Raw genomic sequence first — 141148 nt, 5'->3', positions numbered from 1 at the left:
ACACACAAACCTCAGCTGCCCAACCAAGATTCACGAGCATACATACATTCGGAAACAAACTTTTATACTAATGTAGATATGTATAAATGATCTGTATATATATACATACATGAAGCATGTTTTTGAAAAGAGAAAAGTCGGAGTCTTGAACTTGTTTGTGCTTGAGCCGTTGATGTTGTCGGGTGGGAGTCGTTGTCGTGTGTCGGGTCTGAAAAGAATCGAGGGAGGTGGCGGCGACTCCGCTGCTGCCAGGGGAGGAGACGGCGCAGGGGGGCGTCTGTGTGTGAGCGTGCTCTGTTCTGAGAGAGGAGAGAGTCAATCAGGGAAGGCTGAGCCTAGGGCTCCGGCGGGCGGCCCTGTTGCTGTCAGTCGGAGCGAGGGACTAGGGTGTTCAGGCGGTCGTTCTTTTGGCGGCTCCACCGTTAGTTGTCCGAAGCAGGGGAATGAGAGGGAGGCGACAAGGCGGGGCCTTGTCGCTGCTGTCGGCGGAGAGAGATATAGGTTAAGGGAGATGAGGCCGGAGTCGGCGGACCGGCCGAGCCTCGTCAGCGGCTGTCGCTGTTGCTCCGGCAAGCTTCGGCGGCAGCGGAATTCCGAGGGAGAAGGGGGCGGATTTCTGGCGTGAAGAGAGAGAGAGAGAGATGGGATGGGGGCGCAGCTAGGGATGAAGAAAGGAGGGGTAGGGTTAAAGTTGCTGGGCTGGTATTGGGCTGGTCTGTTGGGCCGGGTCTTGGGCCGATTTTTATGAGTGTTGGGCCTGTTTTTATTATTTAATTGGGCCATGTCTATTTATTTAGTTGGGCTGCTACCTAATAATTTTAAATAGGCTATTGTTATTTAATTGAGATTGGGCTTTGCTTTTAATTAACATTGTGTTTAAAAAGGATGATTTCATAATAATATCATATTATTATTATGTGCATATATGATTAAGCATGAAATGATTTGCATCAAGTATTTTTGTGAGTGAAAGCATTCATGATTTAATTGGTTTATTTATAAATCCAATTATTTAAGAAAATTGAGTAAGGATATTGTTGGTGTTCTTAACTCAAGAATTTAGTTTTCAATTATTTATTTACTAAATTTTGGAAACCCGACATGATGAATCAAGTATGTTTAGTACATCCACTAAGACATTAAAATTAGTTTCATGAGACCTATTAAGGATAGAATTTCTTGTAGGCTTTGTGGACCAAGGGGATTAGCACTGCTTTCCCAAGATGAGTTTATGTGATTATGATCTTCAGGCTTTGCCTAACCAGGTGGGCTTACTTTCCAAATGTATAAAGTATGATTGAGTTATTAAACTCTAAATGTTTCAATGAAATGCAAATTATTTATTCAATGAAATGCAAACTGTTTATCCAATAAAATGTTTATGTGCACTCTGCTCTGTTTAAGGCTCGCCACAATGAATCAATTGAGGTTCTGTTATGGCCTAACACGTTATTTGAGAATTGTGTACACTCATTAGCTGACTCGGTGGGTTGATCTCCATCGGGCACTAACTAAGAGGCGTTATAAGGGTGCTTGTTGGATGTGTTCCGAAGCATGTAATGTAAGGGCCTGCCTGGGTAGCGTACCGAGGTCAATTCAACTTGTCTGAGTTACGTCCTCAGGGCAAGTGCAATGGGAGAAATGGATCCGTCGGTGGCTAAAAGGTCTGGGATCACAGCGAGTAACAGAAAGGGAGTGTGACATGTGCGCACAAATAAAAGAAATTATTTTAACATGCTTAGAAGTTATTTCACTTTAAAACCTTCTAAGTTATGTCAAGTATGATTGGATAAACTGTCTTTACGAAAATATGAAATGTTTATGAAAATGCATGCCCACTGAGTACATTAGTACTTAGCCCAAAAATACTTTCAAATGTTTTCAGGTTGGCTGGCCGGTGCTGACGGGACTTCCATTGTAGTAATAACTCTTATACACCTTTTATTTTCTCAACTTAAGATGACTTCATGTCTAGCTTCAATTTAAAATTTCTAGTTTTATGTTAATGAACGTCGGTTGTCAGAAATATGAAACAAAACTTGTGATCCAAAGGGGCCTAGCCCGACTCGTTATCTTATTATTCGGGTTTTAACAAGATTATTCCTTGTTTATTTCTATGAATTAGAGTTGCACCTCGATTATACTTACTCGTTCAAGAATTGGGGTGTGACATGATGAGCAAATTAAAAAAAGTGATACATATTCTAAAGATAATTTTCCTAATTACTTCTCTTCAAATTTAAAGTATGACTAACATATAGTGAACTCTCTTGCTAATCATAATAACAATTAGTTTTATGATTTAGAAATATTTAATTGAATTAGTGAGGCTATATAAGATGAGAGCAAAATAGCTTTTTGCCTTGTAATTAAAAAAAATATACATAATATGTGCAATTTCTTCCTCTAATCTACAATACGATTTTGATGGTCAAAATTGTACACACATATAAGATTTTATTTTCTACTTACTTTTTTACACCTACTTGCGAACATTTATTAAAGTTAATAATCAATAATTAATAGTATTAGTAATACTTTTTATCTTTAAATATATTATGATTTTAAATAAATTATGTTAAACAAGAGATAATACGTGCAACGCACGTAAACTCTGCTAGTTACAAAAAAAGAATGGAAAAGATGGGAATAATTATCTCATTTTAGTGGTCCTATTTTTTTTTATTTTTTTTTATATCTTATTAGTAATAAGAGTGTACATTGTATGTCTAGTCAATGTTATTTTATTTTATAAAAAGCAACAAAAATATTAATCAAATTTTTTTAATTAGCAGTTTAATTTATTTAATTCTACAATTATAGTAAAATAATAATTTTTTAAGAGAAGCCCTTTATAAATATATAGGTCTCGTTAATATTATAAATTAATAATTATTAAAATATTATAATTATGAATAATATTAATTTGTTAAAATATAAACCTATTGCTGAATAATCATCGACTTGATCATCATTAGGATCTCCAACCACAATGAATCGACATGCATTCATTTAATTTAAATGTTATCTCTTATTTGTTTTTACACATTATAACATAATTTAAAATTGTATTTTTATAAAATTATTGTTTTTACATATTATAACATAGGTCTTCTCATTCTTATTTTTAGTGAACGTGAGTTGTAAGTCATTCTCATTTTTAGTGAAGTTTTTTCATAGGGCTTCTACAAGTTATACTTTATAACTTGTACAAAATTTATCTCCTTGTGTATTCTATATATTTTCCGCAGCTGTTTACTTTGTGTCTTGTGGAGAGTGTTGTTCCAACATTCTGTACAACGTCGTGTTTAAGACGAAGCAACACTTTCACGCACTATCAATATTAGTAGAAATTATTTGCAGGTTTCTAGAGAACAAGTTGTTTCTTTGGCATCTTCAAATTTGGAAGTTGGAAAACCATCTGCGTAAGGTTTTCGAAGGAAAACTTTGTAGCTTGCAAAGGGAGTTTCGTCTTTTAAAAGAAGAGCGTGTCACACCCCAATTCTTGAATGAATAAATATAATATAGGTGTGAATAATTCATAGAAATAAACAAGGAACAACCTTGTTAAAACCCGAATAAGATGACAAGTCAGGCTAGTCCCCTTTGGATCACAAGTTTTGTTTCATGCTTCTGACAACCGACATTCATTAGCATAAATCTAGGAGTTTAGAGTCTAAACTCGATCAGGGATATCATTTAATATTGAACATGAAGGTCTTAAGTTGATAAAATAAAAGACAGTTGAAAGCTAGCGTTGTAGCGGAAGTCTTAATAGAATATTGAATCCTAGCCTCAGCTCCGTCCCGTCAGCACCGGCCAGCCAACCTGAAAAACAACACACTCAAGGCTCGACTAACAGCCACATAAATCAAGTGTCACACCCCAATTTTTGAAATAATAACTATAATTGGGGTACGCCTCATCATTTAAAATGAACAAGGGAAAACCTTGTGAAATTCGAATAAAAGGGATAACAATCGGGCTTAGTCCATTTGGATGAAGAAAGACAGGTATTCAAGTGATAAGAATCCATCAACAAACATAACAACTTCAGGATCACAAGTTTAGTGTCATGCTTCAAATAACCAACTTTATAGAATGAAATACTTGCGAATTAAAAGTCTCGACTCAACAAAAGATATTGTTTAGAGTCACAATATAAAGGTCTTAAGTTAAGGAAAACAAAAGACATATACTGGCTAGTTCTACAGCGGAAGTCAAAATAAGGAGTTGAACTCTAGCCTCAGCTCGTCCCGTCAGCACCAGCCGTTAACCTGAAAAACATTTGAAGATATTTGGGCTAAGTACTAATGTACTTAGTGGGCTGCAACTTTTGAAATATTTCATAATCTGGAGAACAGTTTATCCAATCATACTTGACATGACTTAGAAGATTTTTAAAGTGAAAGAACTTCTAAGCATATTGAAACATTTCATTTTATATATATACTTAATTTGCGCGCAGTTGTCACACTCATTTCTGTTACTCGCTATGATCCCGGACCTTTTAGCCACCGACGGATCCATTTCTCCCATTTACTTGAACTGAGGGCGTAACCCAGACAAGTTTACTTTTGATCTCGGGACGCTACCCAGGCAGGCCCTTACATTACATGCTTCGGAACACATCCAACAAGCACCCTTATAACGCCTCTTAGTTAGTGCCCGATGGAGATCAACCCACCAAGTCAGCTAACGGTGTACACAATTCTCAAATAACGTGTTAGGCTATAAGAGAACCTCAATTGATTCGTTGTGGCGAGCCTTAAACATAGCAGAGTGCACAAAAAACATTTTATTGGATAAACAGTTTATATTTCACGAACATTTAAGCTCAATAGCTAAATCATACATTTGGAAAAATAAGCCCACCTTTTTAGGCAAAGCCTGTCGTTTAACTTATCTCTGAATCGGAATAGCAGTGCTAATCCTCCTGATGTTTAAGGCCTACAAGAAATATATTCTCGATAGGTCTCTTTAAATCTAAACTCAAGTCACGGTAAAGTGATTAATATTCTATGATTCACTTAGCCGGGTTTTCAAAATTTAATGAATAAAATAATTGAAAACATTTCTCTTGAGTTAAGAACACCAACAATATTCTTACTTATCTTTCTTTTGTAATTGGTATTATAAAAACCAATTAAATCATGATGCAATGCATGACTCATTTCATACTTAAAATGCACAAGTGCTCTACTCCGTTCCTCTGCTATGCGATTCTAGCTCTGCTCTGCATTCTAGCTCTGCTAGTCAGCTCTGCTCTTCAGCTCTGCTAGTCAGCTCTGCTAGTCAGCTCTGCTAGTCAGCTCTGCTCTTTAGCTCTGCTAGTCAGCTCTTCCGGTTAGCTCTGCACTTAAGCTCTGCCGGTCAGCTCTGCACTTCAGCTCTGCCGGTCAGCTCTGCACTTCAGCTCTGTCGGTCAGCTCTGCACTTCAGCTCTGCCGGTTAGCTCTGCCGATCAGCTCTGCTCTGCACCTCCAGCTCTGCTCTGCACTCATCTCCTCAGCCCCACCAGTACAGCTCACGCCGATCACCTCCTTGGCAACAATGAAGCGCCGTCACCTCCCTCTATTTCCGGCGACCGCAGCAAGCCACGACCGCTACCTTCAACTCTCATCCAAAACTCGACTGAACCACCCAAAACTTCACAAAAATTCTACCTTTCTTCATTTTTTTTAACACAGACACCCAAAGTATGCAAGCATGAAAACAAGACTCTACCTTTATCTATTCTTTCAAAAATGTGCAGCAAAAACATATATACACACAAAAACATTTGGGTTTCTAAAATCGAAAAGTGAAGTGAAGAAGTAGGGGAGTTAAAGGTGAAACCTTGGCTTGAATCTGTTGAGCTGCTGTGTGAATTGAACTATGGTTGCTGCTGTTCTTGAAGTTCTCTTCGGGTGGAAACGAGAGAGAGAGAAGTGAGTGAATGAGAGAGGAGATAGATATTTGAAGAGGGGGAAAAAATGAGGCGGTGGAGTGGAGAAAATATAAAGGATTCAAAGTGGGTTGGGCTTGATGGAAGATGATGGGTTGGGCTCTCATTCTTTTCTTGAAAGCAATTAAAAGCTTAAGGCCCAAAAAAATTAAAGCCCACTCATAAAATGCTTGAATGCTTAATTAAATAAATATGCAATGCATATAAATTTAATTAATAAATTTACAAATGCTTTTGTAAATCATTTTTTTATTGGAATTAAAATAAATTCTTTTTCCTCAATCCGGCGTGAATCATCTTAAATCTAAGTTCAAAATTATTCTAAACTTAGCTCGAGGAAACGGGGTATTACATCACTCCCCCCTTAAAGAAAATTTCGTCCCCGAAATTACATACCTTGATAATCTAGCTGGGGATACTTGACTTTCATTGAATCTTCAAGTTTCCATGTGGCCTCTTCCATCCCGTGATGGTTTCACTTCACTTTAACGAGAACAATATTCTTGTTCCGTAAAACTTGAACCTTGCGATCAAGTATCTGAACTGATTTATCTTCATAACTTAAGTCCTGGGGTAGGACCACTTCATCGTGCTTAATCACATGTTTTGGATCAAACACGTACTTTCTTAACTGCGAGACATGAAACACATTGTGCACATCTCCAATACTAGGCGGAAATGCCAACCTATAGGCTACAGTGCCTATCTTATCTAGGATCTCAAAAGGTCCTATATAACGGGGTCGCAACTTGCCCCTCTTTCCGAAACGTATAACTCCCTTTGAGGGAGAAATCTTGAGGAAAACTCGATCCCCAACATTGAATTCTAACTCTGATCGGCGTTTATCGGCGTAAGACTTTTGTCTATCTTGAGCTTCTTTGATTCTTTGCTTGATGTGGTCGACTTTCTCAACCATCTGTTGGACCAGTTCAGGACCTAACAACTTTCTTTCACCCACTTCATCCCAAAAAAGTGGTGATCGACATTTTTGGCCATACAAAGCTTCATATGGAGCCATTCCAATTGTTGCATGATAACTGTTGTTATAAGCAAATTCCACGAGAGGTAACAAATCCTCCCAACTTCCACCTTTGTCTGCGACAATCGTTCGCAACATGTCTTCTAGAATCTGAATCGTTCTTTCTGACTGCCCGTCAGTCTGAGGATGGTACGCTGTGCTGAAGTTCAGCTGAGTGCCCATTGCTTCTTGTAAACTTTTCCAGAAACGCGATGTGAATCTGGTGTCACGATCTGACGTGATAGATACAGGTACACCGTGAAGGCGTACTATCTCTTTGACATATAACTTTGCAAGTTTCTCCAATCCAAATGTCATTTGAATTAGCAGAAAATACGCTGACTTTGATAATCGGTCCACTATGACCAGATTGCAGTGTTTCCACGTGCTGACTTTGGTAGGCTCATTGCGAAGTCCATGTTGATGTGCTCCCACTTCCACTCGGGGATTGGTAGTGGTTGCAGCATTCCATACGGCCTCTGATGCACGATCTTCACTTGTTGACAAACGAGGCATCGCTCCACAAAAAAGGCTACATCTCTTTTCATTCATTTCCACCAGAAAATTTTCTTTAAATCCTGGTACATCTTTGTGCTGCCTGGATGTGCAGTGTAAGGAGTATCATGAGCTTCGCTCATAATCTCGTTCTTTAACTCTTCCTTATGTGGCACACACAATCTTTCACCAACCATAAGTGTGTTATCCTCGGCTTCAGTGTTTCATTTGTTCTTGCAGCGAGACGCATCTTCTCCAAGAACCAATCTTCTCTTTGTGTTTGCACAATTCTTTCTCTTAAATCAGGTTTAGCTGTCAGCGCAGCTACACAACCCGATACTGTGTTCGGAGGATGAACAATTTCTAAACTGAGTGAGGTAAAGTCACGGATCAGTTCCTTCTGCTGGGTAATAAAATACCTAGCTTAGCCTTCGTCTTTCGACTCAGGGCGTCAGCTACTACATTTGCTTTTCCTGGATGATAACTGATGGTGCAATCGTAATCCTTTACTAATTCTAGTCATCTTCGTTGTCTTATGTTCAAATCCTTTTGCTTGAAGAAGTACTTTAAACTCTTATGATCTGTAAAGATCTCACACTTAACTCCATAGAGGTAGTGTCTCCAAATCTTCAGCGCGTGCACGACGGCGGCTAGTTCTAAATCATGAGTCGGGTAGTTCAGCTCATGGGGCTTCAATTGACGAGACGCGTATGCTATCACTTTCTGATTTTGCATCAACACGCAACCCAATCCTAGTTTCGAGGCATCAGTGTACACCACGAATTCTTCATTCCCTTCTGGTATTGCTAACACTGGTGCAGTAGTCAGCCTTGTCTTGAGCTCCTTAAAACTTTGCTCACAAGCTTCGGACCAGACATAGTTAGTCCCTTTTCTCAAAAGCTGAGTCATTGGCCTAGCCAATTTCGAGAATCCTTCGATGAATCTTCTATAGTAACCTGCTAGACCGAGGAAACTTCTGATCTCATTGACGTTTGATGGTGCCTTCCATTCCTTGACTGCTTCGACCTTGGCGGGGTCTACGTTGATTCCTTCAGTCGACACTATGTGACCGAGAAACATCACTTCCCTCAACCAAAACTCGCACTTGCTGAATTTGGAAAACAGTCTCTCATTACGCAGGGTTTTGAGTACGATGCGCAAATGTTCCTCGTGTTGCTCTTCAGTCTTAGAGTATACGAGTATGTCGTCAATGAACACTAAGACAAAACTATCGAGGTACTGATGGAAAACTCTGTTCATCAAGTCCATGAAAACTGCTGGGGCATTCGTTAAACCAAAAGGCATCTCGGTGAACTCATAATGTCCATAACGCGTTCGAAACGCTGTCTTTGGGATGTCCTCTCTTTTCATTCTTAGCTGGTGGTAACCAGATCTTAGGTCAATCTTGAAAAACACACCGGCTCCTCTCAACTGATCGAACAGGTCGTCTATCCTCGGAAGAGGATATCTATTCTTTATCGTGAGCTTGTTCAATTCCCTATAATCGACACACATCCTTAGTGAACCATCTTTCTTCTTGACGAATAGGACTGGTGCTCCATGTTCGCTATTATTTTCACCACGCCGCAAGTATACGGTGTAGTTGCAACATAGGGAAGCAAGGTCGTATTCCACAAGGATTAGTAGTTCAAATTCTAGTGATTATCCTAATTCATTATGCTAGAGCTATTTAGACTAAACAATGGAGTGATTGGTTTGATTATCTAACTAAATACTTAACAAGTTCAAAGACAAATAAGATCAAATAAGCAACGTGGATTAACAAGTGATGAAAGTGGTTTAGGGATTAGGCATCGATGAATTAGCAATGGACTTCAATTTAGCTCAATATTAGTCTTGATATTCCTATTTATCTAGAGTGATCTCCCAACTAGTTCTAGCCCCCTCCCAGACGACTAAAATAGTAGATTACGGGTCATAGTTGCCATCCCCGGTCAACTTCTAACCTATAACTCCCAAAAGCTAACTAAGATCGATAAACTCTCACCCAACTCTCAACCCCTGGTTTATTGAGTCGATATGTTCCTAGCACCTAATCTATTGCAATTATCATCTCCCGATTCAAATTACAAATTAGAAATGCATAAAGAGTGGCCAACACTTCATACAAGGAATAAAACTAGGGCTTGAAAAGATAATAATAAGGAAATAATCAAGACATATATTAAGCTTAATAATCAATCCGTTACATAATCTACTAGCCTAACCCCCAAACCAATGGGGGATTTTAGCCTATCATGCTTACAAATAACATACCTAAAATAAAGGGAAACATAAATGAAAGAGAGAGAAAGAATGAACAAATCCTATTGAAAAGCTTGCTTCAATCTTCTATCCTCATCAATGCTTTCTTCAAATCTTGGTGGTTGAGTGAAGTTATGAAAGCTAGGGTTGGGTATGGAGGTAGGAGAGTGTATTGAATGTTGGGGAGGATGAATGATATGAGGAATGGGGGGAAAATGGGGTTTAAGGGCTCAAAATCACGACTGGGGCCCACTTGGGGGAAGCCCCGCCCTTTTCTCGCGGTCTCGGTCCGCGCCCGAGGTCTGCAAACCTGGGGGATGCTCAGGGAACCCGCGGTCCCAGCCCGCGGCCGTGGGTGGTGGCCGCGGGGGTGCGCTGGAGCTGGAGAACGATGCCCACGGTCCCTCCCGCGGCCGTGGTTGGTGACCGCGGGAAATGGTGTTCCCACGGATATATACATAGATGAATATATAAATACCTATGTATGTGTGTGTTTATTGAACTTGCAAAAATTAAAAGATACCTTGTTGGGGTGCCTCGCAACTAGCGCTTAGTTTAACGTCGTGAGCTCGGCGTCTTCATGATGGTGTCATGTCCTTGGTTTGGCGAGAATGATGACGGACACTTCTTCTCGTGGCTCGGCTCGAAAGTATGCCTTGATGCGTTGTCCATTCACCACAAAGGTGCGTCCGTCGTTGCCCTTCAATTCAATGGCTCCATTGGAGGAAACTTTGTTGATGAGGAATGGGCCCGACCATTTTGACTTGAGCTTTCCCGGAAAGAGTGAAAGGCGGGAATTGAAAAGAAGGACCTCATCCCCGGGTGCAAATTCCCGTTTGTGGATCATCTTATCATGGAACCTCTTGGTCCTCTCTTTGTAGAGGCTTGAGCTTGCAAATGCCTCACTTCGAAATTCATCCAACTCATTGAGTTGAAAGACTCTAGCTTGGCCCGCCTTCTTGAAATCAAAATTGAGCTTTCTGACCACCCAAAATGCCTTATGCTCTAACTCCACGGGGAGGTGACATGACTTCCGTATACACGTTGGTATGGTGACATGCCAAGCGGCGTCTTGTACGTCGTTCGATAAGCCCAAAGTGCGTCATCAAGCAAGAGAGACCAATCCTTCCGGCTCCCATTCACCGTCTTCTCTAGTACTTGTTTAATCTCCCGGTTTGCCAACTCGGTTTGACCATTTGCTTGGGGATGATAAGCCGTTGTCACCCTATGATTCACCCCGTACTTTTTGAGAAGGCCTTCCATCCACTTGTTGCAAAAGTGGGATCCTCTATCGCTTATCAAGGCCCTTGGAATTCCATGCCTTGTCAAGCTATTCTTTTGGAGGAACTTTATCACCACTTTGGAGTCATTGGTTTGAGTAGGAATTGCTTCCACCCATCTTGAAACATACTCCACGGCCAACAAAATGTATTGAAAGCCGAAATACATTGGGAAGGGGCCCACAAAATCTATGCCCCATACGTCGAAGAGCTCAACTTCAATCACATTGCTAAGGGGCATCTCGTGCTTCTTTGAAATTCCTCCCATTCTTTGGCATTGATCACAACTCAAAATAAATGAGTGACAATCCTTGAAGATAGTCGGCCAATAGAAGCCACTTTGAAGCACCTTAAAAGCGGTTCGGTTGGTGCCAAAGTGCCCTCCGGATGACATTCCCTCATAATAGTTCCCCATTCCTCTTCGGGTACACACCACCGGATGATGGTGTCGGCACATCTTCGATACAAGAACGGCTCATCCCATAAGAAGAACTTCACATCATGAAAGAATTTTTTCCTTTGGTAACTACTCAACTCGGGCGGTGAATGAATGCCAGATGCAAGATAGTTGACGTAATCCGCATACCATGGGATGTGGGCCTTGACTTGCAAGATTTGCTCATCGGGAAAGTTCTCATTGATGGGCACATTTGCATTTTTCCCTTCCACGGGATTCTCAAGTCTTGAAAGATGATCCGCCACAACATTTTCACATCCTCTCCTATCTCACATTTCAATATTAAACTCTTGAAGGAGGAGGATCCACCTTATCAACCTCGGCTTGGCATCTTTCTTCTCAAACAAATACCGGATGGCCGCATGGTCGGTGTGAACAATGGATTTTGTGCCAATGAAGTAGGAGCGGAATTTGTTGAAGGCATACACAACCGCCAAAAGTTCTTTTTCCGTGACGGTGTAGTTTGATTGAGCCTTATCTAAAGTCCTACTAGCGTAGTAGATGACTCTAAATAGCTTGTCTTTCTTTTGCCCCAACACGGCCCCGACGGCTATATCACTTGCGTCACACATGAGCTCAAATGGTTGTGACCAATCTGGTGTGATCAAGACGGGGGCACTCACCAAAGCCTTTTTGAGTTTCTCAAAGGCCACCAAACAATCTTTATCAAAGTTGACCTTTGCATCTTTTTCAAGAATGTGGCACAAGGGTTTGGTGATCTTTGAGAAATCTTGGATGAATCTTCTATAGAACCCGGCATGCCCAAGGAAGCTCCTCACGGCCTTCTCATTGGATGGTGGTGGAAGCTTCTCAATAGCCACTATCTTTGCTCGATCCACCTCCAATCCGGCTTTAGAGACCTTGTGTCCAAGCACAATTCCATCCCTAACCATAAAATGACATTTTTTCCCAATTCAACACAAGGTTAGTTTCCTCACACCTTTGCAACATAATAGATAGATTATGGAGACAATGATCAAAACAATTGCCAAAGATGGAAAAGTCATCCATAAAAACTTCCATTACATTTTCAATTAAATCATGGAAAATAGCCATCATGCATCGTTGAAAAGTAGTGGGGACATTGCAAAGACCAAACGGAATGCGTCTATAAGCAAAAATGCCATAAGGACAAGTGAAAGCGGTCTTTTCTTGGTCCTCCGGGGCAATCATGATTTGATTATACCCAGAGTACCCATCAAGAAAACAATAAAATTCATATCCCGTTAACCTATCAAGCATTTGGTCAATAAAAGGAAGAGGAAAGTGATCTTTTCTAGTAGTGGTGTTCAACATCCTATAGTCAATACACATCCTCCATACATTTACTAACCTAGTTACAATTAGCTCGTCATGCTCATCTTTTATGACGGTTATCCCCCCCTTTTTAGCAACAACTTGGGTGGCACTAACCCACTCACTATCCGAAATAGCAAAAATAATTCCCGCATCTAACAAATTGAGAACTTCTTTTCTTACTACATCTTGCATAATAGGGTTCAACCGTCTTTGACCTTGTCTCCTAGGTTTAAAATCATCTTCCATCAAGATCCTATGCATGCAAATGGATGGGCTAATCCCTTTTAAATCGGAAATTGACCAACCTATGGCGGACCTATACTTCCTCAAAACATTTCGCAATTGATCAAGCTCATGAGGAGAAAGGTAGGATGATACGATTACCGGATACGCCTCATCCTCACCAAGGAAGGCGTATTTCAAGTGTTCGGGAAGAGGCTTTAACTCCAAGCTAGGAGTCTTCTTCTCCACTCCTTCATCTTTTGGCTCTCCATTCCTCAAGTCCAAGAAACATGCCTCTCCTTATGAAATTTCCTGCACATAATTCATTTCATTAGCCTCAACAAACAAGTTAGAAGCATTAAACTCATTATTATCAACAAAAGAGAATAGAGGGTTTAGGAGGCAAGTGTCCATTGGATTGTTGTAGGTGTAGTACTCCTCCATGTTGATGCAAGACTCTATCACTTGCATCATCTTGCATTCATCCACCCTCCTTTCTTCTTCTTCTTCCTTGTACTTGAGAGCCTTGTGGATTGAAAAGGTGAAGCTCTCATCATTCACTCTATGGGTGAGTTCGCCCTTAGCAACATCAATGGGAGATTTTGGTGATTGTGGGCTTGATATTGATGCTATATGTTGTTTTGAGATGCGTTGTGATAATGTGATGAATTTATGTGCTTTTAGAATAAGAATTCATCCGTTTCCCGGGCTAATTTTCTTAGTTAAGTTGTTAGTTAAGTTGTTATTCTAGTATCTTGTTGTTGTCGTTGCTGTGTCGAATAAAGAATCACACTTGGTTTTGTAGGCACCATTCGCTATGGCCCCATGTGTAACCAAGGGCAAAGGAAAGGGCAGGGCCACTACCTCTCGCGTCGAAGAGGTGATTATCACTCGGCAGCATCCCCAATTCTATGGGATTGAACTTCCTACTCTAGACTCCCGCGAGCGTTGGGAGCAGCTTTGTGCCATTCCTCACCGACAATGCCAGTATATTTGCTCTGAGACTATCGAGGCCATGGGGATAGCCGGAGACATTTGGTCTTTGGCGGATAGAGGCGGTTGGCGGCGAGTAATCACCGGGGGATGGCTAGCATACCGAGGGCTCACTCTAGAGTTCCTCTCCACATTCAAGCTCATCAAGTTCAACGGAGCCCCATCAAGAATCTCTTTCCAACTCGGGAATGAGCCCAGAGAGCTAACTATAGATGAATTGGACGAGATATTGGGTTGCCCCCAAGGAGGAGCATACGGCGGTGGGATAGAGTTCAATCCCACCCATTTGTGGGAACGATGTATCTTTCGAGACGTGGAGGAGATTCGAGGCTATAACTCCACGCGGTCAAAGGCGGCGTCATTGCGCAACCCGGTTATCCACCTTACCCAATGGGTCTTCGGGTTCACCTTCCTAGGTCGGGAGAATGTGGGCTTTTGTCGGTCGAATGAGCTATTACTCATTCAGTGCGCCCTCACTAACATGTCCTTATCTATTGGGTGTCTTTTGGCTGACCAATTTGAATCCCAAGCTCACACAAGAGGGGGCAAAATATGCATTGGAGGCATGATCACTCCTATAGCGACACATCTTGGGGTGGCTATTCAAGAGGACCCCATCTCCCGTGACATCCTCCTCGACCGGCGTTGCCTAGTGCAACAACACTTTCTCGCCGTCGGGAGACGGCTTATGTGGACCCTTAAGGGCAACAACGGCAATGTGTACCTCCCATTGCCCAATCCGGCCCTTACCACCATCATGGGCCCCGGGGAGGCCACTAACTTAGGCATGCGTCAGTCCGTCCACTTTGCCGCCACCATTGCTCACCTCCAAGGCGCACATGCACAATATCACGACCACGAGGACGCTGAGGAAGAGCATGCCAATGAGCAAGGTGGCGCAATGCCACAAGGGGCACCGGAGCACCAAGCGTGGGGTGCCGGCTTTGAGGAACGGATGATGGGTTGTTTTGACACTTTCCAAACCGCCAATATGGCCCGTTTTGATGCCATCCAAGAAGAACAAAGGAGGCAATATGAAGCATTCTTGCAATATCAAGAGGAGGAGCGGCGCCGCTATGAGGAGCACATGCGCCACTTCCACACCTTCCATGGCCCCTTCCCGCCGCCGTAGCCGTGCCCGTTACCGTTGTGAGTCCGAGCCAACTTCTTCTTCTCTTCTCCTCCAACCTCATTTCCACTTTGTGTGAAATAAGTTTGGGGCGGAGGGGGAAGATGGATTAGTTGTCTCGTTTATCTATCTTTTGCTTTTGCGTGTTTTGGTTTTATTTTTATTTTTGTTGTGTTTTGAATAATTGAAAGTTTGAGACCTTTAGATGTTTTGGTTTTGGTTTGGATAATTGTAACAAATTTTGTGAGGATGACTTGTTTGTTATTGGGCTTATGATATGATTGTTGTTTTTGAAAAGAAATTGTTGTGTGTCACTTGTTGATTTTGCTTGTAGAGTTTGAACTTGTGACTATGAGCTAAATATTGTACCTCCAAGAACTTGAAAATGAAAATGAGCTTATAAGAATTGAGCCTTTGATTGTCTTACATTTACAAACTCATTTTGTTTTTGAGTGTAAATCATTTGAGCATGTGTGTTGATCTCTATAACTTGCCATGAGTCATCTCTTGAAAATAAAAGTAGATGTGTTGTTAATATTGAAGTGATTTAAGGCCTTGAAGTGAATTGAGCTATGGTTGCTGCTGTTCTTGAAGTTCTTGAAGACTTTTGAGTCTTCTCCCGATCGGACAAAAGTCTTCTCTCGATCGGACAAAAGTCTTCTCCCGATCGGGAGTTATACGTTTCGGAAAGAGGGGCAAGTTGCGACCCCGTTATATAGGACCTTTTGTTTTCAAGAGTCTTCAAGAACTTCAAGAACAACAGCAACCATAGCTCAATTCACTTCAAGGCCTTAAATCACTTCAATATTAACAACACATCTACTTTTATTTTCAAGAGATGACTCATGGCAAGTTATAGAGATCAACACACATGCTCAAATGATTTACACTCAAGAACAAAATGAGATTATAAATGTATGACAATCAAAGGCTCAATTCTTACAAGCTCATTTTCATTTTCAAGTTCTTGGAGGTACAACATTTAGCTCATAGTCACAAGTTCAAACTCTACATGCAAAATCAACAAGTGACACACAATAATTTCTTTTCAAAAACAACAATCATATCATAAGCCCAATAACAAACAAGTCATCCTCACAAAATTTGTTACAATTATCCCAACCAAAACCAAAACATATAAAAGTCTCAAACTTTCAATTATTCAAAACACAACAAAAATAAAAATAAAACCAAAACACGCAAAAGCAAAAGATAGATAAACGAGACAACTAATCCATCTTCCCCCTCCGCCCCAAACTTATTTCACACAAAGTGGAAATGAGGTTGGAGGAGAAGAGAAGAAGAAGTTGGCTCGGACTCACAACGGTAACGGGCACGGCTACGGCGGCGAGAAGGGGCCATGGAAGGTGTGGAAGTGGCGCATGTGCTCCTCATAGCAGCGCCGCTCCTCCTCTTGATATTGCAAGAATGCTTCCTATTGCCTCCTTTGTTCTTCTTGGATGGCATCAAAACGGGCCATGTTGGCGGTTTGGAAAGTGTCAAAACGACCCATCATCAATTCCTCAAAGCCGGCACCCCACGCTTGGTGCTCCGGTGCCCCTTGTGGCATCGCGCCACCTTGCTCATTGGCATGCTCTTCCTCAGCGTCCTCGTGGTCGTGATGTTGTGCATGTGCGCCTTGGAGGTGAGCAATGGTGGCGGCAAAGTGGGCGGGCTGACGCATGCCTAAGTTAGTGGCCTCCCCGGGGCCCATGATGGTGGTAAGGGCCGGATTGGGCAATGGGAGGTACACATTGCCGTTGTTGCCCTTAAGGGTCCACATAAGCCGTCTCCCGACGGCGAGAAAGTGTTGTTGCACTAGGCAACGCCGGTCGAGGAGGATGTCACGGGAGATGGGGTCCTCTTGAATAGCCACCCCAAGATGTGTCGCTATAGGGGTGATCATGCCTCCAATGCATATTTTGCCCCCTCTTGTGTGAGCTTGGGATTCAAATTGGTCAGCTAAAAGACACCCAATAGATAAGGACATGTTAGTGAGGGCGCACTGAATGAGTAAGAGCTCATTCGACCGACAAAAGCCCACATTCTCCCGACCTAGGAAGGTGAACCCGAAGACCCGTTGGGTAAGGCGGATAACCGGGTGGCGCAATGACGCCGCCTTTGACCGCTTGGAGTCATAGCCTCGAATCTCCTCCACGTCTCGAAAGATACATCGTTCCCACAAATGGGTGGGATTGAACTCTATCCCACCGGCGTATGCTCCTCCTTGGGGGCAACCCAATATCTCATCCAATTCATCTATAGTTAGCTCTCTGGGCTCATTCCCGAGTTGGAAAGAGATTCTTGATGGGGCTCCGTTGGACTTGATGAGCTTGAATGTGGAGAGGAACTCTAGAGTGAGCCCTCGGTATGCTAGCCATCCCCCGGTGATTACTCGCCGCCAACCGCCTCTATCCGCCAAAGACCAAATGTCTCTGGCTATCCCCATGGCCTCGATAGTCTCCGAGCAAATATACCGGCATTGTCGGTGAGGAATGGCACAAAGCTGCTCCCAACGCTCGCGGGAGTCTGGAGTAGGAAGTTCAATCCCATAGAATTGGGGATGGTGCCGAGTGATAATCACCTCTTCGACGCGAGAGGTAGTGGCCCTGCCCTTTCCTTTGCCCTTGGTTACACGTGGGGCCATAGCGAATGGTGCCTACAAAACCAAGTGTGATTCTTTATTCGACACAGCAACGACAACAACAAGATACTAGAATAACAACTTAACTAATGACTTAACTAAGCAAATTAGCCCGGGAAACGGGCGAATTCTTATTCTAAAAGCACATAAATTCATCACATTATCACAACGCATCTCAAAACAACACATAACATCAATATCAAGCCCACAATCACCAAAATCTCCCATTGATGTTGCTAAGGGCGAACTCAGCCTTAGAGTGAATGATGAGAGCTTCACCTTTTCAATCCACAAGGCTCTCAAGTACAAGGAAGAAGAAGAAGAAAGGAGGGTGGATGAATGCAAGATGATGCAAGTGATAGAGTCTTGCATCAACATGGAGGAGTACTACACCTATAACAATCCAATGGACACTTGCCTCCTAAACCCTCTATTCTCTTTTGTTGATAATAATGAGTTTAATGCTTCTAACTTGTTTGTTGAGGCTAATGAAATAAATTATGTGCAGGAAATTTCACAAGGAGAGGCATGTTTCTTGGACTTGAGGAATGGAGAGCCGAAAGATGAAGGAGTGGAGAAGAAGACTCCTAGCTTGGAGTTAAAGCCTCTTCCCGAACACTTGAAATACGCCTTCCTTGGTGAGGATGAGGCGTATCCGGTAATCGTATCATCCTACCTTTCTCCTCATGAGCTTGATCAATTGCGAAATATTTTGAGGAAGTATAGGTCCGCCATAGGTTGGTCAATTTCCGATTTAAAAGGGATTAGCCCATCCATTTGCATGCATAGGATCTTGATGGAAGATGATTTTAAACCTAGGAGACAAGGTCAAAGACGGTTGAACCCTATTATGCAAGAAGTAGTAAGAAAAGAAGTTCTCAATTTGTTAGATGCGGGAATTATTTTTGCTATTTCGGATAGTGAGTGGGTTAGTCCCACCCAAGTTGTTGCTAAAAAGGGGGGGATAACCGTCATAAAAGATGAGCATGACGAGCTAATTGCAACTAGGTTAGTAAATGGATGGAGGATGTGTATTGACTATAGGATGTTGAACACCGCTACTAGAAAAGATCACTTTCCTCTTCCTTTTATTGACCAAATGCTTGATAGGTTAGCGGGATATGAATTTTATTGTTTTCTTGATGGGTACTCCGGGTATAATCAAATCATGATTGCCCCGGAGGACCAAGAAAAGACCGCTTTCACTTGTCCTTATGGCATTTTTGCTTATAGACGCATTCCGTTTGGTCTTTGCAATGTCCCCGCTACTTTTCAACGATGCATGATGGCTATTTTCCATGATTTAATTGAAAATGTAATGGAAGTTTTTATGGATGACTTTTCCATCTTTGGTAATTCTTTTGATCATTGTCTCCATAATCTATCTATTGTGTTGCAAAGGTGTGAGGAAACTAACCTTGTGTTGAATTGGGAAAAATGTCATTTTATGGTTAGGGATGGAATTGTGCTTGGACACAATGTCTCTAAAGCCGGATTGGAGGTGGATCGAGCAAAGATAGTGGCTATTGAGAAGCTTCCACCACCATCCAATGAGAAGGTCGTGAGGAGCTTCCTTGGGCTTGCCGGGTTCTATAGAAGATTCATCCAAGATTTCTCAAAGATCACCAAACCCTTGTGCCACATTCTTGAAAAAGATGCAAAGTTCAACTTTGATAAAGATTGTTTGGTGGCCTTTGAGAAACTCTAAAAGGCTTTGGTGAGTGCCCCCGTCTTGATCACACCGGATTGGTCACAACCATTTGAGCTCATGTGTGACGCAAGTGATATAGCCGTCGGGGCCGTGTTGGGGCAAAAGAAAGACAAGCTATTTAGAGTCATCTACTACGCTAGTAGGACTTTAGATAAGGCTCAATCAAACTACACCGTCACGGAAAAAGAACTTTTGGCGGTTGTGTATGCCTTCAACAAATTCCACTCCTACCTCATTGGCAAAAAATCCATTGTTCACACCGACCATGCGGCCATCCGGTATTTGTTTGAGAAGAAAGATGCCAAGCCGAGGTTGATAAGGTGGATCCTCCTCCTTCAAGAGTTTAATATTGAAATCCGAGATAGGAGAGGATGTGAAAATGTTGTGGCGGATCATCTTTCAAGACTTGAGAATCCCGTGGAAGGGAAAAATGCAAATGTGCCCATCAATGAGAACTTTCCCGATGAGCAAATCTTGCAAGTCAAGGCCCACATCCCATGTGGTGAAACGAGAAACCAACACCTAAACTAAAAAGCAGTAAACGACACCGGATTTACGTGGTTCGGTCGAGAAGACCTACGTCCACGGGGGTTTTGGGGGTTTTTCACTATAATCGAGAGAGTATTACATTTTACGGGAGATGAATGAATAATGAGATGATGATCCCCTAATCTATGCCCCCAAGGCCCTATTTATAAGCATGTAAATAAGCCCTAGGGCCTCAAGCCCCTTTAATACATTGACCTTGGTCTGAATCGCCTATGCTTGCTTGACTACGCCGGAAGCTCTATTATTCATTTTATTATCCCAAATCTTCAATTAAACCTGCACTGGTTAGCTTAATAATAATAATACTAATCATAAGCATAAATAGAAATGTTCCCATTATATAGTGCACAGCGCTGGTGCATATTTCAGTCCTCATCAGCTACTCCCCCCTGGTCTGGTTGAACCGGGTATTCTTCGTGTTCAGCCAGCCAAGTATTGTTAAAGCCAGCGCTGTGCTGTTTTCCTTAATCCCTGCAAATCATGAAGACATAAGAGTTTTAATATTATAAGAAAGCAAAGATAAGCATTTTCCCCTTGACCTTGGAAGTAGTTCCAAGTTAGATTTCCTTCTTGTTTGTTGAATGTTGACAAAGATAAATAATTTCCATTTCTTTGGGCGCATAAGAAGACTAGCGCTGAGAATACCCCATATTGAATACTTTGCATGGATAAGCAATATAAATGCTTTGTGATGGATGAATCAGAAGACCGTTGCAAGAATACCCGAATAACATAGGGAGATCCATGTCGAAGTTGAGAAATATGATACTCTGATCATGTGAGAAAACCCGTCATAAATATTTATCGAGTCTGAACAATATACCCTGTTGTTGAGCGCGTGAGAAGACCAATAGATAACAGTGGCACGCCCAAGAGGCGGCTTATTCCTCACTGAGCAGCGATTAGAATAGATCAAAACAGCCCATAGAGCAGAGACGCAAAATAGTGTAGCCCGTAGAGTAGAACAGAGAAATACCCCAGCCCGATCAGAGCAGAAAAATGCCTAGCCCGGTCAGAGCAGAGAAATGCCTATCAGATCAGAGAAATTCCCATCAGAGCAGCCCGGTCAGAGCAGAGAAATACCCCAGCCCGGTCAGAGCAGAGAAGTACCCCAGCCCGGTCAGAGCAGAGAAGTACCCCAGCCCGATCAGAACAGAAAAAAGCATATCAGATCAGAGAAATTCCCGTCAGAGCAGCCCGGTCAGAGCATTGAAATCCCGGCGGCAGAGGATTGAAATCCCGGCGGGGCATTGAAATCCCGGCAGAGCATTGAAATCCCGACAGAGGATTGAAATCCCAGCATAGGATTGAAATCCCGGCAGAGCATTGAAATCCCGACAGAGGATTGAAATCCCGGCAGAGCATTGAAATCCCGGCAGGGGATTGAAATACCGGCAGAGCATTGAAATCACGGACGGTGGCAGAGCATTGGGATCACGGACGGTGGCAGAGCATTGGGATCACGGACGGTGGTAGAGCATTGGGATCACGGACGGTAGCGGAGCATTGGGATCACGGACGGTGGCAGAGCATTGGGACCACGGACGGTAGCGGAGCATTGGGATCACGGACGGTGGCAGAGCATTGGGACCACGGACGGTGGCAGGGCATTGGGATCACGGACGGTGGCAGAGCATTGGGATCACGGACGGTGGCAGAGCATTGGGACCACGGACGGTAGCGGAGCATTGGGATCACGGACGGTGGTGGAGCATTGGGCTGATTCCTCTGGCAAGGATTTCGCTGATTCCTCTGACGAGGACTTCGCTGATTCCTCTGGCGGGGTCTTCGCTGATTCCTCTGACAAGGACTTCGATGATTCCTCTGGCGGGGTCTTCGCTGATTCCTCTGACGAGGACTTCGCTGATTCCTCTGGCGAGGACTTCGCTGATTCCTCTGGCGAGGACTTCGCTGACTCCTCTGACGAGGATTTTGCTGACTCCTCTGGCGAGGATTTCGCCGATTCCTCTGGCGAGGATTTCGCTGCTGCTTCCCATCCAAGCATTCCTTCGCTGCTTCCCATCCAAGCATTCATTTGCTGCTTCCCATCCGAGCTTGAACACTCTGCGCGGAGCATGGAGGACCCGGGGGGTGCAACCAACTTTCGCGGCTTACGATTAAATAGTGACCTCTGCGCGGAGCATGGAGGACCCGGGGGGTGCAACCAACTTTCGCGGCTTACGATTGAACAGAAATAATACCCTGCACGGAGCATGGAAGACCCGGGGGGTGCAACCAACTTTCGTGGCTTACGGTTGAACAGAAATAATACCCTGCACGGAGCATGGAAGACCCGGGGGTGCAACCAACTTTCGTGGCTTACGGTTGAACAGAAATAATACCCTAAGATCATAATATTGCTTAGTGATAAAGCATAATATTCCCCCAACATGCTCACATGCTTCCACGAGATAAAGTTCAGCGAAGTACCTGAATTACCACTTACAAGTGGTTTACCGTTTTCACGTTATGGCGGTTCCCATATTTTGTTCAAAGCTTTCCCAAATTTAATTTCCCTGTGCTACAAGATCTCTTAGGCACAGATATTAGTACAAATATGAAAGCCCCTGTAAGACAGGGCTGCAAAGAGAATTGGAACCCTAGATTATATAATCCATGGCCACAACTTGATTCCCATATTCATATACCGATGAATTCATTCAAATTTTCAAATCCCATCAAAGATCATATAAATCATGATTTAATATTCAATAATAAATCAAGAATTATTGTATCCAATAATAAATCACCCCTTCCAACCATTATAAAAATGCAAGTTACTCGCCCATATCAATATTCCAATTAGCTGGGGAAAAATACTCAATAGCATAAAATTGACAACCAAGCACACACCTCAAAGTCATCAAGTTGAAGACCAAATTTAATATTCATAATAATACAATTACCCCTTTCACGTTCTGTGCCCAAAAAATTAGATTCAAAATCCAATGCCCTTTTTTTTTTCTTTTGTTTTGTCAAATATGCAATTGTCTTAGCAGATTCTCCCAATCCCTCAACTCAAAATTATGTATGATGGCAGAAGGTGGCAACTTAGCAGAGGAATCGTGGCTATTTCTTAGCCCATTGTTATGTGTGATTGCTCATCGTAGATAGATGACATCTTTCCCCTACCTCCCGCCTTTGTAGCTTACGGGGCTGGAGCGTGTTTGCGCTGAGAGAACCCCATGAACTAAGAGCAGGGCTGCCGAATGCTCCCCTGTCAACTAGAATAAATCCAGAACTGCCACATCCCCCTTTGCAGAGAGCAGAGCTGCTAGTTTTTACACTCCATCCCCGTTGCTGAGTTCTCCGACACAGAGCTGCAAATAGGAATATGTTGTGTAAATCTCCCCTTGTGTCAAGAGACCCCACCTAGAGCCGTCATTACCCAAACTTTGCTCAACATCTTGGTGTTGATATACCCTTGTACCAAAAATTAAAACGAGACCATGAGAAATTGGTAAGAAGAATAAGCGTATTAAATTAAAATAAGAGAGCAGAGATCAGAGAGCAAAGCAGCGACAAGGCGAGAGGCGGCGGCGCTAGCTGCGCTGCCGAGCAGAGCAACGACGAGGTGAGAAGCGGCGGCGCTAGCTGCGCTGCCGAGCAGAGCAGCGACGAGGCGAGAGGCGGCGGCGCTGGCTGCGCCACCGGTGAAACCCTGTCCTTCTTCGCTCCTTAATTCCCGCGAGTGCATACATGTCCTTGCATAAGAATTTAAACAAAATCATCAGCGATTGTAAGCGCAGTAAGCAAACGAAAGAGAAAAAATCAGGATCCCTAAAATATATCAGAAATTGAGAATAGGACTAAGGGTTTAGTGGATTTGGGGCGATATTTTTCGAGAACTCGGATCGGAATTTTCCCTAATCTTTTCAGCTCAGACGAGGCAGCGGTGACGGGTGTTGCCCATCGATCTGGCGAGAACAGTATGGAGAGAAAACCACCCTTTTGGAGAGAGAAAGAGCTAGAACCCGATCTGGAAATTAGAAATTGGAAGAACAACCTCTCTCCCAAAAATGAATTCAGATCGGAGGATAATCTGAGATTTTTCAGTGACTTTTCCTTTATTGGGGAAGAACCCACCGATCATCCCTGTTGATGAGCAGTAACCCCAAATTCCTAATTTCCCCAAAAAAATTTGATGAACAGTAATCCGTGATAAACAGTAACTTCCCCAATTTTTTGTAAGCTCGTCGGAACTCACGACGTAGCTCCGATCCTTTCCCACAGACGGCGCCAGTTGGTGAAACGAGAAACCAACACCTAAACTAAAAAGCAGTAAACGACACTGGATTTACGTGGTTCGGTCGAGAAGACCTACGTCCACGGGGGTTTTGGGGGTTTTTCACTATAATCGAGAGAGTATTACATTTTACGGGAGATGAATGAATAATGAGATGATGATCCCCTAATCTATGCCCCCAAGGCCCTATTTATAAGCATGTAAATAAGCCCTAGGGCCTCAAGCCCATTTACTAAGATAACTGGGCTTAAGCCCCTTTAATACATTGACCTTGGTCTGAATCGCCTATGCTTGCTTGACTACGCCGGAAGCTCTATTATTCATTTTATTATCCCAAATCTTCAATTAAACCTACACTGGTTAGCTTAATAATAATAATACTAATCATAAGCATAAATAGAAATGTTCCCATTATATAGTGCACAGCGCTGGTGCATATTTCAGTCCTCATCACCATGGTATGCGGATTATGTCAACTATCTTGCATCCGGCATTCATCCACCGCCCGAGTTGAGTAGTTACCAAAGGAAAAAATTCTTTCATGATGCGAAGTTATTCTTATGGGATGAGCCGTTCTTGTATCGAAGATGTGCCGACACCATCTTCCGGTGGTGTGTACCTGTCACAGCCTGACCTAAGCTAGTGTATAGTTAAGCCGGGGAAATGTGTGACCGGGAAACAGAGAAAGAAAATGGAAAATAAAAGGTTTCAATAAAAATAATTATCCTGCTTAAGCAATACTTTACCATAATGTCTGGTAATCATATACAATCACTTTTAAAATTCACGAGTAGACAACTTACAATAACACAACGACAAGTTGTCTAAGTGATATAATTCTCGAAGCTATTGGTTTAAAATCTCTACAACACATCAATAAAGTAAAGTACATTAAGTGCTTCAGCGGAAACAACTCAAGTGGATTACATGTATGAGGACATGAAATCCTGAGCCTAATTTAATACATTAACAACATGACTTTGCTCTGCTCGCTTCCATCCGCATCACAGCTTAACCTGCATATTTAGAAACATACGCAGGGCTGAGTACCAAAAAGCACTCAGTGGTCATGCCGAAATAACTTTAAAGCTTGCTCTTAGAGCTATATATTGAACTTGCCATCTCAAACATCACACAGGAGTTTTATTTAAATAACCTGTGTATGCAAAACTATAAAACTTCTCTATAATCATCATAACATCATATACGTCTGCAGACAATTAACATGTATGTACCATATCTACGCATCATATAACTCTGAGTGTTGAGAAGTAGGCCTCCTTCTCAAACACGATGACAAGCTAACACAAAGGTCAACTGTGTGTACACAAATCCTGACTCGCTCAGGACCCGAATTCGTTCTTCTATGTAGATGGTATCATACAAATCTCAAATATTGGCAAGTCAATAATTGGAAAATAAATGCATACACTCAAACTTTATATAATAAAGAATGCATCTTTACTTCTTGAGTTAGTAAGCCCACCTGATATGCTTAATGAAATAGAAGTCTTTGCTTGTTCATTCTACACTGCCACTCGAACCTTCACTATAATGAGGTTCCCACGTAAGATTGGATAATAAGTAAGTAAATAGAAAGTAAATCTTGAATGAAACTTCTATCACTTGAAAGTTACATCCTCTAATTTGAGTATTCTACTTATATGGACTTAGCTAAAAGCAAATGGTAACATCACATCTCTTGGGATATCTCAAATTGAGAAAAGCTTAAGAGTAAACTAATCCATTCTATATAGATTAGCTTACAATTAATAACTAAACATCAATCACTTAGCATAGTTCTACTAATAACTTGCTCAAGTAAGAAATCTCAAATATGTAATCATATATGAATCTCAACTTTGAAATATCATATAAAATCATCCTCTTTAAAGAAAAATACAAACTTTACATTTTTAGAAATCACTCAAAGTCTATTTTTATTGGAAAGTTACAAAAATACAATACATCAAGTGTATGCGAAGTTATATCACAGAAGGCAGAATCTGCCACTGAACTTCACTGCTTCGCGCAGTACATTTCAGAAAATAATTTAGCATATCTAATGGTCTCGGATTTAGCTGAAATTTTGCAGAGAACGACTACACATGATGAAGTTATTACGGTAAAAATTTCAAGTTATTTGGACTACGAAAACATCATCAAAAGTACCCCGAAACATACTGTTCTGTCCAACCCGAAAACTGACAGCAATGCTCATTGACATATCATTCATATTTTCCTCAAATAACAGCTATAGGAACTCAAATACATCATCTTCATACACATTAGCATGCTTTAGCTTAACTTAATTCATGTTCAACACATCAACATATAGTAGCATGCTTAATATCCTCCAATTATTATCATATAATCTCATTTTACAACTCAAAGAGTACAATTATACAAGCTTCAAACATGTAGCTATCTTACATCAAGAATTCCCAAATCCACTTAAACTAACAAAGTCAATCTCACAAACTATGTGGTGTAGACTCATAATTTATTCATATATGACATAATTCCAGCTCAAAAACACATATATGAACTCAATTATTCAAGAACACAATCATAACTCTCAAACTCTAACCTAGGGTTCAAACTAACTTGAGCAAAATTAAAATCAAGTAAGAATTAACACAATTAGCCACCATAACCATGCTTAGGATCATCAAAAACTTAATATATCTCAATATTAAGATCATACTTCAACTCTAGCATAAAACTCCCAAATTTTCGAAAACCCTAGAATTAAAAGAATAAATTTTCTTCAAGCTAAAATCGCAGAGATAACAGAGGATCAAAGAAATTCACCTTTATTATCAAAGTATTGCAGCTACTATATGAAATTTCTCTCCGAATTGAACTTGAAGGAAGAAAATGGTGATTCTGCTTTTGGGGAAAAAACTCGACAGTTAATGGAAGAAGAAGGAAATGAGTTTCCTTTAAATGTAAAGAATATATATATAGCCTCTTACTTGGGAGTTGCAATTAACAATTTAAAACTCATTTGTTGAGATGAGAATTTAACTTGAAACCAATTTTGGTTCCCTCATTGATCGGCCCATTTGGGGCTTGTAGGAGAAATAAAGAATAAGAGGAAAACTTGGCCTTTCCTATAAGCCTTATTTTATGGCCCCTAAAATTAGATCAAATAAAAATAAAAAGCAATTCTCTACACTAACATGACTCACGAAACTTGTGCTCCAAGCTCAAGTAGTATTTGATAGCTATCTAAATTAATAAATTATTATACACTCCATAAAATATAATACAATTCTTAATATATATACTAAATTTACTCAGACTAGTAAGAATTTAAATTCAAATCTCAAATTCATTGTTTAGTAATAAATCATCACTATTAAAATAAGAAAGTTCATAGATAAATAATTAAATAAAATCTGTCACTTCAATTAGTCGAGCAACAAGTCGACTAATAATATTTCTTATTTCTCACCATTCTCATCTATGAAAATAATAGAATAATCCCTTTAACTAGGAATTATAAAGTTGCTTCAAAGAATAAAATTAACAAAGGATGCAAATTAAAAGCTCAGGATATTATAATAATATCTCATCTCATCTCTGTGATTCTACTTCTCTTTCTTCTTTTAGATAATAGAAAATAGAAAATAATATTAATAATATATACTGTAATGAAAATGCTGGGTGTTACAGTACCCGAAGAGGAATGGGGAGCTATTATGAGGGAATGTCATTCTTCTCCAAGTGGAGGGCACTTTGGCACCAACCGAACCGCTTTTAAGGTGCTTCAAAGTGGCTTCTATTGGCCGACTATCTTCAAGGATTGTCACTCATTTATTTTGAGTTGTGATCAATGCCAAAGAATGGGAGGAATTTCAAAGAAGCACGAGATGCCCCTTAGCAATGTGATTGAAGTTGAGCTCTTTGACGTATGGGGCATAGATTTTGTGGGCCCCTTCCCAATGTCTTTCGGCTTTCAATACATTTTATTGGCCGTGGAGTATGTTTCAAGATGGGTGGAAGCAATTCCTACTCAAACCAATGACTCCAAAGTGGTGATAAAGTTCCTCCAAAAGAATATCTTGACAAGGCATGGAATTCCAAGGGCCTTGATAAGCGATAGAGGATCCCACTTTTGCAACAAGTGGATGGAAGGCCTTCTAAAAAAGTACGGGGTGAAGCATAGGGTGACAACGGCTTATCATCCCCAAGCAAATGGTCAAACCGAGTTGGCAAACTGGGAGATTAAACAAGTACTAGAGAAGACGGTGAATGGGAGCCGGAAGGATTGGTCTCTCTTGCTTGATGACGCACTTTGGGCTTATCGAACGGCGTACAAGACGCTGCTTGGCATGTCACCATACCAACTTGTATACGAAAGTCATGTCACCTCCCCGTGGAGTTAGAGCATAAGGCATTTTGGGCGGTCACAAAGCTCAATTTTGATTTCAAGAAGGCGGGCCAAGCTAGAGTCTTTCAACTCAATGAGTTGGATGAATTTCGAAGTGAGGCATTTGCAAGCTCAAGCCTCTACAAAGAAAGGACCAAGAGGTTCCATGATAAGATGATCCACAAACGGGAATTTGCACCCGGGGATGAGGTCCTTCTTTTCAATTCCCGCCTTTCACTCTTTCCGGGAAAGCTCAAGTCAAAATGGTCGGGCCCATTCCTCATCAACAAAGTCTCCTCCAATTGAGCCATTGAATTGAAGGGCAACGACGGACGCACCTTTGTGGTGAATGGACAACGCATCAAGGCATACTTTCGAGCCGAGCCACGAGAAGAAGTGTCCGTCATCATTCTCGCCAAACCAAGGACATGACACCATCATAAAGACGTCGAGCTCACGACGTTAAACTAAGCGCTAGATGGGAGGCACCCCAACAAGGTATCTTTTAATTTTTGCAAGTTCAATAAACACGCACATACATAGGTATTTATATATTCATCTATGTATATATTTATATATGTGTGTGGGTTTCTTTTGATTTGTGTTTTTAATTCCCTTTATTTAAAAAAAAAAGAAGAAGAAGAGCAAAAAAAACGCTTAAAATTCGGATTTTCGGACAAGGGGCACGCCCAGGGCACCCGCGGTCATCAACCGCGGCCGCGGGGTGGGACCGCGGGCGTTGTTCACGAGTCCAGGGAACCCCCGCGGTCATCACCCGCGGCCGTGGGCGGGACCACGGGCCTCCTGGCCCGGGTTTGACCATGTTTGACTCTTCTTTTTAACCTCTTTTACCCCTTTCTTCTCATTTTTCACTCTCTACTCACACACCCACGAAAATTACTCCATTCTCCCTTCAATTTGCATCTTCAATCCGACTTTAAGGTATGATTCTCTTTTACTAGCCTAACCCTCAAACCAATGGGGGATTTTAGCCTATCATGCTTACAAATAACATACCTAAAATAAAGGGAAACATAAATGAAAGAGAGAGAAAGAATGAACAAATCCTATCGAAAAGCTTGCTTCAATCTTCTCTCCTCTTCAATGCTTTCTTCAAATCTTGGTGGTTGAGTGAAGTTATGGAAGCTAGGGTTGGGTATGGAGGTAGGAGAGTGTATTGAATGTTGGGGAGGATGAATGATATGAGGAATGGGGGGAAAATGGGGTTTAAGGGCTCAAAATCATGACTGGGGCCCACTTGGGGGAAGCCCCGCCCTTTTCCCGCGGTCTCGGTCCGCGCCCGCGGTCTGCAAACGTGGGGGGATGCTCAGGGAACCCGCGGTCCCAGCCCGTGGCCGCGGGGGTGCGCGGGAGCTGGAGGACGATGCCTGCGGTCCCTCCCGCGGCCGTGGTTGGTGACCGCGGGAAATGGTGTTCCCACGGACGCTCGCCCGCGCGCGGCCGCGACCTCCTATGCCCGGCTGACTTTGTCAGCTCTGTTCTCCCTCGTCCGAGCTCTGATTTGGGCGCCGTTCACGCTCATGGATTCTTCTCGAGACGTACTTCGATTCTATGTCCTCACAATTCTCCAATTAACTCTTGATTTTTCCTGAAAATACTCAAAAACTATACCAAGCAATCAAAACTTCATAAAACTCAAAATTGGGATACAAACACATATTAGCAATCAATTTATGGGGGAAAATGACAACAATTCATGCGATATTGAGGTATGAAATCCATGTTTGTCACACCCCACGGTGATACGCTAGGTCGTATGAAACCTAGGTCCAACAATCCTTGTAGTTGCACTTTCAATTCTTGTAACTCCAGCGGAGCCATTCTGTAAGGTGCCTTGGATACTGGCGCTGCTCCAGGTTCTAGATCTACCGTGAATTCTAGTTGTCGGTCTGGTGGCAAACCGGGTAATTCTTCGGGAAAAATATCTTTGAAGTCTCGTACCACTGGAACCTCTTCGATTATTTTCTCTGCTTCACGTTCTCCTGTCAAACTGACTAGGAAAGCCTGACATTCTCCCTTCCTTATCATCTTTGTGGCCTTCATTGCTGAAATCACACAGTATCGTGGCACCGACTTGAGTAAGCCAGTCCATCCCTAGGATCATGTCAAAATCTATTATAGCGATGACATACAATTCTGCCTTAAACGTTTCAGCACCTATGTTCAGCTCTAAGTTCGAAATAACGTCCTTAACAGCCAATCTTCCACCACCAGGGGTGCTAACCTCTAAAGTTGTCTCAGCTAATTGTGGAGTTAGTGCTAATCTCTTACAAGCAACATGTGAAATGAAAGAGTGGGACGCTCCAGTATCAAACAAAGCTATTATCGGCACGTCAAAGACATTAATCATACCTGCCAAGTTTCCTTGGTTTCCCGCTGCTTGGTTTTGGTTAAGGGCATATCATGTGCCCTAGCATTTTGGGGCGGCCCCCGATGTCCTCCACATCCCTGGTTCTGTGGCTGTTGCGGTGCTCTTCCTCTCTTCCTTGGACATACCGGAGCATAGTGCCCAGTTTCTCCGCAGGCAAAGCAGACGTTCACTCATCTCAGGCATTCTCCCAGATGGAGTTTCTGACACATCGGGCAAGGTGTTTTAATAATAGCCTGATGCTGTTGGTTCTGAGGCTGATTCTGATTTTAGTTTACAGCCCACGGTTTCTTCCCATATCCATTTCCATTTCCATTTCCAAGGTTTCCACCCGTTCTCTCATTCCATTTCCTTTTTCCTTTACCACCATCTTGAGGTGGTACAAATCCAGACTGTCCAGGAGCCTTTCCCTTCTCCCTTGGTAGCAATGACTCAATGGTAAGAGCCCTGCTCAGAGTTTGTGCATAAGTGAGACCTCCCTGACTTGCTAGGGAGATCGAGATCTCGTGGCGAAGTCCATTCCTGAATTTCTCTGCGCGCTTCTCATCAGTATCCACTAACATTGGTGCATATCGTGACAGCTGTTTGAAAGCCCTGTCATACTCAGTCACTGTCCCAGCCCTCTGCTTCAAATTCCAAAACTCGTTCTGTTTCTTCTATCTATAGCATCCCAGTATGTACTTCTCATACAACTCATTCTTAAAATCTTCCCAAGTGAAATTTTCCCACTGTTCCTTAGTCATTGTGCGCCTCACCGACTCCCACCAGAAGTCGGCTTCGTCCACCAGTTGGTAGGCTCAAGTTACTTTATCCTCATCTTCGCAACGGATGTAGCTGAAGATTCGCTCCACTGCTCTGACCCATTTCTCGGCGTCTGTGGGATCACCCAGACCATCAAACGTTGGCTGTTTTTCCTTACGAAACTTTTCCTCACCAGTACGCTCTGGTGCTACTTGAGGGATAGGCTGTTCAGGGACGAATTCCCTGCCGCGTCCGCGACCACGTCCTCGTCCCCTACCGCGTCCTCTCGGAGCGCCTTCCATTCTGATTTACGGACGATATCAACACAAAAGTGAGAATCATTCCGCATGCATGCATACAAGTATACATACATAGATATACACAAGGTATATCGCTTCTATAGTGTAACCCTGTGAAAGGCTAACTTTATGTGGAAACTGATCTATCTTGGTGGAATACTCAAGTGAATCCTTAATCTCATCTCATTGCTTCTACGTTATAACATATCTATGTTAAACGTCTCTATCTTACCAATCCTTACTTAAATCGATCAAGCGGAGCTATCACGACTAACATTCCCAAGGAATTCTTGGGTGGCACTCAAACAGTATGTAAGAGTTCCCATCATTCTGATCGTATAGGCAGTGAACCTAAAACGATAACATAAACTTTCTCATTCGTTCATTCATTTGTTTGCTTCTTTTGAAACCTTTAAACACGTGGACAATAAATGTCCCATTCCTTAAAAACTTTGCTTTTGCCGGAAAGATTCAAGGAATCTAACTCGACCGTTTATCATTAGTTTGTTAAGGGCTCGGTAGTCCCAAACACGAAATAACATTCATTGAGTCGTTATGGATTCGGGTAGTCCCAAACATGACACTATCGTTAAGGGTTCGGGTAGTCCCTAACACGATATTAACTTGGTTATATGAGTCGAAGACTCAAAATAACAATATGAAAGCGATTAGCAATTCATAACTTATATCATACGGAAAGCGGTAAGCATTAATTCACATAGCATCATTCATTGAAAGCGCGCACTTCTTGAAAACTTTCAAAATATATAATAACTTTGAAACTTTTAAATCATACCTTTTCTTGCGGCAGTGTGACGGCGAGATGAGGTTCAACAACTTTCTTAGGAGTCTAGAAGCACTAATCTAGACTCAACATTAGAAGCTTTTGGTTATCAAAGACATGAAAGAAAACTTATGCTCTGATACCACTCTGTCACACCCCAATTCTTGAAATAATAACTATAACTGGGGTATGACTCATCATTTAAAATGAACAAGGGAAAAACCTTGTGAAATGATACGAATCCATCAACAAACATAACAACTTCAGGATCACAAGTTTAGTGTCATGCTTCAGATAACCAACTTTATAGAATGAAATACTGGCGAATTAAAAGTTTCGACTCAACAAAAGATATTGTTTAAAGTCACAATATAAAGGTCTTAAGTTAAGGAAAACAAAAGACATATACTGGCTAGTTCTACAGCGGAAGTCAAAATAAGGAGTTGAACTCTAGCCTCAGCTCGCCCCGTCAGCACCAGCCGTTAACCTGAAAAATATTTGAAGATATTTGGGCTAAGTACTAATGTACTTAGTGGGCTGCAACTTTTGAAACATTTCATAATCTGAAGAACAGTTTATCCAATCATACTTGACATGACTTAGAAGGTTTTTAAAGTGAAAGAACTTCTAAGCATGTTGAAACATTTCATTTTATATATATACTTAATTTGCGCGCAGTTGTCACACTCATTTCTGTTACTTGCTATGATCCCAGACCTTTTAGCCACCGACGGATACATTTCTCCCATTTACTTGAATTGAGGGCGTAACCCAGACAAGTTTACTTTTGATCTCGGGATGCTACCCAGACAGACCCTTACATTACATGCTTCGGAACACATCCAGTAAGTACCCTTATAACGCCTCTTAGTTAGTGCCCGATGGAGATAAACCTACCAAGTCAGCTAACGGTGTATACAATTCTCAAATAACGTGTTAGGCTATAAGAGAACCTCAATTGATACGTTGTGGCGAGCCTTAAACAGAGCAAAGTGCTCAAAAAACATTTTATTGGATAAATAGTTTATATTTCACGAACATTTAAGCTCAATAGCTAAATCATACATTTGGAAAAATAAGCCCACCTTTTTAGGCAAAGCCTGTCGTTTAACTTATCTCTGAATCGGAATACCAGTGCTAATCCTCCTGATGTTCAAGGCCTACAAGAAATCTATTCTCAATAGGTCTCTTTAAATCTGAACACAAGTCACGGTAAAGTGCTTAACATTCTATGATTCACTTAGCCGGGTTTTCAAAATTTAATGAATAAAATAATTGAAAACATTTCTCTTGAGTTAAGAACACCAACAATATTCTTACTCATCTTTCTTTTGTAATTGGAATTATAAAAACCAATTAAATCATGATGCAATGCATGAATCATTTCATACTTAAAATACACAAGTGCTCTACTCCGTTCCTCTGCTCTGCGATTTTAGCTCTCCTAGATAGCTCTGCTAGTCAGCTCTGCTAGTCAACTCTGCTCTTTTAGCTCTGCTAGTCATCTCTGCTAGTCAGCTCTGCTCTTTAGCTGCTCTTTTAGCTTTGCTAGTCAGCTCTGCTGGTCAGCTCTGCTAGTCAGCTCTGCTCTTTAGCTCTGTTAGTCAGCTCTGCACTTCAGCTCTGCCGGTTAGCTCTGCACTTCAGCTCTGCCGGTCAGCTCTGCACTTCAGCTCTGCACTTCAGCTCTGCCGGTTAGCTCTGCACATCAGCTCTGCCGGTCAGCTCTGCACTTCAGCTCTACTGGTCAGCTCTGCACTTCAGCTCTGCCGGTTAGCTCTGCACTTCAGCTCTGCTCTGCACCTCCAGCTCTGCTCTGCACTTATCTCCCTGCACTGCTGTCATCTTCCTGCACCTCACGACTCTCTCTTCCTCAGCCCACCAGTACAGCTCACGCCGATCACCTCCTTGGCAACGGCGAAGTGCCGTCACCTCCTTCTGTTTCCGGCGACCGCAGCAAGCCACGGCCGCTACCTTCAACTCTCATCCAAAACTTGACTGAACCACCCAAAATTTCACAAAAATTCTACCTTTCTTTCTTTTTTTTAACACAGACACCCAAAGTATGCAAGCATGAAAATAAGACTCTACCTTTATCTATTTTTTCAAAAATGTGCAGCAAAAACATATATACACACAAAAACATGAACATTAATTTGGGTTTTTAAAATCGATAAGTGAAGTGAAGAAACAGGGGAGTTAAAGGTGAAACCTTGGCTTGAATCTGCTGAGCTGCTGTGTGAATCGAGCTATGGTTGCTGCTATTCTTGAAGTTCTCTTCGGGTGGAAACGAGAGAGAGAGAAGTGAGTGAATGAGAGAGGAGATAGATATTTGAAGAGGGAGAAAAAATGAGGCGGTGGAGTGGAGAAAATATCAAGGATTCAAAGTGGGTTGGGCTTGATGGAAGATGATAGGTTGGGCTCTCATTCTTTTCTTGAAAGAAATTAAAAGCTTAAGGCCCAAAAAAATTAAAGTCCACTCATAAAATGTTTGAATGCTTAATTAAACAAATATGCAATGCATATAAATTTAATTACTAAATTTACAAATGCTTTTGTAAATCATTTTTTTGTTGGAATTAAAATAAATTCTTTTTCCTCAATCCGGCGTGAATCATCTTAAATCTAAGTTCAAAATTATTCTAAACTTAGCTCGAGGAAACGGGGTATTACATCAAGACCCTACCTTTCTTTTCTTTTAACAGTTATGCAACAAAAATATATAAACACACAAAAACATGAACATGAATTTGGGTTTAAAGATCGAAAAGTGAAGTGAAGAAGCAGGGGAGTTAAAGGTGAAACCTTTAGAGTTTGATCAAATTTCGATGGTCAGCTGCTTGAAATCGATGGGCTGCTGTTGTTGAAGCTCGGCATTTGAAGCTCAGTCCGGGAGAAAACGAGATAGAGAAGTGAGTGATTTGAGAGAGAAGGATTTGGTGCAGCAGCGGAGGAGATGTATATTTGAAGAGGGAGAAATAGTGAGGCGGTTGTGGTGGAAAAATAACTTGGTGAAGATGGGTTGGGCTTTCATTTTTATTACTCAATGTAATTAAAACATAAGGCCCAAATTGAGAAATTAAATCTCAACACACATAAATGCTTGAATGCTTAATTAAATAAATATGCAATGCATATAAATTTAATTACTAAATTTACAAATGCTTTTGTAAATCATTTTTGTTGGAATTAAAATAAATTCTTTTTTTTCTCTATCCGGCGTGAATCATCTTAATTCTAAGTTCAAAATTATTCTAAACTTAGCTCGAGGAAAACGGGGTATTACATCCCTCTCTCCTTATAAAAATTCCGTCATCGGAATTACATATCTGGTATTCTAGCTTGTGATACTAGTCGTTCGTTTCATTCAACTCTTTTGTGGCCTTTTCCATCCTGTGATAGTTTCATTTCTTGACGAGAACAATATTATTGTCTCGTAAAACTTGAACCTTGCGATCAAGTATCTAGACTGATTTTTCTTCATAACTTAGGTCCTGGCTAGGACTACTTTATCTTGCTTAATCACATGTTTTCTTAATTGCGAGATGCAATACGTATTGTATACGTCCACAATACTTGGTGGCAGAGCCAACTTATAGTCTTCAATTGACGAGATGCGTATGCTATCACTTTCTGATTTTGCATCAACACGCAACCCAATCCTAATTTCGAGGCATTAGTGTACACCACGAATTCTTCATTCTTTTCTGGTATTGCTAACACTGGTGCAGTAGTCAGCCTAGTCTTGAGTTCCTTAAAACTTGGTTTACAAGCTTCGGACCAAACATGCTTAGTCCCTTTTCTCAAAAGCTGAGTCATTGGCCTAGCCAATTTCAAGAATTCTTCGATGAAACTTCTGTAATAACCTGCTAGACTGAGAAAACTTCTGATCTCATTGTCGTTTGATGGTGCCTTCCATTCCTTGACTGCTTCGACCTTGGCGGGGTCTACTTTGATTCCTTCAGTCAACACTATGTGACCGAGAAACATAACTTCCTTTAACCCAAATTCACGCTTGTTGAATTTGGTAAACCATCTCTCATTGGGCAGGGTTTTAGGTATGATGCGTAAGTGCTCTTCATGTTGTTCTCCGGTCTTAGAGTATATGAGGATGTCGTCAATAAACACTAAGACAAAACTATCAAGATACTAGTGGAATACTCTGTTCATTAGGTCCATGAAAACGGCTGGGGCATTCGTTAATCCAAAAGGCATCACGGCGAACTCGTAATATCCGTAACGCGTTCGAAACGCTGTCTTTGGGATGTCTTCTCTTTTCATCCTGAGTTGGTGGTAACCAAATCTTAGGTCAATCCTGGAAAACATACCGGCTCCTCTCAACTGATCAAACAGGTCGTCTATCCTCGGAAGAGAATATCTATTCTTATGAGCTTGCTTCAACTTCTTATAATCAATACACATCCTTAGTGTATCATCTTTTCTTTTGACATCTTGAATTAGTGCTCCCCATAGTGACATACTATGTTGCATGAAACTAGGTCTGGTGAAAATTTGGTAATTCATTGGGAAAAATATCTTTGTACTCTCAAATCAGTTGAACTTCCTTAATTGTTTCCTTCGTCCTAAGTCTCCTTCTTAGATTGACTAAGGAATTCTAACATCAAACTTTTCTCATCATCTTGGTAACTTTCACTTCAAAGCTTAATGGCACTCCTTCTGCCATGTAAACTCATTTTCTCATTATTGTCCACAATGTGGACCACATATTGACAGCTGGTTGAAAACTTCATCATACTTACTATCTGCTCCAGTTCTTCGCTTGGGATTCCAAAAATCGCTTTGATTACCAAAACTATTGTGAGAACTATATAGTGCGAGTCTATATATTGGGATGATGCTCTTCCTTGAGATAAAAAATCTTAATTGACAATCACCGAGATCTTAGTCATGTGGGCTGGCCAAACCCAACAAAACGAATCACTCAGTCAAATGGGATCTTCGCCCCCAATCATGTCAACTTCTTATTCATGTAAGGCTCTTTTCAAACTTCTAACTTAACATACTTACTAATAAGCACTTCATCATAAGTCACTGATACCATGAAAGTCCATTCTATGCCATTCTAGCAAAGCTATCACGACTAACATCATAATCATAAGCAACATAAGTTCTTATGTGAAAATCTTAATCTCACCGCTATTGAAATAGCTCAAGTGAATCCTTAGTCTTAAGGCATTGCCTCTATGTTGTAACATATCTATGTTAAACATTTCTATTTTACCAATCCTTACTTAAATCGATCAAGCGGTGCTATCACGACTAACATTCTCAAGGCATTCTTTGGTGGTACTCAAACGGTTTATAAGAGGACACATCCTTCTAATCGTATAGGCAGCTAGCCTAAAACGACAACATAAAGCTTTCTCATTCATTCATTCATACATACATACTTACATACATACATATATACATACATACTTCTGTTTCTTTTGCAACCTTAACATATATGGACATTTAAAGTCCCTTTCATGAAAACTTTGCTTGTGCCGGAAAGATTCAAGGAATCTAACTCGACCATACATTCATTGATTCGTTAAGGGCTCGGGTTGTCCCAAATACGAAACTATCGTTAAGGGTTCAGGTAGTCCCTAACACGATACTTGCTTATCTTATCGTTAAGGGCTCGGGTTGTCCCAAACATGATACTTAGCTGGTTATATGGGTCGGAGACCCAAAATAACAATATGAACGCGATTAGCAATTCATAACTTATAGCATATGGAAAGCGGTAAGCAATTCACATAGCATCATAAACATAAGGCGCACATTTTCTTGAAAACTTTCGTAACATCTGAAATACATATGTATATATTTTTTGAAACTATTGTCGTACCTTGGTTGCGGCAGTGTGACGGCGAGCTGAGGGCTACTGACATTATTAGAAGTCTAGAGATACTATTCTAGACTCGACATCAAAAAGCTTTATGGTTATCAGAGACATGAAAGAAAACTTATGCTCTGATACCACTCTGTCACACCCCAATTCGTGAATGAATAAATATAATCGAGGTGTGAATAATTCATAGAAATAAACAAGAAACAACCTTGTTAAAACCCGAATAAGATGACAAGTCGGGCTAGTCCCCTTTGGATCACAAGTTTTGTTTCATGCTTCTGACAACCGACATTCATTAGCATAAATCTAGGAGTTTAGAGTCTAAACTCGATCAGGGATATCATTTAATATTGAACATGAAGGTCTTAAGTTGATAAAACAAAAGACAGTTGAAAGCTAGCGTTGCAGCGGAAGTCTTAATAGAATATTGAATCCTAGCCTCCGCTCCGTCCCGTCAGCACCGGCCAGCCAACCTGAAAAACAACACACTCAAGGCTCGACTAGTAGCTTAAATCAAGACTCTACCTTTATTTTCTTTTAACAGTTATGCAACAAAAATATATAAACACACAAAAACATGAACATGAATTTGGGTTTAAAGATCGAAAAGTGAAGTGAAGAAGCAGGGGAGTTAAAGGTGAAACCTTTAGAGTTTGATCAAATTTCGATGGTCAGCTGCTTGAAATCGCTGGGCTGCTGTTGTTGAAGCTCGGCGTTTGAAGCTCAGTCCGGAAGAAAACGAGAGAGAGAAATGAGTGATTTGAGAGAGAATGATTTGGTGCAGCAGCGGAGGAGATGTATATTTGAAGAGGGAGAAATAGTGAGGCGGTTGTGGTGGAAAAATATCTTGGTGAAGATGGGTTGGGCTTGATGTGAAGATGGGTTGGGCTTTCATTTTTATTACTCAATGTAATTAAAACATAAGGCCCAAATTGAGAAATTAAATCTCAACACACATAAATGCTTGAATGCTTAATTAAATAAATATGCAATGCATATAAATTTAACTACTAAATTTACAAATGCTTTTGTAAATTCTTTTTTTTTTTTCTCGATCCGGCGTGAATCATCTTAATTCTAAGTTCAAAATTATTCTAAACTTAGCTCGAGGAAAACGGGGTATTACAGAGCGTGATGCAGCGTTCCATAGAATTTCCAATTCATCTCAAAATTTTATACAAATTTGTGGCGAAAAGGACATAATTATAAAGGAGCTTAACACTGAAATAAGGAGGGGAAAAAAAAAACCCGAAGAAGACATCAAACAATTAATTTAAAGTTTGTTAGAAAATGGAGGTGATTATATGGTGGTTGGAGTGTGGTGAGTGATTTAGAGAAGTGGTGAAGATTAATATTGTGTGTGTAGTGTGTGTAGAATATAGAAATGAATTTTAGAGAGGAGCTCTTGTCTCCAAGAAGGCTATAGAGTGTATTTAATAAGGTGTTTTTCTTATTAGCTTGTTAGCTTCTCTTGCTTGATTACAAATTGTACAAACTCCTATTTATAGGTGTGGATAGAACTCACTAGATCCTCATATGAATCTAAAATTTAATATTAATCTAGATTCTACTTAAGACTTCCTAACCTTGAATATTCTAGAATATTTCTATATTCTACATTAATTTGAAAATATATTTGTATCATTTTATTTATTTTATATTATCAAATTCAATTGAAGAACCTATTTATTTGAAAAATATCTACAAGTGTTGGTTTGCAAGTTTGCTGAAATTTAATAACAACCTTTTATGTATATAGATAATAGATTATGAATTATGAAGTTTAATATAAATTTAATGTGAAATTTAATAACCACCTTTTATCTAGATATTCTCTGGATAAGTTCAATAAAATATTAATGTAGTAACAATGATAAGATAATATATGAATGGAGATTAAACCTTTTATTTAGACTAGCAGAAAGAACGTACGTTGTACGTGTAACTATAGTTATTTTATTTGATAATCTATTATTTTAAAAAATCTATTAATTTATTACTTTTATTAGATAATTTATTGAATGGATATATTTATCTATAAGCCTTATCAATAGCTATAGATATATATCACATGATTAATGTTATTTTATTTGATAATTTATTATCTCAAAGAAATTATTAATTCATTACTTTTGTTAGATAATTTATTCGATGGATATATTTATTTATAAGCCCAATCAATAGCTATAGATATATATTACATAGATTTAGTGCAATATGTAATGAATTAATATATTTTTATAAATACATATAATATATAAAATAATTTTAAAATAAAATATGTAGTAAGGGTAAAATTGGCAATCCACAAGTTGTCCTTAGACTGCCTTAGCCTCTTTTTCTATTAGTATAGATATATCATTATCATATTAATGTGGAAATGAAGATTTATTTAAATTTATTTTACACGATCTAATTAAATTGAAGAAATACATAGATTAATATCATTTTCTTTATTTTATATGACAAAATTTAATTATATATCTTATTTATTTAAAATACATTTAATTATCATTTTATTTATTTTATATGTCCAAATTCAATTGAAGAATTAATTTATTTAAAGAACATCTATATTTTTATTTAGGTTTGCGAATATTGAAATCTAATTAATTTTTTATATTAAGAATTATGAAGTTTAATACTCCCTCCGTCCATGAAAGAACTTCCTAGGAGGGAGTGGCACAGGTTTTAAGAAAAAATATTATTGAGTGTATTGAGAGTGAATAAAAGGTAGTTGAGTGTATTGGGAGTGGTGAAAATGTGTTATAATTAATATTGAGAGTTGTGAAAAGTGAAAAGTAAGAGGATTATAAGTGGTGGGGTATAGTCCAAAAATAGGTAGGAAGTTCTTTTGTGGACGTCCCAAAAAGAAAAGATAGGAAGTTCTTTCGTGGACGGAGGGAGTTTTTTTGTAAGTAAGGGGTATTTGTAAGGATGGATGATCAGGAAAAGATGTGGGACCATATGCATGTACTAAAAAGGAAAGTGACATACTCTTTGCGGACGCCCAAAATGTCAATTGTGACATACTTTTTGCGGTAGAAGGGAATAATAAATTAGCCTACATTATTTTTGACCTATTAGGCTAATCTTCAATGATAAATGCCTCCTTACACTATCAGAAATCTCATGTACATTTTCATGAATTGTGTTATTCCTAACGTGTGCGATGCATATTCCTATAATTTGGTGGAATTATAAGGTAGCAAGGGGCTCCGAACGTAAAATATACAAAACTCCTACGTATTCATACTTAATGCATTACACATGTAATACATCTTTGAAATGAATCGCGGAAGATCTTAATTTTTCATTATTCAAAAAGAATTAAGTATGGAAGCTAAAAATAAATGGGACGCTAAAGATTTTGTCAAACTAATGAATTAATTTAGAAAATTAAAATTTTGAAAAAAATATTAATACACTTGAGACTAGACCAAAATTCATGATTACCTAAGAAATGCAAAATTTTTGCCATCCTCGATTGGGTTTTCAATATATCGTTTGAAAACATAGTTGGGTTAACGATATTTTCCCAAACCCAAGTAAAGGTTGCTGGGTTTGGGCTGCATAACAATATGGGATTAGAGTTTGGTAGAGACATATTATAAGTGCAAAAAGTAACTTTGGATGTTTGATAACAGATGCTATATTCATGAGAAAAGAACAAAAAGCCCAAAATAACCTTCTATACTACTCCATAAATCAAAAAAGAAAAAGAAAAAGGAAAAAAAAAAAGCTTGTCTCCCGTTCACCGCCTACCCACTGCCATCACTGCCCATGAATTAATTATTGGAGAGAGTGGAATTAGAAGCTTCAAAGTTCAAACTATCAGAGCCAAATTGTGTAGATTTTGTACAGCAATTACTGATTTTATACTCTCTCTTTCAACAATCGAGAACCACTCTACCAACAATCGACGAGAGCTGTTATTAGAGAGATGAAGGCAGATCTGGTGCGTGAGTGTGTCGTGTGTGTGCTGTCAGCGGCAGAGAGAGGAGTTGGGGGAAGGGAAAAGCGAGACGACAACTCTCGGCTTCAGGCGACGTCGGCGTTCTAGACGGCCGATTTCCGCCGAGCTCGAGAGAAGCAGCGCTGTGCGTGAGTGTGTGAGTGTTGTTAGCGAGACAGAGAGGGAAAGGGAGATAGAAGATGAAGGGGCACCGGGCTGAGGCAGAGCAAAGCCGGCAGCTCGCGCTGCTTCGTCGGTCTTAGGCAACGGCGGTAGAGATGAATTCGTATGTGAATATTTTCAGCATGAGTGCAGAGAAAAGAAGAAGAAAAAATGAGGTTAGAAAGAGATTAATTGAGGGCAATATTGAGAAAGAAAAATAAACTTACCACTCCAGCAACACTAACCGGGGGTCACCCCCTCACCCATTTCCAAGGTGTAACAGTGTTTTAGGCTCGGGCCCTCCCTTAAGTTCGGGCCTCCACTTTTCTGTATTTTACTTATCAAACACGAAAAAATTGCTAGTTTGCTATGCAAACTACCATTAACCATGCTTTCAAACATGCCCTAATAGTCATGCATATTTATGTTTAGTTCACCTCATTGGCATCAGAATGAGTGGAAAACATTTTGATACAACTCAGAGTTGTTTCCAATATTCAAAGAAATCTTTAAGCTAAATAAAGTTCGTGAAATTAAGCTTTACCCAAATTTAATTACTTAATTTAATAAAGCAAGACCTTAACAAAATGAAACATGTGAATTATACATATCTTGTTCATATATCATACTGGTAGTTAGTAGATTGGATGCCATGTTGTTAAACATACATTTCTGCCTCTTGGTGAGTCATAATTTGATGCTTCGTTGTGAGGATTTTGTGTGTTTGATGGTTTATTTGAGTGTACATTGTTTATTGTCGATAACTTATTACTACCTTCTTGTTTTAGCAAATTTTCAGTAATATTGAAGCTTAATTTGACAAAATGATCTAAATAGAAGTTGAAGTTCATTTTACGAGTTCGTGGGCTCAAATCGGATCTAAGACGAGAAAGAATGGGTCATAACAAAATCATTCCGCAAAGCTAAACTAAAATTCTAACAAATTCTTGTCCGAAATTCTCAGAAACCCTTCGACTGAGATTAATCGTGGCAGCCTATTAGTTTCTCTTGCGCATATCATCGATCAAATCGAGCACCACCTTTCCTCTCCAAATTCTATCGACAAACAACAAGTTCAATCTCTCACTTAAACTGTTACCTTCTTGCAGGAATTTCTTGAAGGCTATAACTCCCCTTTTAGCTACAGCAATGAACCCGATCCGTTGGAGATACATACTGCAGATGCAGCTGAAAATGTTATCGAACCACATAAACGCAAAATATAATATAACGCAAAACAGAGACAAAGTTATGCATTGCAAGTTTGTAACTACGCAATCTGCCTTATAACTAATTATACACTGTTGTGGTCTTGATGTGCTCCCACAGATTCTTAGCATCCAGCTTCTCGCATTTATGGATCCGGAGATGCTTGAGGTGCGGCATTCCACCTTCTTCTATATCGATACTACTCAAGTAAAGCATGTTTTTGAGGGAGAGGGCTTCGAGGCAGGGGAACCCATCACACAACACTTTCATGTTCCAACCCTTGTAAGCGTATTCAGATACCTTGAGAAACTGCAGCTTCGGCAGCTTACCCAATTTTGGCATCGGATCCTCAAATAGCTTTGCAATCTTCAATGTAAGGTGAGTAAGATTTGGAGGGAATTTACTCGCATCAGGACATTCGAGCATCCAGCCACCGTACAGTTTGAGTTTAGTGATGCTGCCGAGCTGGGGAATGATGTGTGTTCTGTTCACACAAGCTTGATTGAATTTTAGGTGTAGCTCCACAAGATTCGTCATCTTTTCCAACGACGCTCTCGCCATGCTCAAATCGTTGTTTTCTTCTATTTCGCTCATATATATGCTCAATTCCCGAACATGACGACTTGCCATTAATTTTGGGCTGCATTCTAGCCAATCCTTTAGCCTCATGCCTTTCACACTCTCAATATTTCTCCAATTCTCAATGCTCATTGGTTGGCCCCAGACACTGTATATGTGGAAGTGACGTAGTTTTTCCATTTGCAGTGCAACATTCGGGAACACTATGAGCTCATTCTCTAGATCAAGAACCTCGAGGTTTTTTAAGTCATTCAACCAGCTTGGGAGCTCCAGTACGCAATCCATCAAATATTGTGGTCTGTGTATTCTCAAGTACTTCAATCCAATCAATAGTCGAAAAGAGTCGGGCAATCTTTGAAACGCAAAGCCGTCAAGGTCAAGCATCTTAAGGAGTTGAAAGCGCTTCCAGTAACGAGATGGTGTAGTCAAATAAAATTTACTACTATCACCATTGACGTTAAGTAGGAAAAGAGAGCGAAGATGCTTATTCTGACCCCGCGAGAAGGCCTCGAGGTTTTTGCCATAGACAACACGATGACGAGGTTTATATGAGGATTGTGATGAAGAACCCTCCTCCCCCTTTACAATCTCCAAGCCTATTTCCTCCTTTGCTTTTCTTAAACATACCTCGCGAAGAAGATCATGGAGGCGACAAGTCCTTACCCGATTATCAATGGTTAGATTCTCAACTTGAAGCATGCTTCGATTGATCAACTCATTTAAACAACCTCTTGCTATCTCATGTGTTGTTCTGGTTCCTTCCTGTTGGATCAAGCCTTGTCCAACCCATATATTTATCAGCCTTTTTGCAGGGATGGTAGAGTCTTCCTTGAAAAAAGCTAAGCACAAGAAGCATGATTTCAGCTGCGGAGACAAATTGTGATAACTCAACTCCAAAATTGTTGGTACGCTGCTTTCAGTCCTTTCCAAATAAGAGTTTATTTGGTTAAGAACTTGTTCCCACATGCACCCACTATTGCTTTGTGTTTCCCTGAGTAGCCCTCCTACCACACTGATAGCTAATGGTAGACCATGACATTTTTCCACGATTTGTCTGCCTATGCTCTCAAACTCTTCTGGATATTTTCCATTAGTGTTTCTAATGAATGCATTCTTCAACAGCAACTCCCAGCCCTTCTCGCGATCTAGAAGCTTCATCATGTGCACATATTGATCATACTTTGTAACAATCTTGTTGCGAGTCGTAACCAATAATCTACTTGTTTTATCTGTGAAAGAAGAGGTAATTAAGTATAAGAACATGAGTTGAGAGACGAGGGATTGGAGCCCAAAGTTTTTACACCGATAATAACTTTGGTTGTTTTGCAAATGTAGGGCAAAATTTTTCGGTTTCCAATTGTAGGAAAAAATTTCAAAAATTCAGCATAAGTATGACAAATTGAGCCCGAAAAAATAATTTGTCCTGCGATTACAAGCCCTATTTTTTTTTCCTACATTTACAAAATTGTCAAAGTTATGGGCCTAAAAAAGGAAACGAGGAAAGATAATTTTTAAAAAATTTAATGTTTAAATAAATATAACTTTTACATTTTGAATCAAATATTTACATAAAATATATCAAATTAAAGCTCTTATTTGATATGCATATTAACTATTTTTTAATTAGTCGAATTTCACATTTAAAAAGAAACAAAACACAAAATAAAAACATAATAAAGGATATAAAAAGAAAAAATACTTTTAGAAATAAGGAATATATTTTAGGCCCGTAACTTTGGCCGTTTTGCAAATGTAGGATAATTTTTTAGGGCTTGCAATTGCAGGACAAATTGTTTTTTCAGGCTCAATTTATCCTACTTATGTCGAATTTTTGAAAATTTTCACTACAATTGTAAGTCCAAAAAATTTTGTCCTACATTTGCAAAACAGCCAAAGTTACTGTCTTTTCTCAGGGATTCGTTCAGTCTTACAAAGAACATGAATACTAAGTATATTTTGCATTTCAAGTTATGTATGCAACAATATTTATCATTTTCAAGTTTTTTTAATCAAGTATTGGGTCATTTAAAAAAAATTATATGATCATACACTAAAACTAAAGAACAACCAATATATTTAGGGCTAGCTAGCTCGTTTGGCTGACAATATAAATTAAGCTTGATATGTTTAATTGAGATGTCTTGATATTGTATAAGATAAAACTAAAGTATCAATGTTATGTTTGATTATATGTATTAAATTATCTGTTTTATAAATAAATTATAGTAGGAGAGTGAAATTATGGTAGTTTAATCTATTATTAATTAAATTAATAAATAATATGATTAGGTTTTATATTACATGTCGCACCTAGAAGATGGTATATTTAGAATCTCAAAAATCTATATAATACATATCAAACTCTAGCTTTATAAAGGACCTCGTGTTTTGAAGCAAACATGATACTCCCACCGTCCTTTTAAAAGTGACTAATTTCTTTTGGACGCGGAGATTAAAAAGAAGGTGTACAAATTGGATAAAAGTGACATGGTCCACACCTTTCCAAAAATCAAATGTTGTCTTTTATGAAAATTGGCCACTTTTAGCGGGACATGCCAAAATGAAAACGAGCTACTTTAGTGGAACAAAGTGAGTATTAGAACGTCATAGGTATATTATACTCCCTAATCACCCTCATCAAACAAACCCAAGTGTTATATATATATATATATATATATATATATATATATATATATATATAGGGGGGCGCTCCAATGAGACCCCCTAATTTTAGTGAGATCTATGGCACGATCTGGTGCGTTTATTTTATCAATCCTATGCCTGATATTGTATCTGGAGGGTGATTTTTTTTCGCAGGGTTCGAATCCTGGAGGGAGCATGATATTTTAAATTTTGTTATTCATCAGTATATACTGCATTGTTCATCAGTATATACGGCCATGTTCATCAGTATATATGTCTTATTCATTACGAATTTTTTAAATTTTATTTTTCATCAGTATATACATCTTGTTCATTATATATACGTTTTGTTCATTAGTATTATATGTCTTATTCATTGTCCTAGTGTTTCACGAAAAATAGGGGGTCTCACTGGAGCGCGCCCCTATATATATATATATATATATATATAGGGTGTGGTTCTAGAGAGAACTACATTATTTGTGAGAACCATCAAATCTAATGCATTCACTGTAAAAATTAATGCATTCGCTTTTAAAATTAATGCACTCAAAAAAATAAAAAAAATTGCTCACTTCAGGATTCGAACCCAGGATCTGCATTCATCCAACAAGATGATACATCCACCGTAGATCTTGATAATCGAATGGCTGGAAATGGTTCACCGTTCTTTTTTTATTTAAGGTTCTTTCTTGAACCTCTCCATACATATATATATATATATATATATATATATATATATATATATCTATATAGGGTTGAGTTCAACAGAGAATTATCTTTTTCGAGAGAACGAACAAATCTATATAATTTACGAACAGATCAACATAAGTAATGAACAGACGTATTTAATAAAAATATAGAAAAACTCGCCACCAGCAGGATTCGAACCCGGGGCAAATTGTTGTTCATGCGGTACATTGATCTGTTCATTAAAACTATAGATCTGTTCGTTTTTATTTTGCGAATTCTCTATTCTCCACAATATTTAGCTTCTCTGTTGAACCCTTCTATATATATATATATATATATATATATATATATATATATATATATATATATATATATATATATGGAAGGGCTAAAATAAGAGCATTTCTTAAGGTATAAAATAAGAATCATTTTCAGCCCTTAGATCATCAAGATCTACGGTTGATTCGTAATCCTGTTGGATGGATTTATGGTCCTGAGTTCGAATCCCAAAGGTAGCAAAAATTTATTTTTCACAATTCATACCTTTATACAACGAATTCATACGTGTTTTACATAAAATTCATACTTTAAAAATTGCTCTTATTTCTTTTATGTATATATATATATATATATATATATATATATATATATATATATATAGAGGGCGGTTATTCAATAAACCACCCTTATTTTAAGAATTACGAACCAGCAAAAATGCATGAATTTTATGTATAACACGCATGAATAAACTGTATAAATGCATGAATTGCGAAAAATAATTTTTTGCTACCTTTGGGATTCGAACTCAGGACCATAAATTTATCCAACAAGGTGATGAATCAACCGTAGATCTTGATGATCTAAGGGCTGAAAATGGTTCCTAATTTATATTTTAAGAAGCGTTCTTATTTTAGCCTTCCCCTATATATATATATAGGGGGCCGCTCCAATGAGACCCCCTAATTTTAGTGAGATCTAGGGCACGATCTGGTGCGTTTATTTTATCAATCCTATGGCTGATATTGTATCTGGAGGGTGATTTTTTTCGCAGGGTTCGAATCCTAGATGGAGCAGAATATTTTAAATTTTGTTATTCATCAGTATATACTGCATTGTTCATCAGTATTTACGGCCCTGTTCATCAGTATATATGTTTTATTCATTACGAATTTTTTAAATTTTATTTCTCATCAGTATATGTATCTTGTTCATTAGATATATGTTTTGTTCATTAGTATTATACGTCTTATTTATTGTACTCATGTTACACGAAAAATAGGGGGTCTCATTGGAGCGCGCCCATATATATATATATATATATATATATATATATATATATATATATATATATATATAGGGTAGGGTTAATATAAAAACCCCTCTTAGGATGAAAACTAGGAACCAATTTAAAGCCATTGATTTAAATAAAATAGAGGGCTGAGATTAAACTACAGATGCACAATTTCGATTGCATAGATGCACAGTTTCAATTGCATAGATGCACAATTTCGATTTGCTTGAGTATTTTGTATTGTTGGTTTCAATTGCATAAATTGCATATTTTTTAAGTGCACAGTAAAATATAATAGATGCACAGTTTCTTTTGTTGAATAAATCCTAACCATTAGATCTAATATTTAAAAGGTCAAGATTAGGTTCCTAGTTCTCATTTTAACAGAGGTTTTTATTAGAACCTCTTCCTATATATATATATATATATATATATATATATATATATATATATATAAGTAAAGAGTACTCTAGATCTGTTTTGTATTTATCATTCCAAAAAGTACAATAAATCTAAGTAAAATAGTAATTATCTTTCATATTTGGTATCTAAATGCTTTATTTAAACGAATTATTACATGTCATTGTAAAACTAGTATTAACCTCTTATAACATAAATTAGTTCAATATAATTTGGGTAATTGGTGTATAAATACATGAACTTCACTCACTTTTTGATATTTATGGTATTTAACATGAATTTTAAATCCTAGGTATAAATACATGAACTTATTCATTTTTTGGTATTTAACATGAACTTTAATCTTATTCAATTTTTGACTAGTTTTTTATCTTTCCCAAATTAAAGCTGACTTGTAATGCCTGAATCTTAACGTGGACAATTGGCATCTGGCGAGCTTGCAGAAGCACCCGATGAGGAACCCATCGATGTTGGCTGTGAAATCCTCAAACCTTAATGAACGAAATTCTGAATTTGGCTTTCTGAATGACAAAATTCGTTTTCTGAAATCCTCAAATCTTAAAGACGAAATTGGCTTTCTTAATTTGTGAAATTTGTAGACAAATTTATATCGTTTACTTTTCTATTTTAGTTTTGGGTTATTTTCCTCCGACCAAAAACAAAGTCGTCGTATTTCAGTGCCAAATTGTCCACGTCAAGATTCAAGCATTCAAAGGCAGCTTTAATTTGAAAAAAAATGAAAAACGAGTCAAAATTAAATAAGTTTAAAGTTGATGTATTTATAACTAAGTTTTAAAGTTCATGTTAACTAACAGAAAGCGAATAAGTTCATGTATTTATGGCTAGCTAGGATTTAAAGTTTAAGTTAAATACCAAAAAATGAGTAGAGTAAAAAATGAGTAAAGTTCATGTATTTATACACCAATTAACCATATATTTTTCTAAACTAATTGAATTTTTTAAGGGATAATTGCAATTTAGTATTTTAAAATAATTGATTTAAACTTATATAAACATTATAAGTTAAAGTCATAAAATTATAATTCTATTAACTTAGTGTCTCATTAAATAGAACACCAAGAAGACGAAAAATTACATGCAAACCTAAAACCTTTGTTGGTAGTCTAGCGGATTCTAATATGATTAATAATGACTATCACTCGTAATTCTAAAATCAAATTGAGAAAACAATTAATAGTAATTTAAATGGATAAAGAAATCTAATTAATGGAACATCATTGATTATATTATCTTAATTAATGAAATTAAATATAATCCTAAAATAATGTTATTTTTTTCCGAAGTATAATATTCCATCCACCCCCAAAATATTCTATAAAAACATTCATTTTTCTTTTTTGAATATTATCGCTTCACAAACCCCTTACTTTTTATTCCTATTTTCTCAACTTATTTACAATTTTACCATATCGCTTACTAGGGTTGCCACCGGTTCAGGAACCGCCGGTTCCGGGCCCGAACCGGCGGTTCAAGTTCAAAAATTTCATGAACCTGAACCGGCCCGCCTAAAATTTGAAGGGCCGGTTTTCGGACCCTGAACCGGCGGTTCCGGGCCGGGCCAAAAACCGGCGGTTCACGGGCTTTTCCTTTTTTTTTTTTTTTTAAATTGTATTCTTTTTTATGAAATTAAATGATTTGTGATGAAATTTCAAAAATTTTTACTCTACAAGTGTTGAAAATTTTTGAAATTACTCAACTTAAATAATATTTTAATTTTAATCAAATGTAACTTCTCTATTTATAGTATCGACCAAAAAAAAACTTCTCTATTTATAGTGTACTACACATTGTAGAGAATCATACATTTTTTAATGTGAGATAATTTCAAATTAATGTAGCTTCACTATTTATAGTGTACTACACATTGTAAAGAATCCTACATTTTTCAATGTGGGATAATTGCAACTTATTGTAACTTGACTAGCTTCACTATTTATAGTGTACTACACATGGTAGAGAATGTTACATTTTTCAATGTGGGATAATTTCAACTTAATGTAGTTTCACTATTTATAGTGTACTGCACATTACAAAGAATTTTATATTTTTCAATGTTGGATCACTCAACTTAAATAATATAGTAAAATATAAATATATGTTGCATTTTTCAACACTTTTAAGTTATTAAAATTTTAACACTTGTAGGTTATTATATTATTTAAGATTTTTAAGTTGAGTAATTTCAAAATTATTAAAGTTAAGTATATACATACGCAAAATTTAAAAAATACAACATATATTTATAAGTTATTATATAATTTATATATCGATAAGTTTTTTTTTTGACATTTGGGAGAGGTGGAGCAATGGGGTTTGATCCATAGACCTTATAAATTATAAGTTATATATTTATAAATTATAAGTTATAAGTTATATATTTATAAGTTATATATTACATGAATATAAGTTATATATTTATAAGTTAAGTTGAATTCCACATTGAAAAATGTAGGATATGAATTTAATTTTAAAAAAAATTAAAAATTCGGCTGGAACCGACGTTCAAGGTCGAACCGCCGGTTCAGGGTCGAAATATATGTGAACCTAAACCGGCCCTTAACGTTTGGCGGTTCGGCCCTGAACCGGCACGGTGGTCAACGGTCCGGGCCGGAACCGTTGACCACCGGACCGGTTCAGGGTCGAACCGCCGGTTCCGGTTGGCCCTTGGCACCACTATCGCTTACAACAAATTCTTTATTTTTTATCCTCACAACTTTATTTCTCCCTCCGTCCACGAATTAAAGCCCTACTTGCACTTAAATTTTTGTCCATCAATTAAAGCCCTATTGTGTTTTATGTACCTTTTTACTCTTCTTCTTTTCCTATATTTACTACCATTTGCCAGTAATGGACCCACCTTACAACAATTTTATCATTTTTATATTTTATATTTATTACACTTTATCACTAGTGGACCCACCACACAACACCTTTAACACTTTAGTCAACTACTTTATCACTTTAGTCAACTACCCTTATATTTCCTCCACAACATCTTTTTCAGTTTTCTTAGTCTTCGTGCCCACCCTCAAATGAGGCTTTAATTCGTGGACGGAGGGAGTACATGGCTCGACACAAACTCCTTATTTTTTTATTCCTTACATTACTCTTAAATTGAATAATACTCCCCCATCCACGAGAGAACTTGCTGACACGGAGTGATTTAAGAAAAAAGTTGTTGAGTGTATTGAGAGTGGAGAAAAAGTTATTGAGTGTATTGAGAATGATAAAAATGTGTTTTAATTAGTATTGTGAGCGGTAAAAATATGAAAAATTAAGGATAATGAGATATTTATAAGTGATTAAGTATAGTCCAAAAATAGATAAGAAGTTCTTTTGTGAACGTCCCAAAAAGGATAAGTAGGAAGTTCTCTCGTGGACGGCGGTAGTATAAGAGATGTATGATATAGCATAACAACAAGCACAAGCTAATAAAGGAAAAATTGAATGGTTACCTTGTTGATTTGGGAAAGCACTCATGAGAGATTCTAAATGTTCCTTCTCCCAGACATCATCCAGAACAATGAAATATGATTTGCCATCCAATTCCTTATGAAGCATTTGTTTAAGCTCCTCTTGGACAAATAGTGTATCCTTAATCGACTCCTCCAATTTCTTTATTTCGTCAAGCAGCTTCTGTTTGTCTTGATGAGACCTTTGCAGCTGGAAGATAAGCTGTTTGATCGTCTCCTGTGGTGTAAATTCACTCGACACCACAACCCAGCCACGGCTGTCAAATCGACCCAAGACGTCGCAGTGGTTGTATACTGCTCGGGCAAGTGTAGATTTGCCTATCCCACCCATACCCTCTAACACCGCAATCGAAAGCCCCATCCTCTCCTCATTAAGAATTGATTCTTCTAGCAGTTTTTTCACATCCTCTTCCACGCCCACCAGGTGTTCGTCGGTTTTCAAAGGAGACAACCGCCGCCGTGATTCAACTTGCAATCTCCACCCTGAGTCCGCCGTCGCCTCCTTGCCAAAATCTTTAATGCCATACCTCTCGCGGCTCTTGTCAATGGCGTCGATCTTAGCAAGGATTGATTCAATCTCATCCCCAATTCTGTTGAGCTCGTACATACGCCTCGCGAACCTAGTGCATCGTTTGAGAAGCCCCTTACTCTTCGAGTTCTCAACGTTGATGAGGAACATCTCGATGGTATCTTCGGCATCCTGAGCCACCTCTCTGATCTCCGATATCCAATTTTGCACATTCTTGTCTTCAAATTGCTTTTTGTTGGCGTCTTCCAGAAAGCATTGCATCCTCTTGAGCTCGGCTTTCAGCGACTCCACCTTTCCCTCGACGCCTCGTAGGAATTTCACCTTCTGGATGAGCTGATCGCCCAGCAATTCCACCAAAGATGAGATCGCCGCTTCTGCCATGTTGATGTCGATCGATCTCTTGATTTCAGAAAAATGCTCTTTTTAAGTGTTGTTCAAAGTTGGAAATGGTAAGTAAAACAAAAAAGTCACACATTAAATATATATGATAGTGCCGCTAACAGGGTATGGTTCCATGGAGAATGATATATATTGAGACAGTGAAGAAAAATGAATAAATCAATAAATTTTATGAATAAACAATATAACTGATGAACAAATAAAATGTATCTATTTAATATGGTAAAAATCTCGCAGGCATTCATCATTCTCTAAATATATAACATTTTTCATGCAATCTTTCTTGCCACTAACATAAAATATTTATGAAAATCGAAAATCGAATCAAGGCCCTCCCAAAAAAAAAAAAAAATTGGTTTGATTAACCATTAAAAAAAAATCAACGTTTCGATTTTCTGTCAATTTGATATTTCTATGTCTGAATTGAATCGAAATAACCGAATTAGCACATTTTATTTTTTAAATAATATTTCTTTCAACTAATATATAATAGACAAGTTCCTACTATTTTTTTGTATTTTGTTATTATTATTATAGATCTAGGGCTTGTTGAACATCACTTATTAGACTGGTAGGTTTTGAAAATGATTATAATTAATAATTTTTTTGCATAAAAAAATAAAGATTCGGAAAATTTAAGTAACTTATTATTGTGGTTTGGTTAACCAAAATTTCAGTTTGTTTCAATTGTTTTCTCATAATTTCGGTTATCAAGCCAACATAGAACGGGATAACCGAATACTCAATCTGAATTACCACTCAATTATTACCTAATTAATATTAGATTTTTTTTAATATTAAATTTCAAAAATGGCTTGTTTTGGTGATGGTGACGAGTCATGAGTTGATATAACATGTCGGGGATAAGGAGAGTCTCTGTGCATAGTGCGCATGATGGAGTGTGGGCCCTGCCCCTGCAAATAAAGATCACTTGGTTTCAATCATGGAATGAAAAATGGTACTCCTTCCGTCCATGAAAGAACTTCCTAGGAGGGAGTGACATGAGTTTTAAGAAAAAATATTGTTAAGTGTATTTAAAATGGATAAAAGGTAATTTAGTGTATTGAGAGTGGTGAAAAAGTGTTATACTAATTAATATTGAGAGTTGTGAAAAGTGAAAAGTAAGAGGATTATAAATGGTGGGGTATAGTCCAAACATAGGTAGGAAGTTCTTTTGTGGACGTCCCAAAAAAGAAAGATAGGAAGTTCTTTCGTGGACGGAGGGAGTATATGTTGATGTTTTATTTATTCATTAATTTCAGGACATACATATATCATGGAGACGTGAAAAGAAAATGAAAATGCATTGTCTGAAAAATGAAAATCATACAGGGTGTAAAGGAAGTAATATGCCAAAATAGTCACCATTTTTTGGAGAGGGACATGAGCTTAATTATTGAGGTCAGTGGTCGACAAAGATAAAGTAGATTCATTTTTGAAATTTCCATCTATCCATATACGAAAACACTTACATCAGATATTAGCAGTGGCTCGTTTGGTGTTTGGTGCATATGATTAAGGTGTATAATATACGTATGACATTCTAATATTTTATTTGTTAAGAAGTAATACGAAATACATGACCGTTTATAAATCAAATGTCGAAAATATTATATTGATTTGAGAGATTCTGTATATCACCTATGGAGGTGGTATACATAATACAAATAATAATTATAACTATTAACTTTATATACTATTAATACATTATACTAAATAACATATTATATTTTACAACTATTTAAATGCATTTTACCAAATATGACACATATAGTAAAAGATACCCTGATAAAACATATAACGCCTTATTTCATACCTCGTACAAAACGAGCCCTAGTAGTACGATTAGTAGTACTAGGAATTCAAAGTTTTTTTTAGGCCTTGTAACTTTGGTTATTTTGCAAATGTAGGAAAAAACATTATCAGCTTGCAATTACATGACAAATTGAGCTCAATCGCCGATTTTTTAAAAATTTGTCCTGCAATTGCAAGCCCAAAAAAAATTTGTCCTACGTTTACAAAACAACTCAATTAAAATTTAATTCATCATCTTGGTGTGTATTCATAGGATAAGCGCTTCCCTATGCAAACTAGGTATTCTTCATTGTTGGATTCAAGAAAAGACAATGCAAGAGAGCGAGGTTATATTATGTTCACGTTTTAAAGTTCTTTATCTCCCTTAAATATATTTCCTACTATTTTATATAAATATGATAAAAAAAACAATTCAAAATAATTGTCTAAAATGTAAATAAAAAAAAAGAAAAAAGAAATTATATTTTTTCATGTGATGGTAGCATCTGAAACTAGAAATTTGTCTAAAATGTACATTACTTTTATTATTAGGAGTCAATTATATGTGTGTGCAATTGCGCATAGTGCAAAATAGGGGAAGAAAAAAAGTTTCTAATATATATGGAGAGGTTATACATTCATTGAGTTGGGTTCAAATTAAAATACGTACCCAAAATCTATGCTATATTAAAAATTTAAAATTTCAATTTGCAATTAACTCTAATTGATTTAAAAATTGAGTGACAATTTTGTAGTTATAATAAAATTGAAAGTTTATGTATAAACTAGTATATTTTTTTTCTTTTAATTTATCTTTTTTTTATTTGTTTCTAAAAATTGTGTAATTCGACGTCTAATTATAAAATATTTAATATGCATATAAAATTAATGATCACAATAGGATCTTTAATTCGATATATTTTATATAAATATTAGATTTAAAATGTAAAAATTATATTTATTTAAAGATTAGGGTTGGTTTACTTTGATGGATAAATTTATCATATGAAAATAAGGAATAACAAAAATTTATGCCTTTAAATGCCTCCTTTCTCTTCTCACATTTTATATACAAAAGAAACATAGGACTACGACAACGAAGTGCAACTCAATTGGTAAGACGTTTCTCCTCCAATCATTAAGTTGCGGGTTTGTGTCATCACAGAGGGAAATGATTATCAAAATAAGTCATCCAGCAAAGTCAATTAAATTACTTTATAAAGATTCGATTATTTCTTACACAGAATAATATACTCCCCCCGTCCATAAAAAATAGTCCAATATTTTCATTTCAGGACGTCTAGAAAAATTAGTCTTTTTTCATTTTTGGAAACTTTCTATTACATGGTCAACTCTTTTCTCCACTCACAATACAAATACTCCCTCCGTCCCATTAATAAAGACATAGGTCTTTTGGGCACGGAGATTAAGGAGAGGTAGATTAGTTGTTAAAGTGTTGTGGCACCACTATTAGTGTAGGTGATTAATTTTGGAATCTTTCTATTTAATGCTTTACTTGAATTTTGAATTTAATTTCAAAATTTTTTGAAAAAATTAATTAAGTTAATTGAATTTTTTTTTTGTATCCAGAATTTTTTTTTCGTTGATTTTTTATTAAACCTGTCTTCATTTACTGCTTATCAAAACAAAATCAAATAAGTTATAGAAAAGGGGCGGCTACTCCCCTTTAAACACAAAACCAAAACTGTAAAGATGAAAAATTGGGCGCCAACTCAAATTTTTCATTCATAACTTTAATTTCCCACCAAATTTTGGGATTACAACCTTATAAAAGGTGCGGTTCTTCCAGAGCACAAATCATACACAAAAACTGTCTTAGAAGCTCCAAAAAAAAAAAAAACCACAAAATGGGTAGAAGGAAGGCTTTAACTAGTGAGGAAAGGCAAGCCATGGCCTTCTTTCTTCTTCAAAATTCAACAGATGGGAAGCTCCACCATGGGACTATCACTGCTGCCATGGCGAAGTGGGGGTGTTGTCGGAGCTCCGTCTCGCGTTTATGGCAGGCTGTAAAAAAGGAGCAAGCACAAGGTCAGTTAGTCTCTGTTCAAAGCAAAAAAATCAACAAATGTAGAAGAAAAAGAGTGCAAATAGATTTAAAACTCATATCTAGTCTAGAGTTGCACAAAAGGGGAACCATTCGAAGACTAGCAACAGGTATAAATTGCTCGAAGAGTACAGTGGGTAGATGGATCTCAAAGGGGCTAATCAGAGCTCATTCAAGTGCTATCCGACCCGATTTGACGACCCCCAACAAGTTATTGATGCTACGGTTCTCTCTTGAACAGATTGAGTATGATAGGATATGCAATGTCCTAAAGTTCAAGAATATGCACAATGTAGTGCACACAGATGAGAAGTGGTTCTACATCACCAAAGCAAACCACAAATTTTACTTAACTCCAGAGGAAACTGATCCACATCGCACATGCAAGAGTAAGAAGTTTATCAAAAAAGTTATGTTTAGTTGTGTAGTGGGCAGACCTCTATTTAATGAAGATGGGAGTGTGTTATTCGATGGCAAGATAGGGATTTTTCCTTTCACTGAGATGGTACCAACCAAGAGAACAAGCAAGAACAGGCTGTCTGGAACAATGGAGGAGAAGCCAATCCAATCCATCACCAAAGAAGTGATGAAGGCCTGCTATATCTCCAAGGTATATCCAAATGGCTAAATGTAGCGTCATACTTTAAATTCTATTTTCTTGAGCCTACAGGGATATCTAATTGAAATCATGAAAGTAAGAGGGCATAACTGTTACAAGCTTCCACACATGAAGAAAGGAATGATTTCAAGACAACGTACACTTCCAATGTCATTAGAAGTGCCCAAAGAACTTGTGGAAGAGTGCATTGGATATTTGATTGAAAAAGGAGTTGTTGAAGGCATAGACGAATTGAAGGAGCAGTTGGGATTACATGATGATGCATATGAAGCAATGGAGGCAGCCTTCAATCAATTGAGCATGATTGAGACTGGCTCCAATTAGATGGAGGCAGCAACATATGCAAGAGGAGGAGAATGCAGTTTTTTTGTAAAGATGGTAGCAGCATATAGAAGGTGGAAGAGAATGCTTATTTTCTGTAAAGATGTAGTGCAAGTACAATCAATTGTAAAGATGAATGCATAGGAATGCTTGTAAAGAAAAATGCATAGTTTTTTGTAAAGTTTAATGCATAGGAATGCTTCTAAAGATGTTTTTTTAAGTTTTTTGTAAAGATCAGTTTTTGGCAGGACAAATAAGAGGGACACAGCCCTCATACCAGCAATAACAATTAAACAAGAGGGACACAACTCTCATACCAGCAATAACACTCAAACAAGAGGGACACTGCCCTCATACCAGCAATAACACCCAAACAAGAGGGACACACCCCTCATACCAAATATAATTACGCACAAATCTTAAACCAGGGCACACAGCATATGCAACACAATTAGTCACAAGAAAGAACCAGGGAAGTAACCATCAATAAACCAAATGGGGACACAGCCCACAATCTCATCAGTTAGTGCAGTTAATCATAGATGTGTAACATTTACCACAATGTACTCAACAAGATCATCATCTCAGCAAGAGGGACACCATCTACCACAATGTACTCAACACAAACAGAGGAACAAAGAGGAGAAAACAGAGGAGGACAGAGGAACAATCTCACCCTTCTCATAATAGGGTGCATAGATGGGAAATCGGGCTCCGATTCGAGCTGCACACCGCTGCTCATCTCAGCCGAAAAACCTAGCGGCTGCGGTGGTGGGGAAGGCATCGAAGGCAGGGAGTCCATAGGTGGGAAATCAGGCTCCGATTCGAGCCGCACACCACCGCTCATCTTAGCCCAAAAACCTGGCGGCTCCGGCTGCTGGGAAGGCATCGAAGGCAGGGAGTCCATAGGTGGGAAATCGGGCTCCGATTCTTGACCAATTTCGGAGATAGAGTTAGATCTAGGGTTTCCAAAAGAGGGAAATGGGGGTATAGGGCTGAGGGCGGTGGAAAGTTCAAGATTTGGAGGAGGGCGGCGCGGCTGGAGAGGTGTAGCTAGGGTTTCGAAGGGGAGGCAAATTTTTAGGGTTTTGAAGATGGAGTTCAGACCCAGCGAGAGAGGCGAAGAAGAGAGATAGTGAAATAGGGTTGATTAGTTTTGCCTATTTATACCGTCATTAACCTAAAATTAATTAGAGCTTATTTTCCCTAATTCTTTCCCTATATGGAAGTGTGTCTTTATTATTGGGACAACCCAATAAGGAAAGTGTGTCTTCAATAATGGGAAGGAGGGAGTAATTATCATTATTAACACTATTTATTAAGTGAGCCTCTTTCTCTACTCACAATACATTAACCATTTTTATTAAAATAGACCGTCCTGTTTGAGGACTATTTTTTATGGACGGAAATATAATATGTATATATATATATATATATATATATATATATGGGAGGGCTACCGTGAGAGCACCTCTTAAAATAAGAAATAAGAATCAAGAAAAATATATGAATTTTATGTAGAACACGTATGAATTCGCTGTATAAAGGTATGAATTGCGAAAAATAAATTTTTGCAACATTTGAGATTCGAACTCAGGACCATGAATTTATCCAACAGGATGATGAATCAACCGTAGATCTCGATGATCTAAGGCCTGGAAATGATTCTTATTTTATATCTTAAGAAGTGTACTTATTTTAGCCATCCCCCTATATATATATATATATATATATATATATATAGAGAGAGAGAGAGAGAGAGAGAGAGAGAGGGAAGGACTACCGTGAAAACACTTCTTAAAATAAAAATAAAAATAAAAACATTTTTCAATGTGCGAATTTTATGTAGAACAAGTATGAATTCATCCAACAAGGTTACGAATTGTGAAAAATAAAATTTTGCTACCTTTAAGATTCGAACTCAGGATCACGAATTCATCTAACAGGGTTACCCAAGTACCAACTAAAGAGTTCTCAAACTCTGAAATTTCTTCTTCCAAAAAGACCTCCCATGTGACTCCCAAAGTAAACAAATAAATACTCCCAAAAGCTAAACCCTCAAGAAGCCCATGTAAAAGCTGTTCAACAAAATAAATAAAAAGACTTTCAACTTAAAAAATACTCACTCCGTCCACGAAATGAGTACCCATTTGGGGGTGGCAAGGGTTTTAAGAAATTGATTAAGCGTGTGTGAGTGGAATAAGAGGCCCACTTTTATTGTGAGTGAGTTGTGTGGGGTCACTACTAGAAAAACGCTCATAGATAACGGATTTTATCCGTTATCTATGAGCAAAAAAACCGTTGTGTATAGTGGTGTTATCTATTCTATATGTCATACACAACGGTTTCAAAACCGTTATGTATAGTAGCATAGATAACGGTACGATGCGTCATACATAACAGTACGCATCCGTTATCTATAAAGGTTATACATAACGGTTTTTCACCGTTATGTATTAAGATTTTTCCGTTATGTATTAATTTTTTTTTTTTTTATCATAGTTAACAGTTTTTTTGCACTTTTTATAACGGTTTTAACCGTTATCTTTGATAGAATACATAACGGTTTTTCACCGTTATGTATTAAGATTTTTCCGTTATGTTTTAATTTTTTTTTTTTTTATCATAGTTAACAGTTTTTTGCACTTTTTATAACGGTTTTAACCGTTATCTTTGATAGAATACATAACGGTTTTTTACACTTTTTATAACGATTTTTTGCACTTTTTATAACGATTTTTGCAGTTTTTATAACGATTTTAACCGTTATCTTTAATTAGAATACATAACGATTTTTTGCACCTTTTATAACAGTTTTTTGCACTTTATATAATTGTAGTATATTTTTAAATTTTGAATTTTTTATAATACGACAAAATGATAAAATCAACGATAACAATATTATATATCATCAAAAAAATTCATACATTATTATACAAATGAACCAAATATCAAGTATACATCATCATTGCATATTCCGATTCAAAATTGAAAATACCAACTACCTTATAGCTAAAACAAAAATCTATCATACTATGTATTCTAGCACTAAGTCCTCAAGAACTAGTTGCTCTTTCCTGAAATCCTTCTTCCTCATGAAAGTAATCTGCAATAGAGATTTAGTGAAAGTAATCTGCAATAGAGATTTAGTGTAAAATATTTGGGTTCACATCCTGAGACACCAAAAACAGTTTCACACTAAGCAACAATAAATCCTTTGAACAATCGAAACAGTTTCACACTAAGCAACAATAAATCCTTTGAACAATTACAAAAAGTTTTAAATGTATTTATTTGGCCTGTAGTTTCATGAAAAGCTTAAGTAAACGATTCTTTCTTAGTCACCACACTCTATATCTTGAAGATCCGTATTTTTGCTCAGAATTATTTTACATAATTGAATAAGAATAAGAGATTCAAAATATAATGTGGTATAGGCACTGAGGAAAGAGCTCGACTCGCACGAAATCATGTTAAGAAAAAAAAAACCTTGTCTCCTCAAAGAATGGATTAACAGAAATTACTCACAGTGAGCCAGTTAAAACTGCAACAATAACTGTGAAACTAATTAGTTACCCAGTGTTAACGACAACATATATAAATCAGGTTATGTGGAAACCATCGATCTCATGATAAACCAGCAGTTAAGTCATTGCAATAAAGCAATTGTATCAGAAAAAGAAATAACAGAGTATGCAATGTATCATGCCAAATAAACATTTGTGATTAACACTTCCATTAGTATTCTCGAGAAATTGGGATAGCCATCAGCCATTGGCCGTGGGTAATTCTCTAAGCTACTCTTAAATTTAAGAACAAACAGCTATTTTTCACATCAAGTTGTAGCTTATGGAACGCTAGTAGAGCAGAGATGCAAAAACATGGGCCATGTTGAATGGGATAACTAACCTGATAGATGATTTGCAGTAGATTTTCTAGAAATCCAAGCTTCTCTTCTGTGTCCTTTTTTCAGTAAATTATCCTTCTCCCCAGTCTGAATGGGTTTCCTCCTACATCCCCGAATCGAGACCACAGTAGCAATCTGCAACAGAAAAAGCTCAAACCCTACAACTCAAATTTACACTACAAATGCAATCAAAGAAGAGATGTACGAACCGCAAAGTATACTACCACCAGTGCAAACGTCCACCTGGATAACAATCATGCAATTTTGAGTTAAAATTCAAGTGTGTGTGTGTGTGAGGGAGGCAGAGAGAGAGAGGAGTTACTGACTGAGTGTAGAAAAAGAAGACGAAGAATCCGAAGGCAGCAACAGTCTCGTAGAGCAAGTAAGCCATGGCGATAAAGGCGAAGGCGCAAAGCAGTACCTGCCACTGCAGCCAGTATTCGATTCCCTCCACCGCTCCGGAATTCTCCATTTTTAAGCACCAACACTACAGCCACCTCAACCTGCAAAAGCATAAAATTGCAATAGTCAAGATCCAGAAAGGTAGATACCCTAGCCTTCTCCACACAGTCTCGTACAAAACCCAACTGCAACTTAAAGAAAAAAAAAAGTTCATGCCAATTTTAACCTGCTGGCAAAGGAGAGTCGGCAGTTGAGCTGGATATTTGCTAGTTTGACATAACTTGTAAGTGATAACCACAAAAGTAGTTTAATACATCGAAGTGGATGAGATTTGTTCACATTATTTACCATACTATCAAGTAGGATCAGTTGCCAACTACAAAATAGAATACTAAATTACTAACAGCACAGATCAAGAAAGATACTCTTCAGAACAGTATTGCCAAAATGATACCATAGATTGTCTTCTTAAATGTGTCATGATGAATAAAAATTATTACAAATACTCAAATGAAAAAATAACATTTCTAACAATGGTGAAGTGGTACCTGCATAGTTCATAGCCATAATTTCGTGGCTTGCCTCAGCATCAGAGTCGTTCTCTAACAAGTTCATGCTAAGAAGTAAATGCACGATAAGCATAACTTATATTAATTACTAAGGATTAGAGTCTTCCTAGTTCTACTCATAGATAGCCAATTACAGTAAATACATGTGTAGTTAAGATGAGTGATTAGCTTATTCTTAATTAAAAAGACATACTCAAGCCAATTCACTTGGTTGAAATGATAATAAAGAAATTCAAGACTTACAATGGAAGGCTCTTGTATCTTGCTTGCCAATAGCTGTGGAGAAACCAATCTCTCCACCAGTCCACTTGTATCTTGGGGGAACAACACTGAGCATCGCAGTTGTGTCAAGCACCTGAGCAAATGAACTCACTTGCACAGATAAACCGCAGGCAAATGATCATTAATCTGTCGCCCAAAACAAAGAAGTACATACTTAATCGTAGTATGTATATGTAGAATTCAGATTAACTTACTTGTGGTAGATAAAAATTAAGCTGCAGCAGAAAATACTTTGAACATTACATCACTCTAGTTTCACTCTCAATCTCAAATTCAGTTCAACAAAGTACCTTATCATTGAGAATGAATAATTTTGACTTACAAAGAGTAGCAAGAACGATTGGATGCAGTTTTCACTGCTATTTCCTAGAGTGCTCCCTCCAAAAGTTAGCTCCTCTGCTTTCTCAATGTCTTTTGACTGGTAAGGAGCTATACTGTGAATTGTATATTGAGGCGAACCCAATAGGTGATTCTCGATATATTCATACCTGCACGGTGAGCAAGAGTTAGCTTCTTCATTCACCCAAAGTAGTATAGATTGAAGCGGCGGATTGAAGCTAGGGCACGGAAGAGGGAGTTCAGCGGCGGATTGAAGCTAGGGCACGGCGGCGGCAAGGAGTCGCTGTTGTCGCCGGAGTATGGAGAGCAGAGGGGGCTTTGGGCTGCGCTCGGAGGCGGCGGCCTTCCCGCCGTGCGGTAGACGGGAATCGACAGGGAGGTGGCTGTAGATTATAGATCTAGGATTTCAGGCGCGGCGACAAGGGTGGGCGGCGACGGGCTGGCTCGGGGCAGCGGCGCCGGCGGCGGAGTCGAGAGGGGAGAGAGAGAGTCGAGAGAGACAGGGAGGAACAAAACTAGGGCTTCTAGTTTGGGGGGGGTTAATTTCTAAATTTCCTAAATTTTTTTCTTTTTTTCTTTTTTTCACTTTTAATATTCAATTTTTGGTATTTAGATTTCTAATTTAGATTTTTAATTTACATTTTATATAAGTGTTGATAAAATAAAAAAATGTTATGAATTTTTATTTTTCAAAGTCTATATCTAGGAATAAATTCAAATTTTAGGATAAATAATTTATTTGTTATTTTTTAATATAATATAAGAATGTAGAAAATTATTTTAAAAAAAATAATAAAAAAAATTATACATAACAGTTTTTAGAGACGCTCATACATAACGGTTCAGAAACCGTTGTAAATGACTCTTATACATAACGGTTCAAAAACCGTTGTAAATTACTGTTATAAAAGATGGTCATAGATAACGGTGGCACAACGGTTTTGTAATACCGTTATGTATGCAACTTATAGATAACGCAAAAACATAACGCATTTGTTCAAACCGTTATCTATGCATTTAGACAACAGTACATAGATAACGGATTTTTGCAAAACCGTTATCTATTCCTAAAAGTGCGCTCATACATAACGGTTTTTGAAAAAAACCGTTATCTATTCACTGTTATGTATGTAAACTTTTGTAGTAGTGGGTACACTTACCAAAAAGAAAATGGGTACTCATTTGGTGGACGGACTAAAAAGGATATATGAGTATTCATTTCGTGGACGGAGGGAGTATAAAATTGCTCCAATACAAATAAAAAGCACTAAAGTGTAGGATTGGGCTTGAAGACTCGATCATAGCTATTCAAGAAAGCTAGTGCTTCAACATCGGCATCAATAGCCTAATTTGGTACTTTGAACTACAGTACATAAAAAATGCTACTCCTTCCGCCCCAAATAACTTCCTCATTTTTTTTTTGGTTGCTCTCCTAAAAATATTTCCTTTATATTTTTGGACTATAACCCACCACTAATAATACTACACTTATCCTTATTTTTCACATTTTCACCACCAAGGAAGTTATTTGGGCTTGGGGAAGTAGGGAGTACTATTTTTCATATATAAATATCTAGATAATGCTATTTTAACATAAAAACAATGTTTTTTGTGAGAGAAGATGATTTTTTTTTTTGGAACAAACCATTATCAATGAGACAGACGAAAAAGGAAAGTGAGCCATTATCAATGAGAATTGAGGGAGTAGTATATTTTAAAAGCCAAAATGAAGTTCGTGCTAATAGTATTTCTATATTCATTAGTATATTGCTAAGAAATGTTACTTGGAGAATTTATATACAGTATAGCTGTAGAAGCACAAAGAAAAGATTCATAACCAAGGACATTAAATAGTAGGCCATATCGATGTGAAGCTTAAACCATACTCTTTGTAAGCAATAAGCTACATGGTTTGGTCCACTCTTCTCTTTCAACAAGGAGACATTCACTATTAACAACTAATTAATTTGTGGCTCTAATACCATGAATAAATGCAAAATATCATACTCCGTCCACAAAAAATAGTCCTAGAAAAGGACAACACGAGTTTTAATGAAGATGGTTTGAGTTTATTGTGAGTGGATCGGAGAAAGAGTCCCACTAAAAAAATAGTATTGATAATGATAATTAAATGTATTGTAAGTGGGGATAAAGGCCCATCATGTGATAGAAAGTTGTCAAAAGTGAAAAGAGACTAATTTTTGTGGAAGTCCCAAAATGGCAAAAATGGATTATTTTTTGTGGACGGAGAGAGTATAACGAATTATAACTAATTATACATCGTTATGGCCTTGATGTGCCCCCACAGATTCTTCGCATCCAGATTCTCGCATTTATGGATCTGGAGATGTTTGAGGTGCGGCATTCCACCTTCTTCTATATCGATACTTCTCAACTCAAACATGTTCCGGAGGGAGAGGCCCTTGAGGCGGGGGAACCCGTCACGCAACACTTTCATGCTCCGATGCTCGTAAGCATATTCAGATAACTTGAGATACTGCAGCTTCGGCAGCTTACCCAATTCCGGCATCGGATCCTTAATTAGCTTTGCATACTCCAACGTAAGGTGAGTAAGATTTGGAGGGAATTTACTCGCATCCGGACATCCATGCATCTTACCGTGTAGTTTGAGTTTTGTGATGCTGCCGAGCTGGGGAATGATGTTTGAGTTGAACAACAATGAGTTGCATTTTAGGTGTAGTTCCACAAGATTCGTCATCTTCTCCAACGATGCACTCGCCATGCTCAAATCCTTATTTCCTTCCATTCCATTCATATGTATGCCCAATTCGCGAACACGGCAACTTGCCATTAGTTTTGAGCTGCACTCTAGCCAATCCTTTAGCCTCATGCCTTTCACACTCTCAATATTTTTCCAATTCTCGATGCTCATTGGTTTGCCCAAGACGCTGTATATGTGGAAGTGACGTAGTTTTTCCATTTCAAGTGCAACATTTGGGAACACTATCACCTCATTCTCTACGTCAAGCACCTCGAGGTTTTTCAAGTCCTTCAACCAGCTTGGGAGCTTCAATACGTAACGCAAGAAATACCGTTGTCTATGTATTCTCAAGTACTTCAATCCAATCAATAGCCGAAAAGAGTCTGGCAATCTCTGAAATGCAAATCCGTCAAGGTCGAGCATCTTAAGGAGTTGAAAGCTCTTCCAGTAATCGGATGGAGTAGTCATATAAACATTTCCATCACCATTGAGATTAAGTAGGAAAAGAGAGCGAAGATGCTTATTCTGATTTGTCGAGCGATTCTCAATATTTTTGCCATAAACAACACGATGACGAGGTTTATACGAGGATTGTGATGAAAAACCCTCCTCCCCCTTTACAATCTCCAAGCCTATTTCCTCCTTTGCTTTTCTTAAACATACCTCGCGAAGAAGATCATGGAGGCGACAAGTCCCTACCCGATTATCAATGGTTAGATCCTCAACTTGAAGCATGCTTCGATTGATCAACTCATTTAAATAACCTCTTGCTATCTCGTCTGTTGTTCTGGTTCCTTCCTGTTGGATCAAGCCTAGTCCAACCCATATATTTATCAGCCTTTTTGCCGGGATAGTAAAGTCTTCCTTGAAAAAAGCTAGACACAAGAAGCATGATTTTAGTTGCGGAGACAAATTGTGCTAACTCAACTCCAAAATTGTTGGTACGCTGCTTTCAGTCCTTCCTAAATAAGAGTTAATTTGGTTAAGAACTTGTTCCCACCCACTCTTGCTTTGTGTTTCCACAAGTAGGCCTCTTACCACACTAATAGCTAATGGTAGACCACGACATTTTTCCACGATTTGTCTGCCTATGGTCTCAAACTCTTCTGGATATTTTCCATTAGCATTTCTAATGAATGCATTCTTCAAGAGCAATTCCCAGCTCTTCTCGCGATCTAGAAGCTTCATCGTGTGCACATATTGATCATACTTTGTAATAATTATCTTGTTGCGAGTCGTAACCAATAATCTACTCCTTTTTTCTGTGAGAGAAGAGGTAATTAAGTATAAGAACATGAGTTGAGAGATGAGTGATTCAACATGAATGTCGCTTGAAGAATCAATCCTATATATATATATATATATATATATATATATAAATTCTAATAAGTGCTTGTTTGGTTCAAGTAGATGAATGGAAAGGGAATAGTTACAAATACAGGGAGAGAATGATAACAATAACTATTATTTTTATTGAGTGTTTGGTTTAACAATGAAAATGAATCACTAATAAGAGGATTCTCTTTCTTTTGTTTCCCCTATATCTTGAGGGGTAACAAATTGTATGACTGGATTACCCTGAAGTATTGGTAATAGTTAACTCATTACCCAAACCAAACAATGGATTCAATTTTCAACTTCCAAAAACACCCAACCAAACATGGGTTAAGTATATTTTACATCTCATGTTGTTAATGCAAAAATTATTTATCATTTTCAAGTTTTTTTAATAAAGTATTTGGTCATTTTAAAAAAAAATATATGATCATACACTAAAATTAAAGAACAACCAATATATTAGAGCTTACTTGTTTGCCAGTTTGAGATATAAGCTTGATATGTTTAGTTAAAATTTCTTATATATTGTATAAGGTATTAATATTATGTTTGGTTTAGATGTATTAAATTATTTGTTTTATAAATTAATTATAGCAGGAGAGTGAAATTTTGATAATTTAATATTAATTTATAGTAGGATAATGAAATTATGGTAGTTTAAACTATTAAATAATATTTTTAGGATTTATATTACATATCCCACCTAGAAGATGGTTCACGGAATCTCAAGAATCTATACAATACATATAAGGCCCTAGCTTTATAAATGCCTCATGTTTTGAAGCAAACATGATACTCTCTTTACCCCGCTAAAAATAACTCGTTTCTTTTTTATACAAAGATTAAGTAAAATGTGTAAATTGGATAAAGGTGGTACCGAATTAGGCTAATTATTTTGAATTTCAATATTTTTGGGCCACATTTAGGCCCAATTCCACGTCTACAGGCTACATTTAGAGCTATATCTGGACTAAAGTATATCTTTTAATAGCTCTATTGGACCCAAATGTGAGTCTATTTAAAACAATTGATTATTTTTACAAGTCCAAAAAAATTGGCTGCCCCTAAAATAAGTACCTAAAAAAAATTAAAACTCACCATAATTCTACCATAAAAATAGGTCTCTTTCTAACATTTCATAAAATCAATCCACCAACAAGCACAAATTAGGAAAGGAAAAAATAGAGTGGTCACCTTGTTGATTTGGGAAAGCACTCATGAGAGATTCTAAATGTTCCTTCTCCCAAACATCATCCAGAACAATGAAATATGACATGCCATCCAATTGCTTATGAAGCATTTGCTTAAGCTCCTCTTGGACAAATGGTTTATCCTTCATCAACTCCTCCAAATTCTTCATTTTCTTAAGCAGCTTCTGTTTGTCTTGATCATATCTTTGCAGCCGGAAGATGAGCTGTTTGATCGTCTCTTGTGGCGTAAATTCACTCGACACCGCAACCCAGCCACGGCTGTCGAATCTACCCGCGACGTCGCGGTGGTTGTATATTGCCCGGGCAAGTGTAGATTTCCCTATCCCACCCATGCCCTCTAACACCGCAATCGAAAGCCCCTTCCTCTCCTCATTAAGAATTGATTCTTCCAGCAGTGTTTTTACGTCATCTTCCACGCCCACCAGGTGTTCGTCATTTTTCAAAGGAGACAACCGCCGCCGCGATTCAACTTGCAATCTCCACCCCGAGTCCGCCGTCGCCTCCTGGCCAAAATCTTTAATGCCATACCTCTCGCGGCTCTTGTCAATGGCGTCGAGCCTACCACGGATTGATTCAATCTCATCCCCAATTCCGTCGAGCTGGTACATACGCTTCGCGAAGCTAGTGCATCGCTTGAGAAGCCCCTTGCTCTTCGAGTTCTCAACATTGATGAGGAACATCTCGATGGTATCTTCGGCATCCTGAGCAACCTCTCTGATCTCCGATATCCAATTATACACCCTCTTGTCTTCAAATTGCTTTTTGTTGGCGTCTTCCAGAAAGGATTGCATCCTCTTGAGCTCGGATTTCAGTGACTCCACCTTTCCCTCGACGCCTCGTAGGAATTTCACCTTCTGAATGAGCTGATCGCCCAGCAGTTCCACCAGAGATGAGATCGCCGCTTCTGCCATGTTGTTGTCGTTCGATCTCTTGATTTCAGAAAATTGCTCTTTACTGGTTTAAGTGAAACATATAAGTCAGATTGGATATATGTGATAGTGCCACTAGCAGGGCCAGGTTCCATAGAATGCTATATATTGAGAGAACGGAAAAAAAACAAATAAATCAATAAATTAAATGAATAAACCAATATAATTGATGAACAAACTTACGTATCTATTTAATATTGTGAAAATCTCGCCCGGAGGATGGCACAAGAAAATGCCTGTTCATATGGAATGTTGATTTATTCGGAAAAATTATTGACTTCTCTATTCTATATAGCATTCTCTCGCCACTGACATTGAGCAAATATTTATGAAAAATCGAAAATCGAACCGAACCCCCTTACCCCTCACAAAAAAAAAAATGATTTGATTATCGATTTAAAAAAAAAAAATCTATTTTGTCGTATTTCGGTCTATTGGGTATTTCTCTGACTGAATCAAATCGAAATAACTGAATTAGCACATTTTATTTTTCAAATAATACTCCCTCCGTCCCTTGTAAATATGCATAGTTGACCACGGCATGAGTTTTAATAAAAAGTTTGTTGAAGTATTGATAGTGGAGAAATTGTCTCACATTGAGGGTATTGTTAAATTGATTGTGTGGGTAAATAATGTAAGTTAGAAAGGTACAATTGTAAAAAATTATGTGTGGGATAGTATCCAATAATAGTATGCATAAATTTGAAAGGCGTACCAAAAATGAAAGTTATGCATAAATAAGACGGAGGGAGTATTTATTTCAAATGATAATAGACAAGTCCTATTATTTTTTTGTATTATGTTTTATTATTATTATTATAGATCTTGGGCTTTTTGAAGATCACCTATTTTGTTAGACTAGTAGATTTTGAAAATAATTAAAATCAATTTTTTTTTTTGCATAAAAAAATAAAAAATTCGGAAATTTTTAAATAATTATACTGGTTTGGTTACTGAAAATTTTCAATTTGCTTCAATTATTTTCTCGTAATTTCGGTTATCAAGCCAAAATCAAACCGATAACCGAATACTCAATCCTAATTACCACTCTATCATTACCCAACTACTCCCTCCGTTCCACTCCAATAGGCTAATCCCAGTCTTAATATAGAAATGTTTAGGGCTTTATTAAGTAACAATAATGGAGTACTCTTAAAATGTTACTTTTTGGTGGACCACACCACATTTAACTATCAAAAAGTGAATTTCTTAATCTCCGTGTCGAAAACAAATAAGCCTATTGGCCTGGGACGGAGGGAGTAATATTTATTGTTTTTTTTTTTTTTTTATACAACATGTTGGGGATAATGATTAAAAATGATTGAGCGGTGGAGTGAGGAGACTAGTAGATTTTTGAAAATTAATAAAAATGGTTTGTTTTGGTGATGGATATGAGTTGATACAACATGTGGATAAGGAGAATCTTTGTGCATACTGCGCATGGGGCTAGAGTATGGGCTCTGCGAATAAAGACAGCTCAGTTTCAATCACGGAATGATGAAAATGGAATTATTTAATGTTTTATTTATTCATTAATTTCAAGAGATACATATCTTGAATTTTGGAAACGTCGAAACAAAATGAAAATCATACAGGGTGTAAAGTAAGTAATATGCCAAAAAAGTCACCATTTTTTGGAGAGGGACCTGAGCTTAATTATTGAGGTCAGTGGTCCACAAAGATAAAGTAGAATCATTTTTTAAATTTCCATCTATCCATATACATAAACACTTACATCAGATATAAACACTTACATCAGATATCAGTAGTGCTTAGAAATACTAGGACTCCACAAGTTCTTTAGGACAATAACTTTGACCGTTTTTTAAATTTATGACAATTTTTTTTGGACTTGGACAAATTTTCAAAAATTAGACATAAGTAGGACAAATTAAGTCCGATCGCCGAATTTTTGAAATTTTGTCCTGCAACTGTAAGCTCAAAAAAAATTGTCCTACATTTGCAACACGGTCGAAGTTACGGTCCTAAAAAAACTTTAGGCTCAATTAAAATTTAATTCATCATATTTTATTTTCTTGCTCAATGTATGTTCGTGTTTTAAAGTTTTTTATTTCCCTTAAATATATTTTGTACTATTTTATATAAATATGATAGAAAAGATAATTTGAAGTAATTTGTCTATAATGTAAACTCAAAAAAAAAAAAAAAACTATACTCTTCCGTCCACGAAAGAACTTCCTACCTATTTTTGGACAATACCTCACCACTTATAATTACTTACTTTTCACTTTTTCACAACTCTCAATATTAATTATAACACATTTTCACCACTCACAATACACTCAACAACTTTTTCTTTACTTTCAATACACTCAATAACTTTTTTCTTAAAACTCGTGTCAATCCCTCCTAGAAAGTTCTTTCATGGACGGAGGGAGTATAAAAAATAATTTTATACCTTTTAAAATAATTTATATTAATACTTCATCCGTCCACAAAAAATAGTCCTTTGAATATGAGAACACTCACACAGAAGATGTTAAGATTATGAGTTGTTTGTTGTTATTAACATTATGCTAAAGTTATATATTACTATTAAAGATATAGCTTAAAAACAAAAAATTAATCATAATTTGCCTTATAGTATATTATATACTCCGTATTATTTACTACTAATTTGTTTAGGAACAATAAGAAAAGAATGTAAATAATTCACCTTAATTTGCCTCATTGTGCTATTTTTTTATATGTTAAATATTCATTATTAGAATATTGAAAACAACATTCCGATGATAAATTGTTGTATTATTCATATTTGGATATTGTGTTGCACAATATGATGAACAATTTGCCAAACCTAATTGAAAGGCAAAACATGAAATGAGAATTTTATGCATAACCAATAATATGAATACACTTATCTTAGGCTAGTTTACAAAAATAGGTCAATTTTTTTTTAACTTGCTGAGATTTACCAATTATTTTAAATTTCGACCCAAATGTGACTTATAAACGCCAAATTGGGCCCAAATATAGCCCAAAAACACCGAAATTTAAAATAACTGACCTAATTTTACAAGAAAAAAAAGGCATATTTTGTACAAACGGCTAGGGGTGTAATCGAATCGAGCCGAACCGAATAGTGTGGTGCTCAAGTTTGGTTTGTTTAGTATCGAATCGAATCCCGAACTTTACGTACCGAATACTTTGCGGCTCACGAGCCTAATCGGGCCTATACTAAGTTTCTAAATTTATATTTATATTCACAATATTGATTATTTTATTTTAAAAATAAATTATTATATTCAAAATAATAAATATATTAATTATTTTCTTAGAACAAACAAATTAATTAGATATTTAATACAATTATTATAAATTTTAGTGGATAGATATAAGTTGTATCTACTAATAATTTATATTTTTCAATCTGAATCACTTGACGAACATGTTTACGAGCTAACGAGCCGAATACTACTAAGCTCAAGTTTGGTTTGTTTATTTATCGAGCTTCTCTAAAAGAACTTGAACGAGCTTTTTTCGAGCCGAGCTTCGAATAGTTCGCAAGCGGCTTGGTTTGTTTACAGCCCTCAAGGGGACATGCAAACAATGCGAACTCATGTCTGTAAATAATGAGTAGGTTTAACGTTCAAACTCCACCGCTCCCCCTTCCCAAATAATTGAAAAAAATACACAACATTTATTACTATAATACAAAGGCAAACTAATTATATACGTTGAGGCCATGCTGCCGATTTGATGTGTTCCAACAGATTGTCAGCATCCAGATTGGGGCAATCACGGATTCTGAGTTGTTTGAGGCGCGGCATTCCACCTTCTTCCACATCGATACCTCTCAGTTCATCCATTCTTTTGAGGGCAAGCGCTTCGAGACAGGGGAAACCGCCTTTCAACACTTGCATCCTCCGAGAACTAAGCCATAGAGACAGCTTGAGATACTGCAGCTTTGGCAGTTTGCCCAACTCCGGCATCGGATCCTCAATCGGCTCAGCAAACTTGAGCGTTAGGTGCGAAAGATTCGGAGGGAACTCAGTCGCAGCAGGATAGTTGAGGATCTTACCATCCAGTTTAAGGTTAGCTAGACTGTCGAGTTGGGGAATAACTATTGAGTTCACAGACAACGACCGATTGAATTTCAAGTGTAGTTTCACAAGATTCTTCATCTTTACCAAAGACCTCCTAAACTCATCATCTCCTTCACAGATTTCTCTAATGAATATTCCTAGTTCGCGAAGATGACAACCAGCCGTTAGTCTTGAGCTGCATTTCATCCAATCCTCTACCCTGATAAGTCGCAAAGTCTCAATGCTTCTCCAGTTCTTTATCTTCATGGGCCTTCCGTCGACATGACGTACGTGGAAGTGACGCAGTCTTTCCATTTCCAGCGCAACGTCTGGAAACACTACGAACTCGTTCTTCACGTCTAGAACCTCGAGGTTCTTGAGGCGATTCAACCAGCTTGGGAGCTCCACTCTGTCACCGGTGTAAGACTTGTGCACTCCCAAGTACTTCAATCCAATCATTAACCGAAGAGAACGAGGCAATCTGCGGAACACGAAGTGGTCGAGGTAGAGCGTTTTAAGGAGTGAGAAGCTCTTCCAGTAACAAGATGGAGTAGTCATATAAACACTGTCATTAACATTAACATTGACATTAAGTAGGAAAAGAGAGCGCAGATGCTTATCCTGTTTCGACGAGCGAGTCTCGATATTTTCGCCATAGAAAGCACGATGTCGAGGTTTATATGATGATGATGATGGTGATGATCCAGATGTAGAAACCTCCTCCCCAGTTACAATCTCAAACCCTATTTCCTCCTTTGCTTTCCTTAAGCATAAGTCGCGAACCAGATCATGGAGGCTACAATTTTTAACTCGATCGTCGATGGTTAGATCCTGAATTTGAACCATGCTTCGATCTATCAGCTCGTTTAAATAACCTCTTGCTATCTCATCAATTGTTCTACTTCCATCGCGTTCGATCAATCCTTGTGAAGCCCATATGTTTACTAAACTTCTTGCTGAGATGGTAGAGTCTTTCCTGAAAAAGGCTAGGCACAAGAAGCATGACTTCAACCGCGGAGACAAATTCTGATAACTCAACTCCAAAATCGCAGATACTCTGCTTTCAGCTCTTCCAAGATAAGAGTTTATTTGGTTAAGAACTTGTTCCCAGCCACTCTTGGTTTGTGTTTCCATGAGTAAGCCTCCTACAACGCTGATTGCTAATGGTAGACCATGGCATTTTTTCATGATTTGTCTCCCTATACTCTCCAATTCTTCTGGACATTTCCCATTAGTCCTACCAAAATTTGCCTTCTTCAAAAGCAATTCCCAGCTCTCCTCCAAGTCTAAAATCTCCATCTTGTGCACATATTGAGTATACTTTCCAATAATTTTGTTGCGAGTAGTAACCAATAATCTACTTGTTTTATCTGTTAAGAATAAGAAATAAGTAAGATTAAGATTCGTACTTTTATCTCTTATCCTTACAAACAGGATAAATACCTTCGTAATGGAACAATTTTTACGAATAAACTCTATATCAAGTAAATTTTACATTTCATTTACACCTAAATTGAGTATAAATAAACAATATAAGTCACCAAAATGGAATCAACTGAACTAAGAGCAATTCCCAACTCTCCTCCGAGTCTAAAACCTCCATCAATTGAGCTACACTTCGTTTTCAAATAAAAATAAGTTACAGAGATGGGATTTCATGAATAAAGTGCATGGTTGAGATACAGTCAGTTCAATTGAACGAACCTAATTACGTCACATGGACTTGGATAACATGAGATCAAACACAAATTAGAATAGAAATTTTTGTTTGATTACCTTTTTCATTTGGGAAAGCACTCAAGAGAGATTCCAGATGTTCCTTCTCCCACACATCATCCAGAACTATGAAATATGATTTGCCCTTGAGCATTTCATGAAGCATTTCTTTAACCAAATCTTGATGAAATAGCTTATCTTCAATCCACTCAGATTCCTCGATTTCCTTAACCGGATCCGATTCATCTTCTACGTGAACCATTTGTATAAGCACCTCCTGGAGCTTTAGCTTATCCTTGATCGCTTCCTCCAATTTCTTCATTTCGTAAAGTAGATTTTGTTTTTCTTTTTCAGACTTTTGAAGCTGGAAAATTAGCTGCTTGATCGTCTCTTGCGGTGTAAATTCACTCGACACCACAACCCAACCACGGTAGTCGAATGGACCACCGGCAACGACGTCGGGGTGGTTGTGTATTTCACGGGCAAGTGTTGATTTTCCAATGCCACCCATGCCCTCTATAACCGCAATCGAAAGCCCTTCCTTATGCCCATCGAGAACCGCTTCTCGCAGCAGCTTCTTCACATCATCTTCCATGCCCACCAGGTGTTCGTCTTTTCTCCAAGGCGACAGCCGCCGCTGCGACTCAACTTGCAATCTCCACGCCGACTCCGTGGCCTCGCCGGGATCCTTAATCCCGTACATCTCGCGGCTTCTGTAGATGGCGTCAAGCCTAGCACGGATCGACTCAATCTCATCCCCGATTCCGTGGAGGTGGCACATACGCTTCGGGAAGCTTGTACATCTCTTCAGCAGCGCCATACTTGTCGGATTCTCAATCTTGAGATGGAATATTTCGATGGCATCTTGGGCGTCTTGAGCCACCTCTCTGATCTTTGATATCCAATCACGCACCCTCTCATCTTCAGCTTGCTTTTTGTTTGCGTCTATGAGAAAAGATTGCATCGTCTTCAACTCGTCTTGGAGCAGCTCGACCTTTCGCTCCACGCCTCGCAGGAATTTCACCTTCTGGATCAGCAGATCGCCCAGCAGTTCAACCGCAGCTGAGATTGCCGCCTCCGCTGCCATGTCGATCGATCACAAAATTGCCAAGTTTTGTTCAAAGTAATGTTGGGAAGAAAAGTGCCACCATTACCACCACAACAAACAATATTAGATTTTGAAATCTAATCACTTGCAACAAAATGTTTCAATACTGATATGACTTTTGACAAATAGTGACACTTATAAATATCACTAAATAAAATTATACTCCCTCCGTCCCATTAAAGTTGGCCACATTCGTTTCGGCACGGAGATTAAGAAATTGAGTGTTATATGCTTTAATAGAGTGTGGCCTACAATTGTTGACCAAATTAGTGAGTAATTGTTGACTTAATTAAAGTTATTTTGGCATTTTTAGAAAGTGGCCTACAATTGTTGACCAAATTAGTGAGTGATTGTTGACTTAATTAAAGTAAACTTTTGCAATTTTTAGAAAGTGGCCAACTTTAGTGGGACACCCAAAATAGAAATGTGGCCAACTTTAATAGGACGGAGGGAGTAATTGAGTAGCTATTATGCGTGTCACAAATATAAAAACGTGTCATTAAATTTAGTGACATTTGAACTTATGACATGTGAAAGTTTGACTATTTTTTATGACAATATATTTTTGGATAAATATCATATTAAACCTCAAACTATACCCACTTTACAAATATATAATATAGATAGCACAGTGGCATTCGGCGGACCACGTCATGATTTCGGGGACCGAAAAATGGAAGCAGAACATATTTGATACAAACCTAGTAATTTGGGATTTTTAAAAATATTTCTTATAGTTCAGGCTATTTTTGATAAAGCGGGTATAGTTTGGGGTTTAATATGATATTTACTCTATATTTTACAAGTAGTGTTTTGAAAAAAAAATCATTTTTTATTAATAATTAAAGTAATATAATAATATTTGTGTGTGTATGTGTGAATTTGTGCGAGTGTGTGTGCATGTAGTCAAAATATTTTTTTGATAATTTTAGATGTCACAAAATTTATTAAATTTTTAAATGTAATAAAATTTACTTACATTTTTTTGAGTAAGTAAGTACTTGGATACATGCGAGGTGTAGCTAGCTAATCTTTATTATAGTTAAAGATTAGCAAATTTTGTGACACATCGTTTGGTAATCACTAAAATTATGTCGCTACTAATTTTGCTATAGTGTATAATTTATTTATTTATTTTGGTGATGAATGTATTGATAGAACATGTCGGGGATAAGGTGCATAAACGCATCTTTATGCACATGGGGCTGCAGTATTCGGCCCCACCAATTGAATAAAGTCACTGGTAAGGTGATAACCTTCAAATATCAACTGATTGCACGTATAGTTGAGTCGATAAAAAGACGGGAATGGATCCTCACAAAAAAAAGAAGAAAATAAATACATAACTTAAAAAAAATACAAAATACACTCCATTTATCTTGTTTTTGTGCAAAGCATGATGCTGTACACAGCAGAGGATCCATTCCCTAAAAAGACTTACTTTTTGTCAGTTTATTTGAATTACCAAACATTTGTTTTACACTAACAGAAAGAACGTACGTTGTACGCATAATTAATGTTATTTTATTTGATAATTTATTATTTTAGAAAATCTATTAATTTATTACTTTTGTTAGATAGTTTATTGGATATGATGAATATATTTATTTATAAGCCTTATCAATAGCTATAGATATATAACATATAGATTTAGTGTAATACCTAATGAATAATATATTCTTATAAGGGATATTTGCCGTAAAATACATGAACTTTCAGCAAATTTTTGTTTTTCCCATAACCATTAAAATTTGAAAAAAAATACATCACCTTTCGATTTTTTCTGATTTTTCCCATCAGTATGAAATAACTTCAAATAGAAGTTGATTTTAGAACTTTTGGCTTAGATTTGTTGATACCTAAGTCGGTGCATCGACTTTATTAGGCCACATTTATTATCCGTCATGCTTAGGTATCAAAAAATCTAAGTCAAAAGTCCTAAAATCAACTTTTATTTGGGGGTATTTCATACCCATGGGAAAAATCTGAAAAAAATCTAAAGGTGATGTATTTTTTTTTTCAAATTTTAAAGGTTATGGAAAAAACCAGAATTTGCTGAAAGTTCGTGTATTTTATAGCAAATATCCCTTCTTATAAATATATAATATACCTTAAAATAAAATATGTAATAGGGGTAAAATAGGCAATCCACATGTTGTGCATAAGGCTCTTTTTATAGGTCCTCAATTCATAAATTCAAAATTAAATAGAATTCTAATGCAATTAAAAGGCTACTCTTATCATATTTATAATTTGATGTAAATAAGTTTTAGTTTGAATTATTAAAATGTCTATGTTTTAGTTTGGATTATTATAAAGTATTAGATCTGATAGATGTAAAATTAAATAGAATTCTAATGCGATAAGAAATCTACTCTTATCAAGGTTGAATTATTAAAATGTCTATGTTTTAGTTTGGATTATTATAAAGTATTAGATTTATTGTATAAATATATAATAGGGGTAAAATAGGCAATCCACAAATTGTCCCACAGAATGCTTAGGCTCTTTTTCTATTAGTATAGATTATAGCCGAGTCTTTTCCACAACCATCAAATTAATTTAGCGCATATGAGGGTTTCTCAAGAAAGGGTGGGAAAGCATCACACCAACTTTATATATATATATATATATAGGGTTGAGATCTATGAAGAAGTAACTATATTTCGTTCTGAATAATTCAATAAATTTACTGAATAAATCACGCGACCGCACGAATAGTTATTTTACTGAATAAACACGTACATTTTTCGTTCATGCGCTCGCGTGATTTATTCAATAAATGTATTGAGTTATTCAGCCTTCGTTGTTTCCTTCTACATTTAGCATTCTTCATTGATCCCTTCCCTATATATATATATATACTTACATGTTTGATTTATTCATTTCAATACATACATATCTCCAATCTTTGAAAATGTTAAAAGAAAATGAAAATTGTCTGAAAATGAAACCATATTTTTTGGAGGGACCTGCGGTACAAGTAGCACTTACAGCTACTATCCAAAATAATTGTTAAAGTTGCCAGCCTGAGTTATTTATGATAACTTTAATTACCATGATGTGCATGATTGATTACTTCTAATGGGTAGATGATACCCTGCATACATCCTCTCCAAGGATGTATCCTTAGATCATGACACTTGGCAGGGTGGTCCACGTCAAAATTAAAATAATTTCCAATTCAATCCCCAAACAATCTCATATTACAATAAGCCCCAACAAAACTTTAATTAAGACAGAAAAGCCCTCATATAATCATAAAATTCAAAATTTTATATGCAGTTCGTTTAAATGGCCCAACATGCTTCCGTAACACTTCAAAATAAATCTTAACATAAATCAACATTATACATTTGTCGACTGGTCTTCTTCAGGAGTCAGTACTCGTTGCGTTTTACGGACCGACTGCCCTCCAGGCTTCGTCCAACCACGCACTCGCAAGAGATGGTTGCAACATTTCTCCTTCACTAAGTGCCGACGTTGAATACTTTGTTGATAAATGAAAGAAAAATTCTTACTAAATCGAAAAGTTGGGTAAAACGTAGTGTTTAAAGAGGAATTATAAAATATTTAATTTATTTCATAATATCTCCCTAAGGGAGGAGACAAACTTGTTTAGCTACTCATTGGTAGCTGATACTTGTATACATAAAATAAAAGAAACTAAACTAAAACTGAAAAACTTTTAAAAACAGAAAATTTAAAATACAAAGATAATTCTGAAGAGAGTGTGTGTTGTGTAGGTGTTCTGATTTTTCCCGATCCCTTCTTCCTCTCCAGAGCTTGGGGTTTTATAGAGGTCTGCTGCCCTCTATCATTGCTTGGTAGTTCACCTTGGATTCCTTCTTCGTGGCCAACTTACTTGGATGGTGATAGCCACTTTCTTTTGTCGGCCATGATTGCCGACACTAGTTAGTGCCTTCACATGGAGCTGAACCTTCCTTTTATTGTTGGTGTGGACCAGCTCTTCTTGAAAATGAAAGCCATCTACTTTTGTCGACCATTATTGCCGACACCCTTTAGTGCTTTCTTATTTATTTGTGGTCCCTTACTCCATTATTCGGCTGATAATGCTGTAGAGGGGCCTGCAACTTTTCCACCACCCTTTGTCTTCTTTTGATGAGTGGAGCTCCTGTAGAATTACCCACTTCTGCCAGTGGGTGGTTGGCCTGTATTATTCTCCACCCACTTTCGTCGTTTTTCTTTTAGTGGGTGATCCTCCTATTTTGAGTCACATGACTCTCTTTTTCTTGTCGGGCATCTCACTTTTTTGGTGCCCGAGGTGCTCTTCCACGTGGAGTCCTGTATTCCTCATACTCGTCGGACCGGAATTTCTTTTTGTTAGGCTTTGGTAGGAAGCCTTTTCCAAACTCCGGTTCCTTCTGCGTAGGACATTCTGCACAGATGTGATCATTCCAATGGCCCAGATGAGCCATATTACAGAACTTGCGACGAATCTCTTTGCTCCCCGTCATCTTGTTACGCCAGAGTGTTTGCCTTTTTTCTTCAAAGGCCTTCTCGGCGAAACTTGTGGTTGTTCCTGTCATAGTATTTAACAAGAACGTTCCAAGTCCTGAATTATGAGAGAAACTTGAACTTAAACTTTACTTTGTCCATCTCCGTGAGACAGACCCATAATCCCCATGCACGCCTTGTGGAGATCTGATCCTCCGAAAAGGTGGTAACGATAGAGACTTGGTGATCTGGTGCCTTAATCCCGTTCAAGGCCTCCGTATCGGGTCTCCGAAGCTTAATGAAATGAAAGGCCTCGTGATTCCCTTTTCCTGCTGGTTCTGGTGCCGCACTGAGACATACCCATAATCCCCTGTTAAGGGATGGGTTGTTCGACCAAGCATCATAAACGGTCTCTTGGATCCATCTTGGTAGACCCTTGATTTCGCTGAATGCTGGCGATATGGTATAAACTGAGGCTAGTGCCCCGAATTCATACCACTCCTTGACCTCCTGAGGATTGGCTCCGGTGGTCATCCAAACACGAGGATATCTTCCTCCGATATCAACCCGGCTATATCCCGGATTAATACCCTTCCTGGTATTGAGTTTCTCCCATCTGGACTGATACATCTGCCAAACAGGAGATATTTCAAGAATATTAGTATCAATCTTAGATTTGCATGTCAATGGCTTAAGATTGATCTTTCCATCTTTTACCCCAGAGGTGGAGGGTTGACATGTTGGTTCGGGCGGTGAAGCCTTAGCAACATCTTTTTCTTGAGGATCCGGTTTTGACACCTTAGCCTCAGAACTTGTGCTAGGGGTATTGGAATCCCCTGCTACCGGTAGTCCGACCGGTACGGTAATGCCTGCTTCGATTAGGGGAGCCCTAATTCCGTGCAGGAGCGGCTTGTGGATTGCATCATGAAGATATGTCATCTTCTTAATACATTCTTGTATGCGGTTAGATACTTTGGCTTCATCAGCCGTCTGCATCCTTCCAGCTTGTTTGGCATGGAGTACACACTCTTGCCATTCTTGTTGTAGCATCTCCATATCTTCATGGAGCTGCCTCTGGTTTATGATGATGGTGTCAACCTCTGTTGGCTCCATCTCTTGTTAAGAAATCTGCAAGAATATTATCATCAGATTTCAGAACGACAATATCAAAATTATAATATTGACATTCAGCTTGCCATCTTAGCAATCTAGCCTTTTCAGGTTTAGATTCTATTTTCTTGGTTAAGAAAGCCTTAACATTAGTGTTATCGACTTTCAAAATGAATTTTTTAGCAAGTAGAAATAATGGCCATTTTTTGAACGCCTTTCTAACTGCGTAGAATTCTTTCTCGTTGATGTGCCATCGCACAGCCTCACCGTCGGAAAAGAGACCGCTACAGTATCTGCATGGTTCTTTTCCATATGGAGTAATTTTAGCGAGTACGGTTGCCCACCAAGAATCACTCGCATTTATGTATAGAACTAAGTCGTCCTCATCTTGTGGTATTGAAAGCTTTGGGAGATTTTTGCAAATCTCTTTTAGCTTCTTTATACCCTCACGATGCTCCTCCTTCCAGATGAATGGAACATCTTTCTTCAGAAGTGGACTGAAGATTTTTTTGTGCTCTGCAAGGTTTTTGATAAACATCCCTGCAAAGTTAACAACTCCCAAAAAACTTTGGAGCTGCTTCTTTTCCTTGAGATCTTCTGGAAAATTCTGAACCTTTTCCACAATATGATCTTGTAGAATGATTCCAGACTCATCGATCTCGATTCCCAGAAACTCCATCTTCTGGGTGGCCACGACTGCCTTTTTTTTAGACAGCACCAGTCCTTCTTGTTGACAAACATCCGCAAAGATCTCCAGATGCCTGACATGTTCATGAATGTTTTTTGATGCAATAAGTATATCATCAATATAAACAAACATGAATGAAGAATAATCTTTGAAAAGATTATCCATCTTACTTTGGAATATCTGAGGTGCATTGGCTAGCCCCATTGGCATGACATTCCAGACATAATGTCCTTGTGGAGTTGAGAAGGCTGTGAACTTCTTACTTCCTTCCTCCATGCGAATCTGGTAGAACCCTGCTTTGCAATCAAACTTTGAGAATACATTTGCACTTCTAATGCAGTTGATAAGGTGTTCTCTGCTCGGGATGAAATATCCATCGAACTCAAGAATGTCATTAATTCCTTTGTAATTAATGACCAATCTTGGCTTTCCTCGCTTGATCTCCCCATGATTTCTCACCAGAAATCCAGGACTGCTGTAAGGCGAATTCCCTGGTTCGATCAGCTTTAAATCAAGATGCTCCTTGATTATATTTCTCATATCCTGTTGATCTTGGGTGTTCATCAGGATAGGTCTGAACCTTACGAACTCATGCTCCTTTCCAGTTTTAACTTTCAAAGTAGCTTTGAGCTGGTTCTTGTCCCACCATGCTAAAGGATCCTCGTGATAACACTTATGGATTCTCCTTTTGACATCGACTATGGACACCTGTTCTTCTTCCCCAATATCTTTATTTGATATCAAGAAAACTTTGAGGATTTGTGTTTCTTCCTCGGAGAGATCTGGGAATCCCTCAGCTCTGCATTTGAGCAGAACGTCTCTGAATCTCCGTTGATTCTTCATTTGTGGTCTTCGGAGTCTGTCATCATCACCACGCTTGCTGCGGAATTTAACTGGAATCGAGCGATTAAAAGCTCCTTCGAGCCTTTGCACAATGATTTTGTGATCACAATTGGTTGTGAACACCAGCCTTCGAGCTTTATTGTCCTGTGTGTACCTCTTAAAGGTTTGCAGAAAATTGTTCCCAAACAAAATATCTGCTCCAATATCATGGAAATAGATAGGTGGAGTCTTAACCTTGTATCAAGGTGTTTGCCCTGCTCCGCCGATCAATATTTCTATTTATTTTACTCCCTTTGATAAGAGTAAAATCTTCTTTGAGAAATCCCTTCCCGCAATTCGAGGCAGTTTTTCTTCAACTTCTGCTAGAAAGACTCCTCGTTTTGTTGTACAGATTCTTGCTCCTGAATCGACATAAGCAGCAAAATACTCTGCTTTGAACTTTTCATATAACATTCATACGGAGATGTATATCGAGAATGGACTCGTCATTGGATCAACAACTTTCTTCCGCCGATTGTGATTTCCATTCCACTTGGTTTCCATGACCATGGCTGATAATTGTCAAGGAAATCTCGTCCCAAGATTAGGACGTCAGCTTCTTGTCCGACTTTTCCCTCGATCTGGATCTCAAGGCCTCCAATCTCCAGAATTTTGATATATCGGTTGCTTTCTGGATTTGCCAAATAGTACAACGTGTTGCAAGGAAACTGATTTTTCCTTTCAGTTGTATCAAGCCTTGTGGAAACACTTCTCCATCCTTTGGGGCATTTGAGTTTTACTCTTATGCTAAGAGCTGTTGTTTCCTGGATCGCCATTCTCTCATATGAGTGAGAGAGACTTCTTTCTAAAGGCCTTGAGGTCAGCCTATCTCCTTGGAATGATAGCCTTGATGCTCCCAATCTGAGATTTTGATCATGTTTTAGCACCTGCTTGTCTCCTACTTGGATGTTAATTTCCCTTATCAAGGGAATCTCAACTCGGTCAAGGCTTACCGCCTTGGCAACTTCTTTGAATATTTTGGGGACTTCAATATAATTCTTTCCCATAAATAAATCCGTGTGGTGGGAGTTTGATAGGGCATACGAGACTTGATATGTAATCGAGTATGGCCTATTTCCTCCGGTACATAGATCCTTCCTTTTGAAATCCTGATAGAGTGTCAGAGCTCGACTGAAGGATGAATCTTGAAGATTATAAGCGATTTGTGGATATAATTCGGTTATAATCTTCTTGGCGTAGAGATTGCCTAAAAAGGCTCCCAGTACTGAATCTTTTGTATTTGTGACCCTTTTGTCACAAAGTGCAACATCAATTGGCGTATCCGTTCCTGGTTTAAGTCCGGACTTGATTACCAATTGAATTGCTCCAATTTGAATCCATTTCATCGTTCTAGAGACTTCTGGCTTCATTCTTCTGAGATCCCTCCGTACATCTTCTGCTGGGACTAACTGGATCTCCACTTGATTGTTTGTTATTTCAATTGGAAGCGCCACCTCTCGGCTAGTGACACCGAAAAAGACATGATACTTCATTTTGAATGGACTCAAGCTTTGTATAACTTGATTTACTCTTCCGCCTGAAAACCCTTGGAATGTTTGTACATCCATGGTTTTATCCTTGAGTTTTTTCACGAGCTTATCCACCACCTCTTTTTGGGGAATCAGGAAATGGCTGGTAAATCCTTCCTGATCCTCTTTCTGAAAGTGGGTAACCTCGTCCTCCTCCTTAGTCTGACTCATCTCCAGATGATCCATAAGTTATACTCCCTCCGTCCGCCAAAATTATGTAAAATTGCTTGGGCACGAGATTTAATAAAATTGGTGATGATTTTGATGTAGTGGAGAAAGGGTCCCACCACTTTATGAGATGTGTGGTTGAGATTGAATTTTGAGTGTGTTTTTTGTAAATAAAGAGTGTTAATAAGGATAAAATATTAAAGAGGATGGTGGGACCATTGCCATAAAAGGAAAGTGACATAATCTTGGCGGACGCCAAATATAGTAATTTTTACATAATCTTGGCGGACGGAGGGAGTATCCAAATCTTCAGAGCTAAAGACCTCTTCTTGCTCGTATATACTCTCGTCAGAGGATATATCTTTGAACTGATATACGGGTACCAGCTCCTGGTTGTAGAGGGCATCTTCGATATCCGGTGTGGATTCGAACTTCTTTATTCCTCTTTTCTCGTTGTCTGGGCAATTAGTAGATATATGCCCTTTCGCACCGCATGTCCCGCAGTTGCAATCTTTAAAACTTTCGTTGGTTTTGGCTTGGGTATACCTAAAAGTTTTCCTTGCCGGGATTCGTTTCTGAGACGAAAACCGGCTTTTTGATGGTCCGCTCCGTTGGCCTGATTTGTAGGAGCGTGCCTTCTGTCTGGTCCACAAAGTTCTTGGCTTCCAAGAACTCCGTCTGGATCTTGATTTTCTTTCATAGGGTTGATACCTATGTTTCTTCCTTCTCCTTTGTTGATATAGCAACTCAGCTCCAATCTCTGTTGGAAGATCAAGATTGTTGCACATCAATGAAGATTCTTTATTGAGTCTTCTCAATTTCTTGAGATTTCTCTGGTCCGCCGCCTTCTGGCACCATTCGGACAGCTTCTTGTAAACATATGACATCCTTCTTGACGCACTATCAAGTGGATATTCTCCCGGTGACACGTACTCGTTGATGAGCATCTCCCTCTATGGACTTGGAAACTTTGTGAAAAAGAGGTCCCTGGCGGTCTGATCATCAACTACCCCCATATGGACATATAGGGCGTATAGACGCAGAAATTCATCGAGAGCTTTTGGCTCCAGCACCACCAATCTTAGATTGTATAGTGATTGTCGATATTTTTTGCGCTTCTCCTCCGCTGATGTTTCAAAGAAACCCATTCCAAGAAAATGGATTTTGATCAGGTGAGCAGCACTTTCAAGGATTTCCAGAGCTGATTCTTTGGTGAACAACTCATTCTTCCCTTCTGTGGATGCCTTATCCCAGAATTGTTTTACCATGCCGGCAAAGCTTGCCTCGAAGATTTTGATAAATTTGTTTTTATCATATTCTATCGTGGCAATTACTGAAGGAATATTAAATTGAATTAACGTTCCGTTTGCCCGATGATCGTTTCTTGGATTATTATTAATCTATCATACAACGATTAATCCTAAGATGCTCCTATGAATTTAACAGATGCACATAGGTGTTAGGAATTACTTACTTGTGAATCGGATGCACAGATGATTGATGATCGTGTCGAACAACTCCAGTTCTGATCTTCTGGACTGTATCCCGCTCAAGTCTCACCGTTGGATGGACAACGAACTGTGAGAAATCCCAAGCTAAAGAACTCCCACGTTTCCTGCGCCTCCTATCAGTTCTCAAACCCTAATAATTATCAGTGTGTATTTCCTGAGAGCTGACAGCTGTATTATATAATAAAATACAGTGAGAGGGGGCGCCAACTAGGGTGGGGCGTTTTCTAGCTCTTCTTGGGCTAGGAGACTTTGGGCCAGTCCAGGGACCAAATACAAGGAATAAAGATGGGCCTCAAATAAATTAATTATCTATGGTCAGCCCAGACCATAATTAATTTATAAATATTAGTTCATTCCACTAGAGAACCAATATTGACTTACCCCTTTATTATCGGTGATGAGTCGGGGCTTGTATTTAGACTTATTAAATCCTCGTATTTAAAATATCCGAAATCCATTAATTAATTAGAGCTCTGACAGCCTAAAATTAATTAATCTCTTTGTAATCCTTAAGCAGTACCACTCAAACCTTATTATTGCGCCTGAACTTAATCAAACTGCAGGGTTTAGCGCAATAAACATTATTGAGCTCCTTAAGGGGATGTCATTATCCTATACGGATACGAGTACCAATATAGATAATCAGATATCATATATTAACCGCTATCACCCAAGATACAGAGTACTCAAGTTACTATATAACTCTCGCTCATAGTAAGTCAAAGTGATAAGCAAATCAACATATATATCTGACATCTTATTAGCATTAAGATCTTATAAGTCACCGAGATCTCTAATTCTTCACTTAGGTCAGATAGAAGAATATATCTCACTGTGGTCCTATCAATACGTATTACGTACCAGTATAGATAAGTAGTCAAGACAAACTACTTCCATCTATACCGCAACCTAAACCAATAACTTGTTCTAGAGTTATTTCGATTGTGATCATATTATATCTCTTAAGGTTAATCCAATTATATGGTCTTTCGTGATCTACAACACACCATATAATCTACTTATATAGAGATAAAGAACATACATATGCAATCATGAACCCAATCAGATAGGAGATTAAATAGTGAAAACAGGAATCATTGTATACAAGCATAAAACGTTCTTGCTTTCAGTATACAAATCCAACAATCTCCCACTTATACTAAAGCAAAACTTTTAGTATACAATGTGTCTAAATACTAGCTATTACAACATCCACTTCACTCTTTAATTCTTCTCCCACTTATACTGAAAGTTTTTCTCTAAGTGGGTGGCATCAACCGCAGCCCCATCCCTCGAGCATGCTTCTCGTAGGCCTTTTGCGGTAAGGTCTTCGTGAAAGGATCAGCTAAGTTCTCCAAAGTGTTAATCTTCTCAACTAGCACATCTCCTCTGCTTACGATTTCTCGTATGATGTGGTACTTTCTCTCTATGTGTTTGGTCGCCTTGTGGCTCCTGGGTTCCTTAGGCAAATTAGGTACCACTCCTAGATCCAAGAGGTAGTTCCGGAACCATACAGCCTCTTTAGCAGCTTCGGAAGCAGCTACATACTCGGCTTCCATGGTGGAGTCTGCAATGCACTTCTACTTTGCACTCCGCCATGATACGGCTCCACCTCCCAAGGTAAACACATATCCAGAGGTAGATCTCTTCTCATCCCGGTCAACCTGGAAATCCGAATCGGTGTAACCCAAAGGAGATAGACTGTCTGACTGGTAAACTAGCCTATAATCTCGAGTCCTCTTCAGGTACTTGAGAATATGCTTTACCGCAGTCCAGTGTCCTGGTCCAGGGTTCGACTGATATCTTACAACCATGCCAACGACATAGCAAATATCAGGTCTCGTGCAGAGCATTGCATACATGAGGCTACCTACGGCGGAAGCATAAGGTATCTTCCTCATCTCCTCAACCTCATTAGGCGTCTTAGGACACATGTCCTTAGACAGAGGAATGCCATGTCTAAAAGGTAGCAAGCCTTTCTTGGCATTTTGCATGCTAAAACGAGCAATCACAGTATCAATGTAGGTCGCGTGAGATAAGCTCAACATCATTTTCTGGCGATCACGGACAACCTTGATCCCCAGGATGTACGCTGCATCTCCTAAGTCCTTCATTTGAAACTGTTCGGATAACCACTTCTTTATGTCCGATAATAGCTCAACATTGTTACCAATGAGGAGGATATCATCTACATAAAGTGCAAGGAAAACCACGTCACCATCGGCATCCAAACGGTACACGCAACTTTCGTTTTCACAGCGAGTAAATCCATAGGATTTAATCACCTCGTCAAAATGCTTGTTCCATGACCTCGAAGCTTGCTTAAGTCCATAAATGGACTTCTTCAACTTCCAAACACGATGCTCTTCGCCCTTCTTCACAAACCCTTCGGGTTGCTGCATATAGATGTCCCTTCCTTCTTCAAGGAAACCGTTTAGAAAAGCAGTTTTGACATCCATTTGCCAAATCTCAAGGTTCATATGGGCTGCTATGGCAAGGAGTATTCGGATAGACTTAAGCATGGCAACCGGCGAAAAAGTTTCATCATAATCTATACCCTGTTCCTGGGTATAGCCTTTCGCCACCAGTCTAGCTTTAAAAGCTACGACTTCGCCATCCGAATCTCGCTTTCTCTTGTATACCCATCTACTACCTATAGCTTCAAAGCCATCAGGTAGTTCAGTTTTCTCGTATACACCCATAGCAGTCATGGATTCTATTTCAGAAACCATGGCGTCGTACCAAGAATCTGCATCCTGATCTTTCATCGCTTGTCTATAGTTATCAGGGTCGACATCCTTTTGTTCATCAACAGAAAGAAGATCCGAAGATTCTCCCAAGAACATAAATCAATCGGGTTGAACTACAACCCTCCCACTACGATGAAGCGATGGTGGTACAGCTGTGACAATGGTTTGTGCAGTATCCTGTGGTGCATTCACTTGCACACTTGGCTGGGGTGATGGAATCGCCTGTCCATTGCCTTCGATTTCTTGAAGAACAATCTCGGACTTAGACTTGTGTTTATCTATATAATCATGTTCCAAGAATCGTGCGTTGGTGCTAACAACCACTTTCTGATCCTTAGGATTATAAAAATAACCACCTTTCGTTCCCTTAGGATATCCTACAAACATCATTACTTCACATCTAGGTTCCAATTTCTTCGCCTCCTTGTCTAGCACGTATGCAGGACAACCCCATATCTTTATATGGCTTAAGTTGGGCTGGCGCCCAGACCATAACTCGATAGGAGCTTTAGGAACCGACTTGGACGGTACTAGATTTAGCAAGTAGGCCGCTGTTTCCAAGGCATATCCCCAAAACGAAATAGGCAATGATGCATAACTCATCATTGATCTTACCATTTCCAAAAGAGTTCTATTTCTTCTCTCCGCTACACCGTTCTGTTGGGGAGTACCCGGTGCAGTCAATTGGGATGTAATCCATGAATCTGACAAGTATTGCAAGAACTTGTTCCCGAGGTATTCGCCACCGCGATCAGACCGCAATGACTTGATAGATTTACCCAATCTCTTCTACACCTCCGCCTTGAATTCTTTGAATTTCTCAAAGCATTCAGACTTGCGTTGAAGTAGGTAAATATACCCATATCTTGAGTAATCGTCAATGAAAGTGACGAAATACTCATACCTTCCACGAGCCTTTGTGGACATCGGTCCACACAAGTCAGAGTGAATCAATTCTAACACATGTGAGGCCCTATTCCCCTTGGCCTTGACGTCATCTTTCCTTCTATACAGGATTCACAGGTTCTAAATGGAACAGCTTGAAAGTCTTTCAAGACTCCATTTGAAACGAGCCTTTGGATCCTATTTAGATTGATGTGGCCTAACCTTAGGTGCCACGCATGTGTATATTGTTCATGAGAATAATGTTTCCTCTTATTCGGATTAGGACAGATTTGTGATGTAGATGCAACATGGACAGAATTTTTAATTGGACATGTAATAGTATAGAGAGAGTTGTTCAAAATTCCGGAGCAAATAGTCATGTTATTTTTCATGATAGAAACGCCTCTATCAAAAGTAACAGAATATCCATCCAAAAACAATTTTGAAACAAAAATTATGTTCCGCCGAAAATCCGGCACATATAAAATATCTCTCAAAACTAAAATGTCATCACCAAAACATAAAGATAAATCTCCAATAGCAACAGCTACGACCTTCGACGCATTGCCCATGGAGATGGTGATCTCATCACTTTCCAGCTCCCTTGTCGGCTTGAAGCCCTGCAAGGTGTAACAAACATGATCAGTTGCCCCCGTATCCACTACCCATGAATGAGTAGAAAATGAAGCTAAACATGTTTTAGTTACTAGAACTTGTGACGTACCTTGTCCCTTTGCCTTGAGCATTGGACAATCTTTCTTCCAATGCCCAGTCTTGCCGCACTTGAAGCACTTCCCCTTTCCGGTCGGCTTCTTTACGCCGCCACTAGGGCCGTCCTTTTTTGCTTTGCCACTCCCACTAGCTTTGTTGTCATTCTTGCCCTTTGGACCTTGCCACTTCTTTTTCCCGCCTTTTGACGAAGAAGTAGATCCCTTGGCAGTGACAATAACCTCTTTCCCTTTGTGCGTGCCCATGACTCCCTCTGCCGCAACTAGAGCATTCAACAACTCATTAAGAGTATAGTTGACCTTGCTCATAACGACATTGAGACGGAAGTTCTCATAAGATTTGGGGAGAGTGTTGAGGATGATATCGACCTTGGCTTCGCCCTCGATACCCCATCCTAGCAGATCAAGCCTGTCAAACAGATTTATCATATGCATGACATGATCGTGCACAGGACTGCCCTCGCTCATAACACATCCTAAGATTTCTCTCATGATGTTAAAGCGGGCAGACCTTTCGGATTCCCCATAAACCTCAGAGAGATTTAACATGATCGTCGCTGCATCGTCCATGCCCTGATGCTGGAGTTGCAAAGTCTGCGACATAGTCATCATAATATAGCACTTGGCCATATTATTCGACTTATGCCACTTCCTATGCGCCTCGCATTCCGCATCAGTCGACCGATCAGTTAAGGCCGCGGGACATGGAGTGGTAAGCACAAAACTGTGCTCATCAGCGTCAAGAATGTACATGATGTGGCGTTTCCATTCGGTATAGTTAGGACTGGTGAGAGGATTGCTAGCTAGAATGTTAATAATCGGAGACATAGACATATCTGAAAGTAAACAATTTAAACATGTAAGAACATGAACGCATATAGTTCGTAACAATAATATTGTAACCTTTTGATAAAATAATATTAGTGAAACCTCCAACGGCTCAAAGAATTCCACATGTAAGCCACGTTCGTGTGGACGTTTACACATGAATTCCTCAACCAGACTATTTACCTAGTCATTTAATTTCCATCCATGTCAACTTAACCTTTTGACAAAAGAAATTAATAGTTGGACTTCTAACTAGACCATATCATATTCAAGAAGGGACTCCGTTGGGGAGTTGTACATTGTACTTGAAATGATATCTAAACAATAACCACAATTTAACCTTGATGATTAAATTCTTGAAATTAGCATACTCACTAGGACAATACAGCTTTCAATTTAATCTCTTGGTTATCTTATTTAAAATCCATCCTCTAAAGTACTCATGAGAATTACACAAGTAAGCTACGTTCGTGTGGACGTTTACTGCATAGCTCTCACTACTTAAATGGATTTAAATATTTTTAATAGAAACCTCAACTTCACAAACTTGTGAAATTAAATACAAAGTAAGCCACGTTCGTGTGGACGTTTACTCATATTCTCAATCACTTTGTCTTGAGGCCGCATGTGGAGGTCTTATAATAATTTTTAATTGCCTAAAAATTATTAAAACTGTTTAGTCTTTTTAACTTCAAAAGGTTTGTACATGCTCAAGCACATAATCCTAATCATGCTTTTCTAGAACGCAACATGTAAAACATGCTCGCAGAATTCTAAAACATGCTTAAGAAAACGATAAACCTACTATCGTCTAAGCGCAGTTAATAAAGCATATTAACAAGCAGAGACGAACAAAAGCAAGTTAAGAGCATAAGGGATTAACACCACGGCATGCAAAGAACAGTAATAAAAGAATTAAAATTCTTCGTGACCCATTCGTGGAATCCCAAAACTATTCTATTTTTAAGAAAAATAAAATAAAAAACAAGCCCAAAACTAAAAGAAACTCGGCCCGAAACAAAAAGGCCCGTCATGGAACTAGGGTTTGGAATTCGCAGCTAGGGTTTGGAAAAACCCTAGCTGCCGCCGCCTCGCTTTGCACAGCCGCCCTCCGCCGCACAGCAGCACACCCGGCGCTGCAGCAGCTCGCCGGCAGCGCACGGCGCTTCCAGCAGCAGCACCAGGTGGCAGCCCTGGTGCGAGCAGCAGCTGCCCGGCGCGGCCTCCAGCGCAGCAGCAGCGGACGGCGAGAACAGCAGCAGCAGCACCAGCAGGCGGCAACAGTAGCGATAGCAGCGGCAGCGCGCCGCCCGCCGGGCGCGCAGTGCGCAGAGCGCGCAGGCGCGGCCCCGGGCGCGCACCGCCCCTGCCGGCTTCTTCCCCGTCGCTCGCCCAGCCCAGCCCTCGCCTCGCCTCGGTGACAGCAGCACGCGGCAGCTCTGGCAGCCTGACCAGGCGCGCGCGGCGCACGGCGCGCAAGCACTCGTACGCGCGTTGCCCTCGGCGCCGGCAGCCCGTGCCGCACCGTGTCCGTCGTGTCTTCTTACACCATTCTTCGTCGTTGATTCGTCGTCATCTCTATCTCGTTCCTCAGTTTTTACAGATTACAACGGAAAAAACAAAATACAATTGAAAACCTAATCTAACCACGGATTTTCTCGTGGTGAAAAACGATTACAACGTCAAACAACGTATTCCACGAATCAACAGACCACGAAGAACAACAGCAGTAAAACAACGCACATTATTAATAGTACATAAATTAATAATAGAGCCAAGAAATTAATCCTGGGCTCTGATACCAATTGAAGGAATATTAAATTGAATTAACGTTCCATTTGCCCGATGATCGTTTCTTGGATTATTATTAATCTATCATACAACGATTAATCCTAACATGCTCCTATGAATTTAACAGCTGCACATAGGTGTTGGGAATTACTTACTTGTGAATCGGATGCACATATGATTGATGATCGTGTCGAACAACTCCAGTTCTGATCTTCTGGACTGTATCCCGCTCAAGTCTCACCGTTGGATGGACAACGAACTGTGAGAAATCCCAAGCTAAAGAACTCCCACGTTTCCTGCGCCTCCTATCAGTTCTCAAACCCTAATAATTATCAGTGTGTATTTCCTGAGAGCTGACAATTGTATTATATAATAAAATACAGTGAGAGGGGGCGCCAACTAGGGTGGGGCATTTTCTAGCTCTTCTTGGGCTAGGAGACTTTGGGCCAGTCCAGGGACCAAATACAAGGAATAAAGATGGGCCTCAAATAAATTAATTATCTATGGTCAGCCCAGACCATAATTAATTTATAAATATTAGTTCATTCCACTAGAGAACCAATATTGACTTACCCCTTTATTATCGGTGATGAGTCGGGGCTTGTATTTAGACTTATTAAATCCTCGTATTTAAAATATCCGACATCCATTAATTAATTAGAGCTCTGACAGCCTAAAATTAATTAATCTCTTTGTAATCCTTAAGCAGTACCACTCAAACCTTATTATTGCGTCTGAACTTAATCAACCTGCAGGGTTTAGCGCAATAAACATTATTGAGCTCCTTAAGGGGATGTCATTATCCTATACGGATACGAGTACCAATACAGATAATCAGATATCATATATTAACCGCTATCACCCAAGATAGAGAGTATTCAAGTTACTATATAACTTTCGCTCATAGTAAGTCAAAGTGATAAGCAAATCAACATATATATCTGACATCTTATTAGCATTAAGATCTTATAAGTCACCGAGATCTCTAATTCTTCACTTAGGTCAGATAGAAGAATATATCTCACTGTGGTCCTATCAATACGTATTACGTACCAGTATAGATAAGTAGTCAAGACAAACTACTTCCATCTATACCGCAACCTAAACCAATAACTTGTTCTAGAGTTATTTCGGTTGTGATCATATTATATCTCTTAAGGTTAATCCAATTATATGGTCTTCTGTGATCTACAACACACCATATAATCTACTTATATAAAGATAAAGAACATACATATGCAATCATGAACCCAATCAGATCGGAGATTAAATAGTGAAAATAGGAATCATTGTATACAAGCATAAAACGTTCTTGCTTTCAGTATACAAATCCAACAATTACGACCTTCATGGCTGAAGCCCAGTCATCGATGAGAACTTTCCAATCTTTAAAGCTGACTTCGTCGAGGTTGAGAATCAATCCGTAAGGGTGGATTGGTTCGAGTGTTGCCTTCCCTATAGAAGTATCCTGCATCTTGGGCCGGCGTCTTCTGGTTCGTTGATAATGGCTCGCGTCTTCACGAGCCCTGTCACTCCTGGATGTTTCTTCTTGTGGCTGCTCTGTTTTGGGCACCTCTCCTCCTTGGTTCATCTTAAGATCAACCATTTTCAAGTTAGCAAATGAGTTCGCTAACTCTTGTAGATCCTCCAATCCGATTCAATCAAGGTTATTCATGTTTTTTCCCTTTCACAATTCGGATTATGTCCTCCGGCTGCAACTCCTTGGGCGCTGCATTGAGTGGTAGTGGATACGTCGGATCTTTGGACCATGCATTCCGAAGTTTTCCAGAACATGGCTTTCGTCTCTCGATGTCCTCCACCTTCTTCTGAATATCACGCAAGAGTTGTAGGATTTTCTCTTGCTTTAGTGATATTTGGCTTATCTCCATCGGTAGATTGTATAGCTGAATGCCATAATATTCCACCGTTCTTTGGATCTCCCGCAAGTTGACGTTGTCGGAAGAATTTGGCTCGATCTTTTGGTAGCTTAGATAAGCTACTCCTGCTTTGTCTTTCTGTTCCATCAGTTGTGTGTCTGATGGTGTAATACCCCATTTTCTCGAGCTAAGTTTAGAATAATTTTGAACTTAGATTAAGATGATTCACGCCGGATAAAGAAAATGAATTTATTTTAATTCCAACAAAAATGATTTACAAAAGTATTTGTAAATTTAGTTATTAAATTTATATGCATTGCATATTTATTTAATTTAGCATTCAAGCATTTTCACGAGCTTTTAATTAGCCAACCCTGAAGCATTAGTACAGTCACGACGATTTTATCCTGAGGGATTTTGGAGTGTCCAATTGGCACTCATAACCTATGCCTCTTACAGCCACCCTACCCGCCACCCTACTCTCTGCGGCAGCCCCCAATTCAGCCCCCAAAAGTCAGGCTATCCAATCCCCACTTCTCTGCAAAACCAAAGCACCCTAAAGCAAATTCTTTGTAACTTCCTTTGCAAACCTTCAGCAGTTCCCACGTTCATTTCTCTCCAAGTGCAGAGGTAAGAGTTTGAAACAATTTTCTTTCCACTCTTACTCTAGTAAGAGCAGCAACCCTTCATCTAACATTTATGTGTCTGGATTTTCAGCCAACGACCAAACAAGAACACCCATTGAAAATTTATCACAAGGTAGCCACTTAACTTCTTTTTACCTCTGCTCATAAATCGAGCTTCAAGCTGCAAGCTTGTTCAAAGCTATATACAATTTGAAATATACCCAGCAACACATTCAAGCATTTCAATTAGAATGACATTCATATATTCATATACATACATCAGAGCATGTTTTATGAAAGAAAAGGGTGAATCTTGAAGCATCAATTTGTTCCTTGATTTTAAGATTTATCTGCCAAAAAGAAAAAGAAGAAAGAAAAGTCTTGAGCTTTGGTATGTCTGTCGAGTCTGGGCTTTGGTCGACGGCGGTGGCTCGGCGCCACTGTCGGTCTGGCCGGAGAAGATAGAAAGTCGAAGGCTGTGAGGCGGCCATCACGGCTGCTGTCGCCGGAAGTGTTAGAGAGGGAATGGGGTGCTGACGGTGGTGGCGTGGAGCCACTTACCGCGCCCGCCGGATCTGTTAATGGGGGGGAGAGATTTGAGAGAGAGCCGAAGGAGAGGACGGCGGCGGCCTTCATGGTTGCTCGCCGGACTGATTCCATGAGATTTGGGGAGAGAGAGTGGTGGTGGTGGTAGTGGTTGGGTTTCACAGAGGGAGACCAGGGCACGGCGGCTTTGCCGTTGTCGCTCGGCCATGGACGGAGGGAGAGATGGGAGTCGCGGTCGGCGGTAGCTTGCTGCTACAGTCGCCGGAAACGGACCGAGGAGGAGAGGGGTGTATTGGGTCTGAGCGGAGTGAGGCGGCGGCGGTACCTATCGTCGTTGCCAAGGAAGGAGGTCGGTCGACGGCTGCCTCGCCGGAGGGAGCCCCGACGGCGGGACTTATGGCTGAGAGAGAGGGAATGTCGATCAGTCGAGAGAGAGGGAGACTGATATGTGTTGGGGCGTGACTGATGAAGGAGGGGGAGAAAAGGGTGTTGGGCTAGGGTTGGGCTTTGAGTTGTGGGCCGAGTCAGTTGGGCAGTTGGGCCTTTAATTTTTATTTAATTCGGCTGGGTTTCCTTTTGGGCCGATTTTGAAGGGGTTTTGGACTGTGCAGCTTATTCTTTTAAATGGACTGCACTATTTTAATTAATTAGACTTAATAAGTTTGATTAATTATTTTAATTTTCATAATAATATTAAATTATTATTATGTGCATATTTTAAGTAATTACTTATTATATGCTAAGCATGACATGAAATTGCATTTATTTTGCAATAAAAGTATTTATGATTTAATTGGTTTTAATTATAATTCCAATTATTAAAGAAAGACGAGTAAGAATATTGTTGGTGTTCTTAACTCAAGAGAAATGTTTTCAATTATTTATTCATTAAATTTTGAAAACCCGGCTAAGTGAATCATAGAATGTTAAGCACTTCACCATGACTTAAGATTAGATTCAAGGAGACCTATTGAGAATAGATTTCTTGTAGGCTTTGAACGTCAGGAGGATTAGCACTGCTATTCCGATTCAGAGATAACGTTAAACGACAGGCTTTGCCTATACAGGTGGGCTTATTTTCCAAATGTATGATTGAGCTAATGAGCTTAAATGTTCGTAATATATAAACTGTTTATCCAATAAAATGTTTATGTGCACTCTGCTCTGTTTAAGGCTCGCCACAACGAATCAATTGAGGTTCTCTTATGGCTAACACGTTATTTGAGAATTGTGTACTGATTGGGCGTATTTATACGCATTTATTTGGGGGATTTTAGTATGATTTCTATGCTTAATTCGTGTTAAATATCATCTTTAGGATATGATTATGATCTTATATGTATTTTGATGGTATTTGATAGGTTTTGGAGAAAATGATTGATTTTGGGAAGAGTTTTGAAGTGGTGAAGCCGTGTGAAGAGGAAGTTGCGCACGTCTGCCATGCTGTGTGCCATTTTACTTGGACGTGGTCTGAATCCATGCAATTATGATGAAAGTGCGGAGAAGAAAGGAATGTTGGGCTGTCATATTGATTTGGGCTGAAATAATTCTTTGTTTTGATTTAAAGGCCCATGCGCCACTTTTCTCTTATTTTCTTTAGTTAGTTAGCTTTTAATTAGATTAGTTTGTGGGCTTTTACGCCACTTTTGTAGTGGCTTAAGTAGATTAGGTTAGTTTGATTTTATTTCCTTAGTTAGACATATATATTTAACCTTCCAGCCGCAATTTTAATAAGTCAGACACCATAATTCACGCCAACTCTGGAGAGCAGCGACTGGACGCAATTTTAGAGTTCTCAATTCAAGTTTTATTTTATTCTTCTTTTCGTAATTTATTCATTTTTTTGTTTTGTTTAATTATTATGTTTTCTAGCTAAATTCGTTTATTCCGGCATCGATTAGGGAAGCACTAGCGAAATTATTCTGTGAGATCTAATTGTTCTTATACTTTATTTTATGCTTGCATCTGCGATTCTCCATGTTTAATGATATTAATTGTTTTAATCCATTAGATAGTTGCAAATATTTATTGGGTTAGAATTAATTATATAGCCAATTGAACTGGCCATCCGTAATTGTGGTTTAGGTTTGATTAGTGGTAAATTGACACATCAGGGTCAAGGGAAAAGCAGTCTTAATTCAATAATCCTGCGTCAGAGTTTATTGGTTTTGAATCGGGTTTCTCTAGATATTAATGCTGTCGGCTCATTAAACCTATAGAGCGTCTCTTACGGTTGTCAGTCGATTAGGGTAGTAATTAGTGAAGCGTCTTCCTGGTTACCGAATAATTAAGGAGAAATAAGATCACGTCAGAAGCGTCTTCGGTGGTTATAACTGGTTTGTTTGCATGATTTAAAGTAATTTTTGCATCCATGATCGGAATAATTAAGCTAGGGTGGACTTAATTGATTGCTGGAATTCTTTTATTAATTGTTGGAATTTTTATTCATCTTTTAGCTATTGGAAAAATTGGTTATTTGAATTTTATTTATTTAATTTTAAGTTTAGTATTTTTTTTTATATATTTTCTTCTCAAAATTTCGTGGGTTACTTGCAGGCTTTAATTGGAGAAATTCTCGCCAGTCCCTTGGGAGACGATTTTGCTTACTGCTGTCTGCGCAGTGTGGGCATAGCGGCTAACTGCCGGATATTTTTGGTGTAAAACGACGCACCAAATTTTGGCGCCGTTGCCGGGGATTGGTTTTAAGCAGGATTTTATTGATTTCAGTCTGTCTTTTATCTTTAGTTATTTTATTTTTAGTTTATGCCACGTTCTTCTCGTACAGGTGTATTAGTTTTTGATCCAGAAATCGAGAAGACCGCAAGAAAGTTGAAGAATCAAGCTAAGGAGTGGAAAAAGAGATCCAATTCTGCTCCACCGAATCTTGAGGATAAAGCAGAAATTGAAGTTCCAATGGGTGACCGTAACAATAGGGATGATGAGGACGATAGAGAGATCGTGAATCCTCGACATGAACCACCTCAACTGATCAGAGAGTTAGGCCGTCATAGAAACAATCGCCCTTTGTGCATTGTCCTTCCTGCCATTGAAGGCAACGCTGAAATACGGCCTGGTTTCATTCAAGTGCTACCCAAGTTCGGTGATTTACCTGGAGAGAGTGCACACAAGCATCTGGCTGAATTTGATCTCGTTTGCTCAACTCTACGCCCTCATGGTTTTACTGAAGATAATTTGAGGCTATTGACTTTTTCTCATACTTTGCAGGGTAGAGCGAGAGATTGGCTTTTTGATCTTCCTCCTGGTTCGATTGGAACTTGGGGAGATTTAGAAGAACAATTCTTGCAAAAATTCTTTCCTGAGTCCAGAGCTGCAAATTTGAGAATGGCCATTAGCAGCATTAAATAGAAGAAGGCGGAGAGTCTAGCTGATTATTGGGAGAGATTCCAACAGCTGTGTCGCAAGTGTCCTGATCATGGATTTTCTGACTACCAATTGCTTACTAACTATTTTTATCGTGGTATGTCTTCTTTTGATAGGAAAATTGTTGACGCTGCTTGTGGTGGAAGCTTGACCAATAAAACTTTGGACGAAGCAAAGCAACTCATCGTTGACATGGTTTCAAATGGCCAACAATATGAGGATGAGGATGATGATCGTTATAGGCCAGTGCAGAAAGTAGAAGATTCCACCATGAACGAGAAAATTGATGCTCTCACCTCTTTAGTTAGAGGACTTGCTGTCTCTAAAACTCAACACGTTCAATGTGGAATTTGCTTTGAAAATAATCATCATACTGATGCATGTCCATCTCTGCAGGATAATAATACTGAGCAAGCGTGCATGGGATCCGCCGATGAGCAAGAGATGAACGCACAAAGGCAAAGGCGAAACGACCCCTTTTCCAACACCTACAATCCAGGGTGGAGAAATCACCCAAATTTTAGGTGGAGACAGCAGGAACCAGGGATGTACGCGCCGAATTCGCCGCAGGCTGGACAGTATGCCCATACCGCACGACCTGCACCGAGTTCTGCACCCAATATGAACGATATCATGAAGAGCCTCGCCCAGAGCAGTGAAATTGTGAAGAATTTGGTGCAAAGTCAGCAGGCATTCCAGCATGAAACTCAGGCAGCGTTGAGTAATATGGGCACACAAATCACGCAGTTAGCCACTCAGGTGAACAAGCTGCAGGCGAATCAAGGCCGACTTCCTTCTGTCACGGAGATGAATCCCAAGGAAAATGCAAGTGCTGTAACTACAAGAAGTGGGAGAATTCTAGTTGAGCCACAACCTAAGCAGCAGGACAAAGAAGAAAAGCCCGATGAAGCCAAGAACGATGCAATTAGTGAGGAGTCACCAGAATCCACCGAGCCTAGTTCTTCTAAGGTAAGTGGAAAACCTAAGGTTTCAATTCCTCAATCACTGATTGCACCACCTTTTCCTTCTAGGTTGGCTCAGAACAAGAGAATTGAAGAAGAGAAGGATATTCTGGAAATCTTCAAGAAGGTAGAAATAAACTTGCCCTTGCTTGATGCAATTAAGCAAGTTCCCAGGTACGCAAAGTTTTTGAAAGAGTTATGCTCTAAGAAAATGAAGTTTGGGAATGATGCGAGAATTCGAGTGAGTGAGAATGTTTCTGCTGTTCTTCAAAGAAAATTACCCCAAAAGTGTCGAGACCCTGGTATGTTCACCATTCCATGCATTATAGGTAATAAGACTGTTGAGAGAGCCATGTTAGATTTAGGAGCGTCCATAAATGTCATGCCTTATTCTGTGTATAAGGATTTGCAATTAGGACCATTGAAAGACACTCGTGTTATCATTCAGTTAGCTGATAGGTCTACTGCATATCCCGAAGGTGTTGTTGAGGATGTCCTTGTCAAGGTCAATGACTTGATTTTTCCTGTGGATTTTTATATTGTTGATATGGATGATTCTGCCTCTGCTAAGCAATCTTTGATTCTTTTAGGGAGACCATTCATGAAAACTGCTAAGGCTAAAATTGATGTGGATAGTGGAATGCTTAGCCTTGAATTTGATGGAGATGTTGTCACATTTAATATTTTTGAGGCTATGAAGCATGTTGAGGATCCTGAATCTGTGTTCATGATTGATGTTATTGACCCTTTGGTTAAGGAATTTGTTGAGAATTTCAGGGAGGATGAGCTTGAGCAGGTTATTTTCAGTTCCCTAACTGAAGAGAACACCAAAACTGAGGAGAATGAAGCCATTAGAGAGATTATCATGCAGCTGTACTCAACGGAGGAAATTCCAGTTCGGCACCTGTCGAGCAGGATGCCCATACCGACCAGCACAGAACCGATTTTGCCCTCCGTTGTGAAGCCACCGAAGCTGGACTTGAAGGTACTGCCCCAGCATCTGAAATATGTGTTTTTGGGAGAGAAAGACACGCTGCCAGTGATCATTAGCAATGAACTCAGTGCAGAACAAGAGGTAAGGTTGGTAAGTCTTCTTAAGATGCATAAATCTGCCATTGGATGGACTATAGCCGATATCAAAGGTATTAGTCCCTCTACTTGCATGCATAGAATCTTACTTGAGCCTAATAGTAAGCCGTCTAGGGATCCTCAAAGAAAATTGAACCCTGTCATGAAAGAAGTTGTGCTTAAAGAAATTCTTAAATTGCTTGATTTAGGGATTATTTATCCGATTTCTGATAGTGCATGGGCCAGTCCTGTTCATGTGGTTCCTAAGAAGTCTGGTTTTCAATTGGTCAAGAATGAGAATAATGAGTTGATTCCCATGAGGTTGCAAACTGGTTGGCGTATGTGCATTGATTTTAGGAAGTTGAATGATGCCACTAGGAAGGACCATTTTCCATTACCTTTCATTGATGAGATGCTTGAGCGATTGGCTGGTAAGGAATTCTTTTGTTTTCTTGATGGCTACTCTGGATATTTTCAAATTTTTGTAGCCCAGGAAGATAAAGAGAAAACCACTTTTACTTGTCCTTTTGGCACTTTTGCATGGCGTCGTATGCCGTTTAGATTATGTAATGCTCCTGGTACTTTTCAGCGTTGTATGATGAGCCTATTTTCTGACATGATTGAGAGTTGCATTGAAATTTTCATGGATGATTTTACTGTGCATGGAGACTCTTTTGACCATTGCTTGACTAATCTTGAGCAAGTTTTGCAGAGATGTGTTGACACGAATTTGGTGTTGAACTTTGAGAAATGTCACTTCATGGTGAGAGAGGGGATTGTTCTTGGGCATGTGATTTCTGCAAGAGGAGTAGAAGTTGATAAGGCGAAAATTGATTTGATTGTTAAGTTACCTTATCCTTCTAATGTGAAAGAGATTCGTGCTTTCTTAGGCCATGCAGGTTTTTGTAGGCGTTTCATAAAAGACTTCGCAAAGACTGCTCAACCTCTCACTAGGTTGCTTCATCAAGATGTGTCTTTTGTGTTCGATGACAAGTGCAAGGAGGCCTTTGATTTGTTGAAGAGTAGACTCACTTCTGCCCCCATCATTCAGCCACCAATTTGGGGAGAGCCTTTTGAAATCATGTGCGATGCAAGCGACTACGCCGTTGGAGCAGTGCTAGGGCAGAAAGTTGGGAAAGAGAGCCATGTGATTTACTATGCTTCCAAAACTCTCAACCCGGCTCAATGCAATTACACAACCACGGAGAAGGAGCTTTTAGCCATCGTTTTTGCTTGTGAAAAATTTAGATCTTATTTGATTGGCTCTAAAGTTGTTGTTTATTCTGACCATGCAGCTCTTAAGTATTTGCTCTCTAAAAAAGAATCTAAGCCTCGCTTGATCCGTTGGATTCTTCTTTTGCAGGAATTTGACTTGGAGATTAAAGATAAAAAGGGAGCCGAGAACTTGGTAGCTGACCATTTGAGCAGATTGCAGACTGTGTCGGACGGTATGCCCATACCAGACGACTTTCCAGACGAACAGCTGCTGCACATCGACGGTAACACTCCTTGGTATGCTGATTTGGTTAATTTTCTAACTGCTGGAGTTTTTCCTAAGGGAATGGAGACAGCCCGTAAGAATAAGTTGAGGAGCCAAGCAAAATACTTCATATGGGATGATCCTTATTTGTGGAAGACTTGTGCGGATCAAGTGATACGACGTTGCATCCCTGATGAGGAGATTCATTCCATTTTGAATTTTTGCCATGCTCATGCTTGTAGAGGTCACTTTGGTCCCAAACGAACGGCACGTAAGATTCTTGATTGTGGTTTTTATTGGGAAACTATTTTTAAGGATTCTTACAATTTTTGCAAAAATTATGACAAGTGCCAAAGAACAGGTAATATCTCTTCTCGCAATGAAATGCCTCAAGTTCCTATTTTGGTCTGTGAAATCTTTGACGTTTGGGGAATGGATTTTATGGGGCCGTTTCCTAGTTCTTTTGGAAATTCTTACATTCTTTTGGCTGTTGATTATGTTTCGAAGTGGGTGGAAGTGAAGGCCACCCGCACTAATGACTCTAAAGTTGTTGCAGGGTTCCTTAAAGCTAATATTTTTAACAGATTTGGAGTGCCCCGTGCCATCATTAGCGATCAAGGAACTCATTTTTGCAACCGCACTTTGGAAGCACTTTTCAAGAAATATGGAGTCCACCATCGAGTTGCCACGGCATATCATCCACAATCCAACGGTCAGGCTGAAGTTTCTAACCGAGAAATCAAGAGCATCCTTGAGAAAACAGTCAACCCGAGACGAAAGGATTGGAGTTTGAGACTGGACAATGCGGTATGGGCATACCGCACTGCATTCAAGTCACCGATTGGTATGTCTCCGTACCGGCTGATTTTTGGGAAGCAATGTCATCTACCTGTTGAGATGGAGCATAAAACTTTTTGGGCCGTGAAGGAATTCTGTTTAGATGAGAAAGTCGTTGGCAAAGAGAGGCAATTCCAACTGCAAGAATTAGAGGAGATTCGATTGGAGGCGTATGACCATGCAAGTCGTTACAAGGAACGAACCAAATTTCTACACGACAAATACATTCGAAGGAAATCCTTTGAAGTTGGGCAGAAGGTTCTCTTGTTTAACGCACGCTTAAGGATTATGCCAGGAAAATTGAAATCTCGTTGGTTGGGTCCGTTTGAAGTTGTTAGTGTGAGTCCTCATGGAGCTGTGGAAATCCAAAGCCTCGAAACACGAAAGTGTTTTAAGGTTAATGGACAATTACTCAAGCCATACTATGCTGGAGTCGAGATGGAGTCGTTCAATGCGCTCAGCCTGACGTCTCCAACCATCGTCTAAGGATTTTGAACTTCTTTTCTGTCCAGCCAAGGACGTTAAATAAAGGCGCTCATCGGGAGGCAACCCGATTTTTCTTGCCCTTGTTTTGTTTATTTTCGTTTTTCCTCCAAAAAAAAAAAAAATGGTGTGTTTTTTTTTATGTTTTTCGCAAGGTTTGGGGACCTTTTTGCAGGATCTGAAGAATTGGGGGCTGTTTTTCAATTTCTGAAAGATTGGGAATTTTTTTTTGAAAATTTTGGAGTTAGGGTTTATTTTGACCAAAGTCAAAATTTCTCCCACCAACTCCCCCATTCCCGCCGCTGCTCCACCTTCGCCCATCTCCCCATCGGCCAAACCACAACCTGCCACCGCTCCGACCATCGCGCCACCCGAGCCGCACCGCCGGAGGAGCCCCACTACAGCAGCGCTACAATTCCGGGCACTGCTAGTTTCTCCCTCAGCCGTCCGCTCACCTCTGCACCAACCGCCACTGCCGCGTCGCCGTGACCACCGCTGCGCCTCCACCTCTGCAAATTCAGGCCACAATGGCTCCTCAGAAGAAGAAGCGACGCCCATCCCGCAAGCCGCGGCTGCCATCTCCCCCTCCCGTCTACCATAGCGAAGGAGCGCCGTCTTTCGGCGCGAGTCCAGCCCTTCCAGCCACCGGAACACTCCCTGCCGCCACTGAGGTGTCTCCGGCCGATGCTTTAGCCATCGTTGTGTTCTCACCACCGACGTGTGAGAACGTACCATCCACCGAGCCCTCAGCCTCAGCCACCATCTCCGACGTTCCGGTTTCTCCATCACCGTCTACCTCAAGGAAAAGACGTCGGAAGGTGGCCATTCCTAAGCCAAAGAAGCTACGCAAATCCACCAGCGGGAAAGCCAAGCTCCCCACGTCTAGTAAGGCGAAGGCAAAAGCTACGACCTCCACCCCTTTAAGGCGGAGCAGCCGCCAGCATGCTCGACCTATCACGATCGACACCCGCGTGCATGAGATTGCATCTACCTCCGATTCTGAAGACGAAGCGTACGAGCAGGGAGCTGAGGATGAACAGGTGGAACAAGACGAAGAGTACGAGCAGGAAGAGGAGGAGCAAGCTGAGACGGGGCCGCGCCAGAAGCCTAAGCGCCGGAAACCCGCTGTCCCTCACAGCCGGTTCACCATTACCAAAGTCGGTGCGAGGTACTTCCAGCCACACTACCGACTCCACTACTCCTCCACCCTGGTTCTTGCCGCAGCTTCACACCCTGCGCACTGAGTTGTGCACCCACTTTGACACTCATCCACCGCAATGGGCGGTGGACTTGAGCACACGATTGGCAGCGGTGGAGCACGCTATCGGACTGCGCCCTTCTCCACCTTCTTGATTACCATTCAGGGAAGTTTCTTTCTTTTTGCTTTTCGTTCGTTTTAGCTTATGTTCTTCTTTAGTTGTCTGATGGTTTTTCTTTTGGTCTATCATACTCTCACACAATGAGGACATTGTGTTGTCCAAGTGTGGGGGGGTGTCTTTATTTTGTGTGTTTTTGCTCTGTTGGTCTGTTGGTTTGGTCTTCGAGACAGTTTCGAGTCCTTTGGCAATGTTATGATGGATGATGTGAAGAGTTGAGATGAGGATATTGGATTTGGTATGATAGGCTGTTGCTCTTGTGATGGAATTATGCATATGTTCGTAGGTATTCTTGTATGAGAAAAACGTGCAAAATTTGATCAAAATACTTGAAGCCTACTAAATTGTGAGGATTGAGCCTTAATGAGCACACATGAATAGCTCATATTGTTTCTTTGATGAGTGATTGATTCGAACTCTTATGCTGAATTTCTAGTTTGCCCTGTTGCCATAGTCAAGACTAAGTTTGAGAACTTAATGCATGAAAATGATTAAGGCATTTAGGAATAACCATTGTTTGGCCTGAACATATTATCCGAACCTTCACTCTTCCCTTAGTGAGCCCGTTTGTGCCTCAATTGCTCCCTTTTTGTTTAATTAAAAGCCACATATATTGAGGTTTAGCCTATTTTAGCTTGCTTTTGTCCCTTGAAAACATGTGAATACACTAGATTATGACGAGATGAGAAATGAGTACTCCTACCATTTTAGTGTGCTGAGTGATGATTCATTGATTCTATGGGATATATATATGTTGTTACAAAAAAAAAAAAAAAAAAAAAAAAAACGAAAAGAAAAGAAAAAGAACAGAAAAAGAGAAAGAAAGAAAAAGTGCAAAAGCGCAAAGGAAATAAAGGGCTTGTTGTGTATACATTCATTCATTCTTATGCCCTATATGTTATATGATGGAGTTGAGCACACCTTTTTGAGGATTGTGGATATCTTGAGGAGCTACTCTAGAGTTTCATTGATGGAAAATCTGGTGTGTTTGCATGTTTTCAGTCATATATTGAGCCTCCTTGATCCATTTTTCTTGTTTATCCCACCTATACGTACCCTAGCCCCATTACAACCAAATTGCAAGACCTTTTGATTTGTGCATTGGTTCCATATTTTGGTGGAGATAGTGACATAAGGGCAAGCTGTGTTTGAAGGCATAAAGTTGTGAATTGTGTGAATCTATTCTGTCCATATTTATCTTTTGAGAGAAATTGAGTGAACTTGGTGAGGCAGGATTGAATTTGCACAATTTTGACTTGAATGAAGAACATGGCATGATTTTTTGAGCAAGAGCATGGTTAGTGGTTTGTGGATGATTGTATCTTGATCAAGACTTTGAATATTATCTATCATATTGTTGCCAAAGCTTTGTTTTTGCTGTTTTGAGTCTTCTTTTGTTCTTTCCCTGTCGTTTTGTTCTTTTTGGTGCTCGAGGGCGAGCTTTGTTCAAGTGTGGGGGGATTACACCGTTAGCTGACTCGGTGGGTTGATCTCCATTCGGGCACTAACTAAGAGGCGTTATAAGGATGCTTGCTGGATGTGTTCCGAAGCATAGAATGTAAGGGCCTGCCTGGGTATCGTCCCGAGGTCAAAAGTAAACTTGTCTGGGTTACGCCCTCAGTTCAAGTAAATGGGATAAACGGATCCGTCGGTGGCTAGAGGTCCGGGATCACAGCGAGTAACAGAAATGAGTGTGACATATGCGCGCAAATTAAGTATATATATATATATATATATATATATATATATATAATGAAATGTTTTAACATGCTTAGAAGTTCTTTCACTCTAAAACCTTCTAAGTCATGTCAAGTATGATTGGATAAACTGTTCTTCAGATTATGAAATGTTTTAAAGTTGCAGCCCACTAAGTACATTAGTACTTAGCCCAAAAATACTTTCAAATGTTTTCAGGTTAACGGCAGGTGATGACGGGGCAGAGCTGAGGCTAGAGTTCAATTCCTTATTTTGACTTCCGCTGTAGAACTAGCCAGTATCTATCTTTTGTTGAGCCTAAACTATTGACTCTCAAGTATTTCGATCAGTGAATATTGGTTATCTGAAGCATGACACTAAACTTGTGATCCTGAAGTTGTTATGTTTGTTGATTGATTCGTATCACTTGAATACTTGTCTTTCTTCATCCAAAGGGGCTAAGCCCGATTGTTATCCCTTTTATTCGGATTTCACAAGGATTTTCCTTTGTTCATTTAAATGATGAGTCGTACCCCAGTTATAGTTATTGTTTCAAGAATTGGGGTGTGACAGAATGGTATCAGAGCATAAGTTTTCTTTCATGTCTCTGATAACCAAAAGCTTCTAATGTTGAGTCTAGATTAGTGCCTCTGGACTTCTAAGAAAGTTGTTGAACCTCAGCTCGTCGTCACACTGCCGCAAGAAAAAGGTACGATTTCAAAGTTTCAAAGTTATTAAATGTTTTGAAGGTTTTCAAGAAGTGCGCGCTTTCAATGAATGATGCTATGAGAATTGCTTATCGCTTTCCATATGCTATAAGTTATGAATTGCTAATCGCTTTCATATTGTTATTTTGAGTCTTCGACTCATATAACCAAGTTAATATCGTGTTAGGGACTACCCGAACCCTTAACGATAGTGTCGTGTTTGGGACTACCCGAACCCATAACGACTCAATGAATGTTATTTCGTGTTTGGGACTACCCGAGCCGTTAACGAATCAATGTACGAATGGTCGAGTTAGATTCCTTGAATCTTTCCGGCAAAAGCAAAGTTTTTAAGGAATTGGACATTTATTGTCCACGTATTTTAAAGGTTTCAAAAGAAGTGAATGAATGAACGAATGAGAAAGTTTATGTTATCATTTTAGGTTCACTCCCTATACGATCAGAATGAAGGGTCCTCTTACAACTGTTTGAGTACCACCCAAGAATACCTTGGGAATGTTAGTCGTGATAGCTCCGCTTGATCGATTTAAGTAAGGATTGGTAAGATAGAGACGTTTAACATAGACATGTTAAAACGTAGAAGCAATGTTATGAGATTAAGGATCCACTTAAGTACTCCACTAAGTTAAAGATCAGTTTCCACATAGAGTTAGCCTTTCATAGGGTTACACTATAGAAGCAATATACCTTGTGTATATCTATGTATGTATACAAGTATGCATGCATGCGGAATGAGTCTCACATTTGTGTTGATTTCGTCTGTTAATCAGAATGGAAGATGCACCAAGAGGACGCGGTAGGGGACGAGGACGTGGTCGCGGACGCGGCAGGGGATTCATCCCTGAACAACCTATCCCTCAAGTAGCACCGGAGCGTACTGCTGAGGAAAAATTTCATAAAGAAAAGCCTCCAACGTTTGATGGTTTAGGCGATCCCACGGACGCCGAGAAATGGGTCAGGGCAGTGGAGCGAATCTTCGGTTACATCCGTTGCGATAATGAAGACAAACTGACTTGCGCGACTTACCAACTGGTAGACGAAGCCGACTTCTGGTGGGAATCGGTGAGGCGCACAATGACTGAAGAACTGGGGAAAATTTCACTTGGGAATATTTTAAGAATGAGTTATACGAGAAGTACATACCAGGCTGCTATAGACAGAAGAAACAGAACGAGTTCTGGAATTTGAAGCAAAGGGCTGGAACAGTAACTGAGTGTTGGGAACCTTGTGGAATATCCTAACCCTTGTTTTGATGATACCAAAAATCATAGAACTTATTTGTAATAGACTAGAATCGTTTTGAACTCAAGTGTTAGAGTTCGTTTCTAGTATAGTTGCGGTGTCGAAGACTGAAGACTGAAGACTGAAGAACGAAGACTGAAGACTGAAGACTGGAGTTACCAACTGAAGTATCAGTTGAAGAATCAGTTGAAGACTGATTATTTAATGTGCGCCATGGACTGATATTAAAGTCAAGTATCAGTTTAACATTCCTCCTAGGACTGATCTTCCAACGTTCAGAGGAAGCCACGTACGCTCAAGTACAGCCGCATTAAATGCAGAGATATCTCAATATCTTATCTCTGCAGAGGTCATTCCTATCTGGTGGTTACTTTTCAGAGATGTCACATCTCATGTCCATCAAAGAGAGCCGTTTCCACACAGACAAAGAACCTCGAAGATTGAAGCCTCAGCCCAAATTCGAATTGCTCTCCAACGGAAGAAATCTTGAGGATGATTTACGCCAACGGATCTATTCAAGAGTTCTCCTACAAATAGCGCTCGAGGATCACTTCAACCTTCACCGATTCAACGACATAAGCTGAAGCTCTGCCGAAATAGCTACTCAGCCCAAAGCTTAACCGCCCAAAGCTTGAATCGAAGAAGAGAATTCCAAAGCCAAAATCAGTCACTGCTGATTACATACATTCTCTTAGACCCTAGGCATATATCTGTTTACCCAGAAGCCGAAGGTCAAACTTGCTTCAAAGAACTTGTTCTTTGTAAGTATAGTTGACACTCGTTTAAACCTCTCCCCCATAGGAGTGTTTGAGTGATTCGGAGTTCAGGAAGGTACTCTGAACTCTGAGCACGAGGTGTGCTTAGCAGGGAAATCCTACGCGAGGTGTGTGGGTGTTGAAGAGAGTTTATCTTCAGTTTATGGTTGTGTGCACCAGGCAACCACACGGGTACGGTTTGCAGTGCACCAGGTAAGCACTTGCGGAGTGGATTGTTGGTCTGATCAACCAGCCGTAAATGTAGGAAAGGGTTTTTCCGAACCACGTAAAAGTCTCTGTGTTATTTACAACTTTCAGTTTTACATTCATACTTGTGCTATTTCAATTGATAAAACTGAACACTAACTAACAGCAAAGAGAAACCTTAATCCAACTATCTGCTCCACTGAGGCTATTCGAAACTAAGTTTAATTTCCGCTACGTATGATATCAATCTGACTGAACTACCCTCTGATAGTAAGGAAGAGCGATATCATCTCTATCTTTGCAAACACGATTGAAGCCCTTACTTGGATCAGTTAAGTTCCAGTAACTTGACTGATAACTCTTTACTGAAGAGCCTTCAGTATCAGTCGTCAACCCTGTTGGTCAAAACTAATTTCGGTAAAACAGGTGTCTTGTTTGCATGCAAAGTTTCGTTGTAATATCTGACTGAGATCCCTCTGATTGAGGTCGGTAGATTATTGTAAAAATAGCCTATAGGTGTATTCCCCCCCATACACCTATTCGAGACCCCCCGGACCTAACACTGAGTATGATATGGCCTTTATCCAGCTGTCAAGGTATGCTCCACTATTAGTGGACACTGATGAGAAACGCACCGAGAAATTCAGAAATGGACTGCGCCACGAGATATCAATCTCCCTAGCAAGTCAGGGAGGTCTCACTTATGCACAAACACTGAGCAGGGCTCTCACCATTGAGTCATTGCTACCAAGAGAGAAAGAAAAAGCTCCTGGACAGTCTGGATTTGTACCACCTCAAGATGATGGTAAAGGGAAAAGGAAATGGAACGAGAAAACGGGTGGAAACCCTGGAACTGGAAATGGAAATGGAAAGAAACCATGGGCTGCAAACTAAAATCAGAATCAGCCTCAGAACCAACAGCATCAGGCAGTTATTAAAACACCTTGCCCGAAGTGTCAGAAACTCCATCTGGGAGAATGCCTGAGGGGAGTGAACGTCTGTTTTACATGTGGAGAAACTGGGCACTATGCTCCGGTATGCCTAAGAAAGAGAGGAGGAACACCTCAACAGCAACAGAACCAGGGTCGTGGAGGACATCGGGGACCGCCCCAAAACGCTAGTGCCTATGCCCTTAACCAAAACCAAGCAGCAGGAAACCAAGGAAACTTGGCAGGTATGATTAATGTTTTCGACGTGCCGATTATAACTTTGTTTGATACTGGAGCGTCCCACTCTTTCATTTCACATGCTGCTTGTAAGATATTAGAACTGACTCCACAATTGGCTGAGACAACGTTAGAGGTTAGCACCCCTGGTGGTGGAAGATTGGCTGCTAAGGACATTATCTCGAACTTAGAGCTGGACATAGGCGCTGAAACGTTTAAGGCAGATTTGTATGTCATCGCTATGATAGAATTCGATATAATCCTGGGGATGGACTGGCTTACTCAAGTCGGTGCCACGATACTGTGTAGCGAGAGAAAGATCTCTTTCCAATCCGCTGGAGAAGAGAAGGCAAGTTTTCATGGCATAAGAATGGGAGGAAGAGTACCAGTGATCTCAGCGATGAAGGCCACCAAAATGATGAGGAAGAAAGAGTGTCAGGCTTTCCTAGTCAGTTTGACAGGAGAACGTGAAGTAGAGAAAATGATCAAAGAGGTTCCAGTGGTGCGAGATTTTAAAGATGTTTTTCCCGAAGAATTGCCCGGTATGCCACCGAACAGACAACTAGAATTCACGATTGATCTAGAACCCGGAGCAGCGCCAGTGTCAAAGGCACCATACAGGATGGCTCCGCCGGAGTTACAAGTATTGAAAGTGCAGCTGCAAGAACTGTTGGATCTAGGTTTCATACAGCCTAGCGTATCACCATGGGGAGCACCAGTCTTATTCGTCAAGAAGAAAGATGGTTCACTAAAAATGTGTATCGACTATAGAGAATTGAACAAGCTCACGATAAAGAATAGATATCCTCTTTCAAGGATAGACGACCTGTTTGATCAGTTGAAATGAGCCGGTGTGTTTTCCAAGATTGACCTAAGATCTGGTTACCATCAACTCAAGATGAAAAGAGAAGACATCCCAAAGATAGCGTTTCGAACGCGTTACGGATATTACGAGTTCACAGTGATGCCCTTTGGATTAATGAATGCCCCAGCAGTTTTCATGGATTTGATGAACCGAGTGTTCCATCAATATCTCGATAGTTTTGTCTTAGTGTTTATTGACGACATCCTCATATACTCTAAGACTGAAGAACAACACGAGGATCACTTGCGCATCGTACTCGAAACCCTGCGTAATGAGAGATTGTTTGCCAAATTCAGTAAGTGTGAGTTTTGGTTGAAGGAAGTGATGTTTCTCGGTCACATAGTGTCGACTGAAGGAATCAAAGTAGACCCCGCCAAGGTCGAAGTAGTCAAGGAATGGAAGGCACCATCAAATGTCAATGAGATCAGAAGTTTCCTCGGTCTAGTAGGTTTCTATAGAAGATTCATCGAAGGATTCTCGAAATTGGCTAGGCCAATGACTCAGCTTTTGAGAAAATGGACTAAATACGTTTGGTCTGAAGCGTGCGAACAAAGTTTTAAGGAGCTTAAGACTAGGCTGACTACTGCACCAGTGTTAGCAATACCAGAAGAGAATGAAGGATTTGTGGTGTATACTGATGCCTCGAAACTAGGATTGGGTTGCGTGTTGATGCAAAATCAGAAAGTGATAGCATACGCGTCTCGTCAATTGAAGCCCCATGAGTTGAACTACCCGACTCATGATTTAGAACTAGCAGCCGTCGCGCACGCGCTGAAGATTTGGAGATACTACCTCTACGGAGTTAAGTGTGAGATCTTTACAGATCACAAGAGTTTAAAGTACTTCTTCGAGCAAAAAGATTTGAACATGAGACAACAAAGATGGCTCGAATTAGTAAAGGATTACGATTGCACCATCAGTTACCATCCAGGAAAAGCGAATGTAGTAGCTGACGCCCTGAGTCGAAAGACGAAGGCTAAGCTAGGGTATTTCATTACCCAACAGAAGGAGCTAATTCGTGAGTTCGCCTCACTCAGTTTAGAGATTGTTTGTCCCCCAGATTCAGTATCGGGTTGCGTAGCTGTGCTGACAGCTAAACCTGATTTGAGAGAAAGAATTGTGCAAGCACAAAGAGAAGATTGGTTCTTGGAGAAGATGCTTCTCGCTGCAAGAACGAATGAAACGAAGGGATTCACTGAAGCAAAGGATAACGCACTTATGGTTGGTAAAAGATTGTGTGTGCCACACAAAGAAGAATTAAAGAACGAAATTATGAGCGAGGCTCATGATACTCCTTACACTGCACATCCAGGCAGCACAAAGATGTACCAGGATTTAAAGAAAATTTTCTGGTGGAAAGGAATGAAAAGAGATGTAGCGTTATTTGCAGAGCGATGTCTCACTTGTCAATAAGTGAAGGCCGTGCATCAGAGGCCGTATGGAATGCTGCAACCACTACCTATCCCCGAGTGGAAGTGGGAGCACATCAACATGGACTTCGTAGTGAGCCTACCGAAGTCAGCACGTGGAAACACTGCAATTTGGGTCATAGTGGACCGATTATTAAAGTCAGCGCACTTTCTGCCAATTCAAATGACTTTTGGATTGGAGAAACTTGCAAAGTTATATGTCAAATAGATAGTACGCCTCCACGGTGTACCTGTATCTATCACGTCAGATCGTGACACCAGATTTACATCACGTTTCTGGAAAAATTTACAAGAAGCAATGGGCACTCAGCTGAATTTCAGCACAGCGTACCACCCTCAGACTGACGGACAGTCAGAAAGAACGATTCAGATTCTAGAAGATATGTTGCGAACAATTGTCGCAGACAAAGGTGGAAGTTGGGAGGATTTTGTTACCTCTTGTAGAATTTGCTTATAACAACAGTTATCAAGCAATAATTGGAATGGCTCCATATGAGTCCTTGTATGGCCGAAAGTGTCGTTCACCACTTTACTGGGATCAAGTGGGTGAAAGAAAGTTGTTAGGTCCTGAACTGGTCCAACAGATGGTCGAGAAAGTCAACCACATCAAGCAAAGAATCAAAGAAGCTCAAGATAGACAAAAGTCTTACGCCGATAAATGCCGATCGGAGTTAGAATTCAATGTTGGGGATCGAGTTTTCCTCAAAGTTTCTCCTTCAAAGGGAGTTATACGTTTCAGAAAGAGGGGCAAGTTACGACCCCGTTATATAGGACCTTTTGAGATCCTAGATAAGATAGGCCCTGTAGCCTATAGGTTGGCATTGCCGCCCAGTATTGGAGACGTGCACAATGTGTTTCATGTTTCTCAGTTAAGAAAGTATGTGTTTGATCCAAAACACGTGATTAAGCATGATGAAGTGGTCCTAGCCCAGGACTTAAGGTATGAAGAGAAACCAGTCCAGATACTTGATCGCAAGGTTCAAGTTTTACGTAACAAGAACATCGTTCTCGTTAAAGTGAAGTGGAACCATCACGGGATGGAAGATGCCACATGGGAACTTGAAGATTCAATGAAAGTCAAGTGTCCCCAGCTAGATTATCAAGGTATGTAATTTCGGGGACGAATTTTTTTTTTTTAAGGAGGGAGGGATGTAATACCCCGTTTCCTCGAGCTAAGTTTAGAATAATTTTGAACTTAGATTAACATGATTCACGCCGGATAAAGAAAATGAATTTATTTTAATTCCAACAAAAATGATTTACAAAAGTATTTGTAAATTTAGTTATTAAATTTATATGCATTGCATATTTATTTAATTTAGCATTCAAGCATTTTCACGAGTTTTTAATTAGCCAACCCTGAAGCATTAGTACAGTCTTGACGATTTTATCCTGAGGGATTTTGGAGTGTCCAATTGGCACTCATAACCTATGCCTCTTACAGCCACCCTACCCGCCACCCTACTCTCTGCGGCAGCCCCCAATTCAGCCCCCAAAAGTCAGGCTGTCCAATCCCCACTTCTCTGCAAAACCAAAGCACCCTAAAGCAAATTCTTTGTAACTTCCTTTGCAAACCTTCAGCAGTTCCCACGTTCATTTCTCTCCAAGTGCAGAGGTAAGAGTTTGAAACAATTTTCTTTCCACTCTTACTCTAGTAAGAGCAGCAGCCTTTCATCTAACATTTATGTGTCTGGATTTTCAGCCAACGACCAAACAAGAACACCCATTGAAAATTTATCACAAGGTAGCCACTTAACTTCTTTTTACCTCTGCTCATAAATCGAGCTTCAAGCTGCAAGCTTGTTCAAAGCTATATACAATTTGAAATATACCCAGCAACACATTCAAGCATTTCAATTAGAATGACATTCATATATTCATATACATACATCAGAGCATGTTTTATGAAAGAAAAGGGTGAATCTTGAAGCATCAATTTGTTCCTTGATTTTAAGATTTATCTGCCAAAAAGAAAAAGAAGAAAGAAAAGTCTTGAGCTTTGGTATGTCTGTCGAGTCTGGGCTTTGGTCGACGGCGGTGGCTCGGCGCCACTGTCGGTCTGGCCGGAGAAGATAGAAAGTCGAAGGCTGTGAGGCGGCCATCACGGCTGCTGTCGCCGGAAGTGTTAGAGAGGGAATGAGGTGCTGACGGTGGTGGCGTGGAGCCACTGACCGCGCCCGCCGGATCTGTTAACGGGGGGGAGATTTGAGAGAGAGCCGAAGGAGAGGACGGCGGCGGCCTTCATGGTTGCTCGCCGGACTGATTCCATGAGATTTGGGGAGAGAGAGTGGTGGTAGTGGTAGTGGTTGGGTTTCACAGAGGGAGACCAGGGCACGGCGGCTTTGCCGTTGTAGCTCGGCCATGGACGGAGGGAGAGATGGGAGTCGCGGTCGGCGGTAGCTTGCTGCTGCAGTCGCCGGAAACGGACCGAGAAGGAGAGGGGTGTACTGGGTTTGAGCGGAGGGAGGCGGCGGCGGTACCTATCGTCGTTGCCAAGGAAGGAGGCCGGTCGACGGCTGCCTCGCCGGAGGGAGCCCCGACGGCGGGACTTATGGCTGAGAGAGAGGGAATGTCGATCAGTCGAGAGAGAGGGAGACTGATATGTGTTGGGGCGTGACTGATGAGGGAAGGGGAGAAAAGGGTGTTGGGCTAGGGTTGGGCTTTGAGTTGTGGGCCGAGTCAGTTGGGCAGTTGGGCCTTTAATTTTTATTTAATTCGGCTGGGCTTCCTTTTGGGCCGATTTTGAAGGGGTTTTGGGCTGTGCAGCTTATTCTTTTAAATGGACTGCACTATTTTAATTAATTAGACTTAATAAGTTTGATTAATTATTTTAATTTTTATAATAATATTAAATTATTATTATGTGCATATTTTAAATAATTACTTATTATATATTAAGCATGACATGAAATTGCATTTATTTTGCAATAAAAGTATTTATGATTTAATTGGTTTTAATTATAATTCTAATTATTAAAGAAAGACGAGTAAGAATATTGTTGGTGTTCTTAACTCAAGAGAAATATTTTCAATTATTTATTCATTAAATTTTGAAAACCCGGCTAAGTGAATCATAGAATGTTAAGCACTTCACCATGACTTAAGATTATATTCAAGGAGACCTATTGAGAATAGATTTCTTGTAGGCTTTGAACGTCAGGAGGATTAGCACTGCTATTCCGATTCAGAGATAACGTTAAACGACAGGCTTTGCCTATACAGGTGGGCTTATTTTCCAAATGTATGATTGAGCTAATGAGCTTAAATGTTCGTAATATATAAACTGTTTATCCAATAAAATGTTTATGTGCACTCTGCTTTGTTTAAGGCTCGCCACAATGAATCAATTGAGGTTCTCTTATGGCCTAACACGTTATTTGAGAATTGTGTACACCGTTAGCTGACTCGGTGGGTTGATCTCCATTCGGGCACTAACTAAAAGGCGTTATAGGGATGCTTGCTGGATGTGTTCCGAAGCATAGAATGTAAGGACCTGCCTGGGTATCGTCCCGAGGTCAAAAGTAAACTTGTCTGGGTTACGCCCTCAGTTCAAGTAAATGGGAGAAACGGATCCGTCGGTGGCTAGAGATCCGGGATCACAGCGAGTAACAGAAATGAGTGTGACATATGCGCCCAAATTAAGTATATATATATATATATATATATATATATATATATATATATAATGAAATGTTTTAACATGCTTAGAAGTTCTTTCACTCTAAAACCTTCTAAGTCATGTCAAGTATGATTGGATAAACTGTCCTTCAGATTATGAAATGTTTTAAAGTTGCAGCCCACTAAGTACATTAGTACTTAGCCCAAAAATACTTTCAAATGTTTTCAGGTTAACGGCAGGATGATGACGGGGCAGAGCTGAGGCTAGAGTTCAATTCCTTATTTTGACTTCCGTTGTAGAACTAGCCAGTATCTATCTTTTGTTGAGCCTAAACTATTGACTCTCAAGTATTTCGATCAGTGAATGTTGGTTATCTGAAGCATGACACTAAACTTGTGATCCTGAAGTTGTTATGTTTGTTGATTGATTCGTATCACTTGAATACTTGTCTTTCTTCATCCAAAGGGGCTAAGCCCGATTGTTATCCCTTCTATTCGGATTTCACAAGGATTTTCCCTTGTTCATTTAAATGATGAGTCGTACCCTAGTTATAGTTATTGTTTCAAGAATTGGGGTGTGACATATGGGCTTCATCTTTGGTTCGTTCAATCGTCGTTCTGGTCGCGGCAATTCCCATGAGATGTTCATGGTAAGATTGAATACCCGTGATGATATCACGGATAATCTCCACATCTTCTCCTCGCCGAATATTTGTTACGAGGGCTCGATTGTTCCAATTTAACTCGTCTAGTATACGAGTGTCTCATTCTCCAAATGTTGGAGAGAATTCCTGTAAGGTATACATCTCGGACACTCGTCCGGATCCATAAATTTTTAATGGAGTCTCCTCCCATATTAGTTAATTATAAAATAAATTAAATATACTATAATTCCTCATTAAAAACCCGCTCTGATACCATTTTAAGGATCTTGTTAAACGAGTTAAAATTCTGAATTTTTCTAGGAATATTTGGGCTTATCTATGCAAGCATGTAAAAATAGGGGTTCTTATGTAATTAGATAATTGTAGGGTTTGGTCCACCTTGCCATGTGGCAAGATCCTAAGTTGCATCCTCGGAGAGGAGGTAGGCGGGGTATCATTTTCCCTTCTAATGGACATTTCTTTTCGTGTTGATTACTTAACTTTTTAGGAGTGTGGGGCACGAGTTTTAAGAAAAAAATTGTTGAATATATTGAAATTAGTGGTGAAAATGTATTATAATTAGTATTGAAAGCAGTGCAAATGTGTTATAATTAGTATTGGAATTAGTGGTGGGGTAGTGTCTCAAAATGAATAGGAAGTTATTTGGGAGACGGCCCAAAAATAAAAGATAGGAAGTTATTTTGGGGGACAGAGGGAGTAATAAATAAGTAATTTTTTTTTTCTAGTGATTCAAATTTTTTTAATAAAAACTTACAATATATTCATACATTAAATAATTCCAATACATTACAAATAACCTATAAATAGATACTTGGCATCATTATTGATTTTACTTAAAGAAAATCAACAAATTATTTGACATTAGAAAAAAAAATACTCCTAACAAATTTTTTGACATTGGGAAAATAGGAAACCATTGTTTGACACTGGAAAAATCAACTAGTAGGTCTGGTATCTTAGCAAACATGTGGAGAAGCGTAGGAAAATAAGGAAGCATAGTGTAATTGATAAGATATTTTCTCTTCGGTTATTAGATTGTGGGTTTGAGTGATCCAATTGTGATATTGATGAGGGTCTATCATCTTACTGGACATGTACACTTACACATAATAGTAATACTTGAATATATATATGTCTAGTTTTTGAAACAGATACAAGCCCAAAACATAATGTATGAAATCAAGCCATAAGGCTTTGGGGCTATTTGGATATATGAAAGTTGAAGCCCAACTATCTATATGATATTCAATCTGGGGATATGCAAATTAGTACTTTGAACTTAGAGATAGTAATGGGCTGGATCTGGATTGAACCCTGCTTGGTCCATATTCAGATTCAAATTCTTTTACCTAGGTCCGGATCCAGTCCAAATCTATTGGACCCAAAAAAATGAGATCGAGGTCTAGATCCATAAGATCTACAGGGTTTGGGGTCCGAATGTGGATCCATATTTTTTTTCTCTTTTAAAATAAATTTAAAAATTTTAATTTGACTAAAAATAATATCATCATTATTTTCTAAAGTTTCAACAATTATTCAACAATAAATAAGTACACTATAATCCATAAAAATATTATAAAAATTCAAAATAAATAAGAATACAATAATTAAGTACTGAATAACATATTACTAGTAGAATAATGAGATACACATTTATTTCAATTATATATGTACGAAGGGATACAAATTAATTACCATATCATTAAAATCAATTTTATCTCTATTTTCATCACAATATTCAATAACAGTGGAACAATGTGTCTTCTATTCTACATTGAAAAAAAAAATATTAATAACTGGATCTACAGGTCGGATCTGGGTCTCAGAACTTTTGTTCGAGGTCAAAATCCGAAAATCTTAGGAATAATTTAAATCCGGTCCATATCGATAGAATTCATCTTTTACAAGATCCAAATCCTAGAAAAAGGATTTGGATTGACGGATTTGGACCGAGTCCAGGAACTATTGTTCTCCCTGTTTGAACTACACTCTGTATGATATAAAAATGATAGTCACAACCTAAAATGAGGCATACACTCGAGGTTAAGTTATGCAGCTGATACGATGATGTGTTTAGGAAGATTCCTCGTCTCCAGATGCGGACAATCATGGATTTGCAGTCGCTTGAGGCGCGGCATTCCACCTTCTTCAATGTCGATTCCTCTCAGATCATCCATGCGTTGGAGCGAGAGGGCCTCGAGGCAGGGGAACCCATCGTGCAAAACTTTCATCCTCCAATCCACATAATTCTCCTTCGAATTAGACAACACGAGGTACCGCAGCTTCGGCAGCTTCCCCAGCTCTTGCATCGGATCGTCGTTCAGGTTCGACAACGTGAGGCGAGAGAGATTCCGAGGGAACACGCTCGCATCAGGACACTCGAGCATCCAGCCGCTCACTTCAAGTGTAGTGAGGCTGTCGAGACAGGGGATTATCTTCTCCATTTGAGACAACGACACATGAAACTCGAGACGTAGCTCCACGAGATTCGTCATCTTCTCGAGCAACGCCTTCGCCCTGCTCAGCTCGTGATCGCCTTCCATCAACATGTGCAGCTCGCGGAGATGGCAGTTAGCCGTTAAACTCGAGCTGCATTCCATCCAATCCTTTAGTCTTATCAGTTTCAATGTCTCGATATTTTCCCAATTCTCTATGCTCATCGCCCTTCCCTCCACGCCACGTGCATGAAATTGACGCAGTCTTTCCATTTTCAGCGCTACGTTTGGGAATACCACAGTGTCATTCTCCACGATGAGAACCTCGAGTTTTTTAAGGCGATCCAGCCAGCTTGGGAGCTTCAATACATGACTGCTCGAAGAGTAGCTTTGTCTGTGTATTCTCAAGTACTTCAATCCAATCAACGAGCGAAAGCAGTCGGGCAAGCTCTGTAACCTAAAGCCGTCAAGATCAAGCATCTTGAGGAGTTGAAAGCTCTTCCAGTAAAGAGATGGAGTATTCACACAGATGTTGTCATTAACACCAGCATTGAGTAGAAAAAGAGAGCGAAGATGCTTGTTCTGATCCAATGACGAAGTCTCATGGTTTACGCGGCCGTGGACAACACGATGGCGATGTTTATAAGAGGATTTTGCTAGTGAAAAACCGTCATCACCTTTTATAATCTCCAACCCTATTTCCTCCTCTGCTTTTCTTAAGCATAAGGCGCTGAGAAGATCATGGAGGCGACAGTTTTCTACCCGGCCATCGTGGATGAAATCCTGATCAATTTGAACCATGCTTCGATTGATCAGCTCATTTAAACAGCCTCTCGCTATCTCATCAGTTGTTCTGTTTCCTTCGTGTCGGATCAAGCCTTGTGCAATCCATATATCTACTAGCCTTTTCACAGGAATGCTGTAGTATTCCTTGAAAAAGGCTAGAAACAAGAAGCATGATTTTAACTGCGGAGACAAATTCTGATAACTCAACTCCAAAATCGTTGATACGCCTCTTTCAGCTCTTGCTAAGTAAGAGTTTATTTGGTTAAGAACTCGCTCCCAGCCACTCTTGGTTTGTGTTTCCACGAGTAAGCCTCCTGCAACACTGATTGCTAATGGTAGACCACAACATTTTCCCACGATTTCTCTACCTATGGTTTCCAATTCTTCTGGACATTTGCCATTGCTGCTACCAATATTTGCCTTGTTCAGTAACAATTCCCAACTCTTCTCGGGGTCTAAACCCTTCATCTCGTGCTCATATTCACTGTGCTTAGCAATAAGCTTGTTGCGAGTTGTAACCAATAATCTACTTGTTTTATCTGGGAAGAGTAAACACTAATTCAAAAATACAAAGCAATTCCACGGTTCTGTCTTTTTAGCGATAAATATTAATTCAACTATACATAGCTACACGCTTAGATAAGAGTTGTCATCGCCAAGAATCCAAGGTTGAAAGGGGCTTTAAAAATTATTTTTTTCTTATACTTACAAAAAAAAAATTGATATCCAAATTTATGTATTAGTAGAGATGACTTGTATTTCGCACGTAAAAAAATTAATCTATACTTTTTCTGAGTATAGATTTATATTTCAATTTATAATAATATTTATTATTTTAGTACTATATTCTTTGAACCAATTTTTGTAAATTCTAATATTATAAACTCATAAAATTGAAAAAACTCATCTAATTTTTATATAAAAAGTTAATTTTATTTAATTAAACATCACCTAATTTTGTAGTCGCTAGAAAGAAACACGAGCATATGATTGAGGTGAAATTCATGTTCATTTTCTAAATTTCATCTTAACATAATTAATTTTAATTTCAAAGAATCTAGCAAAATTAAACTTCTAATAAAACTATTAAATAAGTTCCTTGTATTGTAATTATAAATTATTAAATTTAGAGAATAAAAAATACAAACTTAAGTGGATGAAGAATTCTAATGGACCATACTATAATATATTTTAAATCTATTATATGTATAATATATTAAATTACATGATTAACCTTAAATTAAGTATATATAAAGGATAAAATAGACAAATCAAATTTTATAAAATAAGACTCCCTTCTATTTTGGTTTACTCTTTTATAACAGGTATATAGATTATTATTATTATTAGTTACTCATTCTATTTTGGACAGAAAATAAAAATATAAACATAATATAATTTAATAATATTAATTTTTTAACCTTTGTCCCATATTGTCCATAAAACGCCAAAACGAGGCTCACTACATGCATTAATTCATTCAAGATTTGTGGCATAAATTATTAGATCTCTACACATACCTTTTTCATTAGGAAAAGCAGTCTTCAAATATTCCCAATGCTCCTTCTCCCACACATCATCCAACACTATCAAGTAATTTTTGCCCCGCAGCTGCTGATGCAGCATTTCCCGCAGCTTCCGTTGAATATAAGCCTCGTCTTCCGCCGTCTCCACCACTTCCCGCAGCTTCTGCTTGTCCGAGCCGGGCAGCTCCAAGATCAGCCGCTTCATCGTCTCCTCCCGCGTGCATCCACTCGAAACCACCACCCAACCGCGGCACTCGAATCGGCCGTCCCCGACGTCGCGGTGCTTGTATATTTCCCTCGCAAGCGTCGATTTCCCGATCCCACCCGCCCCATCTATGACCACAACCGAGAGCCCTCTCTTCTCCTCATCTAAAACCGACTCCCGCAGCAGCTTCCTCACATCCTCATCCACGCCCACCAGGTATTCGTCTTTTTGCCGAAGAGAAAACTGCGTCGAATCGGCCGCCTCCTCGAGGCTCCGAATCCCGCACCTCTCGCGGCTTTCGTCGACGGCGGCGAGTCGAGCGCGGATCGACTCGATCTCGCCCCCAATTCTGTCGAGGTGGCGCATGCGCTTCGCGAAGCTGATGCATCTCTTCAGAAGCCCCCTGTTCCTCGCGTGCTCGACGTTGACGAGGAACATCTCGATCGTATCTTCGGCGTCGTGAGCCACATCTCTGATCTCTGATATCCAGCTACGCACGCTCTCGTCTTCCGCTTGCTTCTTGTTGGCGTCTTTGAGAAAGGATTGCATCCTCTTCAGCTCCTCCTTCAGCAGCTGGACTTGCCCGCGAACGCCGCGCAGGAATTTCACCTTGTGGATGAGCTGATCGCCCAGCAGCTCCACCGTAGATGAGATCGCCGCCTCCGCCGCCATCTCCCGCCGATCACTTTGATTTTGTTTCCGCCGGGAATTCTTCTCTCTAAATTTGGTTCGTATGTACCTTACTGGTTTAAGTAATAAATCGCGCGGATTACCAACCTCATAATTGTTACCCCATACAAATATCGACTAGATTCCACTTTTTCTTTTCCTTTCTCTTTCCTTGATTGAAAAGGTGCGGTGTTCATCTTTCTGCATCATGTTAATGGTGATATTGTGTGGCTTTGGAGTAGTCCAGATGGTGAGGGTAGCGTAGTATAGGTCCCACCAACATGGTCCCAAAATTTCAAAACTTTCAATGTGACCGACTAGGAGTAGTTGTAATAGTAGGTAACCATTTTTTCAAGGGTTAGTTTGCTAAGCTATCGAAGTTTTATCAAATTTGAATAGGGTATTGGCATGTAAATACTCGACATTTTTCCATTTTTCGATTTTACACCTCAATTTTAAAATATGTTCAAAAATACCTAAACTTTGTATTCTTTCTGATTTTGTACTCGGCGAATTTGTACCCCCAACTCGTTGCTGACATGGCAGCCGGATTGACATCTCAAACCCTACAATTACATGTTCTAGATCATATATTGACAACAAACTTATGTGCTTCATTATGCACTTTAAACTTCCCCCTCAATTCGGCTGCCGCGTGTCAGCAATGATTCGAGGGTAAAAATTTATCGGGTGCAAAGTCAGAAAGAATACAAAATTAAGGTATTTATAAGTAGATTTTATAGTTGGGGTGCAAAACGAGAATATGAAAAAAGTTCGAGCATTTATAGGCTAATACCCCAATTTTAATTTTACATATAAACTTCAAAATGTGGCATGGTAATTTTTAAATTATTGATTTGATCTTATTTTACTATTAATCAAAATTTCAACTAAATTTATTTTTGACATAGTTAGTGGAATAATTGACATGGCAAAATCATTTCTTATATATGAAACAACGTCAATTATTTAACTAGTCATGTCAACAATAAGATTGATCGAAATCTTGATTGGTAGTAAAATCATATTATATCAATAGTTTAGTAATTACAACGCCATTCTTTGAAATTTGTACGTAAAATCATAAATTGATGAAAGTTTAGTAAATTTATAGGCAACTAACTCATTATTTAACATGATAAATATATGATTAAATTTGTTATATATGTTTTATAATTATTCTTAAATTTTTTTAAAAATAATAGATAAATATAATATATCAAATTACATTAGCTCTTAATTTAAATAAGTATAATAAGATAAAATAGATAAATAGTAAGATTTTTTTTAATTAGTATACATATATTTTAAGGATCAAATGAGCATCTCACTCTAAAGTTTGTTCTTTAGCTACAAGGTCTACATCATGAATTTATTGGTGCATATATATGCGATGATGCAAAATATACTATCCCTTCGTTCACGAATCATCTTCCAAAAAGAAGTGGATACAAATTTTAAGAAAAATAAGTTGTGTATTTAGTGAGTGAAGAAAAGATTTCAAAAATTAAAAAAAGTAATGATAGTTAATGGGGTTTATTTTCAAAAATTGTGGGTCCATTATAGCAACGTTTGTAAATATGTTGGAATTGTAACGGTGAAAATTATTATAGTTGTTTCCAAAATTGACTAAGATGTTTTGTGGACCGATAAAAATGAATAATTAGAAAGATATTTTGTGGACGAAGTGAGTTTTTGTTTTCTTTTCTTTTCTTCTCTTTTTTTTTGGCAGTTGAGGCGGAAGTAGATACTAAACCCTGGTCTTCAAGGCGGACCCCAAAAATAGTTTCGATAGCGACTATATTTGTCAATTCGAGTTTGAGATATTTGTAAGACAATTTGTCTATAATTCAATTTGATGATAAGGGCTTTTGAATAAAAATTTACCTAAAAATTTGATATATAATTTGAAAATTTTATGATAAGGTCTCGCCTCCCTTATCAAAGAACGATTCGATAGAGCACTCGAGAAAACACGATTTCGACAGTCGCGGGCTTTCCCCGTCGATCACGTCGAGAAACTTGCGAGAATAAAATAAGCAACGTGAAAGGAAAATAGGGTTCTTCTTCATTCATGCGTATAACAACCCTAATCCCACTATTTATACTAGGACCCTGATTGGTTCGACACTTACGATTCGGGAAAGAACCAATAAGAAAACCCGAAAAGGAGCATTAATAAGCCCGACTCGATAAATACAAAAATTATGGGCCAAGCCCGATTATTTAATAAAATCACGGAACCTCACGGGTTCCTTACGCTCGCGCCTAGGCCTCCCTCCACCATCGCGGACAGCCTCATCGTCCAGCTCTTCGTTCGTATCGAACTCGCGAGGCCCATCCTCCGACTCCTCATCGCTCACGTCTGTCTCATCACCATCTTGGCCCGTATCAACTCCCCCACCCTTAATAACCTCCTTGTCCTCAAGGAGTAGAGCCGGGAAGCAACGCTGCACCACCTCTAGCGGCTCCCAAGTCGGCACCGCTCCTCCATCATCTTCCCACTGTAGCAAACACTCATCCACCATCTCACCTTCTCGCTGCACAGTTCGGCGGTCCAGCAGCTTCACAGGCCGTGCCACGGCCTTTCCTCGGGCAAAGAACGTTGGAAACGCCGCCGGTTTCACCGCCATTCCCTCCACGTAAGGCCGCAATAAACTGACGTGAAAAACGTCGTGAATCCGACTCTCCTCGGGCAGACGCAGCCTATAGGCCACCTCACCAATCCGCTCCACCACTTCAAATGGCCCGTAGTACCTCCGAGCCAACTTAACTGACAAAGGTTTAGCAACCGAATGCTGCCGGTATAATTGGAGCTTCAACAAGACCCGATCTCCCACGCTAAAACTCACCTCGCGGCGATGCTTATTGGCCGTGTCCCGCATGCGCTGCTGCGCACGCTCCAGATGCCGGCGGAGCCACACAATCAACTCCCCGCGACTCTTAATCACCTCGGCTACCGCCGCCGGACACGTCGCCGAAGGCCGCGGCGCTACTAGTGGAGGTGGTTCTCTACCGTATAATGCATGGAATGGGGAAGTCCCCAATCCTTCATGGTGGAAACAATTAAGAGCAAGCTCCGCCCAAGGCAAGAAATTCGACCATTTAGCCGGTTGATCGGCCACGAATGCTCGCAAATACTGTTCGAGTCCCCGATTCTTCACCTCAGTCTGGCCATCGGACTCCGGGTGATATGCCGTTGTAAAGTGAAGCTTCGTTCCACTCAGCTTTAACAAGTGTTCCCATACCTCGTTAAGGAACACCGAATCACGATCCGAAACTAATGAAGCCGGAAAGCCATGGTGTTTCACCACCGTGTCCACAAAGGCATTAGCTACTCTCCAAGCGTCAAATCGTGTCGGGAGAGGCGCGAAGTGAGCATACTTCGAAAGGCGGTCTACCACCACCATGATTGCTGTATAACCCCGAGACTGCGGTAAGCCGGTAATGAAGTCCATAGAGACGTGCTCCCACACTTGATAAGGAATAGGTAACGGTTGTAGAAGCCCGCCCGGCTTTTGGGTGGAATACTTTGTCGTTTGGCACTCGAAACAACCAGCCACGAATTGCTTTACATCACGACGCATGTTCGGCCAATAGAATGAAGAAGCAAGGCGACGGAATGTTCTCTCCACTCCCGGATGCCCGGCTGATGGCGTGGAGTGATGTTCATATAATATTGCCGTTTTTGTCTCCGATGAAGGTGACACCACTAAACGATGGTCGCGATAAAGCAGTCCGTCATGCAACCGATAACCCCGGGGCGCCGAGCCCGCCACTAAAGCCTCACGCAGCTCTTTAAACTCCGGTAAAGTTTTGACTTCCACCCTAAGTAACTCTAGAATGTCGGGAATGGGTTGGGCCACCTCCAAAAAAAGAGTCGCATTGGTCGCGGCTTCATCAGTATCCTCCTCACAACGAGAAAGTGCGTCTGCCACCTTGTTTGACGCTCCAGGTTTATACTCGATCCGGAATTTGTATCCCATCAATTTTCTCGCGTACAATTGCTGATCGGGTGTCTGAATAACCTGTTGAAGTAATTCCTTCAAACTCTTCTGATCCGTGCGAATAATAAATTCACGCCCCAACAGATACTGTCTCCACTTCTGGACGGCTTCAACGATAGCGTACAACTCCTTGTGATATGTTGACGAAACTCGACGTCGCGGACCCAGCTTTTTACTGAAGAAAGCCAAGGGATGACTGTCCTGCAAGAGCACCGCCCCAATACCGAATCCCGAGGCATCGGTCTCAACTACAAATATTTTCGAGAAATCCGGGAGCTTGAGAACCGGTGCCGACGTCATGGCCTCCTTCAAAGCTGCGAAACTCTCAGCCGCTTCTGGGGACCACTCAAACGCGTCCTTCTTCAGTAACTCAGTCAACGGGGACGCCACTGATGCATACTTCGAGATGAAGCGACGATAATAGCCTGTGAGACCCAGAAATCCCCTTAACTGCTTCACTGTCTTGGGAGTCGGCCATGCCACCATCGCCTCTATTTTGGATGGGTCAGCTTTCAGATTGCCCTCCGAAATGATGTGACCCAAGTAATCCACGGTCGTGCAACAAAAAGAGCACTTGGAAAGCTTAATGAAGAACTGGTGGGCACGCAGAATCGTGACTCGTAACACGACGAAGCGAATGAAGCCAATCCATTCCCAAAATCAAATCGGGCCCGTGTAAACGAAGCACAAATAACTCGACGTGAAAACCATTCCCTTGAATCCGAATCTCAGCCCTCTCACATTTGTAAGAGCACGACAAAGCTTGGCCGTTTCCCATATAAACACGAAAGGGGGTAATCGGCGTCAACGGAAGTTGGCATCGCTCTGCAATCCGAGGGTGCACAAAATTGTGCGTACTCCCGGTGTCCACCAATATAGATACATCCCTCGCACCCAGCGCCCCTTGGAATTCGATCGAGGGTGATCGGGAGCAGCCGTCAATGCTCAATAAATGCGAAAGGTCCTCCGCCACTACCTCCGACCCCGTGGTTTCGGCCTCCCCTGTCTCCAACTCCGCCAGAGCCTCGTCAGTTCCCATAAACGCCAACACCGGCTTCTTGCAAGCATGACCGGCGCTCCACTTTTCCGGACAATACCAGCACAGCCCCTGCCGACTCCGCTCCGTCCTCTCCGCTGATGTTAGACGAATAATAGGCAGCTTGGATAACTCGCGAGGGCGGTTCCCGGTGCCCACAGCTGCTGCCGCTTTTGAAACCTCCGAGGTCGGGGCCGTAGGGACCGTTCCCGACGTCGATCCCCGAGAGTCCCGAACCGTCCACGGCCGTCGAGACCCCGTATTCCCCGTCTGATTCCCTCGCTCCCCCATACTATCGAACTCGGAAGCAAGTGACATGGCTGCAGCCACAGAACGCGGATGCTGCAAGCGAACTTGGCCACGAATAGGTTGCCGAAGACCGCCAATATACATCGGAATGAGCACTGATTCAGTGAGGCCGTGTGTGCGATTCATTAATCTCTCGAACTCGTTGTTATAATCCAACAACGCTCCCGTCTGAGTAAGCTTGGATAACACCTCGATATAGTTCACATAGTAGTTGGGATCGAAGCGACGGCGCACATCGTCCAAGAATTGAGGCCACGAGACATGAGGGTTAGTCTCCCGATAAGCAAAAATCCAGTCCGATGCCGGGGGCGAAAACAAAACAATAACACTATGTAAGCGTTGGTCAAGTGGTAACATAATGTAATCGAAATAGTATTGAACTCTCGTTACCCATGATTGCGCGTCCGAGCCATCAAACATCGGAGGATCCAAACGCATATAGCGGGATGGCTCGGACGAGGTGTGGGAGGGCCCCCCCCGCGGCTGACTCGGTTCCCATGACGAACGAGGGACCGAATTCTCCCCACTACGCACCACCGGACGATCCCACGCTGTGTGAGTGGGGATGATGGCGCGGTTGGACTGCTCTCTCGTCGAATCCCAAGCCGTGGGTCCCGGTGGCTCGTGAGAGCGATTATTGTACCCGCTGTGCTGCCCGGAGAATCCCCGCCGACTCTCCTCTTGCGGCGGCCAAGCCATCGTGACCGGTTGTGGCACCGGAATCGTAACTGCCGGCGATGGTGTTTGGAAGCACCCCGATGGCCACGGTGGCGCCCAACCGGACCCCTGCATCTCAGACGGCGGCTCCGGGAGCGGACGAGATGATGGTAGCGGCGTGCGGTGGTCGGAGGCATCGAGCTTCGCCTCGAGCCGCTGCAGAACGGAGATGAGAGTCTCCACCGGAACCTGGGGAGTCAACGGCGGCGCTGAGTGTGGTGGCTGAGTATACGCCGATGAGACCACCATGTTGGACGTCGGTGGCGCCCTCGAATGGGGAGGAAACACCCGATGAGGGTTAGGGTTCATCGCGAGACGGAAGGAAGAGGATCGATGAAAGCACCAGTTGATAAGGTCTCGCCTCCCTTATCAAAGAACGATTCGATAGAGCACTCGAGAAAACACGATTTCGACAGTCGCGGGCTTTCCCCGTCGATCACGTCGAGAAACTTGCGAGAATAAAATAAGCAACGTGAAAGGAAAATAGGGTTCTTCTTCATTCATGCGTATAACAACCCTAATCCCACTATTTATACTAGGACCCTGATTGGTTCGACACTTACGATTCGGGAAAGAACCAATAAGAAAACCCGAAAAGGAGCATTAATAAGCCCGACTCGATAAATACAAAAATTATGGGCCAAGCCCGATTATTTAATAAAATCACGGAACCTCACGGGTTCCTTACGCTCGCGCCTAGGCCTCCCTCCACCATCGCGGACAGCCTCATCGTCCAGCTCTTCGTTCGTATCGAACTCGCGAGGCCCATCCTCCGACTCCTCATCGCTCACGTCTGTCTCATCACCATCTTGGCCCGTATCATTTTATATGAATAAAATATAAAAAAAAATACTTGGTGGGGGCCCGGCCCCCTACCCTCATATGTGTCCGCCATTAATGGTCTCTCAGGAATGCCACAAGATCATATATATGTGGTCAAAAAAATACACGTTTAGGGTTCCACTTTTAGTTCCTTCTATAAGCTCGATAACTTTGTTTTACATCTAAGTTTTTTGTCCATGTTAGTTTATATCTTTTATAAAAGAATATCATTTCATAAAATTTAGTTTACCTATTAATTATATGAATATTTATGTTTTATTAAATACAATAGTTTAATACTGATATTGTAAAATATTTTATCATAAATATAATAATTTACAAAAAGTTAAGTTATATTCATATATACCCTAACGAGTGAAATATTTTATAACTTTTAAATTAATAATATTTAAAAAAAACTCATATAAAAAAATATACACAAGACCCATATATAAAATCTACACTATATTCTAATATAAAAAGTGTAATACGCACAAAATATAGACTGCCTATTATATCCCTACATATTTAATTTTAACGGTAGTTGTGTAAATTACATATTATACATTTAGAAGAATATATTAAATCATTAGATATTAAAATACTACAAAAATAATACTCCCTCCGTCCCAGCTTTTAGTATCCAACTTTCCTTTTTTGGCCGTCCCATATTTTAGTGTCCATTTCTATTTTTGGTAAAAGTAGGTGGGGCCCTTACTCCACTTTAATTATTTTAACTCTCACATAAAATGTGGGACCCTTATTCCACTCATAACACATCAATCACTTTATTAAAACTCGTGCTGTTCTCAACTGGATACCAAAAGCCGGGACGGAGGGAATATTAATTATTTAAATTATCTTATCCAAAATCTATTTGATATATATCTGTAACTTTAGAATCCTAAAAAAAATCAATAGAATCTATCTACATAACTAGATAAATAAAAATAACAATAAATTACTATTACATAAATAAATAGGGTATATATCATGCATACGCTAAATTATATATAAATGTTATCGTAGCTTTATATGTACGTGTTCGAAAATTCAGTATGAATGCTACTTTATATATATATATATATATATATATATATATATATATATATATATATAGGTGGGCTAAAATAAAAACAGTTTTTTTTGTATAAAATAGGAACAGATCTCACCCATTAATTTTTCTAGATCGTATGGCCAGATTTCATCATAGTTTTCAGCCTACATATACACGCATAGGATGCTAGAGGATATTGATGTCATTTTAACTTTTCACAATCGGTTACCAATATATGATTAATTATTAGCATATTATTTCCATATCAAAACAAATCTTTTTTTTTTAACTTAAATCATAACCTAAGCGTGTAATCTCTTTAAATATGCAGTGCAATTGTTTACATACTGAAAACCCAGAAAACTTGAGATTTCTTTAATCTCGTCGTTGCTTGAAGATCCATATATATGGGTCGTCTGGTACGCCGTTCTACTCAATTTACTGTTGTAGGCATTCATGTCTATATATTTAGTATCTAGGTGCTTGTCAATATAAATTCCTTGAATTGCGCTAAATATAGAACACGAATTCCTCATATTTACGATTGGTTCAGGAATTGTTTAAATAATTCATGCATACATGTTAGTAATTCATACTCACAGTTTAAACTATGCTCCCCTTATTTTATATATAGCGTTAATACGGATTCAGAATATCTATTATGATTTGGCTAAGTTTTTTTTTTTTCTAATCTATATCTCCCTCCGTCCACAATTTAATGCCCTGTTTGGCTTTAAAAAACTGTCCACAAATTAATGCCCTGTTTTGCTTTTTGTACCCTTTTACTCTCCTACTTTTTCTATATTTACTACCCTTTGCCACTAATGGACCCACCTTCAAACACCTTTTTCACTTTTATATTCTATATTTACTACACTTTATCACTTTATCACTTTAGTCAACTACCATTATCACTTTAGTCAACTACCCTTATATTTCACCACAACACCTTTTTCAGCTTTCTTAGTCTCCGTGCCCACACCCAAATAGGGCATTAAATTGTGGACGGAGGGAGTATTATATAAAACAGCAGTTTATCGGTAATATTTTACCGCCATATTTTCTCTATCCCACGTACAATCTATTCTTCCCACGTTCTTTCATGATTGTTATCCCACGTATTTTTTATCTTTCTCATATTATCTAATGATTCTCCCTCCCACGATTCATTAAAACTGAAAAATTCTACTTGATACTCTGTTCATCAACCACTACTTCTCTCGAGAATTTCAGTATTTAAAATTCTTTTGTTCAATCACTTCTCTTGCCGAAGAAAAAATTTGCAACTCTTTTGATCAACCACTTCTCTCTGCCTCACGCCGCCAGCCACCATCCGGCGACGCCACGCCGCTAGACAGCACCCGCAGCAGCCCACACTTCTCCTCATAGGCCGCCGCATCAACAATCCCTTAAAAGCTGCAGAGGCAGAAGTAACGCGTGATCGAGCCACATAATAAATGAATCGCATAAATCCTCTTCTCGATTTTTTCTATCCGAGAAAATCGTGGCGGCGAAGGAGACCGAATCATTCAGCTCAAATACTCAATCCTATACAGATTCAGAAACTGAAGAAACCTAACATCCAACACAATGAGGGAGCTTCGCCACATATATTCGTCGTTTCTCATACCTCTGTTGACGTTTTCTTCGCCATATTAGTTAATTGGTTCTTGTCGTGGTTTCCGAGAAAGGCCTCAAATCAGCGGCTGTGGAGTTAGTCATGACTTCTGTCAAGTAATATCTCACATTTTCTTCCTGTCGAGCTTGTGAAGGAATATTTTTTTTGGACTAATTTATCAATGTGTTCTTGTGTGTGATTAGGTTGGCGCCTGATGTATGTCGATGGTGAAAAGCACTCTGTTGTTCGATTTGATTCCACACCTGCGAAAAAGAAAAGTACTGCGCGATGATGAGCAAAAGGCACGACAGCTGCAGCGGTGAAGGGCGGGAAGAAGAAGGGGGTTAGCTTCGTGATCGATTGCTCGAAGCCGGTGGAGAATAAGATCGTGGAATCGCTTCGCTAGAGAAGTTTCTGCATGAGAGAATTAAGGTCGGCGGCTGTTTCACAAGAATGAAGCTCAGCTTCTTTACCAGCTCGTCAGTTTCTTTCATGTCTCCATTATTAGGTCCTCTTTTTGCTTAACTCATTCAGATTTTGGTTTTGTTAATTGTGTTATCAGGCAAACAGTGAAATGTTTCCACATATTTTGTTGAAAGGGCCGCCTGGTACTGGTAAGAAGGCACTTACTAATTCACTATGGCTCTTCTCCGTGAGCTATATGGTGGAATGTAAGCTTTTCTTTAAATTCTTCTCTTTTCTTTTTTTTAAAAAGAAAAGAAAAAAAGAATGACAAATTTAGATGCTTAATTAGATAAAGTTGTGTTTTCTTTGATTTGCAGATATCTCATGACTTGCGGTACTTTCATATTTTGGTAAGTTTAAATTCTGATGCATTTAATCATGTGTGGAGATATTTGAAGAAACAGTACAACTGATGTTAATCGAAGCTCAATCCTTTGATTTTCTCAAATTTTGAGTGATGGTCAATGTTTGATATGGATGCAACAAACTGGTATGTCATTGCCTTTCAAGTGAATAAATTATCAAACATGAATGCAACAACATTAGATATAGATATGAACGATTTTGGAAGAGAGGATCTCATCTGCATATATTCATTTAAAGAAGGCAACAAAGTAGTTTCATTATAACTTTCTTGAGATGTAAATAATCAAAGATATTGTACTATGAAATAGTTAATAATCTTGAGATATATCCAATTTTTGTTGTATGAACAGAAGGCCAATGCAAGTAGTGGTTCCTGTAAGTTCAAGTCATCACCATGTTAGCGGTTCCTGTGAGTTCGAGTCCTCACCAACAAGATCACCATCATCTCCAATTCCACCTTCTCCACAACGTATTTGAAGTATTTGACAAAGAAATACTTGAAGAAGCATAATGTGCGAGATTTGCTTTGTGTGATTTCTTCCAACAAAGAAAGAAATGTGTATGAATTGCGCTACTTCAACACTGCTGAGCAAGAGGGCGAGGAGGGGGATTAAATAGAGAGATTAATTTCATATTCATTTTATGCTCTTAAATTTTTGAGTTGTTTGTTCTATTTTTCTAAGATTTTTGAGGTTGCTTATGATATTGAATTTTGATGTGGTCTTTTGCTAATTTTTATTCTATGTAGTTACAAACTGTAGCTAAGAGCTTTGTTTTTAAAAAAAGGGAAAGATAAATTTCTCCATAGATAATGTATTCTGCTTTCAACATTTTTTGTTTCTCCATATTTATGTATTGTGCTTTTAATATACTTTTGGCTCAGCTATGGCATTGTTCTAAATTCTTAAATTCTACATCATGAATATGTAATTTATTACCTTAGAAGTTTTAGGTTTTGTTTATGATTATGATTTCGATATTTAGGTATCGTATTTTTACTTAGGCAAGAGTTGCATTCTCTCTGATCTTTTAGTCATTTGTATTCTCATGCTAATAGTTTGCTGAAGTCATTTTCTATAATTTTGTAATTTCGATATGTTATATATATAAAATGAAGTATCTGAAAGTCAATAGTAATTTTTATGATTTATATTATAGTACTTTTTTAATTTATATTTTAGTTTTAAACAATTTAACTAATACTATAAATTATATTTTTGTTATCAATTAATTTAACTCATAAATACTACTCCCTCCGTCCCGCGAGTCTTGACACGTTTGGGTTCGGCACGAGAATTAAGGAGTTGTAGATTAGTGTTTTAAATATGTAATTAATAAAGTATAAAATTGATAAAGTAGGAGAGAGAAGGTAATAAAAGTGATAAAGTAGGAGAGAGAATATAATAAAGGTGATAAAGTAGGAGAGAGAAGGTAATAATTATTGCCAAAAAAGGAAACGTGTCAAGATTCGTGGGACGGCCCAAAAAGGAAAACGTGTCAAGACTCGTGGGACGGAGGGAGTAATATTTTGATATTTTATATAATATAAAATATAAAAAAATTATGTCATGTTCCGTGCATCGCACGGGAGGATGTACTAGTTCATTCATAATGAAGTAGTGGTTCACACCATAAGTTTCATGAAATATGTTGCAATTATAGAACAAAGCGTAAATTAAATTGCATGAATTACGTGTTGATACATCAGGAATCGAAAATTAAATTGCATGAATTACGTTTTGATATAACATGGATCGAAAATTATTTTAATCCGATTCAGGAACTGCTAAAATAATTCATGCAATCAATTTTGTGATTCATTTATGGTGTGAATATTGTAGCCATATTAGTTCTCTATTCACATCTTAGATTATGTCCCATTTGCATATCTAGCACGTTGATATGTTTTTTAATTAATTCATACACAATAAATTTGTAATTCATGATTCAAAATAACTCTAATTATTTGATAAGCTTTTCCAGTGATTCATACATAACAAACTAATTATTCATATTTAATATAATTAGTAATATGATAGTAGTTATTTGATTGCATGCATATCAATTGTATCCAAATTCTGGATTGTCCTCTAGAAAAGCACGATATGTTATATTATAATAGTAACCACAAATGTATGTAGATAATTTCATTATATTTTTAATATATCATGTTTCATTTCCATTTAACTTCTGATTCTGAAAAGGGGAAGAAACCGAGGAGAAATTGCAGGAAATGCAATCGTCTTGTTCGGCATGACTCATGTAATTGCGGGAAGGCAGTTGACAAAGAGAGCGACGAAGAGTGACTACCACTACTGCGTTGTCAATTCATTATCTCATTGCTATTGAACAATTTTTCGTTTTTCACATTTCAATCTTAGACATTGGGTTTTTGGATATTTTTTATGCTTTGAAAAAAAAAAAAACTTCCATTGATTATGACTGTTGTTGTTAACTATTTAGTTTGAATTAAGCTCTTATACTGTGGAACCATTAGATACATGGCAGTCCTTAAATTGCTATTTAACAAGCATTGAATCATTATAAGTTAGTATTTACATCTCTTCACAGCAACAAAAAATAATAAAAAATAAAAACTAGAGATCAATTCATGCCGATGAACTCAAATATTCATGCAATTGTATGTAACAAATGTACCACATGTGCCGCCAATTCATACCAGTTCCTCGATTATTAATATATTTTTCACAGTCACACAATTGAACTGTCGATATACTTTAAACCCCCCCCCCAATAAAAAAAATGAACTTGATGCTGAATGAATTACTAACATATCAGTTTTTGATAACGTGCATTAATGTTTATGAATCTAAGAATTATTAGTTTGACGCTATTTGAGTGTTTTAGCTTATACTTCTTATTAAATTTTGTGTGTCATACATTGATATTCAGTTCATGTCCTACAATGATAATTCAGTCCACTTTAGTTAATGATCGATGCAATTGCCTCACTGCTATATCTCCAACTCAAATCTAATTCGTATAAACATGGGAAGCAGTTCACCCCATAGTTAGTACTTCATACAAAAATCCATGGACAGTATTTCATGCTTTGTAACCTATTAGTTTGTGCATTTTATCTTCGTAAACTGAAAATATTCAATCTTTATTACTTCGTACAAAATAAATGACCATACATTCATCATAATTTCATAATGTACTAAATAATCTAGAATAATCAACAATATTCGTCAAAACCTCCAATGTATCACTAAGAATTCAATTTACCACACCAAATGCGAAACCAAAGCACAAATAGTCTGTAACTATCCATCACCCAGTAGTTAAGCTTCTCGGGTAGATCCTGGATAGGAAGATCCAACAAATAATTAAATCCTAATGTCGCCACTGCTTTTGATGCTCGTTCATCTCGTTCAACAAGGACGACTAATCTTCTGGACGTCTGACAACCCACTCCTTGTAATTCACCATCACCGCTTTGCGCTTCTCGTACCTTGTCTTTTTTATAACAGCGACGGTAGACCTCCAACATCAACTGAAGTGTCTGAATTATCTTCACCAGACTGCTTTGCAACCTTCATTTCTTTACTCTTTTTCAAAACTCCTAATTCATTCAAACAACTAAATAATTCAAAAAATACACAAACATGACCAAAAACATGTAACCACATAATGCAAAAATTAAAGTACCACCTAAATATAGAAAAAAAGTACAACCTAAACCACTCTTAAATTAATAACAGTTTAACATACCGTCTATCATTGCAAGCTTCAACTCTGTTAGCAATGGGTCATTCCTATGCTTAGTTCGTGCTGCATAAAGACGAGGAACTCCTTGCATAAAACAAACTTGATACTGGACAAGTCACATAAACAAACCTTCACTTGTCTGTCTACTTGCATCTCCTTCAACGTCCCTCTCCCGAATTACTATTCCCCTTTTTTGGGCACTATTGCTGCAATTCACGCGCAAATTTCTTTCGTTATGCACACATATTGTGGCTTCACAGAACCTCAAAGATATAAATTTATCACACTCACACAAACGCATATCTAATATCAGTTGGGTTCACACTCATCACCCACGCAAACTTGTAACCATTTCTAATCAATTACTACCTAATGAGCTGGCAATCATCAGCTAAACAATTAGAATACACAAAACAGATGTCAATTCAGACACGACACAAAATATTTTCAGATTACAACATGGTTCACGCTAATAAAGTTCGTATATGCAATTTCATAATTATGGATTCATACAACATCTAAAATTGATTCAAGGCCAACATGTAAGAATGATTCATACAACAAATTCATATCAAGAACAAAACTGATTCATAATTAATATCAGTAATTCAAAAAACTCATAATTTAGCAATATCTTCCTTTGAATGGGTTCACACAAAGTACAGAGTTCTAATTCATGGTTGCAATTCTGGTAAAACACATATATGTTCATGAACAAATGATGTCCCGATTCACATTGTGGACATCATCAGATAATGATTACACAAATGAATATTATTAAATTCGCATTAATACCCCCGAAAATCATCATTGTGACATGTCATCTACAAAAAAAAGGGGGAAACACCAGAAAATAAACCCAAAGTTTCGATTAATTCATATCTTACAATCTCAGAGATCTCAAGAATACACATATATTGAAAAAAGAAATAACAAACCTAATAGAAAAGTTGCAATTAGATGAATTCCTTAAAAAAACTAATATGTGTAGATCCACTACAAAAAATAAAATGACATCTCACACAACATTGTTCTGACACCAATTAATCTGTTTATTAAATTATAAATCTGACAAAACCATTTAAACTAACAAACTAATTCATGCGAATTAAAAATTGTACAAGTACAGTCCATGAATCAAGCAAACATGCAAATTCGTAAGCAAATATACAAATACTTTAAACCATTAGAGAAATCGCACATCACAACTCACTCACCGGAGCTCTTCGATTTCGTTTTCACCATTAAAACATGGGATTAGTTTCGCCTACTTTTTTGGGGGTTATAAATTTTTGTTCTCTGCGGAATGAATCTGCAGACGAAATATGAAGAAAATTGTCTGCAAAAAATGGTAGAAACTAAACCCTAAAATGATTGGTTCATACGATTTTATTGATTTTAAATTAATTCTCCATAGCAATCATATAAAATCTGATTTTCCTTATTTATTGAGCACAATTTTCGGGGAATAATTGTTGCAGATAAACATTCGAAAAATACTATACCAAAAAAGCCCTTGTAAAAAACTTTGGTGTGAATCATACGTATATGACCTTCGAACTAGATAGCTAAATAATTCACAATCTCAACCGTCCAGATTTCTAGATTAAGGGTTAAG

At 39.1% G+C, this 141148-nt stretch overlaps 6 protein-coding genes and 3 long non-coding RNA genes across 11 annotated transcripts; 2 read left to right on the top strand and 7 right to left on the bottom strand.

The window, feature by feature from the left end:
• Positions 1–22859: 22859 nt before the first annotated feature.
• Positions 22860–24365, bottom strand: LOC131017677 (uncharacterized). The gene is made up of 2 exons (XR_009099774.1): positions 23533–24365; positions 22860–23432 (listed from the first exon to the last, which is right to left on the bottom strand). It is a non-coding gene; the product is annotated as an uncharacterized LOC131017677 (long non-coding RNA).
• A 596-nt stretch (positions 24366–24961) lies between these two features.
• Positions 24962–27865, bottom strand: LOC131017647 (uncharacterized). Of its 3 annotated transcripts, none has more exons than XR_009099738.1 (3): positions 27070–27826; positions 25742–25804; positions 24962–25271 (listed from the first exon to the last, which is right to left on the bottom strand). It is a non-coding gene; the product is annotated as an uncharacterized LOC131017647 (long non-coding RNA). The 3 variants fall into 3 exon arrangements; XR_009099736.1 differs by having other exon boundaries at positions 25742–25799; positions 27070–27806; XR_009099737.1 differs by having other exon boundaries at positions 24962–25799; positions 27070–27865.
• A 16090-nt stretch (positions 27866–43955) lies between these two features.
• Positions 43956–54336, bottom strand: LOC131017503 (disease resistance protein RPH8A-like). The gene is made up of 2 exons (XM_057946259.1): positions 53132–54336; positions 43956–45837 (listed from the first exon to the last, which is right to left on the bottom strand). Exons 1-2 carry the CDS (start codon positions 54057–54059, stop codon positions 44111–44113), a joined length of 2655 nt encoding a protein of 884 aa, XP_057802242.1. The 5' UTR covers positions 54060–54336; the 3' UTR covers positions 43956–44110.
• Positions 54337–66443: 12107 nt separating this feature from the next.
• LOC131017561 (putative disease resistance protein At1g50180) lies at positions 66444–70858 on the bottom strand. Its single transcript, XM_057946362.1, has 3 exons — positions 70759–70858; positions 69630–70600; positions 66444–68359 (listed from the first exon to the last, which is right to left on the bottom strand). Exons 2-3 carry the CDS (start codon positions 70555–70557, stop codon positions 68016–68018), a joined length of 1272 nt encoding a protein of 423 aa, XP_057802345.1. The 5' UTR covers positions 70558–70600; positions 70759–70858; the 3' UTR covers positions 66444–68015.
• On the bottom strand, positions 66645–67832 carry LOC131018295 (disease resistance protein RPH8A-like). Its single transcript, XM_057947021.1, has one exon. It carries the CDS (start codon positions 67830–67832, stop codon positions 66645–66647), a length of 1188 nt encoding a protein of 395 aa, XP_057803004.1.
• A 3282-nt stretch (positions 70859–74140) lies between the features above and the next one.
• On the bottom strand, positions 74141–77579 carry LOC131017496 (disease resistance protein RPP8-like). Its single transcript, XM_057946251.1, has 2 exons — positions 76398–77579; positions 74141–75991 (listed from the first exon to the last, which is right to left on the bottom strand). The coding sequence occupies exons 1-2, from the start codon at positions 77422–77424 to the stop codon at positions 74265–74267; spliced, it is 2754 nt and encodes a 917-aa protein (XP_057802234.1). The 5' UTR covers positions 77425–77579; the 3' UTR covers positions 74141–74264.
• A 28981-nt stretch (positions 77580–106560) lies between these two features.
• Positions 106561–107277, top strand: LOC131018294 (uncharacterized). The gene has a single exon (XM_057947020.1). The coding sequence runs from the start codon at positions 106561–106563 to the stop codon at positions 107275–107277; it is 717 nt and encodes a 238-aa protein (XP_057803003.1).
• A 14184-nt stretch (positions 107278–121461) lies between these two features.
• LOC131017514 (disease susceptibility protein LOV1-like) lies at positions 121462–125869 on the bottom strand. The gene is made up of 2 exons (XM_057946269.1): positions 124522–125869; positions 121462–123540 (listed from the first exon to the last, which is right to left on the bottom strand). Exons 1-2 carry the CDS (start codon positions 125402–125404, stop codon positions 121829–121831), a joined length of 2595 nt encoding a protein of 864 aa, XP_057802252.1. The 5' UTR covers positions 125405–125869; the 3' UTR covers positions 121462–121828.
• An 8576-nt stretch (positions 125870–134445) lies between these two features.
• On the top strand, positions 134446–136536 carry LOC131017694 (uncharacterized). Its single transcript, XR_009099790.1, has 4 exons — positions 134446–135083; positions 135171–135638; positions 135750–135782; positions 136149–136536. It is a non-coding gene; the product is annotated as an uncharacterized LOC131017694 (long non-coding RNA).
• The last annotated feature ends 4612 nt before the right edge of the window (positions 136537–141148 follow it).

The sequence above is a fragment of the Salvia miltiorrhiza genome, chromosome 3 (genome assembly GCF_028751815.1).
Source record: "Salvia miltiorrhiza cultivar Shanhuang (shh) chromosome 3, IMPLAD_Smil_shh, whole genome shotgun sequence".
In the NCBI taxonomy this organism is placed as follows: domain Eukaryota; kingdom Viridiplantae; phylum Streptophyta; class Magnoliopsida; order Lamiales; family Lamiaceae; genus Salvia; species Salvia miltiorrhiza.
This window is presented reverse-complemented; position numbering and strand designations above follow the sequence as displayed.

Coding starts and splice junctions, on each gene's coding strand:
- LOC131017503 (XM_057946259.1), bottom strand. CDS start 54,059: ATGGCAGAAGCGGCGATCTCATCTTTGGTGGAATTGCTGGGCGATCAG. Junction 45,838..53,131: donor TGCTTTCCCAAATCAACAAG/GTAACCATTCAA, acceptor CTTCTTTCACAG/ATAAAACAAGTAGATTATTG.
- LOC131018295 (XM_057947021.1), bottom strand. CDS start 67,832: ATGCTTCAAGTTGAGGATCTAACCATTGATAATCGGGTAGGGACTTGT.
- LOC131017561 (XM_057946362.1), bottom strand. CDS start 70,557: ATGGCAGAAGCGGCGATCTCATCTCTGGTGGAACTGCTGGGCGATCAG. Junction 68,360..69,629: donor TGCTTTCCCAAATCAACAAG/GTGACCACTCTA, acceptor CTTCTCTCACAG/AAAAAAGGAGTAGATTATTG.
- LOC131017496 (XM_057946251.1), bottom strand. CDS start 77,424: ATGGCAGCGGAGGCGGCAATCTCAGCTGCGGTTGAACTGCTGGGCGAT. Junction 75,992..76,397: donor TGCTTTCCCAAATGAAAAAG/GTAATCAAACAA, acceptor TATTCTTAACAG/ATAAAACAAGTAGATTATTG.
- LOC131018294 (XM_057947020.1), top strand. CDS start 106,561: ATGGCTCCTCAGAAGAAGAAGCGACGCCCATCCCGCAAGCCGCGGCTG.
- LOC131017514 (XM_057946269.1), bottom strand. CDS start 125,404: ATGGCGGCGGAGGCGGCGATCTCATCTACGGTGGAGCTGCTGGGCGAT. Junction 123,541..124,521: donor TGCTTTTCCTAATGAAAAAG/GTATGTGTAGAG, acceptor TACTCTTCCCAG/ATAAAACAAGTAGATTATTG.